Source organism: Lactuca sativa, chromosome 8 (assembly GCF_002870075.4).
Source record: "Lactuca sativa cultivar Salinas chromosome 8, Lsat_Salinas_v11, whole genome shotgun sequence".
NCBI lineage: Eukaryota > Viridiplantae > Streptophyta > Magnoliopsida > Asterales > Asteraceae > Lactuca > Lactuca sativa.
Window position 1 is genome coordinate 48,196,905 of NC_056630.2, and position 144,179 is coordinate 48,341,083.

At 35.4% G+C, this 144,179-nt stretch overlaps 9 protein-coding genes across 12 annotated transcripts; 7 read left to right on the forward strand and 2 right to left on the reverse strand.

The window, feature by feature from the left end:
• Window positions 1–11,030: 11,030 nt before the first annotated feature.
• LOC111904408 (purple acid phosphatase 8) lies at window positions 11,031–15,244 on the forward strand. Its single transcript, XM_023900181.3, has 7 exons — window positions 11,031–11,318; window positions 13,401–13,557; window positions 13,656–13,763; window positions 14,148–14,272; window positions 14,421–14,549; window positions 14,718–14,785; window positions 14,861–15,244. The coding sequence occupies exons 1-7, from the start codon at window positions 11,130–11,132 to the stop codon at window positions 15,072–15,074; spliced, it is 990 nt and encodes a 329-aa protein (XP_023755949.1). The 5' UTR covers window positions 11,031–11,129; the 3' UTR covers window positions 15,075–15,244.
• Window positions 15,245–19,312: 4,068 nt separating this feature from the next.
• On the reverse strand, window positions 19,313–23,359 carry LOC111904407 (RNA demethylase ALKBH10B). The gene is made up of 8 exons (XM_023900180.2): window positions 22,237–23,359; window positions 21,566–21,682; window positions 21,382–21,461; window positions 21,181–21,298; window positions 20,986–21,093; window positions 20,786–20,898; window positions 20,066–20,220; window positions 19,313–19,975 (listed from the first exon to the last, which is right to left on the reverse strand). The coding sequence occupies exons 1-8, from the start codon at window positions 22,832–22,834 to the stop codon at window positions 19,510–19,512; spliced, it is 1,755 nt and encodes a 584-aa protein (XP_023755948.1). The 5' UTR covers window positions 22,835–23,359; the 3' UTR covers window positions 19,313–19,509.
• Window positions 23,360–45,871: 22,512 nt separating this feature from the next.
• LOC111904406 (uncharacterized) lies at window positions 45,872–49,208 on the forward strand. Its single transcript, XM_023900179.2, has 10 exons — window positions 45,872–46,079; window positions 46,583–46,678; window positions 46,760–46,986; window positions 47,073–47,190; window positions 47,292–47,378; window positions 47,468–47,594; window positions 47,688–48,250; window positions 48,356–48,495; window positions 48,657–48,746; window positions 48,839–49,208. Exons 2-10 carry the CDS (start codon window positions 46,658–46,660, stop codon window positions 48,939–48,941), a joined length of 1,476 nt encoding a protein of 491 aa, XP_023755947.1. The 5' UTR covers window positions 45,872–46,079; window positions 46,583–46,657; the 3' UTR covers window positions 48,942–49,208.
• A 1,286-nt stretch (window positions 49,209–50,494) lies between these two features.
• LOC111904404 (T-complex protein 1 subunit alpha) lies at window positions 50,495–55,758 on the forward strand. Its single transcript, XM_023900178.2, has 17 exons — window positions 50,495–50,745; window positions 50,819–50,883; window positions 51,459–51,548; window positions 51,615–51,701; window positions 51,791–51,850; window positions 52,004–52,054; window positions 52,413–52,508; window positions 52,607–52,672; window positions 52,765–52,982; window positions 53,074–53,170; window positions 54,007–54,093; window positions 54,223–54,357; window positions 54,445–54,549; window positions 54,624–54,752; window positions 54,826–54,929; window positions 55,309–55,399; window positions 55,484–55,758. The coding sequence occupies exons 1-17, from the start codon at window positions 50,673–50,675 to the stop codon at window positions 55,568–55,570; spliced, it is 1,641 nt and encodes a 546-aa protein (XP_023755946.1). The 5' UTR covers window positions 50,495–50,672; the 3' UTR covers window positions 55,571–55,758.
• Window positions 55,759–58,522: 2,764 nt separating this feature from the next.
• Window positions 58,523–61,520, forward strand: LOC111904402 (anthranilate synthase beta subunit 2, chloroplastic). Of its 4 annotated transcripts, XM_023900175.3 has the most exons (10): window positions 58,533–58,679; window positions 58,906–59,074; window positions 59,163–59,206; window positions 59,626–59,937; window positions 60,043–60,113; window positions 60,188–60,225; window positions 60,320–60,430; window positions 60,798–60,897; window positions 60,993–61,128; window positions 61,200–61,520. In XM_023900175.3, exons 4-10 carry the CDS (start codon window positions 59,647–59,649, stop codon window positions 61,314–61,316), a joined length of 864 nt encoding a protein of 287 aa, XP_023755943.2. In that variant the 5' UTR covers window positions 58,533–58,679; window positions 58,906–59,074; window positions 59,163–59,206; window positions 59,626–59,646; the 3' UTR covers window positions 61,317–61,520. The 4 variants fall into 4 exon arrangements, with proteins under 4 accessions (XP_023755942.2, XP_023755943.2, XP_023755944.2 ...); XM_023900176.3 differs by lacking the exon at window positions 59,163–59,206; XM_023900174.3 differs by lacking the exons at window positions 58,906–59,074; window positions 59,163–59,206 and having other exon boundaries at window positions 58,523–58,679.
• A 342-nt stretch (window positions 61,521–61,862) lies between these two features.
• Window positions 61,863–63,072, reverse strand: LOC111904403 (probable ribose-5-phosphate isomerase 3, chloroplastic). Its single transcript, XM_023900177.3, has one exon. It carries the CDS (start codon window positions 62,934–62,936, stop codon window positions 62,073–62,075), a length of 864 nt encoding a protein of 287 aa, XP_023755945.2. The 5' UTR covers window positions 62,937–63,072; the 3' UTR covers window positions 61,863–62,072.
• Window positions 63,073–80,772: 17,700 nt separating this feature from the next.
• LOC111904401 (probable transmembrane ascorbate ferrireductase 3) lies at window positions 80,773–82,137 on the forward strand. Its single transcript, XM_023900173.3, has 4 exons — window positions 80,773–81,216; window positions 81,305–81,353; window positions 81,442–81,641; window positions 81,781–82,137. The coding sequence occupies exons 1-4, from the start codon at window positions 81,052–81,054 to the stop codon at window positions 82,039–82,041; spliced, it is 675 nt and encodes a 224-aa protein (XP_023755941.1). The 5' UTR covers window positions 80,773–81,051; the 3' UTR covers window positions 82,042–82,137.
• A 5,499-nt stretch (window positions 82,138–87,636) lies between these two features.
• On the forward strand, window positions 87,637–88,749 carry LOC111904435 (uncharacterized mitochondrial protein AtMg00810-like). Its single transcript, XM_023900205.2, has one exon. The coding sequence runs from the start codon at window positions 87,637–87,639 to the stop codon at window positions 88,747–88,749; it is 1,113 nt and encodes a 370-aa protein (XP_023755973.2).
• A 1,640-nt stretch (window positions 88,750–90,389) lies between these two features.
• Window positions 90,390–91,632, forward strand: LOC111904419 (probable ascorbate-specific transmembrane electron transporter 1). Its single transcript, XM_023900191.3, has 4 exons — window positions 90,390–90,721; window positions 90,795–90,843; window positions 90,950–91,149; window positions 91,236–91,632. Exons 1-4 carry the CDS (start codon window positions 90,563–90,565, stop codon window positions 91,494–91,496), a joined length of 669 nt encoding a protein of 222 aa, XP_023755959.1. The 5' UTR covers window positions 90,390–90,562; the 3' UTR covers window positions 91,497–91,632.
• The last annotated feature ends 52,547 nt before the right edge of the window (window positions 91,633–144,179 follow it).

The following is a 144,179-nucleotide window of genomic DNA, read 5'->3' on the forward strand; positions in this document are numbered from 1 at the left end:
AGAAACCGTAACGCGAAGGCCCGTTGGCTAGGATGCAGTGGACGAGAGGTCATGCATCTATTTTCTCATATCCTGGCCACAATGTGGTGAGCCTTTGACCATTGATCGTTGACTTTTTGACTAGTTTGGCTTTTGGTCAAACCTTGTTAGAATTGTGTGTTTGGCTAAGGAATGGTCTCGGTTTCGCATTAGGTAGCTTAGGTTAACTGCTTTGTTGTTGAGCTTTTATCGTTTAGCTCAGATGAGTTTTCTCACTATATTTTGAACTACAGTATGGATCCTTTGTATGATAGGATGTTGGTATGTTGTAGGGTTCTGTTAGGCAGGTAGATTTGTTATAACTGTTGGATTAATGTCTAAGTCCATAACTATATTTGCTATGTACTTGACCCGACCCGGCATGGTCCATTTGGGTTGCACTTCACCGACACAATTTATATGGATAATCTTTTGAGAATAGTATGTTTATGATTAATATTAATATATTATAAGTTCTAATATATTAATATGGAATCATATTATTCAATTAGTATTGATCAAGAATTAATTTATAATTAATTAAGTGATCAAAAGGAACTAATTAAATATGGACTCTTATATATATGGAATGGGCCAAGTTCATTTAGGTTGGGCTAAGCTTTCATGGATAGTCCATGGAGTGTTTAACCCATGGATCCTAGGAAATGAAAGGTCATGGGTATTAGGGTTTAACCCTAATCCTCCATACTATATAAAGATGTCTTTGGTTGGTGAAATAGGCACTAGTGTGGATACACTAAAGAAGGGCTAGCCAATTTCACTAGAGAGAACCAAGTAATCATATTCTCTAAAGTATTCCAAGGTGTCTTGGTGATTTGTGATTCCACTTGAGGCTTCCACACTATTGGGGCTAAGCTCTTAAAGCTTGAAGACATCAAGCTACATCAAGAGGTATGTATTCTATCTTGTTACATTCATAGTTTTTGTATGCTAGATTAGGATAATACCTTGGATGTTCTTATTTGCATGTATAATAGAGAAAACATAGATCCAAGGTATTTAGGGTTGCATGTACACTTAGGAAGTGTTAGAATGCTCAAAACCCAACAGTGGTATCAGAGCCACGGGTTGTTTTCTGTTATATTGATGCAAATATTTTATTTTCAAAGTTGAAAAAAAAAAAAGAAAAAAAACATGAAGTTCGTCAAATTTTAAGATAATTACTTGTTCTTGTGAAAGACTAATTATTTGTAAAATTTGAATAATTTGCTTTATGAGTTGAATAGGTCAAATTTAATAAAAGATAAAATAATATGATTATTTTATTAGTTTTAAAAGTTTGATCTAAAAAGTTTTTTTTTTTTTTTTGAAACCTCCATAAGTTATGGATTTGAAAAGGTTTTAAAAAAAAAAATTGATTCAAAGTTTTTTTTTGGAGTTACAAAATTTGGTGTTAATGTTTTAAAGGATTACATAACTTAAGAATAAGTTATGGATCATCAAAAGTTTTTTGTGTTATCTTGTTTTATGAGTGAATTTGGATTAATGATGAAAATTATGTGATAGTTGGTTTTAATCCAAATTAATCTAAGAATTGATTCTAAAATGTGTTTTTGTAACTTGTCCTCAAGTTATATGAAAAGTCACATTTAAGAATCATAAAACTCATAAAAATTGGCAAAGGTTACAAAATGAAGAGTCTAGTTCTAATTAAATGGTTTTATGACTCCATAACTTGTCCTCAAGTTATGGAGGACCAAGAGTCTCTTCATTTAATAAAATAAATATAAAATAAAAAAGGTGTAACCTTAATTAATTCCATAAGTTATAAAATAAAGAAAAGTTAATTCTTTTATTAGTTTAAAGTCTTCCATAACTTGTCCTCAAGTTATGGAACTTGAAGAGTTTTTGGATTAAAACTACTTTAAACACATAAGTTATGGAATTAATTAGTTTTGAATAGTTTCAAAACTTGCCCTCAAGTTTTGGAATTTGTAAAGTTTTCTCTAATGAATACTTTAATTCCAAGTTAGCCCTTAGAATTTTAAAAGTTAAAATTCAACCCTTATACTTTATAATATTATAAGTTAATAATATATATATGTATAAGAGTAAAGTCAGTCTTACCGCTAGTACGCCTCATTCACGAAGCCGGTCTATAAGGTGGGTATAAGGTTGTTGCCTATAAAATGGCAACTTAATGGGTGTCCACTCTCACCCACCGCTTGCTTGACCGGTGGAGGGTCGTTAGCCGAACGGGTTTGACAGGACTATAATTCTCCCTTCATTAAAAGTATTAATGAAAATACTAAGTAACTAAACTTTTAATAATACCCAATCTTAGTTACTTAGGAAAAATGTGAATAAGGTGCTAATCCATGAAATTACACTTTACACTTTGTCTAAGTCGTTAGTGGAGCGTGTGTGGTTAACCGGCACACTAACTTGGACTTAACAAGGTAGGTAAAGGGTGACTTAATATTTATCATAGTATCGATGGAGCGTGTGTGGTTAACCGGCACATCGATTGAGGGGTAATTTATTAAGGGTACCAAGTGATTTGCATGGTTACTTCACACCTTGTTTTGTGATCCTCGGCATCCCAGTCACAAAACCTGAAGGGCACACTCGAGATTGAAACATGCCTTTGAAAAGTTCAATGAATCTCAAAGATCTAGGAGTTTCAAAACCAATTAAAACCTAATTATACATTTCGTTTATCTTGGTGGAAATTGGTGAATCGTCATTCACCTACCTTCAAATATTCTATAGCTTGGATTACGGCATACCTCTTCTAAGTTATAAAATAGTTTGTTGGGTTCTAGCCTTAATATTTCATATTGGGTGTTATATTAAGGACTTTAAATCAACTATCTTGAATATCTCCCAAAAGATGTCTGGTTTAGACACCTATGATCTTCCCAAATCTCTTGAAACAAGGTTTCCTAATGAAGATGATGTCCCATGGATATCATACTTCTTTCTCCTCCTCCAACTATTCTCCCTAACCCACAAGTTCTTGAAAAGTTTAAGGTCACTCAAGCCCTATTGGCAAGGCAAGGTCTAGGTGTGATCACATCTTGGAGATGTAGTCACATATTGACAAGCCGGGAGAGTTGGGTGTCAAAGTCTTGAGAAAGTTGGTGGTTCAATCACTTTCTAAGTCACATAGTGAGTTCCTTTGGGACACCTATGAAACAGACTATGACAAGACCCTTAATGATCTTATCTATTTGCTAAGATCAACTTCCTAAAACTTTATGGACATTGACAATGATGACATTGGATATCCAGTAAAGCATTCTCTTCCCAATGGAAAGGGATCGGCCATAGTCAACTCGGTTGACCAAATGGTAAAGAGAAAAGCTAAGTCTGTGATAGTCCTGTGTACCATTATCAAAGGGTCCATATGTTTGTATTGCCAAAGAAAGGGCATTGGTTGCGAAGCTGCCAAATTTACCTAAGGATGTTAAAGTCAATAAGTTTGACTCTACTTCAGGTAAAATCCACTATCTAACTCTGTTAAGTTTCTATTCTGAGATTCTTGATACATGATGTGACCGGGTCGCATGGTGATGGTTTAAGAATCAAAGGAATGTGAAGAAACTTAAAGGAAGAATATGCTGAATCTGATCGCATAGATGGATTTCTATCGCATAGTTTGAAAAATCGGATTCTTGAGCTACTTCTTAGGAGTTATGAGATATTGCTTAGGAATAGATAACAACAAGTTTTCATATGGATTGTAAGGATAGTTTTTCCGCAAAGTTTTAAAATAAAAGAAAATTTTTTGATTTTATTTATTTTAAAATATCCTTACAATGGCATTTGAGGAAAAATTGTTGCTTATATAATTCCGTTAAGAGCAAGAGTGGAAATATGAAATTGATTCTTTCATTTGTGGTAATGTCTAAATTTACCAAATAAGGAAAGATTCTCATCATCCAAGGTTCAACTGGACCGAAACTTGGAATCATGCAAGTTGTATAGCATGATGAATGAGAACTTTCAAGTTTTGGAAAATTAAGACTAATTACTTGTTCACATGGATGTGTGAGTCAAGTAAAGGACTTAGGGATCGAGTACACATTCTTGTGCACTGATTAAGTCCACCACTAAAGATCGTTAAGAAGAATCAAATTAGGCAGAAGGATAAAAGTTTCTCATATCTGAAAAGATGGGAGAGTACTTTAGTATCAGTTTTGAGATCATCTTAATGATTAAGAAACCATATCAAAATTAGTTCTCTAAGGAAATCTTAGTGCATTCTTATGACTAAGAAGAGGAACTTGAATTGTTGAAATGGTTAAATCAAGAAGATGAGTCATACTTCGTTCCAATACAAGTCTTAGAGTCATACTCCAAGATTTTCATTTGAGTGACATGTCTTAAAGAAGGTTTAAAACACTTGTCAAATGTAAGAGTAAAAGTTTTTCTACTCTTGTACATTTGAAATTGGTAAGCTGTGATGTTTTGGATAAAACAAAGACCAACTTAGGCCAATTGGGTAAAGTGTTTTTCTTGATTAGAATCCTCACTATCTCTTGGATATTTGACAAGGGAGTCTTATATGTCAAGAGGACAGTGGGAGTCTTAAAGGTCTTGAAAGTCTCAAGAAATAATCAAGAATAAAACCTGAAGTTCTTCACTAGCACACGACTTGAGGTTTATAACCTATCGTGTTGACATATCTGTGCCCATTCCAGTTAAAGTTGGCTTTGCATATGAGTTCTTAGAGTTCTCAATTTGTTGCACAACAACTTGGAAGCAATGGCAGGCCCTTGAGCTGCCAGGTGGCAAGAAGTTAAGATTGAGTTCAATCCATATGAGTTTGGATTTGTCATTATCCTTGTCTTGTGACTATGGTTTTGACAATTCACATGGATAAGAACACATACGCCATTAAATCTAAGTGTCATAAGGTTTCTCTCTGATTCATGAAAATGATGGTGAGGAAACACTTTCACTAAGTAGATTTTAGCTAGATAGCAATTGTGATATTTGCATTCTCAAAGTCGTTAGTGGAGCGCGTGTGGTTAACCGGCACACTAACATGGACTTGTGAGAAGTGGCAAAAAGGTCTAACCATTATGATTATGGCATACCTCTTCATAATTGTTTAGACACACAAGTGTGCTATCTAAGGGAAGGTGTATGATTTTGATACAGCTTTATCAAAACAATCTAGCATCAGAAATCTGAACTTTGGTAAGAAAGTCAATGAAGTATTGATTTCTAGAAGTCCAGCTGATTTCTGAGTACATGTCAAAGCTAGTGGGAGCATAAGTGTTATGCTATTAATCATCATGTTAGTGGGAGCATGATAATTATGATAAGTATTGCAAGTTAGCAATGTTAATTATAGAAAAACAAAAGTTTCAATTGGGAAAGAGTTGTTTTGCTATAATTAAGGGAGAGGAAATTATACTTCATATCAAATCTATAAGGTTTAGATCTGAGGTTTTAATCATTTAGTCAAGGATATATATGAATTTCATGTTGGAATGGCTCAACATAAGGAAATTCTGTATATGGGTCCATTATTTGCGTTCTAAAATTCGATTATGATTACGGCATCCCTTTTCATAATCTGAATTATGAGAACTTGGCAAATTGAAATGGAAATATTATAGCAAAAGACTGGTTTAGTCTTTATGTAAGACATCATGAATCGTGTCCCATATGCTTCGGATATAGGATCGATTACATGTGCTATAATCATCCGTTCTAGAATTTTTCAAATGCCTAGGGCATTAAGAAGGGAAAAGGTTTAGAACTGGATATGACTAAAAGGATTAAACAATTGTCGAGGACAATCTAAGGTTTACCAAAGATTGGTTGCTCAAGGACAGTTGGAAGTATAGTGATAATTCTGGAAGGACCATATTGACACAATCTGTAAGGAGGCAACTCTTGTTCAGAAGTGATAGTCAAAATGGAATCTGGAAATGTTTCAAAGTTAGAGATTATTCAATCTGTGTAAGATTAAGGAAACTTAATGCAAGAAGGATGTTTCCAAGAAGTTGATCTCCTTTGGAATGCTCTGTAATGTTTGTTGTCAAGTCTTTATGACTTTGTGCATAATCATTACAAGAGGATCAATGCATATAAGTTTAGAATCTAACAGATTTCAGTAAATGGCATGAATTTGGAATTCTTGCATTTGCAGTAAGGATTTGGGAGTGTGAAAAGAGAATCATTGAAGTTATGTTCAATTGATCTAGTTCACAAAGTAAAGATCATAGACAAACATAGTATGCATACTTGGTGTATGGCATGACTAGTGTTTAAGAAAACATAGTGTACATGCTTGGAGCATGGGACAACTATTGTTTTAAATTCAAGAATAAAGTTGATAGCTGAAACAGTATACAATGAATAATATGTAATCATATGGTGATAAATAAAAGGTGTTTTATTTATGTTCAAAGGGTTGATACCATATTGGATTCTATTATTATTGTGTTTCACTTTGCATGTTTTGACTTCCCGAATAAACTGGGTTATTCTTCCGGAATGACTTAATTATTCAAACCATCCACAGTCGGTCATATGTTGGAAGTAGATATGAATTAAGACTGTCATGGGTTGGCTTGTAGAGGTCTAAGGTGTTGGACAAAGGGCTACAACACTCATGAGTGCTCATAAGTTCTGAGTATTGGATTCAACCCGCGCTCATTGGAATCACTTCATGGATTTTATCACGAGTGATCATGAGACAATAATATCTTATATTCTTCAAACCTAGAGATATGAGTTGTTACTATGAGTTGGTTGTACATTGATTGCACGAAAACGCATTTGGTAACTCGGTGCTATAAAACGTGCCTTTGTGTATGATTCAACAAGTAGTAGAACAAGCCATATGAGTCGAAGTTTATCCGTTCCTTTTACCTTCGGGATAAAAGCGATATCTGTGGGCCCCTCGATGATTTAATGATGACAAATGGAAGTGCTCGGCCGGGCCAGGACTGATTTGATTCGTTCAATTAGTCAGTCGTCATAAATCGGAAATCGGGAAACAACAAATGGACAGAGAGAATGATTATAATCCATGTCTCAGTCCATATGATATCTAGAATGGAGGAATATATGATCCCTTATCTAATGGACAAGTTCGTTGACAAGATCAGAGTTCGACAGCAGCTTTAAGAGCTATGATTGCCAGTTAGGTTTGAAGTCATACGCAATAATAGTTTTAGACTTATCCAAGTGGGAGACTGTTGGATTAATGTCTAAGTCCATAACTATATTTGCTATGTACTTGACCCGACCCGGCATGGTCCATTTGGGTTGCACTTCACCGACACAATTTATATGGATAATCTTTTGAGAATAGTATGTTTATGATTAATATTAATATATTATAAGTTCTAATATATTAATATGGAATCATATTATTCAATTAGTATTGATCAAGAATTAATTTATAATTAATTAAGTGATCAAAAGGAACTAATTAAATATGGACTCTTATATATATGGAATGGGCCAAGTTCATTTAGGTTGGGCTAAGCTTTCATGGATAGTCCATGGAGTGTTTAACCCATGGATCCTAGGAAATGAAAGGTCATGGGTATTAGGGTTTAACCCTAATCCTCCATACTATATAAAGATGTCTTTGGTTGGTGAAATAGGCACTAGTGTGGATACACTAAAGAAGGGCTAGCCAATTTCACTAGAGAGAACCAAGTAATCATATTCTCTAAAGTATTCCAAGGTGTCTTGGTGATTTGTGATTCCACTTGAGGCTTCCACACTATTGGGGCTAAGCTCTTAAAGCTTGAAGACATCAAGCTACATCAAGAGGTATGTATTCTATCTTGTTACATTCATAGTTTTTGTATGCTAGATTAGGATAATACCTTGGATGTTCTTATTTGCATGTATAATAGAGAAAACATAGATCCAAGGTATTTAGGGTTGCATGTACACTTAGGAAGTGTTAGAATGCTCAAAACCCAACAATAATTACATGTGATTTTTTGTTTGGTAGTTTGTTTTTATATGCATATGCCGACATTTTGTGAATGGATTGAGGCGGTCCAACTATGTGCTGAAGGCCCAGATACCCTGTCGGTCCAACTTTGTGTTGTATGACTAAGGGGGCGATCAAACTCTGTGTTGAAGGCCCAAGGGGGTAGTCCAGCTCTATGTTGTAGGCCCAAGAGGGTGGTCTAGCTTTGTGGTGTAGGCCCAGGGGCAGTCCAGCTTTGTGCTGAAGGCCCAGGTGGCGGTCCACCTTTGTGATGTAGGCATTGTGTGCATGCATTGTATGTGTATTGTTGTGTGAGGTATTTTTGGGAACTCACTAAGCTTTTGCTTACAGTTGTGGATTAAATATTTTTCTGGTACTCTAACAGTTCGTGGGAAGGCGAATGCGTGACTGTACACACCCATCAACAGTTTAGTGATTTGAGATTTCGTGATACTTTTCCTTATAACTCTAATTTATGGACTTCAATTTATAAACAAATAGTTTTGCTTTAAATGTACCGTTATGAAAATGAGTGTTTATGTCATTTTAAAAATGAAAATATCATTCTGAAAATTAGGACGTTACATCTGCAAGGCTTGGATGCTCTTCCACATGAATAGTATATCATCAACATACAAAAATATGAATACATGTTTCCACTGACTTTCTTGAAGACATCCAAATTCATTCATTTTCTCATCATTTAGAACCTTACCTAACTTCTTTTTTGAATAATCAAATTCTTGATCTTCTCATTAGAAAAAACAAAGATTTCCTCTCTAAGAAGTTTGTTTTAATCTATAAATAGATTTATGAACCTTAAATACTTTCTCATGATCATTTGGATCGAAAAAACCATTGGAATGAGTCATTTGCACATCCTCTAATAAATTATTACTAAGGAAAACAATTTTGATATCCATTTGTGATATTTCATAATTATAATATACATCTATGGCATACAAAGTTTTGAACTGCTTTAACATAGTCACAAGCAAAAAAAAAAAAGATCTTCATAGTCGACACCATGAGTCTGTCTAACATCTGTAAGCTACAAATTGTGCCTTATAAGTTTTTGGGATAATAACTTGAAAGGGTAATGAACTTTCGACTTTGTTCACGTTTAGTCACTAAACTTTTTTCCGTTATCTATTTGTCACTGAACTATTGAAATTGTTCACATTTTACCCTTATGACCGGTTGTTACCGTTCATAAGGGTAAAATGTGAATAGTTTCAATAGTTCAATGATAAATAGATAATGAAAAAAGTTTAGTGACTAAATGTGAACAAAGTCGAAAGTTCGCTACCCTCTAAAAAAGTTCAATGACTAAATGTGAACAAACTCCCTCTTGTATTATATTTTAGCAAATTATTTATTTATTTTTTTACATTCTAGCAACATTTGTTGATAAAGAAATCTAGGGGAAAAAAAAAAACAAAATTCCGAAAAATATATTAAAAAAAACGAAACCGAAACCGAAATAAAAGTCCAATGGTTTGGTATTTTCCAAAATAAAAAATCAAAATTTTCAATCTGATTTTGGTTTTACAAAAAAATGAATCATTCTCAATGATGTGAAGTATGACCATTGGTTTGACATACAAAATTAAAGAATACACAAAGAACACGGTAATTTGGATGTTTAAAAGATGCATTTGATTATAAAAGGTGTTTAAAAAAAGGATCTAGATCTAAATTTATATAATTAACACACACTAACACTCTCAATGTCACATCTCTCAAGCACACCTCTACATGTGGTATGAACTCACCTTATATAGAGGTGTTTACATCTCTCTCTCTCTCTCTCTCTCTCTCTCTCTCTCTCATGTCACAATGCTACTTTTGAAATTGACAATTTCTACCCAATTTTTTGTCGAAAGCGGTCCGTGAACGAAGCTAAAAATTGAAGATTCTTTGGATTTTTCGAATTGTAGCAAAATGGTTATGTCATGTGTTAAGAGTAAAATATGAACACTTTTAATAGTTTAGTGGCAAATAGATAACGAAAAAAAATTTAGTGACTAAATGTGAACAAAATCGAAAGTTCGTTACGCTCCTTAAGTTTTTCGTAAAAAACACATTCACATCCATCAGCTATACTATTAAATTTTCTTCATGAATTTAGGTTTATCGACGCTTACGCCCCACTAGTATAGTATAGGCCTGTCAAAAAACCCGAAACCCGTTCTACCCACCCGACCCGTTCCGAATTCGGGTAGAACGGGTAACGGGTATGAACATTCGGGTAATAAGTTAACCCGATAATAATATAGGTCGGGTTTTAGATATGAATTTTTATTTCCGGGTATACCCGAATTCGTTTTTTAAATAATACCAAATATACAATGCAGTCACGTACTCACACTTCAAATAAAACAAAACCCTTCGTTTCCTTCTTATGAACGACGGCTCGATAGTCGATGCAAACTTGCAAAGGGAATACGACGCTGAAACTGAAGTCCTGAACCGTCATCACAATTCTCAGTTTCTCACTATCACACGGAATGAAATTAAAAAAGTACATAACATATTGTAATGATTTGTATTGTTATTATATATGTAGTTGTTAATTATATCGAGTATTTTCCTACCCGATTCTTTATTAAACCAACCAACATGTAAAAAAAATTATCAATAAGTGTCATTTAAAAAATTTTCGGGTATACCCGATTATTACCCGACCCGACCTCAAACCCGAATACCCGAAACCCGAAAACCCGAATTACAATATAGGTCGGGTATCGGGTATTATTTTCTTAAGGAAATACCCGTTCTACCCGACCTGTTGTACCCGAAACCCGAAAATTTTACCCATTCGACACCCTAGTATAGTAGCATTACATAAAATCAAATTTATAATAAAAAAACAAAAGTAATATAATAAAATAAAATAGGAATTATCCTTAAAGTACTTTGACGTTGTATTTGTTGATCCTTGAAAGGACAAAAGCCTAGATAAGAACTTTTTGAGGGACTAACACCATCAATTAGCAATATATCTAGGGATAAAACGTGTACTTTAAGTTTTCTTATCAATAACGAAAGTAATATATATGGAAACATGTCTTTTCCCCTTCATCACAACACCACCACCACCATATAAAATCGGAAACCCCCCTCTCCAATAATTCTTCCCATCACAATCACGCAAACTTGGAAACTGAACATGGCTTTAAACAACAAGACCACCACCATTCTTCTGGTGGTTTACACCGTGGTTGCCACCGTCAACGTGGTGGCAGAGCTTCAAAGATTTGATCACCGGCCAACAAAAGCAGATGGGTCTCTCGACATTTTGGTGGTTGGTGATTGGGGAAGGAGAGGACTATACAATCAATCCGACGTCGCTTTTCAGGTATTTTTCCTTTATACGTTACTTATTTAGAAAATTACATGATAAGTTACAAAAAAGAAGAAGTTAAAGATAAGAAAAACACTTGGAAAAACATGATATCTTGTACATAGTTTCCATATTAAAACGTGTATACTCTTCAACGGTTCAACCCCCTCAAATTGCATTATAAAAATTTGATATTTCTTTTTGAAGATGACAATCAAAACTGCATGTTTATTAACACAACTTTAGAATAACAATTAATGGGTATTTTATAATGATACTTATTTTTCGTATTAATATTAAAAGGAAAAAACGTGATTTCAAGGATCTATTTTTTAATCCCTTTAAAAAGTATCATGTTTGATTTAATATTTCATGTATACTTTATCTTGATAATAAAAGCTAATATATAAAAGATAAAAGATGAAAAATGATCACCCCCTTCCGATATATTATGATTTATCTCTTCTATATTAAGCATTAACAGATTGCGTTTATATTGTTTGATTTGAATATAGTTTGATAAACATTATATATAATTATATATTCTCTCTTAAGAAGGATAGAAGAACAATTTTATATTCTTGACCAAAATAAAGTTATTAATACCTAATAAAAAAAAAAGTAATTTGGCCCAAAATTTAACCAACATATATTATATTTTTTAGACAGCCCATGAATATTGAGCATATAATTTTCTTGCTACAATCAATCAAATTATGAATTTACTTCCATATAATACTATCTCCTAAATTAGGTATGTTTGTTTAACTGAGATTGATTGTTCCGTATTAATTAGAGTGATTCATATCATATTTTTTTTATACATAACAATTTATATAAATATAATACTTTAAAACACAAATTATTGTATATAAAAAAAATTATTATGTACGAATCAACTTAAAATAAAACCTTTTATAAACAAAAACAGTTTTTCTATCTTCGATTATATAAGGGTGCCTTAATTAACTACATTCAAATGAGACTTTGTATTGTTTATTGTTGACATATATTTTAGTATGTTTATTAGAATATATATGGGAATAAATGATGTTACAAAAAAATATCTGATCAAATTTACATCTGAGTTTCTGTATCATTAGATGTCAGATACCATATTGCAAAGTTCGAAGGAATGTTCGTTATTGATAAAAGGCATATTCCTTGTAATAAAAACAATACATCGATCGTCAAAGAATATGCTTTCTTTTATTCTTAAATTTGTCATGACCCCACTACACATGACTAAAACCACGTACATGTTGAAAATTATACCGTTAATGCTGTCATTAAGTGTAATTTAATTTCTCTTATACTTAATGTGAAATGATATCCACAAAAAATATGACATGGTCATTTAGAATTAAATTAAATAATCCAATTCTTTATATGTATCATGTATGTGTGTGTTGCAGTTTATGTGAGAACGGGTTTTTTTTGTAAGACCTAAAAGCCACGCATTTTCGAGGACAGAAAAATTCAAGTTTTTTCTTTTTTTAGAAAAAAAAACATACAACATTATTTATTTTTTATTCAATATAGGATGTCTCGTATAAAAGAAGTGAGGGAATATAAAAGCTATACACAATTTCTTAAATGTGAGTTTTCAAAATTAATTAGTATTTATATCGATTTAGTTGAAATAGTGACAAATCCAGCTGTACCACATCAACTTTGTAAGCTTATAACTTAAAACATAATAAATACTTAAATAGATTCTATTGTCACCTTATCTTTTACCCATTTTTGGAGTTTTGGTCTATCTTTTTTAATTTTTTTAACGAATTTAATCCCGACTTTTATATGGTTCCTTACTTTTCTTTTTTACTTTGTTTTCAAATGTAATTTTTTCTGATATGATGGTAATTTCGGTAAACTCAAAGAAATGGGGTCCTTGATTATTTTAATTTGCCACAATCGTATGGTCAGTTTTGTAAATATCCATATATAATTTTAATATTAAAACGTGTATCATGATATTTTCTTCTACAGCATGTATTTTTGTCCATATTATCTTCTGTTTTTTACAATATTATATCATAATCTACACATTTAACAAGCACTTATATTATAACATGTATTTTTGTTACATTTTAGATGGGGAAAATGGGAGAGAAAATGAATGTGGACTTCATCGTATCAACCGGTGACAACTTTTACGATGATGGATTAACAGACGATAACGATCCTTTGTTTGTTGAGTCATTTACTAAAATATATACAGCAAAGAGCTTACAAAAACAATGGTATTCAGGTAATTTCGTTTGCTATGATATTAAATAGAGAAAATAGTAAAAAGATAAAGTTATTGTATAATATAAATATATAATGGTTTTATGTTTTATTTTGTAGTGTTGGGGAATCATGACTATAGGGGCAATGTCTTTGCACAATTGAGCCCTGCCCTTAAACAAAGGGATAGCAAATGGCTTTGTCTTAGGTCCTTTATTGTCAATTCAGGTATTTTATTTTATTTTTTTATTTGTAAACAAAGTTTATATTTTATTTTTGTTTGGCTATTTTAATAGATTTATTACAATCTTTTAGTTTTACACAAAAATTGTGAATGTTTTTAATAAAAAAAAAATTAGGTTAATCCGAAAAATAGAAAATGTAAGGGCCAATAGAAAAGGGGGAAAAATATGCAGTTTTTTAAGAAAAAAATAATGAAATTTAATCCGAAAAAAGAAAAAAACAAAATATAGGATTTTTTATGTAAATATCCTATTTTTATTTAATTTATGAAAGTGATATATAATAATGTTCACGTGTTTAAATTCTTATAGAGATATTTTATTTATATGATTATATCTATGTCAATGTATAATTTTGTTTTTTATTCAGGAATTGTGGAATTTTTCTTCGTGGATACAACACCATTTCAAGATAAATATTTTACAGAAGAAGATCATGATTATGATTGGAGAGGTATTCTTCCTCGTGAAGAATATCTATCAAATGTTTTAAAGGTACAAAGATTATATCGATCTTTATCATAAATATTCCGAAGTTTATTTGCATATTTAATATGTCAATATTTAAAAAGATCGATGTACTAATTCATAAACTTTAATTAAATAAACAATAAATTTCATTTCACTTTTGTTGAATATATAGGAGGTTGAAATGGCACTCGAAGAATCAAGTGCCACGTGGAAAATTGTGATTGGCCATCATACAATTTTCAGTGCTGGTCATCATGGAAACACCCAAGAACTCGTGGATCAACTTTTGCCCATCCTTGAGGTACATATTTTGTTACATGTTCCAAACATATTTTTTTTATAAAAACAACTACAAATTAACTTAAAGGTATAAACATATATAGAACTTTTACAAGTATGATAGATGTTACAAACCATTGATAATAGTATAGTTTTAACTGATTCTTGGTTATGTCGAAATCTTATGAAGGAAAAGGAAGTAGATCTTTACATAAACGGGCATGATCATTGCTTACAACAAATTAGTAGTCCAAACAGGTAATTGTCGTGTTATTTTTTCCCTTTTCAAGATTCAGTAAAATACGAAAAACTGATGTTTATTACTATGTGTAGTCAACTTCAATTTCTAACAAGTGGAGGTGGGTCAAAGGCATGGCGAGGTGATATCAACCAATGGAACCCTAACGAGTTGAAGTTCTATTATGATGGTCAGGGTTTTATGACACTACGAATTACTGAAGATGAAATCGATGTCGCTTTCTATGATGTGTTTGGTGAAATCCTACACGAGTGGAGTACCTCTAAGTACACACTCAAGGATTCGTAAAATAGCGAGATGTGAGATTATGTACACATGTACAACAATAGTAATCTAGTGTATGATCAAATGACCAAGCTAGTAATTGATGCTTTATGTATGCAATTATTTAATGTGTATGTAAGGTCACATGTCTTTGTCTTCTATAATAAGTATAATGGATCTGATGCATTATGTTATGTGGGATACGTAATATATAGTCCACCTAACGGGTTGTCTTTGAATATGATATATATAGCATAAAAAGTATACCTAATTTTTACAATATTTTATTTTCAAAATTTGTTAGTTGGATAAAACGTTATAATATTTGAAAATGGGATGTAAATATTTGTTTACTAAATGTTTTTGTTGTATTCTTGAATATATGAAATTGAAAGTGATAATCTTTAGAAAAAATTAATATTTAGAAACCTAGGTTTTAATATCTTTAGCAATGCTTATCATATGTTTCATGTATATAAAAGGGCTGCATTTTAAAATACCTTACATATTAGGATTTTTTCTATATAAACCTACATTTTTTATTTTCAAAAAAGAAAAAATGATTTATAAGGATAACTATGTTTCAAAATCGTTCCAAAAACACCACTAGAGTTTGGTTTGATCAAAAAAACATCATTCAACTAAGGTTTTTGTATAAAAAATACCAATAAATTATATATTTTGTTCAAATCTCACCTTGAGGTAACTGGCTCTTTCAAGTGAGCAGATGAGTTGATATATTTTTGTTGAGTTGGCATATTTAGGTGGTGAGCGATTTGAATTCGAGATTGGAGTCAAATGAGAGGTGGTTAGATTCGGGCAATGTTGAAGAACATTTAGGAAACAGAGAGGTTGTTCAAGTTGCACATTGAGAGTGAAAGATAAGATAAAGATTCCGATCTTTTGAAGGTTTTTGGGATTTGTCCAGTGAGATTGTTCCCACCAAGATCGATCATTTTTAATTTTGGGCAGCCGGAAAGATTATCAGGAATGGCGCCTAGAGATTTGTTATCAACTAAATCAAGGAACATAAGGTTTATCATTGATGAGGAGTTTAGATCGATTGAACCAATGAGTGAATTGTTTCTTAAGATAAGTGAAGAAGTGCTTTCGGAATTTAATAACGAATAGGGTATTGTACCAAAAAGATTGTTTGAATGAGTAGCTAGATAGCTTAAATTTGGAAAGGTATTAAAAAAATCATGTAAATTTCATGAAATTAGATTCAAGGAAACATCAAAGTAAAAAACCAATTTTTTTCCAAAAAAGACTCGAATATTTGACAAACTTTTTTGTTTAACTCAAAAGTCTTCACAACAACAACAACAACGTTTAAAATCTTCATAATAATAATAAAAATAATATCATTTAAAGCATTGAGGGATTATACATAATATATATTAATATTCAACATGAAAATCTTTCTGGCTTAGTGATAAAGTGGTTGCTTTCTTAGCAAGTGGTCATGGGTTTAATACATGCCGACTCTTAGTTCTCCCTCTAAACGTTGTTATTTTTTTTTAATCAGAGGAACATGCTGACGTGGCTTACCATGTCAGCAGAAAAAAGTTCATCCCTTGTCACCTCAAAGGAACACAAAGACTATCATCACATCAACGTTTCAAATTAACATAAATGAACAAAACTTTGCAAAACTTCAGGCATTAATACATATAAAATCAGACTTAGACAAAAATCAATAAACGTAAAAGGCTTTTATAACAATATTCAGTCTTAGACAAAAATGAATAAACTTAAAGATATTTATGACAATATCCCATCCCATAAAAATAATAATATAAACTTGCGAACTCGTGGAAAATTTTGAGTCTTGTTGCATAGTTTTCAATGAATAGATCACTGGAGTTTCTTTAAGTTTTTATATGTTGAACAAGTATAACAATAGTTTAGATAGATGGCCCAAACATAGGGTTTTTCTACAATCCAGGTAGCTCGAGTAGCCCATGAGAAAAAAAACATGTGTGACAAAGTGAGAGCGTCGTATCTAATACACCCGAGTAGACATCAACAAAAAGATTGGTCCTGAAAAAAAAGACCGAGATCGAAACTGCCTAACAAGATCTGTTTGGGATCAATCTGAAAAAAGAATGGACCGTTTCGAAACCGGTCCTAATAAAAGTCTAAACCGTTCCGCAAATGGTCTAAAAGGACCGGAAGTTGAAGTTTATATAAATATTATTTTTGTGTTAATTACATATTTTTCAATCACATTACACAATTTTTCTCTTTTTTCGTTTATTAAATTTTAGTGTATCATTTTTAGTAAATTTTAATGTATCATTTGTTGTTAATCACATATTTGTTAATGAAAAACTCGAGAAAAAAAATATCAAATCCGAACAGAAGAAATCTCGAAATAGGCCTAACAAGTTGCACACAAAGACCGTGAAACCGGACCAAAAAGAGACTGAAGGAGACCGACTCAAGACCTTCCAAGTCAGAAAAAAAAATGGACCGTTCTGAGAGTGATCCGAAAAAGACCAGACTGTTTCGAGATTAACCTTAGACTGGTTCGGAACCATAGGAGTGTTGATTGAAGTTTGACTTTAGGATTTAATAAGTTTTTATTTTTATTTTTATTTTTTGGAACGGCTGGGATTTAATAAGTTAGAAGCATATTTTAGACATAAAATTTTCCAAGAAGTGTTGGGAGCATTGCTAGGTTCGATTTTCACACACATATTATAAGGGATATATACAGTAAAGTCCCAATATTTTCATCGATTTGATAAGAAAGTCCTAAACTTTATTTTTTTGACAGTAAAGTCCAAATTACCGGTAGTTTTTGACACTTTTACCCCTTTTTCCCGGTTAGCCGGTAATTAGGACTTTTTTTGTCTAAAAAATAAAGTTTATGACTTTCTTGTCAAATCGTCAATTAGGACTTTACTGTCAAAAAAATAAAGTTTAGAACTTTTTTGTCAAATCGTTGAAAATATTGGGACTTTAATGTATATATAATTTTTTTGGTTAGAAATTTAATGGTATGATACTGTTTAAGCATAAGAGTTATTGAAACCTTCACTAATCTGCTAGATTCTATTGAAATTCTTAACGTTTGTTAAATCGTTTTTTTAATCTTAACAAACCGACATTGAAAAAAATTGAGATAATCAAGAAAGAAAGAAAGAAAGAACCAGGGTTGTGTTGGCTTTTTGCAACCCCAAAAATGGAGAAATAAGAAACCGAAAAAAGCGAAATGGCCCTTCTTTCCCTTCTCCGCATTCACACCTTTTTGACTAGGCATGTGTTGTTTGTGTTTGAATAAAGCCAGGGCAATTTCGTTTTTTTAGGTTTCTAATTTCTCCATTTTTGAGACTGCAAAAAACCAACACAACCCTGGTTGTTTCTTTCTTTCTTGATTATCTCAATTTTTTTCAATGTCGGTTTGTTGAGATTAAAAAACGATTTTACAAGAAGCAAACGTAAAGGATTTCAACATGATCTAGCTGATTAGAGAAGGTTTAAATAACTCTTATGCTTAAAGAGTATCATACCATTAAATTTCTAACCAAAAAAAGTTATATATACACTAAAGTCTCAATATTTTCAACGATTTGACAAAAAAGTCCTAAACTTTATTTTTTTGACAGTAAAGTCCTAATTGACGATTTGACAAGAAAGTCCTAAACTTTATTTTGTTGACAAAAAAGTCCTAATTACCGGCTAACCGGGTAAAAAGGGTAAAAGTGTCAAAAACTACCGGTAATTTGGACTTTATTGTCAAAAAAATAAAGTTTAGGACTTTCTTATCAAATCGATGAAAATATTGGGACTTTACTGTATATATCCCCATATTATAATACATACATCTTGAAGGTGAAATTAACGCTTTGATTATTAAATTGCAATAATTAAAACTTAGGTATCATCTTCATCTCTGTCTCGCTTAAATCTTTGAATTAGGATTCCAAGTTTGAGGGCTTTGAGAAGTTGGTTTGATGTTATGACATGATGATATAGATGAATTGATCTTTAGATTGTACACTTATATTCATGGACAAATCACTGTAAATTTATCTCCTTCTTTTGATATGCTTGCATGTATGATTTGATAACGAAAACAAAATTTGAAAGATAAATCCTATATATATAAAGAGAAAGAGGACATCTTCCATAAGTCTACAATCAACGTGAGTGACTTATCAGTATGTTCTCTTAATTAGTCAAGGCACATGGGATATGAAGTAAAGATTAAACAAACATTCATCATGAGCAATAACAAAAAAAAGACACAAATCTTGAAACAAAAGCATAACAATTAACAACTAAAACAACTCCGTGTAAATTGAGCTAAATCAAGAGTTGGTGTTGGTGTTCATGTTCATGTTTGTGTACTTTTCAGCCTAACGAGGAATTCCTCTTTCTCTCTTTCTCTCTCTTTCTCTATTTCTCTCTCTTTCTTTCTCTCTCTAAACTTTGGTTACATCATAAATCATTATGTTTCTGTCTTTCCATCATTTTCATCCACTTTCTCTTTTGGTGACGTGGAGGAGTTGTTGTTGTTCTCATCATCATGTTTTCCCGGAGGAAGGAACACTCCGGTGCCCGGCACCGGTAACCGTGGTGGAGCCACCTGTCTCAGAGGAGGTGCCGCTGCTGCTGCCGCCCATCCTGCAGTGGTGGCAGATGGAGGCGGCAGAACCATGGGTGGTGGTGGTGGTGCCGGAAAAGCCATCGCCGGAGCAACAAAAATGGGGTGGATGCCATTTGGACGGACAGGGACAGGGAGAGGGAGCGGCGGGGTTGTTGCCACCTGGACATGGTGCTTTGGGGGGTGAGGGTGAGGGGCCCACTGCTTTGGTGTTGACTTGGTCAAAGTTACAAGTATTCTTTGTTTTCGGATGGAGGGTATTGCATGCTTAGCATAATCTGCAGATTTTCCTTCCATTACAAGCATTGATCTGCAAAAAACATTGCAACATATGTAAAAAATGACCATTTTGCCCTCAACCCTCAAAATGTTTAGCACAGGGACGAAATCGTAAATTTACCCTGGAGCAAGAGAGAGCTTAACGGAACCTCTGTAATCACCATGATGATCTGTTCCAATTACTCTTCCAAAAGTCATCTCACATTCTGTCAACAGCAAAACACATACAGGCCTTCCATACCATTGTGGCCACATATGAGGCTGCGAATGATCACCCTACATAAAAAGTAAAAATATCCCAATTTACAAATATGGTCCCTATGCTTTCTCATTTTAACCATATTCACTCCAAATTTGTAACATTTTCCCATTCTAGTCCTCATTTCAAGCTTCCAGTGACCAAAATCGATAAAATAAGGACCAAAACTGAAAAAGATTTTATCTTTGGACTAAATAAGGTATAAATGATATCCTAAATTACAAAAATGGTCCCTATACTTTCTCATTTTAATCATATTCACTCCAAATTTGTAACCTTTTCCCATGCTTCCAGTGACCAAAATAAGGACCAAAAATGAAAAAGGTTTTAACTTTGGACTAAATAAGGTATAATAATATCCCAAATTACAAAAATGGTCCCTATGCTTTCTCATTTTAATCATATTCACTCCAAATTTTAAACCTTTCCCATTTTGGTCCTCATTTCAAGCTTCCCATGACATAAGGATCAAAACTGAAAAAGGTTTCAACTTTGGACTAAACTTGGTAAAAATCAGAAACCACAGGGACTATTTTTGTAATATTTTAAACAAACTTGATCCAATTGTTACTAATTATGAACCTCATTGTAGATATCAATAATGCAGGAGTCTGGTTTCACTGTGAGAATTTGCGTGGCCATTAATCGTTCGATGAAATCTTGAAATAAACTTGGAATCGGTTCAATTTTTCGATCTGAAAAAAGATTTAATTTTGTTTTTTGTCAAATAAAAAAATACATTTTTTATGTGAAAAATATTTTCGTTATAAACATGAACTTGCCTTTTGAAGTTCCTGTGATGGTTTCTTCATCAACAATGGGAAAACCGAATTGAATTGTCTCTCTTCCATGACCTTTCATTGGTCTTTTTGAGATAATAAATGTATTTCCTGTTTATAAAAATCTCCAACAATTATTTAAATCAAAGTGTATAAAAAGGGCAAATTTGTCATTTTCAAATATTATGATCATCTTGCCTTGAAATTGTCCCCTTCTTCCTGCAGCTCTTAGATCATTTACTAAACTGACCATTTTTTTAACTCCAGAATCATCGAATAAATCTTCATATAATTTCATTCCTTCAACCACATTAACCTACACATAAACACCCATTGAATAAAAACTTAAAAAGTAATTCCTTTTTTTTTAATAACAAATAAAAGAAAACAGAATATTACCGTTTTGCCATCGAGTATCTCAGAGCCAATAATAGTTTTTGCAATAATATTTGGTTTCTCCAAATGTTCATTAGTACATCCTTCACAAGATAAATACTAAATCAGAAAAAAATATAAAATAAAAAACATTTGTTACCAGTTTAAAACATAATTATTATGGTATGTAATCATTTATCATAAGTACCTTTTGAGTTTGGATTCTCGTTGACTTCCTTTGACTCAGATTCTAAACTCTCAGATAAAGTTGACAGTGATTCCAGGCTCTTACTATTGTTGTCTACCTGAGGCTTTGTGCTTAAACCTGCTTCAAGAAAATGGAAAAGTAATTAATTATCTAGTTTTCTCACTGAATATTTTTCAAAGTTTATAATACCTTGAAGTGCATACATTACTATCTAGAAGTAATTCCAGTATACATGAGTTCATAACTAATGCTGCTATCTGATGTCACCTTAACTAAGGTAAGAAGTAAAGATCATAAGATATCTATGAAAAATCTGTTTTTTTTTCCAGAAGTATCTCATGTTGCTTAATTTCTTGGTTATGGCATAATATGCATATGGGAATTGCGAATTGGGAACCAATTTTTACTTCAAAACAGTAATTTCGTTTGTGGAATCATTATAGTTCAAGATGTTTTTAGAAAAACAGAGAACGTATATCTAACTGAAAAAGACCACTGTATGTGTGTCTCGTTAAAATTCTATTGCTTTGGTCCACAAACCAATATTCTATTAATAACAAGAATGGAGATATGAATAATAAAAGAAGAAATGGGTAGAAGAAGTGACACTTTTTGGATATAGAAACATCAATATAAAATAGGCAGGAATTGTAATCCAGCTCATCTCTTACCATCGTTATACTTTGCAAGTGCAACATCTTTGTGATCTGATTTAGGAACTTCAATCCCCATCAAATTTCCGGATCCATTTGCAACATTTCCAGGAGTATTGAATTCTACAGTAGAATTCTGAGTATCTTTCACAGCAATTTCAACCCTGTTTTGCCTAGACGCAACACTACCAGATCTCTTATAATCCTTTCCCTGTCCCACAACCTTCACCGGATCATAAAACCCACCACCACGATGTTGCTGTTGCTGTTGCTGTTGCCGCTTCCATGTCACCTGTTGCAATGCGTTAAACACCTCAGCCACCGAAAAGTATTGCTGCATATGAAGAACAGGGTTCCAATTACATCTCCGCTGCTGTATAGATCCTATAACCCCATCGTACTCCCCTGGTTCACCAACACTCTTCAAATGGTGACACAAGGAATCAATAATCGCATTGGCAGCAGCAAATTCCCCTCTCATCCACGAAATGAAACTATCTCTTTCGTCTGGATACCACCCAACCCCGCCGGCAGCGGCAGGCCCAACCGCACCGCCGGTTGGAAACTGCATTTTATCTGGAATTATCACGTTCCCCGATGGCATTGCCATATACATTAATAATAGTGTATTATTTCCTTGATATATATAGTGTAACCAAAAACTACCTACCTATCCTTATCTATATGATGATTGCTATAATAAAAGGACAAATTTGCTAGCTCATTCCAGATCTAACATAATTAACGAGTGATACAGCTAAATAAGCTAGCGAATCTTCGAGTAGTGATGCACTACGACAGTAATGGTAGAATTGGTGATCAGATCGGCTAAACTATGGATGAAATCCTGGGAAGTTGGAGGAAACAGTATGTAATCATGCAATGTGAAGAGAAATTTCAAGAAAGATATGATGATCTTTTCATAGGGCCTGCTGAAATTATAGGTCCTCTTTCTTTGCTCAGATCTAAATAAGCGTGAATTGTGTTAAATGGTGTGTGAAATTGAGGGTTTTGTGAAGAAAAAGAAGATCTAATTAGGGTTCGTGAAGAACGTGTTTAGGGCGAAGAAGAAAATGTATATGGCTTATGGAACACGCGCATTTGTGACCCTGATATCTCTCTCATATACACACAGTTGAAGGAAGATTGTATGTGTAGGGGATTGGTGGGCTATAGGAGAATATTCCAATAATGTAAAGGGGGTGACTAGTAACAATGGAATTTCATTCTTTTTTTTTTTTAACCGTAAATACATATATAATTAATTAATTATACTTCTAAATCTATACTTTTTTGTCGAGCACAAGACTCCAACTGACATTTTTTGAACGTTTATGATAGAGCTAGGTCCGTTAAAGGCTTTTGATTAAATTAAATAGTTAACTTTAATGTGTTGCTAATTCCATAATTATTATGAGTATCTTAGGTTTGGAACCCAAATACTTGTTTGTTTTAAAAAAAAAAAAAAAAAAAATTCATTTCAGACCACTTATTGTTGCGCCGCGGAGCACTTGGCCCTTCGCAGCTGTTTGTTTTTCAGAAAACTTCTGACTTAAAAACTGTTGCGTGTGTGCTGCGTGGCGCAGCACTAAATCAACTGCTTCAAACCTCTTCACGCCTTAGTTTAACTTACGGCAGCAGTCTGCAGATGTTAAAAAACAAACATACTTTTTATTACATGTTGCAGCCGTTTGTTCAACCTCTTCTACTACAGAGGATTGCAGAGGTGGTCCGCAGACTTCACGCATTTTCTCTTCGAAAAAACAAACAGCACCTTGATGTAAATTATGGATGTTTTGTGGTTTGAAACAAGAGAGTTATTTGTTAAGTATGAATCATTACGACATGTATCGGTCAAAATATTATAACAAGGTTTTTCAAATTTTGAATTCTTTAATTAGTTCGATAATAACAATTATTACAAGTACATAACAATATTTTGTTTATAGATAGGATAAACATGCACGAAGTCTAACATATTTTAGCGGTGGTTTGGCAAAGCTTTTAATAGTTTCATTAAGATTTTTTTAATGTTTCAACATTGTTTGGTAACACAACTTATCTCTGAAAAGAATTTCTAAATGGTTCATGAATCTGAATCATTCTATTTCTCGTAGTTTCCTAATTTTCCCACAACATGTGTCTATTTTTTGTGTTAAATCAGCATAGCCTTTTTTTATCAAAAATATTTGAGTTTGTTGTGCAACAATAACGGTATTAAGTGTTTTTGCAGGTGCAAAACTTGAAACTCTCTTCCTCAATGATGTTATTGCTATTACTACTCCCGCTTCATCTATGTGAAATTCTCATTTTCATATTGGGGCTTCGTCGTCAAAGAACCTTAACTCATATATAAAGATTATTAGGTACGAATCACCGTCTGTTGTTTCTACTTTAGATGTTGTTTTTTGTAACACTCGTGTTTCTAGCCTAGACATTTATAATGAGTTAATAGTCTAGGTTAACCTTTGTAACTCATTTTTAAGAATTGAAAGGGAATTATGTGAATATTATGTGAATTATGTGTTTTATGCTTAATTATTAGGGCTTAATTAATTAAGAATAAAAATAAGCGTCAAAATTAAAGTGTGAGATAAGCCCGATATCTTTACATAAAGTTGTAGTGGTCGAAACAAGGATTTCGGGGATATAAAGAATACCAAAATTCGAGTTATAACGAAGAAGTTATGACCTGTCGAAGTTTCGCGACAAAACCGGCACAGTGTTGAATGTCGTAAAAAGTGAGTTTTCGATAAACTACTTTTTAGTCTTAGTAATTTAAACGAAAGTCGTAGTATTCGTTAAACCGAGAAGTTCGATAAAAAGAACGCCCAAATTTGACTTCGTATGAGGAAGTTATGATTTTTCGAAGTTTCAGCGTAGCAGTAGACAGCTAAAAACTCGAATTTTAGATCGAGCAATTTTTAGCCGACACAACCTAAACGAGAATTGAAGGTCTCGTCATTAGGAGCACAACGGTAAAAAGTCTGACGAAAACGGACGTCGGATGAAGAAGTTATAAATTTTTAACGGATTTCCTGTCCCGGTCTGTTAAAAATAATAATATAAAATTTAAAGACAAAATTAGCCGAAGAAGTCTAAACGGAAGTTGTAGAGCGTAATTTTAGCTACGCGTGCATATAAAGAACGTCAAAAACGGAGCTCGTATGCGAAAGTTATGGATTTTAGAAGTTTTGGCGCGAAAACCGAGAAATTTCGCATAGTCACACTTTGCCACGTCACCCTCGCTTAGAATGTGACACGTGTCCTGCTGAGTCACCAGGCTGCTGAGTCACCGAAGCTGCTGAGTCATGCGAAGCCACGTGTCCTCTTCTGATTCGACCGAGGAGGAGGCCCAATCCGAAGCAGCCAGCTCCCCAGCCGAAGCTTCGCCCTACTGCCGCGTGTGTCCGAGCCTCGCATAGCCTAGCTCCGAGCCTCGCAGGTGCACCAGTAAGCCGCGGTCCACTTAGAAGCCGCCAGCGAGCCCTCGCAGGTGCGAGCCATACGAGCCTTCGCCTGCGAGCCTTCTCAGCCATTGGATCAGAAGCTTCTCAGCCGTCCGATCAGAAGCTTCACCCTATAAATAGAAGGCTGCGAGCCTTCTCGGATATTTTTAAGAAATTGTCACTTTTAGCCCCTTTCACCCTATTTCTTTCATCTTAACATCCCGCAAAGCCCCGGTATCAATTGTAAAGCCCGGAATACCCCACGAAGTGCCCGAGAAGCCCGGAAAATTTATCTTTTCGGTTTCGAAGCCCGAATTTTGCAGAGCCCGGTTTCTCAATATAACTCCCGGTTTTATTAGAAACGATCGTTTTAGGAAACGAATTGTTGCCCGATTTTCACCAAAATACGTGAGTGTGTAGTTACTTTCAATTTACACATAGATATGAAGTATTTACCTTGAAATACGTGTTATGTGTAAATATGCTAATTGTTTATTCGAGGTGACTGTTGAATTGATGTTTTATACAAGTTTTAAACTGTATATGCTTTTTATCTACAAAATATGTTGGGTAGAACATGGGTAGATGAAATAGTTGATGTGTGTTAAAATGGTGAGAGGCCTCGATGATGTTGTTGTTGTTGTTGTAGTCATCTAGCAAAGTATAGATGACGACCACGGACTTTCTAGATAGTCCAAGTGGAACACTAGCAGGTTCGCAACTTGTAGGTGTTGATGAATTAAATGTTCATCGGCGTACTTCATCCTCCTCATGGTTGCCTTAAGGACATGTATGGCTGAGGAAACCCCTTAGCAGTAGTGTCCATCCCGATGATAATCCTTAGGCTAGGTCCCTTGTGATAGGTGTTTAGGGACGTAAAGTGAGGACAACGAGAATGGGTAATCAGGGTTATTGTTGATTAGTGAACTTAATAAGTATATTATTATTGTGGGTTGAAAACTCTATATGCTCACCAGGCTCCCAAGCCTGACCCACTCAGTTTTATGATTACATGTAGTGGACCCCGAGCATAGTCGGAGGATGACGAGAGATTTTTGGATTATAGGCCAGTAGTTGTAAATAACTGTTGAAAAGCTTATAATGTCTTGTTTATGCTTTTGATCTGTATCGGAACATGACATCCTGAGGTTTTGATATATATATATATACCTTCTTAATGAAGGATTTTGATAAACTTTTATCATATATTGTTTGGGGACCAATTCCGCAATATCTTATAAAAAGATTTCTCTGATTTTATTTTAAAAAGCATAAATTAAATCGGTCTTTTCTGACCGAGAAATATGGGGATGTCACATTTTTGAGAATTAATTGGGAAATGATATGAGTATCTCTCCTTTATAGCAGCTCACAATTGTACGTGCAACCATATGTTTTTCCTAAATTCTAACTTGGATTCTATAAAAATTCAGTTTGTCCATAGTTCAAATAGTTTCATATTTCTTAATTCCCAGTGGAAAGAGTTATATTTTTATATTTGATATCAGAACCGAAACTAGTGCTTTCAAATGTAAAATTGATATGGATATAAATGTTTCTTCAAATATAACAATAGATGTAGTAAGCCATGTATGTACGCATAGAGTGAACATCTTAAGTTTGATTAACCATTAGCCTGAGTTTAACCATTCTTGTAATATATATTAACATCGTATATATTTGAATGGATGGAATTAGATGCTCATATGTAATTGTTAAGATTTTATTTTTCTTGATATATAAGGCTATAGGATAAACCTAAAAAAATATGTTGTATTGAATTTGATTTAGTAAACCGTGAATATTGTAACGTCCGTGTTTCTCGTTAGGCAATTATAAGATGATGTAATAATTAGAGTTAACAATTGTAACCTTTTTGAAATAATAAATGAAAATTATTGAGTATTATGGTTCTGTGTGTAATTACTTGCAATATACGTGCTTATAGCAATATAATAAAATAGGAATAAAATACACGTCTAAATAAAATAATAATTTAGACAAATATATTTGACGAAAGTTGAAATACTTGTGATAAGGACACCGTAGATATAAGGAACACCTAAATCGGACTTATAATGAAGAAGTTATGATCCGTCGAAGTTTCGTGATTCGACCCGATATGGCAACATGCGTCGTAAAAAGAATTTTTTTTTTTAAGTTACCTTTTAGCATTCGTAATCTAAATGAAAGTCATAGTAGTCGTCAAACCGAGAGTGTACATATAGAGAACGTCCAAATCTTACTTCATTGGACGAAGTTATGATTTTTTAAAGATTTAGTGTAGTAGTAAACAGCTCAGAAATCGAATTTTAGATCGGTCGATTTTTAGCCAAAACAATCTAAACGAGAGTTGAATATCTCGTTGATAGGATTCCAACCATATAAAGACAGTCGAAAACGGACGTCAGATTACAACGTTATGCATACTATATGGGCTTTAATAGTCTAAGCATGTGTGAAATAAATAAACTCAAAATTAGCCAACGGAGTCTAAACAAAAGTTGTATATGTCGTCGATAGCTACGCATGGATATAAAGAACATTAAAAATGAAGTTTGTATGAAGAAGTTACACAATTTTGAAATACTGAAATTCAACACGTGTATGCGCCTCGCGCATGACCTTCTAGAAGTCAGCTACATCGCCCCACACAGAGTCGGACACGCGCACCTGAGGAGCCACATTGACCATGTGCGTGGCGCGTATGGCCCTTGCGCATTTTGCATCCCGAGGTTTCAACCTATAAATAACTCCTCGATGTTCATTCATTCCACGCACAAATCCAAATCTCTTTCTCAATTTCTACTTCTTTTGTCTGAATTTTCCTTAGTATTTAGGGTATTTTTGTTAGTTCTAAAGTCCCTAGGAGTCCGACATCTAGTAGCTATCAGCCTAGAGTTCTGCCAGTGCATTTTCCAGACTTTTTTCTAGGAAATCCTTGTAAGTTAAATTACACTTTAGTGTAATTTATATTTAAATTCATAGTCATTGTTATGAATTTATAAATAAGAGCTATTAGTACTTCCAAGTTATAATATTGATTGATCTAGTTATGGGAGAGACATCTAGAATGGTCATGTTGGCTTGGTTGTTAGATTTTATAAAGGTTATACGCCGAAATGGTTTTGACTCCCAACTGTCCTACCTGGTTGATCCTTATTTGATAGAACTATCTTCATTGGAATGATTGATAGGTCTAGACTATTTTCAATCACATAGAATATTAGCCTAAGACTTAGTGATAATGATACTAGGCTACGTTAATTGCTATAAGCGAAGCATTGTCCAAGTTTCAAGTCATCACTTTATCAAGTGAGTGCATAGTTATTTTCATATTACACATAGATATGAAGCATTTAAGATGATTACATGCTACATGTGCATATTACCTATGTTCCAGATATATATTCTAGATAAACGATTTATACATGTTTTACTTGATTCAAACTGTATATGAATTTTTATACATATAAATATATTGGGTCGAAATGGGTAGATAAAAGATGATATAGATGATAAGAGATGAAAGATGAAATAGATGACGAGAGGCCTTGACTTTAAAGATGATATAGTCATCTAGCGTGGTATAGATGATGACAACTGACTATTTTAGACGGTCTAGTAAAACGCTAACAGACTCGCAACCTGTAGGTGTTTTTGAACTAAGTGTTCACCAAGTATACTCCACCCCCCCAATGGTTCCCTTATTGACGTATATTGTTAAGGAATCCCCTTATCATTATTGTTTATCCCGAAGATGATCCTTAGGATAGGTCCCTTGAACATGTTTTAGGGACAAAAAGTGAGGAAAACAGGAATGGGTAATCGAGTTGAATGATTTGATGAAAATGTATAATTTAATTATTGTGGATTGAAAATCATATGCTCTCACTAGGTTCTCAAGTCTGACCCACTCAGTTTCTTGTATTACAGGTAGTGGCATTAGGATACATGTGTGATGATTGATGAGAGATTTATGGATTATAGACCAGTAGAATAATTGTAACATCCCAAGAATCAAAGAAATTTAAGTTTTTCAAAATTAACCATTTAACATCATTGTTTACAAAAGAGTCATTGTTTCTAAAAACATTATTTCAAAATCAGAGTTTTCCAAAGACCCTAAGCCATAAAAACAGGAAGTTGTGCATGATCACGCCTTTGCTTTCCCACGATCCTCTAAAGTACCTGAAACCATAAAGTAAAACTATAAGCCTAAGCTTAGTGAGTTCCCCCAAAGTACCACCACACAAACAGGTAACTAGAATAATCACGGGTCCACAACCTCCAGGTTGGATTACCCCCGGCTGACAACCTTTCGGTTGGAATGCCCCGGACCACAACCTTTCGGTTAGAATGCTAATACATATTGGGTCCACAACCTCCCGGTTGGATTACCCCCGACCCACAAACTTTCGGTTGGAATGCTCCGGCCCACAACCTTTCAGTTGGAATGTCCCAGCATACAACCTTTCGGTTGGAATGCCAATACATACTGGGTCCACAACCTCCCGATTAGATTACCCCTGACCCACAACCTTTCGGTTAGAATTCCCTATCCCACAACCTTTCGTTTGGAATGTCCCGATATGTTGACTGATAGCACAAAGCAGTACACTCTCAACCCCACCATACTATGTCGACATATACATATCAAATAACATATATCCAACAACAGATAATCATATAACCAGTTAACAGACTAGCATACAAATCTACAGATCACTACCGTATAGCAACATCCTATATACTAGGATACATAACTAAAGGGGTCGGCATTGGTGCCTTCGACCCACAGGCACGGTGAGGAAAACTTACCTCATAGTCTGACGAATAGTTGAACAATACATTGCTTTGAATATCGGCTCTATAGGTCATCTATTAAGCAGATAGAGACCAAGGCTTAACTATATCTCAAAATACCCTTAATTCAAACTTGGTCAACCCTGGTCAAAGTCAAAGTCAACGGTCAAGGTCCAAAAGCCAATATTTCTTCCCAGCGGAGTACGCCCTGCATACCAAGAGAGTACGCCTAGTGTAATCTGATGTTGACCAAAAGCGGGGAGCTGACTGCGTACGCGCAGCGTACCACCAGGTACACCCAACGTACACAGCCCAGTCCCAAAACTCCATTAAGAGCTTATTCCATTAAGCCCTTACGTCCAAAACTCAGATCCAAGCCCAAAATGATGTCCTAAGTCATAAAGTTTCCAACTTTATGACTTTGCATGGCTATAAAGTGCTTAATGTCCAAAACCATGTGTTCTTAACCCAATAAAACATCACAACTCTTGTGTGGAAGGATAGAAGGGCCAATATCACATTTTTATAGTTCATAATAGCTCCATAATGGATAAATTTTCGAACTTTATCCATTAGAATGGCCCCAACAAATAAGATCTAGTCTTTAAGTCTCAAAGGGACCCAAAAGGGCATCGCTTTCAACTTAATCCATTAAGTCTAAGTCTCCAACCTTCAGATCTGAATCAAAATGATGTTTAGATGGATAAAGTTCCAACTTTATCCATAACTAGGTCACAAACTTCCAAGATCTAAACTTTATGCACTTAAAGTGACCAAAAGCCATAACACCCAAAACTAGCTAGATCTAACAATTTCATCATCAAGATTCAAACTTTATACCTTTAGATGAAAGATCAATGTGAACAAAGTTTGGATCTACAAGCTCCATGCAACCAACACTTCTTCAGTGAGTTCCTTCTTCTCTAAGATGCACCAAGAACACTCTAAAGCACTTAAAAGCACATTCTTTTTGCTCACAGGGATCAATCCAGGGTTGGGGTTTCAAGAGAGGATGTTGGAGAGGTGGTGGTTGAGAATGGAATGGGTTTAGGGAAGTTAAGGAGCTTAAATAGGGCTCAAACCACGAAAATAGAATTTGGGCGCTAATCGCGTACGCCCTGCATACTCATGGTACGCCCATCGTATTAGGGATGCCATGCATACGTGACTAACCCAAAAATCGTCTAAACTTCAAACAGTCGTAACTTCTTCGTTCCAACTCCATTTTTGGTGTTCTTTATATCCACAAAAAGGTGTTGAAGAGATCTACAATATTATCTAAACTTGGACTAAAAGCTTCTCGAACAAAAATCCATATTTCATGCAAGGACCCTGCCTATGACTTTTCCCTTTCTATCCTTCGACCTATAACACAATTCAAGGGTGAAAATCTCTAAACTACATTACCTCCTTCAACAAGGACTAAACTTTGCTCCCTTAAGGCCCAAACCTTACACAATCAACTTTCGGTCCATGGCTCAGAAATGGCAGGAAACATGATGTTACAATAATAGATGTTTGTAAGGCTTTTATTAATTTTGTTTATGCTTATGTACTGTATTGACGATGACATCCCAAAGTTTTTAATATAAATAAAATACATTTCTTCGGAAATGTCTTTGTTAAATGTGACACGAGCAACTGGATCATGTTCATGGACCAGTTGGATCACTTGGAACTTAATTGAGCACCTGGGGTTCATAGAGCATGTGACAAAAGGAACTTGTCATTTGAGAATGGTATGGATCGTATAGAAGGGGTTTGGAGCACCTGGAAGAGGTTTGGAGCACTTGGGAGTGATATGGAGCAACAAAGGAACTTGTTGCACCATATGATGAAGTATTGGGCCAAGAAGGATGCTGTTGTGCCAAGGGCATTCCTTCTTGTGTAAAGAATATCCCTTTTGCTCCATGGAGAGTCCCTATGACACCATGAATAAGCCTTGTTACATCAAGTAGGTTCTTAGTGCGACAAGCATGTCCTTGTTGTGTCACGATGGTCCGTGTTGCGCCAAAGTGATGATGTTGCTCCAACTTAGAATTGCTTCCGCCACTCTTGATGCATGTTGTGCCATCCTTGCATATGTTGTGCCATCATGGTGGAAGATGGGCCATTTTGGTTCCCTGATGAGCCATGGTATCCATGTTGATCCAAGTATGCTATGAAGTCCTTTATGATGCTCAAGATCGTTCAAGGATGCTCATAATTTGGTATTGCTCAAGGATTACAACATGTTGTGCCACCATGATGGATGTTGGGCCATAAGTGTTCATGATACGCCACTTGTACATCATGATGCTCCACTATGGCACAAGGTGGTCCATCATGTGTGTTGCTGATGCTCATGGGTTGTATAGTGTTCATGATACGCCACTTGTACATCATGATGCTCCACTATGGCACAAGGTGGTCCATCATGTGTGTTGCTGATGCTCATGGGTTGTATCTTGTATGACATGGAAGAAAGTTCCAAAAGATGTTTCATGGTGGAATATAATTGGTTGCCACCATTCATGGGTCTATGGGCCAATGGGCTTGGTCTATTAGGGTTTTAGGTCTGATCCCTTAAGTATAAATAGGGATGCATGTAGAGTCATTTGAGGTGTCTTGTGTCTAGTATCTTGAATCCTTAGTAAGTAGGATGAATTTCTGGTGAATTGTACTTGTAACCTCTATTTGAGAACTTCAAAATAAAGCATACTCCCCCTTGTAGATGTAGGTCACCTTGACCGAACCACGTAAATATTGTGTCTTTGTGTGCTTATAGTTTTGCATGTTATCCGCATTACTTCCTAACAAGGGTCATCAGAACTTGGAAAGTGGAATCAGATATGTTATGAGTCTTGACAAGTATCAATTGTTTTCCTTAACATGTGGTATCAGAGTTGCGGTTTGTATTCCTGTGATTGAAGATGTCTACTTACAAGTTTGATCTGGAGAAATTCAATGGTTCAAATGACTTCACCTTGTCGAAGGTGAAAATGAAGGCTCTTCTGGTTCAACAAGGATGTGCATCGGCACTAGAAGGAGAAGCAAAACTGCCAAAGGACATGGCGGCTGAAAGGAAGGTGGATATTCTTGAAAGAGTGCATAGATACAATAAAATTGATAGATACAATTACTTTAGCATTTTGTAAATAAGATTGATAGATACAATAAAATGATGCTCGAACATACGATTTGATGACTATTTATACTAATAGAGGATCGTGAATATGAGGAACAATATCATGCACCCTTTGTCCATTGTGTGAAAGCACAACCAGTTAAAAAATATGTGTATGCTATAATACAAACAACTAACTCTTCACATATGGTGTTGCAACATGTGTTATTATCACACATTCTTTATCTTTAACAATCATATATAATATGTGATGCATTTAGTTATTGATTTTGCATATATGCTTTGCCTTAAAATCGATTGCAATATTGACTTACAAGAAACTATTCCATCCTTGATTGATAAGAAGTTGTAGTCTTGAGTTATAAAATTGATCTTGTGTGCTTCATACAATGTCTTATTCTTATGTTGGTCATTTAATGTCTTTGGTGATACTTCATCAACCAACACAACTTACGTCTTAAAATTTTTCAATACATAGTTATATATAAGCCTTGAATTTCTATGAGCTACCACAAATCATATAGACAAACAATGCTTTCTTGCTTATAATAGAATTCCAAAACTTCTTACTAAGTATAAGAAATTGGTTGCCACAAAATATAAGACTGATATGTTGTAGTGATGAGCTTGAAACCCGTAAACTCGATCTAGACCCACTTTAGCCCATCTTGTACCCAAAACCAATTCCTATATACCAATCAAGAATCTAGTTCTATTGAATCATGTTTGTCGGTTTCAGGGTCTTGGTCCATTTGGGTTGAGTTTGAACCCATTGTCACTCCTAATACACTTGTATCGATAGAGTGACAATAGAGCCACATATGTTCCAGTTCCAAAGGCTTCTAACTCTTTGTATCATTCCTTGTGAAACTCATGATATATATATATATATATATATATATATATATATATATATATATATATATATATATATATATATATAAAAGCCTTATTTTCCTGGTGTCGTTTAAAACAAATTCATGCTATTCTAATACCTCCACGTAGCCCACCCCTCTTAACGACGCAACTTGCCATTACGTCGACTCAATTCTTCTTACCGTCGTTTCTCCTTGCGACGTCTCGCCTCCTATATAAACACCTTCCTTTCATGTTCCGTCTACAGTGCATTAATACGTTTCCAAGAGCGACATATCGCTCAACGTTTGAAGGACAACGACGCTCTGGATCAGGCACACATGTTTAGGAGACGCTCGGTTTCTCAGGTATGAGTTCCCTAAATTTTTTGTTCTAATTTTGTTATACCAGTGTTCAACAAAACCTGCAAATTTTGCCCTAATGGGAGAAATATAATAGTTGTAATCATTTTGCTAGCTACGGAGTTTCTGATCCCGTCTTCTCTCTCGGATTTTCTCATGCTTTTAAAATTAGATTTACAGGGATTTTTCCCACCACGTACCCTTCCTCCTTAACGACGCAACGTCCCAGACGTTCTTCACCTCTCCTGCAATGTTTCACATTCTACACATCGACAAACCCACCAACTCGACGATTCCCCTTCTCCTCTAAGCGAAACTCGAGATTTTCTAAAGCGCCAGCAGCGCGTGAAAGGTCTTCAAGGATTAAATTTGGCCACATTTGATGTGAATCTATTGAGGCGTATCCATGGTACCGTCGCTTTTGTAGAGTCCAATGTTTGTACGGTACTGCTTCATTGGAGTAATTGAAATCACAAAAACCTTAGGCAACTGCCGATAATATCACGTATATGGTTCCTTCCTTGCATCTCATAAATTAGATTTGTTACCGACCCACAATCTCTATCTATTATTTTCTTTCCCTTAAATCCTAATTTATCTTCTTTTCATATTATCTTCCGTGTTTGGAATTGCTAATCTCGTTTGTTGGGGTGTCTCTGAAATTCCACAAAATCATCAATGGCGTTTGTACCAAATCCAGCCATGAGGTCTCAAAATCAAAACCCTATCCCACAATCACTTTGATAGAATTCCCAAACCCAAGAAGTATCCTCTGATCCTACTTTTTAGCATACACGCATACCCACAATTAGTTTGATACGTAGACTCATCTTTGTTTAGATTAGTTTTTGAAGCGACCGTGCCAAGTATCCTTGGTCGATTGGTATTGGTGGTGTTCTCTAATCAAAGGTTTTTTTTTGCTTAAAATATCCTATTGTGCCCACCTCCCTTACTATTTCCATCGGTTATAGGTAATAGTGTTTCATAGTTATAGGTTATAGAGTTGGATTATTAGTTTGTGTTTCTGTTCATTCTTTTACAACTTCCCATTATATTTTCCTTTGAAATTCAAATTGGTTTATGATGTGCCGATTTCCATAGCTTCACTCGGTTTTGTGTGTTCGATTTTTATTTTATCGAATGCTGCTTTATTGTTTTTTCATTTACTTTAAGTAATAGTGTTTGATTTCATTACATTAGTTGCTTTTATGTTTTGAATAATTAAATGATGAGAGATGTTGATTAATATGTGTGATGATGCCTAATAGGTGTATGATGAAATGCTTAGGAGAAGATGTCATGGAAGAACGGCTATGTATTGTCTTCGCTTGAGGAGGAATGGAATGTATACTCAATGAAAGTGTACGTGAAGCTAACCAATTAAGGAATATAATAAATGGTTGAAAAGAGAAGCAAACTAATGAAGTTAAAGTCGGGATGGCAAAGGAGATGATGATTGCGGAAAATGGAAATAATTGCTATCCTAATTTCGTATATTTAGAACCAATTCAAATCTCAAAAAATTGGGGTTTCAGAAATCAGAGCTTCATTATGGGCACGCAATGATGAAAGAGAGAGAAGAGAATGTTGACTCTCTTAGAAGACTTGACAATGAATGGAGAGGATTACCAGAAGATGTAATCAAAATAATTTTAAATCAATAGATTTAAAATATCAAGATTTAGTTAGTAGGGCAATCAGGTATTTGTAATTTAAAGTCTTACTTTGAGGTTAACATTATTAATTAGCAAATGAAATTAAGGAATATGATGTTAATTTAAGACAGAACATATAAATTAGTAAATGAAAGGACCCATCTCAATTTTAAATCTCTACATAACTTACCAACATTAGTATTGCAGGATTCCTAACTCCCAAAGGGAAATTCTAAATGGAAAACAACTTTTGTTCTGGGGTTGATCAAAGACCTACAAGCCAATAATCTATTCTACTACATGTTGATTTTGGTATGAACATGGACATGAAATGTAGAGAGATAAAGAAGAAGAAGAGATATGGAGTATGTTTTCTTATTATTTCTCTGTTAACTAACTGATTGCATCTTACAAGTAAAGCGGAAAATTAATACAAGTTAATCACTAACAAACTTGATATAGAAGCTTAACCAACTATCAATCACGTGATAAACACGTGAAGTTATTAACAAATAGCTGTTAAGACTAATTAATATACCAACCCCCCCCCCCCCCCCCCCCTTAAATTGGAGAGTGTTGAGCTCCCAATTTTTTTAATAGAAAATGATGTTGCTTGCTTGGTAATGATTTTGTGAATAAATCTGCAAGTTGAAGATCAGTAGGGACATGTTTTAAGGATATTAAACCATCTTGAAATTTTTCCCGGACAAAATGGCAATCTAACTCAACATGCTTTGTCCGTTCGTGAAATACAGGGTTCTTGGCAATGTGAATGGCAGCTTGACTATCGCATTTGACTTCGACTGGAGTAACATTTGGGACAGTAAATTCATGTAATAAATGAGTCAACCATGCCAATTTAGCTGTCACTCTTTGCATGCTACGATATTCTGCTTCTGCAGAGGATAAGGAAACTGTAATTTGTTTCTTTGACTTCCATGCAATGGGGCTGTTTCCAAGAAGTATTATGAAACCACTCACACTTCTTCTAGATTGAGGACATGAAGCCCAATCAGAATCACAGTAGGCTTGTAATGAATAATCATTGGACTTGTTCATCAATAAACCTTGATTAGGATCATTTTTGATATATTTTAGAACATGTTTGGCAGCATCAAGGTGTGGCTTTCTTGGATCAGACATAAATTGACTTAGATGCTGAACAACAAAAGCCAAATCGGGTCTAGTGCGGACTAAAAAATTAAGCTTGCCCACAAGTCTCCTATAAAGTTCCGGTTCTTCCAAATCCACCCCTTGTCCTAAAAGTAGTTTGGAATTGGTTGGAAGAGGACAAGCATCAGTTCTATTGCAATCGAATTCTTTCAAAATTTCATTTGCAAATTTCCTTTGTGTAAGAATCACCCCCAAATCAGAATATAACACTTTAATGCCAAGGAAAAAATTTAAATGACCAAGATCTTTAATTTTGAAGGTAGAATCAAGGAATTGTTTTAAACTTGTAATTTCTTCTTCATTGTTGCTCGTCACCATAATGTCATCAACGTAAACAACAAAAAATGTAACATATTTGTCATCATGTTTGAAAAATAATGAATAATCATTCTTTGAATGCTGATATCCTTTAGTCTTTAAAGCAAATGTCAACTTTCATACCATTGCCTAGATGCTTGTTTAAGACCATATAAGGATTTCTGTAAAAGACAAACTTGATGTGAATTAATAAGTTTTAAACCAGGAGGAGGTTTCATGTAAATTTCTTCATGTAATTCTCCATGAAGGAATGCATTATTCACATCTAGTTGATATAATGGCCATTCTTTCTTTACAGTGGTTGCAATTAATGCCCAGATTGTTGTCATTTTCACCATAGGAGAGAAAGTTTCATTGTAATCTATTCCAGCTTTTTGAGTGAACCCTTTTACAACTAATCTTCCTTTATATCTTTCCACTTCCCCATTAGCCTTGTATTTAACCTTGTAAACCCATTTGCAACTGATGGGCTTCTTTCCTTTAGGAAGATCAACTAAAGTCCAAGTGTTATTAGCTTCAACTGCTTCAAGTTCCTTATTCATGGCTTCTTGCCATGCAGGGATGGATGCAGCTTCATCATAAGAAGATGGTTCTATGATCTTAGACATGTTGTGAAACGATTGTTGACTCTGTTCAGATAAAGAACTAAAACATACATGTTTGGGCTGATGAGTGTGTGTGACAGTGTGTATACATGATGCAAAGTGAGGACAAAAATCATCTAAGTTTGTAACATAGGCATTGTTACAAATGTAGTCCTTTAAATGGGCAGGGGTAATAGGAACTCGTTCAGATCTTCTAGGAACAAAGTTTTTGGTTGAATTTTGAATTGGTAAAGGAGAAGAGGATGGATTAGGTGATGAACTGATACTATATTCAAAAGGGGATATACTTGGTTGTGGTGAAAACATAGGGGTAGAATGGTCATTGTGAGGTTGAAAAGGGAAAATATCTTCATGAAATACTACATCCCTGGAAATAAAAATCTTCTTGGTATCCAAATCAAACAATTTGTAAGCTTTCTTTCCATATGGATAACCAATAGAAATACAAGGTATTGATCTTGGTTGTAGTTTATCCTTGTTATGTTGTAAAGTACTAGAATAGCATAAACATCCAAATGTTCTCAAATGGTCATAAGAAGGTTGAGTACCATAGAGAAGTGAGAATGGAGATTTACCATGAAGGATTTTCGAAGGGAATCTATTTATAAGAAAAGTAGCAGTTAAAACGCAATCTCCCCAAAATCTAAGGGGTAATTTGGACTGAAAAAGAAGAGCTCTGGAAGTTTCTAACAAGTGTTTGTGTTTTCTTTCAACCACTCCATTATGTTGAGGGGTATATCTACAACTTGTTTAATGAATGATACCTTTTTGTTGTAGAAAAAAATCCCTTCATTACTTGACCCCAATTCAAAAGCATTGTCGGTTCTTAAGACCTTTAATTTCCTCCCAAATTGGATCTCAATCATTTCAATAAATCCTTTAATTACCCCAAATGCATTGCTCTTTGTACTAAGTAAATGAGTCCATGTAGCTCTTGAGTAATCATCCACAATGGTCAAAAAGTATGAATGATTATCATAAGTTTTAGTGTGATAGGGGCCCCATGTATCAACATGAATCATTTCAAAAATTGTTGAAGTATGAATAGAACTAATGGAAAATGGGAGTTTGTGTTGTCTAGCTTTAGAACAAACTTCACAAGAATCATAAGAAGTATCAATGAAATGTGATTTATTAAGCAAATCAAGAGTTTTTAACTTGTACATAGGAAGATGGCCAAGTCTTTTATGCTAAACAGATACAGAAATTGTTTTAGAAACAACATTACAAGATGGAAACAAAACGGATGAATGAAAATTTGGTGTTGAAGTAACAGAAAGTACTACTCCTTCATTGTTATTGGAAGTTGATTGAAGAAAATAGAGCCCAACACGATGTCTACCAAGAACTAGAGGCCTCTTCTAAGAAGGGCCCTGCAACAAGAAACAAGAATGTTCTGAAAAAAAAACTAAAGATCTTAATTGTCTGCACAATTTGGCTATGGAAAGAAGATTGAATTTGAATAAAGGGACATAAAGAACATGATGAAGTATAACAGATTCGGCTAAGAGAACACTCCCAAACTCATGAGCATTAGTTTGTTGACCATTTGGTAAAGTGATACGATAAGGATTTTTGAGCTTTTGAATATTAATAAGAGCAGATTTATTGAAACACATATGATCACTGGCCCCTGAATCTATTATCCAAGTCATTGTATTAGTTTCAAGACAATGACATTTAATTGGATAATCAGAAATATCTTGGGAGAATAAAGCATTACCAGCCAAATTTGTAGAGACTTGTGGAGATTCTTGTCCAACATTGTTGTCGTTAAGCTTGCTCAATAGAGAACACAATTGGCGATACTGATCATTGGAGAGTTCTTGCATGGAATGAGTCGAAGTTGAAGACTCTTTAGGACCATCTTGTGATGTAAATTGACCAGAAACATTAGCAGCAACCTTGTTCTTGTTGAACTTAAAATCCTTTGGGAATCCAATCAGTCTATAACATTTATTGGTTGTATGACCACTTTTCTTACAGAAAGAACATAATAGACTCTTCTTGTTCTCATTTGTGGATTTGAAATTGTTTGTTGTAACATTGGATCTTGTATTCATTGAAGCAGATTGAGGAAAAAAATGTGATGGAGATTGTACCTCACGTTGCTTCTCATATTGAATGAGAAGAGAATAGGCCTTGGTAATTGTGGGAAGAGGATTCATCATCATAATACTTCCTCTAATAGCACTGTACTCTCCATTTAGTCCCATTCGAAACTTGATAAGCTTTTGATTTTGTTGAAGTTCTTGCATCTCATGAGCTGCAGAGCAAGTACAATTGGGAATGATCGAAAGAGCACTTAATTCATCCCAATATTTCTTCAGTTTTGTGAAATAACTAGCCAAATCGCTAGTTCCTTGAGTGAGATCTGAAATTTCCTTTTGAAGTTGATACAGTTTTGCACCATTCGATTGACTAAAACGATCATTAAGATCTTTCCAAACATCTTCAGCAGTGGATGAATAGAGAACAGATTCAACAATGTCACTAGAGAGGACATTCAGAATCCATGACATCACCATGTCATTGCATCGTTGCCAAATATCAAAATTGATGTGATTAGCGGAAGGTTTAGTTACTTTACCATTGACAAATCCCAATTTGTTCTTTGCTGATAGTGCAATTGTAATCGCCTTCTTCCACGATCCAAAATTGGATCCATCAAATTGTTTGGTAACTAATTGCATACCAGGATGATCTGAGGGATGAAGATAGAGTGGATCTAAAGAAGTAATTTGAGTTCTAGCGGAATTAGAACTTTCAGGTACTGTTCCAGTCGGCGCCATTGAAGCAACAGATGAAGAAGACGAATTAAACAGATCTTAATGAAAAAGATGAATCAAACTTTGAGCATGAATCAGATTCAGCTCTGATACCATGTTGATTTTGGTATGAACATGAACATGAAATGTAGAGAGAGAAAGAAGAAGAAGAGAGATGGAATCTGTTTTCTTATTATTTCTCTGTTAACTAACTGATTGCATCTTACAAGTAAAGCGGAACATCAATACAAGTTAATCACTAACAAACTTGATATAGAAGCTTAACCAACTATCAATCACGTGATAAACACGTGAAGTTATTAACAAATAGCTGTTAAGACTAACTGATATACCAACACTACACACATCTATTGACATATATTTTGTAAGTTATTATTTGGTTTTTTTTCCTTCTCATAAAAAAAAATAAACATCTCAACATGACAATTTACCTCAATTGTGGTCCAACGGTTTTGTGGGAGTAAATTAATTGTTCTTGGTTATTTACAGGTTACATAGGTACAGTTTCTTTGTTGTACAATGTATTAGAAATAAAAAAAAAACTTCAAAAGGAAATATATCGCTTTATATATTTTAAGCCTTTCGATCAAATGGTCATCCTGAAAAGTTCTTTTCAAACAAAAAACAAACTCACATTCTCACGACTCAAATTAGGGATGAGTTATAAAACCGGAAAACTGGACTGGAATCGAAACCGGTATAAACCGGAAAATGCTTAAACGGTCCCGGTAATGGGTTCCAAAATTACTCTTATCCAGGTTCCGAGTATTTCGGGTACGGGTATAATGGGTCCGTGTAATCCGGTCGGGTATGAAGCTTAAATAAAATGATATAAAATATTAAGCTTGTTGCATTAAATGATTAAAAATTGTGTCACATGGACGTATTTTTGATATAATTAAGTTTTATGTTTTTGTCACAATTTTCAAGTACTCGTATTAATTTCTGTAGTAGATGATCATATAAATTTGATTGTTGTTTGAATAGAAAACAAGATCATTCTCCTGTAAAAAGATAAGTTTATTATAATTATAAATGAAAAACACAGATGGTCAATACCTATCATACTATGGTTTGGTACTCTTACAAAATGCATGAATCATTCGAAGATTGGCAGCGGTTGGATTAACTAATCTTTTACCGATTGGTATTCATGTGAGACAACTCAATCTACTCCATGTGAAACACACCAGCTGCAAAACCTGGCTTGCTTTTGCCCCTGTAAATTTGATATGAGTATAACAGTTTCCCATCTTACTTTCATTTTCTTCTATTATAACCATTGTACTTTGAAATTTTTTTATAGCAATGTAAAACAATCCCAAATAAATGAAAATTCGACAATGTACTTTAGTTTCTTCCAGTAATAGAAATGTAAATTCTTTTTCTTACCTATGACAACTGTTAGGTGCATTTCATGCATTCATTTTGTAGTTTTAGTTCATAAAAGTGCATTGCATTTAGGTTTAAACTCATGCATTTTGCATATTTCGGGAATTTTCATGATGCAATTCCATTCACACACTTTTATGATATTTCAGGGACTTTTTGAAGGTTGGAAATCATTGGAGGAAGTTAAAAAGAACTGGAGACAGAGTTACAGAAGTTTTGGAGCTTAGAAGAGAGAGAATAAAGAATTTGGCTTCTCAGAAGTTTACACGGCCATGTAAATGCTCCCCTTTAATTTACATGGGCCGTGTAAACGTACATGCAAGGGCAGTCTACTTCGAAGACCTTGAAGGATTAAGCATTCTACTTTTATTGTTTACACGACCGTGTAAATGGCACCCTTTAATTTACACGGGCCGTGTAAACGTCTCGACAGTTTTAAAGTGGTTTTATCCTCTTATAATTCAGACAATCGGTTTTGTGAGGAGTTAGGTCGGATTTTGGGAAGAAAGAAGGCGATTTTCAGAACTTTTGCAAGTAGATTAACACTTAGAAACACTTTAATTTCCTTTTTGTAAGTCAATTTTAAGTTTAAACTTGTTTGATTTATAGTTCAACCTAGACATGTGTGGTTGATTTCATTATCATTTCCGAATCTGAATTCTTAAGTATGTGTTGTTAGGTTGTAATTTGAATTTGACTTGTGTTTAACATCTAGTAATCTTTGATTTGATCTTAATCATGTGTTTGGTTGGTTCTCTTTTTCACTTGATCAATGAATTAGGGTTCTAGTCAATCTAGTTAATCAAATTATGAAATTCGTATATGTTTTATGATTTGATGTTAGTAACACACACTTACTTGGTTGTAATTAGATCAAAATTAGTGCAATCAAAGATTAAATGTTTATATTCCCAAGCTTAAGAGGAATGTTAAACATTGTTGGTAATTAGTGCAAGAACTTAATGTCATTTAATGATTTGATGCAAGAGCTTATTTGAATTGAATCAATTAAATGAAGTTTTATTTGAAGAGCTTGTTTTGAATAAAATACTTTTGCCAATTTGGATATTAGAGTTTATTAATATCCAACTTACCAACCTAGATTGAACATGAGTTATAATCATATTACATCTTTCAACATAATACATGTATAAGAGTCAGAATCGGAAATGTACTTCTTTTACTGCATTTGTTATCAATCTTTCTTATTTATGAAGTTTAATTCAAGTTCAAACACAATCCCCCATTTTAATATTATTTGTATTATGTGTGAAAATATAGCAAGATAAAAAGTCCTGTATTCCTGTGGACCGACCCTGCTTACTCTATACTATCTTTAGTATTAGAAATAGCAGTGATTTGAGCTTTATTAATATTATTTTATCCCATCATTTGTTGGTTTGACAGCCAAACAACAACAATGCAATTTCAGCTCATTAGTCAAATTACTCTTAGTAGCACCCTTTCATGTTATACATGTAAAAAAAGGACATTTGGATTGAATGTGACAACCGATAAGAATAAATATTATAACATCTGTTTAATTTGTGGAGTATTCATGAATTTGAGATCATGACATCACACTTTGAAAAATCCACCATGTTTAACACCCTATCTTACTTTTTAAAATACTCAATTTACCTTCTTCAGTCTATGATTGAACAAATGCATGTATAAGTCACTTTGTATAATTTTTTTGAAAATACTTTACTAAAAAAAATGTGAGTACGATGTTATCACAAACAATGAACAAAAGTTGTTGCAATAATGCTATTTCTTAAATTTGTTACCTCTTTCTCGTGAATGAACTTATAAAACTTATGCAAAATTTGCAGACAAAATCTCATTGAAGTTGTACAAGCATGTATAAAAAATGAAGATTTAAGACAACAAAATGATAATTGACAATCTTTGTCTTGAAAGTATACGTTTGTTGGGTTTAAAACCCAACAATACAAGAATTGAAATATTAAAATGGATGTACATGGAAGTTTGTATATAGATCGTGTACTTGGCAAAGAAATAAATATCTAAAGATTAAATATGTTTTAGTTTATATTAGAGTACATTTAGACAAATATGTTTTAGTTTATATAAGAGTACATTCAAACAAAGGAATCAAAACTTTGTCTGATATAAGAATTTATGCAACTCAATTTGTTTTACATAAATGTTTTCTTTAAAACTTTTGAAATTTTATTTGTAGTCTCCAAATTATTATGGTGGATACTGACATGTTAAGCAATTTCAATCATTCTCTGTGGCGAATAAACAAAAACCTGGTAATGTAGCTTGTTGAAAAGTATGTTATATTACTAATTTGTTTATGATATATTTCTTGTTTGCCTTTGAAAAATTCATGGTTTTTTAACCAATCTTACTAGACCATCAGTTTGTTATGTACCTGTACCTGTTTGTAAATACTAAAATATAAAAAATCATGTCATATTTAAAGTATATATCACTTAACAACATAAGCAAGCATATTATCAATGTCATAATGTTCATACCTATATATGATTACAATAATCATGAGGAAAAAAAATGAAATCCAACTTTCATTTAATTGTTGATTATAGGAATATACTTCTATTTTCTATTTCTTACTCATGCTTTTATATTGAAAATCCACATTTTAAAGCAAAAAATCGTTATTTTTGGGTTATTAGAATATTATCCTTAGTTGACTATAAATAAAAATACCTAAATTACCCTCTATGGGTCGTGCTTAGCACGGCCTCTAATTTTCTAGTATATATATAATTTTAGTGCTTTTGTTTTCATGTGGTGTTGTATAATCTAACATCATGGAAAAATATGAAAACATATAATAAATTTATTGTTAGTCGTCATCAGTATAACTTGCAAAAACATATATGTTTAGCATAGATATAAATCATCACATATTTCTCCCTCTTAACTTTGCATAGTATGACTTGGCAAGTTGGCAATAGATTTATATCGTTGGTCATTATCAACATGCAAAAAACATGTAATAGAAAAAAGTTAACTTTGCATAGTATAAGTTGAAAATCGAATTAAACTGATCTTGAGGGGTATGTTTTGTAAGAAGTCAAAAACTTCAAGGTTTTCCCTGCGCGGATATACAACTCCAAACCGGGTGATGAAGGGAAGAATTAAAAGAGGGCTTGAGGCCGTAATCGATCATCAGAGTTAAATCGAGATTTGTGTTGGAACACCACCGAATTGTAACCGTCATCCGATCGGTGTGCTTTCGTTTTCGTTTTGGGCGTTTCTTTTGATCGATCAAGTATCAAGAACTGAGCAGATTGATTCAGAAGTCTCGAAATTGCGATTATTAGGGTTCTGGTGAGTTCCCCTTTCAATTGAACTCTTTCGTTCTGTTTTTTTCGCAATTTTTTCTGATCTTATGCAGAAATTTCTTTAATTTGTTGTAGATTTTGTAATTTTATTGATCTGGTGAGTTAACAATTGGGGATTGAACATCTTGCAACATGAAAATTCGCGAGAAAGTTCGAAATTTGTGCTTCAATAACCCAATCCTCTTATGTTCTTAATACGTTTTATGTCTCACCTCCTTCAATTTCTGGCATTTTCAGTCCGATTGTGATATTGGTTCCATGTGGTAACTGTTAATTTGGTTCTTCGACCGATTCTAACACCAAAACCCTAATTTGGTTAAAATGTCCATCCCTTGAATTTGGTTTCTTCCGTGCTCAATTTTTTCAATCAATGTCAACCATAACTCGATTCTTTGCCTGAAAACACGTTATATATTAGTTCTACCTGTGTTTCTTAAAACATTCTTTTTGTGATAACATTAATCTTGTATGCTTTGTTTTTTGATTCAGTTTGGCCTTAAACGCTTATCCCTCTAGTAAAGCATTGGCTCGAAGAACTTTGAAGATTGAAGATATAGAAGTATAATGGGAGGATATGATTTAGATGTGAGCTACTTTCGAGTTCATCTCCATTTTCTTTTTGATACTTTCAATTTTACTTAATTGCATATGGTTACATTCATGTAGGAATATGAAGATTACGAAGATGAAGGTGAATACCAGGAAGATAATGTTGGTGAATATGAAGAAGAAGAAGAAGAAGAGGAAGAGGATCGATTACCTACACAGGAAGAGATGGAATACCTTGAATTGAGAGCAAAATTAAAGGAATCTATAAGAAAGAAGATGAAAAAAGATTCAGGTTCTGGCCTTGCCAATTTTCGGGAGAAAAAGAATAAAATGCCATATGACAAGTGAGTGCAATTCTTTTAAACTTTTTTGAACTGTAAATTTCCAATATAACATACTTATCGACATGTAATTGTTTCACATATTGCAGCTTTGGATCCTTTTTTGGTCCTTCACAACCAGTAATTGCTCAAAGGGTAATTCAAGAAAGCAAGTCATTGTTGGAGAATCCACATTTGGCAGAAAGGGTTCCAAAAGCTAAGAATATCGTATGTATTTTCCTTTTCCTTTATCTAACATTTAATTTCTTCTATACACAACAAAATTTTACTTTAATCAAGTTATTTCTCTTTTCCTTTTTCCTTAATAGCTTCCACAACAAAACAAGGGTAGTTCTTCAGCTCCAACAGGATCCAAACCTAGACCCAATGAGGCTCCACGAAAAGTAGACACATGGGTAAGATTCAATTTCATGATCTAACCAATAATATTCATTGTAAATTTGTAATCCACATATTCTCACAATTTCCCATTTTACCCTTTTAGGCTAAACCCAAAGCAAAAATCCAAATGCTTAAAAACACTAGAGATTACTCATTTCTATTATCAGATGATGCTGAGCTTCCAATTCCACCAAAAAACCCTCCAAAACCCTCTTCTGCTCCAAAACCTGGTATTTTTTTTCTCTTCCAATTATTTAACTTTTCAAACCTTTTTATCTTTTTAAATATTTATAATGAGTTAATGAGTTCTTGATATGTTAAAGATGCACATGTGTCACCAAGACCACCGGTCAACAACGGGGGTAGAAAAGTCATAAATGGCCGTGAAGAGAGGAGACCGGGCCCCACATCTAACCAAACCCGAGTGAGACCACCACCACCCGGTCAACAACAAAGTCAAAGGCCTAGTGGATCAAGTAAAATGACATCTTCGTCCCTAGATTCTAGAAAACAACTCGGGAGTGGTCCCGGGCGGCCATCAGGACAAAAACCCGCGATGCCCTCCAAGATGCCGCCAGTTGCCGCCAAGCAAAAGGTGATTCCACCACCTGTTTCTAGAAGCATACCCACTGGACACAATCACAGACCTCAAACATCAAACTCAAGACCACTGCCACCTGTCACCCAAAAGAAACCACTGGATCAAAAAAGAGGATTACAATTACAATCACAATCACAATCTCAACAAAGGAGGGATGATAGAGGGTATGAAAATAGAAGAGTTGATGATAGAGATAGAGATAGAGATAGAGATAGAGGGGGATTAGGATTACAATCCAGTAAAGGAAATGTTGTTAGAAAGCCGATTTTGTCTTCTAAGCCTCAGGTATGTGGATATTCTGTGTGTGTGTTTATATATTTATTTTAATTTTATGTTTGAAGATAGTGAAATGTTTTTTTTAAATTGGGATGATTGTGGAATTATTGATAGATGAAGCAACAACAACAGGCGAGGCTTTCGACTAGTGGACAACAAAGAGAACGGGCGCAGAAAAGACCATCTCGCCCTTTTGAGGATGATGATGATGATGATACTGCGAAAGCCTTCAGTATGATGAGAAGCATGCTCAAGTAAGAATTGAATTCCATTTTGTTTTTTGTTTTTTTTTTCATAAAAGGGTATTTTGGTCATTTAGTCTTTTTTCTTCATTCCAATGGAATCAGTCATTCCATTCCGATTCCGTTAAACAAACACCAAACCCTAATGATGCGATGATTGTATTTGTTTGTAGATATAATCCCAAAAATTACCATGGTGATGATGATGATGATAGCGACATGGAGGCTGGTTTTGATGACATCATGCGCGAGGAGAAACGGAGGTTAGTATAGTATGCCTCTTTGACACTTTTAAGTTTTAACCCCTATACTTCTACTTATTTACAAAATAACCCCTTTGACTTTTTTGATTTAGTGCTTGGATTGCTAAGAAGGAAGACGAAGAAGAGCTTAAGAAAATAGAAGAAGAAGAAAGGCGGGAACGAATGAGAAAGAAAAGAAAGCAAAGTCAACGATAAGAATGTGTTAGTTTGTGTGTGTGTGTGTGTTAGAGATGTGGGTCCCAGTTGTGAGTTGTTGTGACAACCATGATTTTGGCATATTTTTGCCAAAAAGTTTTTCTTAAAGTTAGTTAAGATGATGATGTTATGGGTTAGAGAAGGTTCATACAATTGTGATGCTCGTGATGTTTATTGGGGTTTTTTTTTATTACATTTTCACAATGGTAATTTCTTTTTTTTTTTGGAAGAAAGTTATAATATATTTCTTTGGATTTTGAATCTTTATGTGAATGAGTTTCTAAAATACCTGGTATCCGAGTAGCATCTACAATACAAAAATGAAGAAAGTATATATATATATATATATATATATATATATATATATATATATATATATATATATATATATATTTTATATATTTATTTAAATAATCAAAAATAATATGTTGATGTGTTAATCTGTTTAACTTTGATAAATTAAATAAATTGTTAATGTTAAAAGTGACAATTATATAAAATCTTCATTCCAAGACAACTTTTTTTTTTCACAAGCTTTTGGCAATGACCTCTTCGGTATTTTAAAAAATTCACAAATAAATCTTCCATACGTAAAAGAAATACATGCTTTCAACTAACAATCCAATAACGAGTAAATAACACACACCACTAATTTACTACAATTATAAGTCATAAAAACAGTTACTTCTATCTAAAAGATAATAGTGAAAATTTGAGAATATTGAAAGTAAATCAAGTTAAGAATTGAAGTTTAAGAAATTATAATGAATATATTAAACACAACGACGTATTATGGTGGGTTATGATATCTAAGCTTATATACCCTTAAGAGTATATATATATATATATATATATATATATATATATATATATATATATATATATATACACACACACTAGATGTGAGACCCATATATTGCATGAGTTTATTTAAAAAAAAAATAAATATGAAATTTTTACAATTTGAGAAGTTTGAATTTATAAGAAAAATAAGAAAAAATTTAAATTATTAAAATTAATAAGGTTTAATACATTGAATACATTACATATATAAATCATTTCTAATAAATACCTTACATATATATTACCTTATATATTAAATGTGGAATTTTAATTTAATAAAATGAAAAATACAAAAAAATGAAGTGGAAAATAAAAAATTCAAAAATTTTAGAAAATGCCATGTGTCCAAATAAAGAAGAAGAAGACATGCGACAAAAATACGTTGATTTATTAAGGAGGATATATATATATATATATATATATATATATATATATATATATATATATATATATATATATATATATATATATATATATATATATGAAGAGATTACATACTTATTTTTCATAACCATCACTTATCACTTTTAGATGATAATAAATATAATATAAAATTATTAATTTTATTAAATATAACAAATGCACAAAATTATAATAAAAAAAAAAGAAAAAAGATTATTCAAATATGAAAGAAGAGAATGTTCCACTTTGATTTCCGGGTCGGATTGTAAATGGCCCGGTCTGGTATTGGAGTTAAATAAGCCGAGACTCCCGGTTAACCGAGGGAGTGAGAGTACCTGCTACTTCAGTCGAGCAAATTCTGGTAGGGTTTACAGAATTCCAGATTTCCAAACACTTTGCATCATCGTGTTAACGTGTTAGGGTTCTTCGAAAAATTACACTAGAAAAAGCTCAATATAGATCCAGCAACAATCAGGATCTTGTTCGATGTCGCTTGGTTCACAAACGCCTGATATTCTCGGGGATCGTCAATACGGTCAAGATGTTCGCACCCAAAACAGTAAGTAAAACCCTAATACTATAGAAATGTAGAACAACAATGGTATCCTTATGATTATTTTTTTTGGGTGCAGTTACAGCTTGTCAATCTGTTTCAAATATAGTGAAGACTTCACTAGGTCCCGTTGGACTTGACAAGGTATTTTTAATGCTTATCAATCTCTAATTTTATGATGTTTTTCGTCTGATCTTTATAGGTTTAGGATTTTTATCGATTTACGCAAACATTCTCTTGTATTTTCGGACTCTGTATTAAAGTTTGATAACATGCTGTCATTTTTTTCTCTAACTAAGATAAACAACAATGTAACTTTGTCATTAATGGAAGTAGATTGTTTCTTAATGGATGTTATAAGTACATAAGAGAGAACTGCTTGTCACATTAAGTCTACCATGGCAAAATTTCTTTTGTAACACCATTATCAACCTCATATCAACATGTTCAAGTTGTAATTCAACTTACAATGATTATGAAGCTTTTGAATACTAGTTACTTGACATGTAGAGACCAATGATTGAGCCCCAAAATGAGAATGTTGAAGAATGGAACAAACAAATTTGTTCTTAGGATGCAAAAAAAAATCTCTACATTAGAAGTCATGAAGGATAATAAATACTCTTATGTTATTCATGTTTTACATTTTCAATGCTATGTTTTTGTGAAAGTCAATCCTATAATAGTTGCTGAATAACAAGTTTGCATATCATTTACAGATGTTGGTTGATGATATTGGTGATGTAACCCTCACAAATGATGGTGCCACAATTCTCAAAATGTTGGATGTTGAACATCCAGCTGCCAAGGTAGAATCTTGATAATTTCTTTTTTACTTTATTTAGATATTAAACTTATTATTCTGTATTATTTAGGTACTTGTTGAATTGGCTGAGCTTCAAGATAGAGAGGTAGGAGATGGAACTACTTCTGTTGTCATCATAGCAGCTGAGTTACTTAAGGTATTATTATTATTATTATATCCTACCACATATGCATCTTTTCAGATAATTTTTTACAAATAATATATTTTTTTTGAATGGTTATGCAGAGAGCAAATGATCTTGTCAAAAATAAGATTCACCCAACATCTATAATTAGTGGATACCGAGTGAGTGCTCTCATTTCTTTCAATCTTTCTCCAAATAATTGGTGAATATGTCATATGTGGTTACGGTTTAATTGTTTAATGTTTCAGTTTTTCTTTTATAATCTTTATACTCATAAATAGTTAAATACCATTTTTTTTTTATATATTTGGCAGCTTGCAATGAAAAAAGCATGCGAATATGTTGATGAAAAGCTTGCAGTCAAGGTAACAACTGATGATCATTAAACAGTAATTTAAGAGTAAATTACACAAATCGTCCCTAATCGATGTAAAATATCTGTTATCTATTACCAAATAAACAAAAAAGTTATAAAATATCACATAACGGGAATAAAGTATAACATAAAGGGTATAATAGTCATTTTACACCGATTAAGGATGATGGATGCAATAAAAAATGAAAATACAGGGACAAAAAAGGTTAAAAAAAAGGTAGGAAAGGAAAGGGATCCAATCTGTAATTTGACATACAACAGGGACGATTTCTGTAATTTACTCTTATTTTATAGATAACAAATTCCATTAATCTTATTCTTTATTTTTATTTTTTATTTTTTTATAGGTTGAGAAGCTTGGAAAAGATTCTCTTATAAACTGTGCAAAAACAAGCATGTCCTCAAAATTGTTATCCAGTGACAGTGACTTCTTTGCCAATTTGGTATTGTTGTATTTCACACTACTAAAAACTATAAAAAATATTGATTTTTTTTAAAAATATTTTCAACCCCAAATAAATAAACATAAATTTTTGTATAGGTTGTTGAAGCAGTACAATCCGTTAAAATGACAAATTCCTCCGGTAAAATTCGGTACCCAATCAAGGTTAGTCATTAAATTAACAAACCAAACATAATTTTTATTTAAAAAATTTCTATTAAATAACAAATAGCATATTATTATTTATTACAATTTAGGGAATAAATATCCTTAAAGCACATGGTAAAAGTGCAAAAGAAAGCTACTTATTAAAAGGGTATGCACTTAACACTGGGCGTGCATCTCAAGGAATGCCAATGAAAGTTTCTCATGCAAAAATTGCGTGTCTTGATTTTAATCTTCAAAAAACAAAAATGCAATTAGGAGTTCAAGTTTTAGTCACGGACCCACGTGAGCTGGAGAAGATTCGTCTCAGGTTTTATTAGCAGATTTTAAGGTTTCTTTTTTTTTTTTTTTTTGTAAAGATTTTGTACCACATGTTTAAGGCTGAATGTTTTTGTATATAGAGAAGCTGATGTGACAAAAGAACGTATTCAGAAGCTTCTGAAAGCTGGAGCTAATGTTGTCTTGACAACAAAGGGGATTGATGACATGGCACTCAAGGTAATAGTAAATGTAGTTTACTTTTTACTTTTTCCCAATTATAGCAATATACTTGCATTTATATTTTCAACATATATTAATAAATAAAGTACAATACCCATATTGCTATTATGGATAAAAATAGGGCTAATCTCATAAAAGGCCTTATATTTTGTGTTTTTTTCTGGATTAAACCTCAAATTTATTTTTTGCCTGAAAAAGTCCTTGTATTTCTTTTTTTCCTAAAAAAGCCCTCAACTTTGTATTTTTTTCTGAAAAACCCTTCAACCTACCAAATGTTTCCAAATAAACCCTCAACTTTTTCTCGAAAAAACCCTCACATTTTCCAAATTTTTTGGCAAAAAGTTACTAAAAGGGTCAAATCAGGAAAACTGAAAAAATACAAGGTTTTTTCAGGCAAAAAATAAATTTGAGGTTTAATCCGGAAAAAACACAAAATATAAGGTCCGTTTTAGTCGTTTTTTTCCAAATTTTTTTGTAAAATGTGAGGGCTTTTTCGAGAAAAACTAAAAAAGTTGATGGTTTATTTGGAAGCATTTAGAAGGTTGATCGTTTATTTTTTCAGATAAAAACACAAAGTTGAGGGCTTTTTCGGAAAAAAAAAATTCAAGGTCCTTTTCAGGCAAAAAATAAAGTTGAGGTTTAATTCGGAAAAAACACAAAATATGAGGCGTTTTATGAAATCAACCTTAAAAAATAAAGTACATTGCTATTATTGGTAAAAAAATGTATGTACGTTGCTATTATCCTGAATTTTCCCTTGTAGTAATCTTTTATTCCATTCTTTATAGTATTAAAAAGTATTTATTTTATTCTCCTTTTAAAAAAAAATTCAGTATTTTGTGGAGGCTGGTGCAATTGCTGTTAGACGTGTGAGGAAGGAGGATTTACGCCACGTGGCAAAGGCAACCGGTGCAACTGTGGTATGATTTTTAACTTATATATATATATATATATATATATATATATATATATATATATATATATATTACTTAATTTATTTAAAAGTTTGAATTTTAAAATGATATTTTAATTGATTTTTTTTTTATCAGGTTTCAACATTTGCTGACATGGAAGGAGAGGAAACATATGACTCATCGTTTCTTGGACATGCAGATGAAGTGGTGGAAGAACACATTGCAGATGATGACGTCATCATGATAAAAGGAACCAAAACAACAAGTGCAGTATGTATTATATATTTATATTTCTAATCCAAATTTTAAATTATTAAACTGATACATAATTAATAACATTTTTTTTTTCTTTAACAGGTTACTTTGATACTAAGAGGTGCTAATGACTTCATGCTTGATGAAATGGATAGAGCTTTACATGATGCTTTATGTATTGTCAAAAGAACCCTAGAATCTAACACAGTAAGTAAATCTTAAACTTTATTTTATTTTATTTTATAAATTTAATATAAATGTTTGACTTAATAAAATTATAGGTTGTTGCAGGAGGAGGTGCAGTTGAAGCTGCTTTATCTGTGTTTTTGGAGTATTTTGCTACAACTTTAGGATCTCGAGAACAATTAGCAATTGCAGAATTTGCTGAAGCTTTATTGATTATTCCAAAGGTTTTGTGTTTCTTTTTTAGAATTATTTTTAATCTTTAATATAAATATAATATTTTATTATTTTATTGCACAGATTCTTGCTGTGAATGCTGCAAAGGATGCAACTGATTTAGTAGCCCAACTGCGCGCGTGTCATAATACTGCACAAACTAATGCAGATAGGAAGCATCTATCAAAGTAATTAATAATTTAATATATATTGTTTCTTTTGTCTCATAAATGAATATTTTTATTTATTTTTTTGTTAAAAAGTAAAACTCTTCTACTTAAGGAATTGTAGTTTTTTTTTTCTTTCCAAAATGAGTTCTTGATTGGATTTATCCTTTTTAAGAACTGCTAATAGAATGTCTAATTCTATTCAGTTTATGCTAGAGTGAATTGCATTTCTGGTTTGAAAAAGTTTTCTTTTTCAGTTTTAGTCCTCATTTGAGATTTTTGTAACGTTTTTGGTCCCTCTTCCAAGTAATATACATACCTAGGGACCAAAAATAGTCATTTCACTTTGACTAAGTAATGTTTTTTATTTTTAATGAATTTTGATTTTATTTTATTGTAGCATGGGATTGGATCTAATAAAGGGAACCACTCGTAATAACATGGAAGCTGGTGTGATTGAACCTGCAATGAGCAAAATCAAGATACTTCAGGTAAATCTTTTATAGAAAAATGTTATTTGTGTAAGTAAATATTAATAAAAAAACATAAATTTTATTTATTTATTTTTGTGTCAGTTTGCAACTGAAGCAGCTATAACAATACTTCGAATTGATGACATGATCAGACTTGCAAAGGACGAGAGTGAAGATGGTCAAAATTAAATCATTTTTTTTTTTTTGTGTGTGTATTAAAAATAAGTCAAAATTTTGGTTAGATGTTGGAATCATCAATATCAACATTGTTGTTGGTGGAAATTGGAAAGAATAGCTTTTGTGAATTGCACAACTTTTAACAAGTGTTTGATGAATATTTTTGTTTGGTGTTAAATGCAAAGTGATGGCGTTTTGAACTTTCGCATCAGTTGATTGCATAGTTTCCCTTGCTTAATCCCATCAACAGTACCAATTAAGAGGGAGGCGTGGGGTCAGTAATTACCACATACGGATGTTATTGCACACGCATGGAATCTCCAAATATAGTTGAAAAATGGATTCTAATAAAACCAAACAAAAGTACCAAAACCTATTACCACATTTCTATAATATCTAATAAAAAACTCAAGAGATATATAGGTGTTGATGATTCTAGTGTTGAGACTCTTTTCATATACAAATCATGTGGTGTAGTCTGGTGATTGCGTATTTGTATAAGACGAGTTTGATACTGTTAGATGGGTGTGATTAACCTTGAAACCTAAAAAAAATTTCGGGCTAGAAATGCAGCAGAAAAAGAAATACTATTAGAAGTGACAATTTAACACATAATAACAACAAATGACTTCCTACCAACTTACAACATCTATCGCCCCGATCATCATTCATTGAATTTATTTGTAGATTTTTTTTAAAATATATATATATATATATATATATATATATATATATATATATATATATATATATATATATATATATATATATATATATATATATATATATATATATATATATATATATATTGTTTTCTCACATCATATTTCCATTAACTTTATCAAACAAAATGCTATCAACTTAAACATTTTCTAATCATTGACCACTTTAATTTTTATCTTTAAATTAACTAATTTACCTTTACATTTGTGAAATGTTTTATAAAGCGTACTTATCTAACTTATTTTTAAGCGTATATAATATTTATGAAATTAAAAAAAATTAAATACTTAACAATAACATTAAAAAAAATCGATAGTACTATTAAATATAGAGTCCATATTTCGTTTTTATCTCATCACATAACATCATGTATATGACGATAAAAATAAAAATTGACATAAATATCGTATGACCATTACAAGTTTAATATTTAACTTTGAAGATTAAGACATGAAACTCCAAAAAAGAAATTTAATTGGATCAAATATGAAACTAAAAAAAAGAATAAAAATAGTTGATGTTATCGAACTAAGGTCCCGTTTGATAGTTTTTGTCTGAGAAAGTGATGTCCGGTAAAGTGCTGTCTGGAAAAGTTTTCTGATTGGGAAAGAAACCATGCTGTTTGATTGTACATCTGATTGACTGTGCTGAATGATGAAAAAAACTAATAATTCAATAAAAAATAATTTTAAAAAAAGTTATTTAAAAATAATAATAATCCAATAAAGAAAGAAAGAGACGGGGTTTGGTGTATAATTGTCTTTCCAGCCCATTCAGTCAGAAAGATATGATTTTGGGGCTTTCTGGGAAAGACATATCTTACCGGGAAAGACTCTTTCTTTTGTGGAAATCAAACAGTCTTTCCGGTCCATTCAGTCAGAAAGATCTGTTTGGACCTGAAAAGATGCGTATCAAACGGGGCCTAAAACCAAACTCGTTGTAATGGTAAATAAATATTTTTAAGGTGGATTATAAATATTTGACATCTCAAATAATGACGCTCATAGTCAATTTGGACTAAGTTGGTTAGTTTGAGTAATAAGTTTGCAATTGAGTTTGTCAGTTCCCAACTATCAACACAAATTGTCTTGTGAATTTGACACAGAGATGAGCAAGAATACCGATTTTTTTTTAACTTGAATCGACACTGTTTATGTTAATATGTGACGATACTCAGTAATGTTAGTTTAGTTTGGTACTGATTCCGTGTAATGCTCATCTATAAGTTGACATAGAGAAATTTTTTCATACATATCCTCATACTCATCTTAAAATAGTGACATGTGTCATACAAAATGTATTAAAATATTATTATTTTCATTACATATGACACATATGTCACCATTTAAGATTTTCATTACATATGACACATGTCACCATTCAAGGTGAGTAGGAAGATATGTAGTTAGAAAATGTAGAAAAATATTTAGGGGCTGTTTGCATTTTTGAAGCAAAAATTAATGAAATCTACGAACCACCTCTGCAACTCTCTGCAACAAATGAAATGGACCAAACGGCTGCGAACTGTAATAAGAAGCGTGTTTGTTTTTTAATATCTGCATGTTGCTGTAGATATTAAAAAAATAAAATAAACTGATTTCATATAATGAAAATATTTTTTTTAATACTGAAAATTTAATAATGTATGACATTTCAGCTAGAATTTATGATATTTTAGTAAAAATTGATGGTATTTCAACAAGAAGTTATCATTATTCAACATAAAAAAAGAAAAAAAAATCATTTAGCAAGAATAAAAAAAAAACAAGATTTCAACAAGATATAATCCAAATTCATCAAGAAAAAAAACGAGGTTAGAAGAGGCAATATAAGTGCTGCCCCAAACGGAACACGTGCAAAAATTTATTTTACTTCGAAGATTTCTAAAAAACAAATAGCTGCGAGATGAAAAATGCTGCGCCGCGCAACAATAAAAGGTCTAAAGATGACTTTTTTTCCAAAAAAAAAAAAAAAAATACCTTAATTTCTCTTTGACGTACATATATAACTGCTTGTAAATTGCTTTTAACTTTCGAAAACCATTATTTTCATTATCCTTATCAAATTAATTTTCAAATATAATACAACATTTTTGAATTCCTAACAAATTGAACTACCCTCACATTCAATGCTACCTTGCTTCCCCTTTTATTTGTGTCTAAATCTAAAACCACCTTTTGTTGATTACCTTATATTGGATTTCATACTACCACACCATACAGTCAAAATATGAAGTAGTAAGAGAAATAAGGGGCATTATGTAAAACTTTCCTAATTTTGGGTCACTTTCGGTTATTAGATATATAAACCTCCACAATAACCTTCCCGACAAAATCACTACCATTTCGATTCGAGCAAGCAGCTTGGACTTTGGAGGCAGCGGCCATTGCAACACGAGGTTTTCTCTTTCCCTCTTTCTCTTTCTCTCCTCTCTCTAGCACTTGCATTTCTCATCTTTCTCTATTTAGCTTAATGCTCTGTTGACACAAAATAAGTAACACAAACTCGCCAATACTTACCCTAATTAACTCTATCCTTCTCTGTGGCATCCTAATTTCGTCTTGTTTTTTGATCGATTTGTTTATGTTTTTTTTTTCTGCAAATCTTTGATTACATGTATGCAGCCCGACCCAATACACCCTGGGCAGCAAAATAACCAACCGACTTCTAGAAAATCACATTGTCAAGATCGAGAAGCAGAGCCTTTAATCGACTGATGATGATGATTAAGTTTTCATCATTCTCATTATAATTTATATACTTCCCTCTTAAACCTAGTTGCTAATGCACCAGGTGAATTTCTTTACTTTTCATTCTAATATGAGATTTCTCTACTCCGATTACTGATAACCTTCACATTATTGTGATTTCTGAAACATAGTCACCGAAGAATTTTGTTGTTGTCGATTTTTAAATTGGTTTAGGGTGAGTTCGATTTCTAAGCTTCCTAATTTCCGTCTTCTTTTCTTTGTTCACTACTTGTCATTCTAATTTCTCTAAGTTCTGATTTGAGTTCGTTGTTATCTGATTTCTGAATCACAAGTCACTAAAAATCAAAAGAAGTTTGAAGTTTTTGATTTCTAAATTGATGTTGAGTCAGTTTAATTTCCGAATTCTCATATCTCCTATTCTGTCTTATGTTTTCTTTTCTCTTATTCTCGAATTCTCATTCCAATTTACAAGGTCTGACTTATAAGCTTCTTGTATTTCTGACTACCGAATTCTTTTTATTTTAATCTTATTTCTGAATGACAGGTCACCGAAAATCAAAAGAAATTTGTGGTTTTCAAGTTAAATGTTAAAGTTTTCGGTGGTATATCTAATTCAAACTTTTTTTGTTGCAGGATTGTTAGAAGATAAGAAGAATGGTGGCTTTTACATTGCCTCAAAACTCTTCCATTCAATGTCTAAGATCTTCATTGCTCCCTCATAAACCTCAATATCTCAACAAGCCTTCACAGAAGTTACTACTTCCTGTAAATCTAAGTGATGTTAAATTACATGGAATTGGAATCCGATCAAAAGGAGCTAGAATTGTACCAAAAATATGTCATGCCATTTCTGAGAAAGCATCATTAGGAGGTGTCTTGCCCAAAAATAACAAACCTGTAATTGTGATTGACAATTATGACAGCTTCACTTACAATCTTTGTCAGGTTCTCCTCTTTCTCTCATTCTGTATAAAAATCACTCATTTTCCTCAAGTATTCATTCATAGCAAAAAATTATTTGTTATGTTAATGCCTTTTTTTAATTTGTAGTATATTGGAGAACTTGGATGCAACTTTGAAGTTTACAGAAATGATGAACTTACTGTTGATGAACTCAAAAAGTAGTAATTATTCTCATTTGATTTTTTTTTAAAGTTTACCTTTTTTATTGTTTATGTATTATTTTGTTTTATAGGAAAAATCCTAGAGGAATCCTCATATCTCCTGGACCAGGTAACCTCACAGTTACAATTATGTGTATTTGTATAAAAATTTATGTTCATAATATTAAATATTATAATTTTTTTTTTTTTTTTTTTTTTAAAAGGTGCTCCACAAGATTCAGGAATTTCATTACAAACAGTTCTGGAACTTGGACCTGATATACCTTTGTTTGGTGTATGCATGGGATTACAATGCATTGGTGAAGCTTTTGGAGGTTAGTTTTATTTTTTAATTATTTATTTATTTTTTAATTTTTAAGTAATAATATTTCTTGTAATTTTGTATATGTATTAGGAAACTTTAGTGTTAAATCATATCCTTTGCTGTCAAAGATGCATATATGTCATTAGGGTTTGTTTGTCATGATGGAATGGAATCAACAAAAGGAATGGAATGTGTCATTACATTTTGTTATCATGTTTGGTTGGTTTAAAGGAATGGAATGAGTAATTCAAACAAACATGACTTTCTCATTCCGTCGTAACCCTCCATTCCATTCCTTGTTTGATTACAACAAATTCATTATTTTACTTTTTTTTTTTACTGAAAAAAAAACATTAATTAATTAATAAAATTTACAGGGAAAATCGTGCGATCTCCATACGGTGTAATGCATGGAAAAAGCTCACTTGTTTATCATAACGAAGGCGGGGAAGATAGTTTATTTTCAGGCATATCAAAGTATGTAATTTTTTTTTTTATTTTAAAAATAAAAAAAAAATTTAGTTTTTAATTATGATTTTGACATTTATTTTTGTTTTTTTTTTTTTCGTTAGCCCATTTATTGTTGGGAGATATCATAGCCTTGTAATTGAGAAAGAGAGCTTTCCTAGTGATGCACTTGAAATCACTGCATGGACAGAGGATGGATTAGTTATGGCTGCACGTCACAAAATATATCGCCATTTACAGGTTTTAATATTATTATTTATTATTTATTCATTTCCAAAAATTAAATAATAATGTATTAATTAATTTATTAGGGGGTACAATTTCATCCAGAGAGCATTATTACAACCGAAGGCAAGACAATTGTTGGTAACTTTATTAAACTCATAGAGACCAAGGAAGAAGAAGCTCAAGCTATTTCTAGAAATTAAATTTGGGAAAATTTAATAACTTTAAGACTTCAGAGCCTTTTTTTTTTTTTTTCAAAGTACATGATTTTGACATTTTGGTATTCAAACTAGGAAGATTAAGTTTAAGGGAGTTTTTTTATACATTATTTTGCTTATGTTATAGATTTTATAACTTGTTGGGAAAACATATGTGAAGAGGTGACATTTGAAATTGGGATTTTGGTACTTTTTTTTTTTTATTTATTGTTTTCAGTAATTCACTTTATGTTGCTAGTTTTGACAAGAAACATGATCAATTAAAAGGAATTTGTTTGTCATTATTACATAGTATGATTATAAAATATGGTAAATGGAACAAATAAAAGTGGGACAATAATATCTTGTAGTCTAACAAACATTGCGTAACAAAGAGATATATAATTAATAATTTTCATGTAGTTATTCTTATTGAATGTATTCATATTGATGAATTGCATTAGAAGGGTTACATTCGTTTGAATCTAACAAAACCAATATTAATGTCATATGAATCTATATGCAATCAGCAAATATGATGAAAACTTGATACAAACACAAAATCGAATGGAAATACACATTTGAATCTGTAGTCATGATACATAAGAGATATAAAGAACAAAAAAGATGTGTTAACATCTCAACATGATTTCAAATCAAATCTACTCAAGTTAACACCATTCTTTACTAAAACTATATCATCAAGAATAATTTCATATAAAGTCGACAGCTTTTTCAAGATTTTCAACATACCAATCTCTCTCACTTGCTCTTCACACTAACTCCATCTTTTCCGGCGATGATCACAGCGGTGGTCATATCCAGAAACAACCCATGTTCCACCACCCCTTCAAAAGCCGATATCTCCTTTCCAGCAGCCCATGCATCCTTAATCGGAGTCTTGAAATACAAATCCACAATGTAATTCATGTTATCAGTAACATAAGGCTTTCCATCTCCATCTAATCTCAATTTCGCATCACACCCTTCCGATTTGAACAAATCTTGCAGACGAACCAGATTATACTTCCAACAAAACTGCACCACTTCAACAGGCATTGCTAATCCGCTTCCACCTAAACCAGAAACAAGCTTCGAATCGTCGACAACCACCACGAATTTGTCGGATGCGGCTTCCACCATTTTTTCACGGAGGAGGGCGCCGCCTCGGCCTTTGACTAGATTGAGATCAGGGTCGACTTCATCTGCGCCGTCGATTGCGAGGTCAAGTTTGGGATGATCGTCGAGGATCGATAAGGGGATCCCGAGGGAAGCGGCTTGTTCTTGAGTTCTTTTTGATGTGGGTACGCCGACAATGTCTTTGAGTTCGCCGGATGCGAGGAGTTCACCGATTTTGGATACCACAAAGGCGGCGGTGGAACCGGTGCCGAGTCCGAGAACCATCCCGGAGCTGACGTACTCTACGGCCTTATCCGCGGCGAGTTTTTTGAGATCGTCTTGGGTTAGTGGTTGGACAGGGGATGGGGCGGAGAAGGCTTTGATGGAGAGATATCGAGGGGAATTGAAGGTGACAAGGCGGGTGGAGGTGGCGATTGCGGCATTGTTGTGGTGGCGGAGAAGGGAGGAGGAGAGAGGAGGACGGGAGAGGAGGGAGAGGGAAGCCATGGTTGACGGGAAGGGGTAGGTGGGTGTGGTGTTGGCTCACTCAACAATGGATCTCTGTCTATCCGATGATCGATCAAGTGTTTGTGTTAGGCTGCCATTGATTTGTCGTTTCTACTTTCTAATCAAAACAAAAGCTTGGTTGGGTTTGTTTTGAAAGGATGAGCCTTTTTTGTCCACTTTCTTTCAAGAATGCAATTTTTAATTTAGCCACAAAGTTTTGTTTTTTCATGATCATATCCCTTTCAAGAATGCAACTTTCAATATAGCAACCAAACTTCCCAAAAATGATTGTATTAGTTTACCAGACATTTAAGCCATAAAATTCAAGCTAGTTTAAAACTTTTTTAGACATTCAAAAAACCATTATTTATTACAAAATGTTTTCAAAATAGTTTCTTGTTAGAGTATCCCAGAATCAGATCATAAAAATGTGAGAAAGTGCACAATCACGCATTCGCCTTCCCGCGATCATCTGAAGTACTTGAAACAAAATCAACAACTGTAAGTCCGAAGCTTAGTAAGTTCCCCCAAAATACCAATACCATAGAATCATAATCATATCACAACATGCATATAGAGTCTACAGATCACTGGATTGCCCTCACCGAGCCTGCAGTCTATCTGGCCCACTCTTAGAACCTTCAGCATGTCTGGTCCGCCCACCTGGGCTTCAATCTGTCTGGACCGTTCTCCGGGCCTTCGGCCTGACTAATATGCCCCTAGCGTCAGCAGTCTATCTAGTCCGCCCTGGGTCTGTTGGCCTTCAGCACAAAACAAGTCCGCCTCAACCCAACCCCTCATATACAATCAACACATATACATATATAGAACGCTAGCTAGCATATGTAAACACTCAAACCGATCTAACAGATCACTAATCATAGCATCATCATATATACCAGGATACCGACCTAACAGGTCACTAACATAACATCATCCTATATACCATGATACCGACCTAACAGGTCACTAAGCATATCATCATGTAATAAACCTGGATATAAATCAGAACAGGGCCGACATTGGTGCCTTCGACCCTGTTAGTATAGCGAGGACAACTCACCTCACAATGTCGATCGGAACTGAAATATCAAACTCCCGAAACACGACTCCAAACACCAACACCTACAACCACCAATGATCCAATTCCATAAATACCCAAATTACCAAAATACCCTCAGAAGTCAAACTGGTCAACCCTTAGTCAAAGTCAAAGTCAACAGTCCATGTTGACCCAACTCGTCGAGTGCAGTCTATAGATACGTCAAGTTCCTTCAGAACATAGAAAGTCGCGAATTCCCCAGTCAACTCGGCGAGTTACCGAGTAACTCGTCGAGTCCATGCAACATCCAGAATTATCGGAAAACCCTGACCAACTCGTGGAGTCATCTTACTGACTCGCTGAGTCCATGCAGAAACCAGAAACGAGAAATCTTCATCCGACTCGTCGAGTTGCCCACGGAACTCGTTGAGTCCCTTCAGTCATTTTCTTATTCAGTCGCTTTTAAGCAAAACCAAGGCTCCAAATTGTAGATTTTGCCTCCTTGGGTATAGTTACCACGTAAGTTGCAAACTTTACATGCATGCAAGACCTTAAATGCCAAAACCAAGCTAAGGAAAGAAGAGGCCTTTAGATCAATCAATTTATCAAACAATAACAGTAAATAAGAATAAGAGGAATTCACGAAGAAAAGCTTTCACTAAGAAGGATAATCTCACAAAGAGATTATCGTGTGCACAAAGCAACGATTAGGGTTTGTGAAAGGCGTGACCATTCACAAACCTATACAAGAGATTATATACTGCTATTCTAGACAATCCCTACAAATCAGGGATATGCCAACTAACTAATTTATGCTAACTATGGAAACAAGATAAATACAAAATCTGTTACAATGCACTGAACAAACTAAACACGCTGAGCTGCTCAAACGCTGATGCTGATACTGAGATATACGCTGATGCTGAGATTTATTTCAAACATCATCATATTTCAAGGTTTGACCTTACAATCTCCCCCAATATGATGATGTTCAAAACTAACTAAGTTAAAACACCTCTGGACAAGAACTCTTCATACTCAGCTTCAGCCTCTATTTTTACTGGCCAGTAAGGACTATCCAGCAACTCCTGTCTTCTATTCAGCAGTTCCATACCAATAAGAATGTGAAACTCTCCTAAGAGATCTTGATGACTCATGCACATTTGCCTTAAGCCAACGAGATGAGAGGTTGGAGCCTTTGGGATCTCAACAGTTTGCTGAAAACACATCTTTCTGTTTTTATCGAGATAGAACATCCCGTGTTCAGGAACTGAGATAAATTTATGCTGAACCGGGTCAACACTGATAGGAAGAGAATTATTTATTCCACCAGCACCAAAGTCCAGAACCAACACATCTTCACTATCAACTTGAAATTTGGTTTTTCGAGTTCTAGGAACAGATGACCTTTGGCCTTGATGCTGAGGTCGTTCTTTAGGAACAAGATCCAAACGTTGAACTTTCTTGATCAGCAGATGAAGAGCACAAGTCAGTTCAGAGGTGTGAGCTGAGGTTTGCTTGGATGCCAATTCGAGTAATTCCATCCATTCAGAATATCCATATTTGATCAGCTCATCTCTCTTGACAACTTCAGTGTATGAATGCAGAGGACCTTGACGAGTGATCAGCAACGTAAGAATTTTCTCATTGCGTGGTTTGGAAGCTTTAACTTTGATGATCTTATCACCACACACTCGTCGATTAAGAACATCTTCAAACCTCTTTCGATCAATCCGGTCAAGAACACTATCAGTCTTAGGCTTACAGCTGCTAAGAGAAGGCTGAGAAGATTGAGATTTGGACTGAAATTCAAAGAATTTCTGCATCTGAGCTTCAAAAGATCCTTTGGCCTGAAGTTTATGCTGAATAAGAGTTTCATCAGCTTGAGCAATGTTCTTTAGAAGCTGAGCTTGATTAGCTTCATCAAGAATTTGCTTAACTTGATCAGGAGACATGTTCCATTCAGCCGCAAGATTTGATATACTGACTATGGACTTGGGTTTCTTGCCAGGCAGAGAAGTATCAGTTTGAGAATGAGCCAAGTCAGTATCTGCTATCTTATGCTTTCGAGATAGCGAATGAGAATCTTCACTGGCAACGTGCGAATCTTCTCCTTGGACCGGAATAATGGGATCAGCAACAAGATCGACTGATTTCATGTCTGGCCTTTGAGATTCATTATCAAGATCATCTGAATCTTCTTCTTGAGCTGGAATAAGAGGATTAATGAAGTTCATATCCAGTATTTGACATTCATCATCTGGTTCATCATCATGCTCACTATCTTCAACCAGCTTATCAGTAGCTGCTGGACTATTATGCCCCGCAGAGTCAGACTCATGCGTCGGCTTTGGTGATTCAGGCTGAACAATTTCGGTGTCTCTCTCTTTTGGTTCATCATCAGCATTATCATCAGCATCAACATTGTCTCTCTCTTTTGGTTCATCATCAGCATCAGCATCAGTATCTCCCCCTTTCTGAGCATCATCAGATTGGGGACTAGAGGGAGGAGTATGCAGGAGAACCTCCTTTAGCTGATGAACATCAGCCTCTTTGAAATATGATGATGTTTGAAATAAATCTCAGCATCAGCGTATATCTCAGTATCAACATCAGCGTTTGATCAGCTCAGCGTGTTTAGTTTGTTCAGTGCATTGTAACAGATTTTGTATTTATCTTGTTTCCATAGTTAGCGTAAATTAGTTAGCTGGCATATCCCTGATTTGTAGGTATTGTCTAGAATAGCAGTATATAATCTCTTGTATAGGTTTGTGAATGGTCACACCTTTCACAAACCCTAATCGTTGCTTTGTGCACACGATAATCTCTTTGTGAGATTATCCTTCTTAGTGAAAGCTTTTCTTCGTGAATTCCTCTTATTCTTATTTACTGTTATTGTTTGATAAATTGATTGATCTAAAGGTCTCTTCAATTGGTATCATAGCAGGTTTCTCTTATCAAACAAATGGCTTCATCTTCTTCTTCATCGAACTCATCAAATCATCCCTCCGCTAAAATTCCTCCTTTTGATGAAACAAATTTTGCTATGTGGAAAATAAAGGCTCTATATGCTTTAGAGTCAGTAGATGAAGACATGTTGGACATTGTCGAAAAGGGTCCATATGTCCCAATGTATCAGCCTCTGAAAAACAACGTTCCTGATGGTGCCGTGAAGAAAACACCTAGAGAAAACTGGACGGCAGATGACAAAAGAAAAAATGGTCTAGATGTTCGTGCTCGTGCCACAATCAGCTATGCTCTGCCATACAACATTTTTGGGCTAGTTCAAAATTGCATCTCAGCAAAAGAGATGATGGATACTCTGACTGTATCTTTTGAAGGCACTGAAGAAGTCAAGGCTACTCAAATAAATGATCTTAACCGAAGGTATGAACATTTTTTTTGCTAAGAAAGGTGAAACCTTGACTCAAACCTTTAACAGATTCAATACTCTTGTTAATGATCTTCGGAGATTAGATCAGTTGAAGCATAGAACTGTTCTAGTGCAGAAGTTTTTGGACTCTTTGGGTGCAGGTTAGAAGAACCATGTTGATGTGCTGAAAAATAGTGAGAAGATCAACTCTATGGACTTACAAAGTCTGTATGGAAATCTTTGATACTATGAGGAATCCAAGCTTCAAAGAAAGGAGCTGATGAAAGATTCTCAGCGTGAATCATCTGTAGCCTTGTTCTCAAACAAAAAACTAGTGTCAGATTCAGACACTGATAGCCATTCAGACACTGATTCCTCTAAAACTGACACTGATGATCTTGAAAAGGTTGTGGCTAGTGCAGCTTTGATTGTAAAGACCTTTGAGAAATCAGGCCGCAACTTCTCAAAGTTTCAGAAGAAGATGGGTGGAAAGTTTTCAAAAAGATCAGAAGCTGATAAAAAGCATGGTACTGATAAGAAAGAGAAGACTCAATGCTTTAACTGTGGGAGCACTGATCATTTTGCAAAGGAATGTAAACAAAAAAACAAGGCTCGGATGAATACTGGAAGCAGAAGTACAACAAGCTGATTGAGAAGCTGAAAGCAGAGAACTTGGAACATAAAGTTCTTGTTGCTGAAGAAGAAAAATGGAAGACTGATGAGGAGTCATCAGATGATGAAGTCAAGTGTCTAATGGTAAAGATAGAAGACACGGATGTTTCTGAAAAAGGCAAAAGTACATTTGATGCTGATATGTCTGATGCTGTTGAAAATTCCAGGAAGTACAACACTGACTCTTCTTCAATGTACCAAGTTAAAAACTTTGTTTCCTATTCAATGAATGAAAAAATCAAAATGTTTGAGTATTTGGGCGTCATTAATTCTAAGAAGAATCAAACAATAAGAGATTTGCAAAATCAAATTGATCTTCTTGAAACTGATATATCCATGAAAAATAACATTATTGAGTCCACTCAGGAAGATCTTAGAATCACTAGTTTGTCAAACTCATTTTTGTCTACTGAAATTGACAATGTTAAAGATCTTTTGATCAAAGAACAAACTGTGCTTCATACTTGGGCAAAATCTCACAAAAATGATAATTATATTATTTCTGCTCAAATTCCACATTCATGCGAGAAAATTCTTGGGGGTAATTTTGCAGAAGCTGAAAAAGTTTTTAAATCACAAGAAAAAGAATCTAAGTTTTATTCCATGAATGAGATGAAAAACAATTTCAAAAATAAGTTTGTCAGTAACTCTTTTATTAATCAGAGTTTAATTGATGAATACTGTGTTACTAACTCTAATGGTATTACTGAGTGTAATGTTGAAATTATCGGAATTGATCCAACCTCTTACCCTACACATCTTGTAAGACCAACTCCACTCACTGAGAATATTATTGCCTTTCCTATCTCAAATGGAGTGTTTCATGCTGTTCATGAACAACTTAATCATTTTCCTGACTGCAATGCAATTGTGAACGAGTCCAAATCAGACACTGATGATAGCTCATCATCTATCACTGATCATAATCTCTCTGACACTGAATTCAGTTGTGATTCAATAATGAACAAAAGGACACAAAGCTCTCTTGGTGAATCTTACAAGTCAAAATGTGTTAATTCAAAAAAATTGATCACCAAGAGGAACTTTGGTACTAGAGTTTGTTACAGATGTGGTGATACCTCTCATAAGATTAGTGAATGTTCATTTGATAAATCATCTTTAAGAGCTGATAATATTAAAGTTAGAAATGAAAAATGGATTTTTAAGTCAAATTCTTTAAACTGTCTTCCTAAGGAGTGTTATAATCTGTTATCAAATATCTTTGTGAATGACCCATCCTCAAATGGGTCAGTGTGTTCTAACTAGTTCCTCAGCACTGCAGGGTCAGGAGCATCTTTGGTACTTAGATAGTGGTTGCTCAAGGCATATGACAAGATCAAAGTCTCTCCTGGAAGATTATGTCAAGAAAACTGGTCCTGCAGTAACTTATGGAGACAATGGAAAGGGGTTCACTAAAGGATATGGAAATATCAAATGCAATAACGTGGCTTTTCAAAATGTTTCATATGTAAAGGGTCTCAAACACAACCTTAACTCCATCAGTCAATTGTGTGATGCTGACTATGAAGTTCACTTTACAAAGAAGGAAGGTAGAGTTGTCAACACTGACAAGAACATCGTACTTTCAGCAAGTAGAAAAGATGATATATATGTTCTTGACATGTTCTCGAGTGACAAGGCGCTGATGCAATGCTTCTTTACAAAGTCTCAGACGAATCTTAGCTGGATTTGGCACAAAAGGTTCTCTCATCTGAACTTCAAGAACCTATCTAAATTATCCAATCAAGATCTAGTTAGAGGGCTCCCAAAATTCAGCATTGTGAAAGACAAGATGTGCTCAGCTTGTGAACAAGGAAAACAAACCAAGTCCTCTTTCAAACCCAAGTCATGTTCCAGTATATCAGTCCCTCTTCATTTACTCCACATGGACTTGTTTGGACCTATTCCTGTCCGTTCTCTAGGTGGAAATAAGTATACTCTAGTGGTTGTGGATGAGTTCACTCGATTTACATGGGTGGTTTTCCTGAAGAAGAAAAGTCATGCTGCACAGGAAATTATTTCACTGATTCGTAAAAATGAGACACTGACAGGTCTCAAAGTTAAGCAACTAAGAAGTGATCATGGTACTGAGTTCCGAAATTCAACTCTTGAAGAATTTTGTGATCATAAAGGCATTGGGCAAATCTTCTCAGCTCTTCGTACTCCTCAACAAAATGGAGTTGCTGAACGAAGAAATAGAACACTGATTGAGGCAGGAAGGACCCTGATGATCCATGCTGGTCTTCCTATGTCATTTTGGGCTGAAGCTGTCAATACAACGTGCTTTACTTAGAATCGATCTCTAATTCACAGGATTCACAAGAAGACACCATATGAAATGCTGAAAGATCGAAAGCCAGACGTATCCTTTTTTCACGTGTTCGGATGTATTTGTTATATTCTAAATCAGCGTGACCCAAGATCCAAGTTTGAACCTAAGGCTGATAAAGGTATTTTTGTTGGATATTCATCTATTTCAAAGGCTTTTCGTGTTTTTCATGTGAACAGGCAATGCATTGAAGAATCCATTCATGTGAAGTTTGATGAGGAATCATGCACTGATGAGAAAGTCATTCACTCTTCCTCTATTTTTCAAGAGCTTCTCTCTTGCCCATTTGACAAAGTTCCTCTTGCTGGAGATAAAGCTGATATTTCTGATTCTATCGTTCCAGCTCCATGTTCCTTGAATCAAGATTCTGCGGCCAGATCGTCAAATAATTCATCAGGTGCTGATGAAATCCTTGAAGCTGAAGATTCTCCTGCAACTGATAACTTGTCAGTGTCAAATTCTCCGGAATCAGCATCAGTCTCTGAACATCGATATCATCCTATTGATCAAATTATTGGGAATATTCATGATGGTGTCCGAACCAGATCTCGTGTATCTAATAATTTTTGCATGTATGTTAATTTTGTTTCAATGATCTTACCTGACAAGATACACACAACTCTTCAAGATGCTGACTGGATTAAAGCCATGCAAGAAGAACTAAATGAGTTTGAAAGGCACAAAGTTTGGACTCTTGTCCCAAGACCATCAGGAAAGACCATCACCGGAACTCGCTGGGTCTATCGCAACAAGGTTGATAAAGATGGAATCATTACTCGCAACAAGGCAAGGCTTGTCGCTCAAGGGTTTACTCAAATTGAATCCATCGACTACGGGAAAATCTTTGCTCCAGTTGCTCGCATTGAAGCAATCAGACTGTTTCTCGCATACACATCCTACATGAATTTCATTGTCTATCAAATGGATGTGAAAACATCCTTTCTTCATGGTGTGTTAGAAGAAGAAGTTTTCCTCAATCACCCCCAGGCTTTGTTGACAAAGATCACCCTGATTATGTGTACCGATTAGACAAAGCTGTTTATGGACTGAAGCAAGCACCCAGGGCTTGGTATGAGACGCTGACATCGTATCTTCTTGAAAATGGATACAGACGAGGAGCAATCGACAATACTCTCTTCATCAAAAACAAAGGCTCAGATATGGTTCTTGTTCAAATTTATGTCGATGACATCATTTTTGGCTCTCCAAATGAGAAACTGAGCAAGGAAATTGCAGAGATCATGTCTCAAAGGTTCAAAATGAGCATGATGGGGAAGATGACCTTTTTCTTAGGTCTTGAAGTTCAGCAACAAAAGTCAGGTATTTCTATTTGCCAAAGTAAATATATTTCTGACTTGCTTGTTAAGTATTCTCTCAGTGACTGCAAACCAGCCTCTACTCCAGTGTCCAAGACTGATAAGATACACGCTGATCCAACTGGAACTGATGTAAATCACTCTCTGTATCGAGGAATGATTGGATCTCTTTTATATCTCATGGCAAGTCGTCCTGATATCATGTTTGGAACCATTCTCTGTGCTCGATTCCAAGCTAATCCCAAGGAATCCCATCTCATGGCCGTCAAACGTATCTTTCGATACTTGAAAGGGACTCAAAACCTAGCACTGTGGTATCCTCGCGACTCAGCATTTGAACTTTTTGGATACACTGATTCAGACTATGCAGGATGCAATTTAGACAAAAAGAGTACGTCTGGTGGATGTCACTTCCTTGGAAATCGTCTCATCAGCTGGTCTAGCAAGAAGCAAACATCAGTAGCCATCTCGACTGCAGAAGCTGAGTATGTTGCAGCTGGGAGATGTTGTGCTCAACTCTTATGGATTCAAAATCAGCTTCTCGACTATGGGATCAAGTTCTCAAAGACTCCCATATATTGTGATAACACCAGTGCCATTCAAATCACACAAAACCCTGTTCAGCACTCAAAGACGAAGCATATCGAAATCAGACATCATTTCATCAGAGATAATGTTGAAAAGGGAAAGGTTGTTCTTGAACATGTCAAGACTTCAGAGCAACTTGCTGATATCTTCACTAAGGCATTGGATTCTCAAACAACTGCTTACATTATTGGAGAACTTGGAATGATTACCTTGTAATTAATTTTGCTGATTAATTGTGCTAATGTTTGGTATTGTCTTATAAGCTGATGTACATTGTGCTGATGATGACATGCTGGTGATATTTGCATACTGAGTACTTGGTTTGATCTCCTATCTTTCTCTCTTCTTCAAGTCTTCTAAACTAAAGTTGAATGATTCACTGTACTAAAAACCATACACTGATAACAACTTGAAACTCTTTGCCGATGGTTAGATCAAAACACCAAGATCTATCATACGCAACTATCTCTTCTTACCAATCTTACATTGATTCTGTGATTCAGTGTGACAAAACACACGCTGATGAGAGTCTAAAAATCTTTGCCGATGGTTAGATGAAAACACCAAGATCTATCACACGCAACTATCTCTTCTTACCAATCTTACACTGATTCTGTGATTCAGTGTGCCAAAACACACGCTGATGAGAGTCTAAAAATCTTTGCCGATGGTTAGACCAAAACACCAAGGTTTATCACACGCAACAATCCTTTCTTTACCTTCTTCTCATTCAGTGTCTAATGATTCAGTAAGATAAACCACTCACTGATAAAGTCACAACACTCTGTGCCAATGGTTAGATAATGCAACTAGTATCTATCACACGCACCAATCTCCTTGCTAGCCTCAATTGAGCAAATTGTACCTTGAATTGACGGAGAAATACTTTCAGCATGTAATTTTTGTGACACTGATCTCAGCGCTTCCGCAAACACTGATTGACGTTTCATCTTCAGTCAACGACTATTTACCCAACGTCTATTTTTTTTTTATGACAGGTTGTTATGGTACGCCGTTATTTTTGAAGAAGATAATCATTACCTTTTTAAAAGGCCCGTTTAATTCCATATTTAAACCTCTTCTCACCCCTATTTCAAACTTTCCTTCCACAATCTAAACTTCTTTCACTTATACTCAAAACCCTAAAACCCTAAAAACTCTCTAATGGCTGCCTCTTTGTTCACCTTCTCTTCTACTTCACGAAGGGTAATCCCTGCCCCAAACTCTCCTCCTCTCCCAATATACATCAAAGCCACCAACGTTATTTTCAACCCTGATATTCCCGAGGTTCATCGAGGTCTTGGACTCGATGATTTTGCTAACTTCTTAGCCTCTTGCCGCCTTCGATACGCAATCAGTGACGTTCCATCAGAGTTCTTCCCTGAACAAGTCTGTGAGTTCTACTACACTGCAACTGTCAATGACGACAACAATGCCATTACCGGGACCATTGGCCGTGGAAGACACTGTCTTTATCACCGCAGAACTTCTCAGTGCTGCACTAAGGTTACCTATTTTTGAACCTTTCTCTGAACCTCCTTCTATTGAACGATGTCGACGATTATTCGATCAACTGGGATATGATCACTCAAAGGCTGAAGCTCGTTCAACCCTTGTTCTGCGACAATGTATGACCCCAGGATGGAAGTTTTTCACTGGTGCTCTGTGTAAATGTGTGGGTCACAAGTCTTGAAGTGGTGATCAACTGAGTAATTATGAGCAACAAGTCGTCTGCTCACTTCTTCTCAACAAAAGACTTGATTATGGAGCCCTATTCTTTGATCAACTTGTTCAGCTTCTTCATGCAAATGTTCGCACTGATCACGTTCCCTTTCCACGCTGGATTGCCCTTGTGCTTGATAAATTTTCGCTGCAGCGTACTTCTCACACCCTGGAAATCCTATCCAATGCCCTCGCATGTCTATTCGCATGTATCAAGATGATCCCCTGGATACTGACATCGGAATCTCTGATAGGATGAGATAATGGATTGCAAATCCATACACTGTTCCTTCTCTCACTGCTGACACTGATGAAGGAGGCGCTGATGGTAACCATGTAGATCATGCCGGTCAAGAGGATGAACCACATGATGGTGGTCATTTCTCTCCTCAACTTTCTCATCATATCGTCTCGGTTACTGATAAAGTTCCCTCAGCTCAAAAGGATTCACTGAGTCAGGGGGAGCAACAATTTCAGGGGGAGCAACCATCCCAGGGGGAGCATCCCTCATAGGGGGAGAATCCACCCCAGGGGGACCAATATTCTCCGGTAATGCCTCCTAGCTCTCCAGCAGCTCCAGCTACTTCAGTTGTTCAAATTCTGGCCTCAGCATTTACTGAACTTCTGACTCTGACTCGGGACATGAGTCAGCGTCTTCTTCGCATTGAGGCTGATGTTCATCAGCTAAAGGAGGTTCTCCTGCATACTCTTCCCTCTAGTCCCCAATCTGATGATGCTCAAAAAAGGGGAGATACTGATGATGATGATGATGATGCTGATGCTGATGATGAACCAAAAGAGAGAGACAATGTTGATGCTGATGATAATGCTGATGATGAACCAAAAGAGAGAGACACCGAAATTGTTTAGCCTGAATCACCAAAGCCGACGCATGAGTCTGACTCTGCGGGGCATAATAGTCCAGCAGCTACTGATAAGCTGGTTGAAGATAGTGAGCATGATGATGAACCAGATGATGAATGTCAAATACTGGATATGAACTTCATTAATCCTCTTATTCCAGCTCAAGAAGAAGATTCAGATGATCTTGATAATGAATCTCAAAGGCCAGACATGAAATTAGTCGATCCTGTTGCTGATCCCATTATTCCGGTCCAAGGAGAAGATTCGCACGTTGCCAGTGAAGATTCTCATCCGCTATCTCGAAAGCATAAGATAGCAGATACTGACTTGGCTCATTCTCAAACTGATACTTCTCTGCCTGGCAAGAAACCCAAGTCCATAGTCAGTATATCAAATCTTGCGGCTGAATGGAACATGTCTCCTGATCAAGTTAAGCAAATTCTTGATGAAGCTAATCAAGCTCAGCTTCTAAAGAACATTGCTCAAGCTGATGAAACTCTTATTCAGCATAAACTTCAGGCCAAAGGATCTTTTGAAGCTCAGATGCAGAAATTCTTGGAATTTCAGTCCAAATCTCAATCTTCTCAGCCTTCTCTTAGCAGCTGTAAGCCTAAGACTGATAGTGTTCTTGACCGGATTGATCGAAAGAGGTTTGAAGACGTTCTTAATCGACGAGTGTGTGGTGATAAGATCATCAAAGTTAAAGCTTCCAAACCACGCAATGAGAAAATTCTTACGTTGCTGATCACTCGTCAAGGTCCTCTGCATTCATACACTGAAGTTGTCAAGAGGGATGAGCTGATCAAATATGGATATTCTGAATGGATGGAATTACTCGAATTGGCATCCAAGCAAACCTCAGCTCACTCCTCTGAACTGACTTGTGCTCTTCATCTGCTGATCAAGAAAGTTCAGCATTTGGATCTTGTTCCTAAAGAACGACCTCAACATCAAGGCCAAAGGTCATCTGTTCCTAGAACTCGAAAAACCAAATTTCAAGTTGATAGTGAAGATGTGTTGGTTCTGGACTTTGGTGCTGGTGGAATAAATAATTCTCTTCCTATCAGTGTTGACCCGGTTCAGCATAAATTTATCTCAGTTCCTGAACACGGGATGTTCTATCTCGATAAAAATAGAAAGATGTGTTTTCAGCGAACTGTTGAGATCCCAAAGGCTCCAACCTCTCATCTCGTTGGCTTAAGGCAAATGTGCATGAGTCATCAAGATCTCTCAGGAGAGTTTCACATTCTTATTACTGCTGAATAGAAGACAGGAGTTGCTGGATAGTCCTTACTGGCCAGTAAAAATAGAGGCTGAAGCTGAGTATGAAGAGTTCTTGTCCAGAGGTGTTTTAACTTAGTTAGTTTTGAACATCATCATATTGGGGGAGATTGTAAGGTCAAACCTTGAAATATGATGATGTTTGAAATAAATCTCAGCATCAGCGTATATCTCAGTATCAGCATCAGCGTTTGAGCAGCTCAGCGTGTTTAGTTTGTTCAGTGCATTGTAACAGATTTTGTATTTATCTTGTTTCCATAGTTAGCGTAAATTAGTTAGCTGGCATATCCCTGATTTGTAGGTATTGTCTAGAATAGCAGTATATAATCTCTTGTATAGGTTTGTGAATGGTCACGCCTTTCACAAACCCTAATCGTTGCTTTGTGCACACGATAATCTCTTTGTGAGATTATCCTTCTTAGTGAAAGCTTTTCTTTGTGAATTCCTCTTATTCTTATTTACTGTTATTGTTTGATAAATTGATTGATCTAAAGGCCTCTTCAAGGAAGAGGTTTAAGCCAAAGAGAAGGGCCAAAGCATGATAAATTCGATAACTTTATGACTATGAGGGCTTAGAGGAGTCCAGATATGAAGTTACAACTTCAGCTCATGCTCAATACCAGAAATGACCCACAAATATGCTAAAAATGGCCTTAAACCCTTGAATAAGGAGATCTAACACTAGAATGATCAAGGTAACAACTTGTTACCTTCAAATGGAAGCCAAGACGGAGTAGGTACCAGATCTACAAGCTTCTCCTTGATCAAAGCTCTTGAGTCTTCAAGTTTCTTTCACTAAAACCACCTTCTAAGCTTTTACACACACAAAACGAGGAGTAATACACGATTAGGGTTTTCTGAGGTTGAGGGGGACGATAAGAGAGGCAGACGGTGGCTAATGAGCCTTTAAATAAGGTGCAAAACCATGGAAATTAGGGTTTGACATTCCAGCCCCAACTCGTCGAGTTGGGTCCTCCAACTCGTCGAGTTGGGTCCTCCAACTCGTCGAGTAGGTCCCTTAAGTCACGCGGCCATATCAGTTTCTACACGATGAGTTGGGGCATCCAAATCGTCGAGTAGGCCTTTACATATGAATAGAAAGCTTTAAAATTTATACCTGGGAGTCGGGGTGTTACAAAACAAGATTTATCAGTGATTCTAAGTCGTTATACTGATTGATCTACTTATGGGGATGATATCTAGGCTGGATTTAGTGAGGTGTTTAAAGTAGGATTTCCAAACAGTATACTTCGTATACCAAATGGACCCTACCTCAAATATGATCCTACCTGGTTGTTCCTTACTTGATAGATCATGAAAGTGGGCTTTGAGTTAATGATGAATCTAGACTAATAATTAGTCGCAATAAATATTAGACTAAAAATTAGTGATAATAATACTAGGTTATGTCAAAGGAAAAAAAAATTGCTAGAAGCAAAGCGCTGTCCAAATTTCAAGTCGTTACTTCAACAGGTGAGTGCATACTTACTTTCATCTTACATATAGATATGGGATATTTAATATTAATACATGCTATATGTGCTTATTATCTGTGTTCCTAATATCTATGCTAGGTGAACAATTTATACATGTTTTACATGATTTAAACTGTATATGTATTTTTATACCTATAAATATATGGGGTAAAGATGGGTAGATGAATGATGAGAGATGAAAGACGATATAGATGATATGAGGTGAAAGATGATGAGAAGCCTTGACTTTAAAGCTGATCCAATCATCTAGCAGAGTATAGATAACAACCACAGACTATTCTAGACAGTTCAGTGGAACACTAGCAGGTTCGCAACCTGTAGGTGTTTTTGAACTACGTGTTCACCAGATGTACTCTAAAAAACCTAACAGTTATGGACTTAGTGCCTTACAAATGAACATTGGTAGCTATGCCTAATAAATAACATCGACAACTATTGACTTATTGCCTGTTGGATAAACCCTGACAGCGATGGACTTCGTGCCTATTCCTTAGGATAATCCTTAGGAATAAATAAATGAAGAATATATAGTTCTTAGGGAAGATCCTTAAGAATAAAGAAGATAATGGGGATGGGAAATTGGTTTAATTTTTTGATGATTAAACATAACTAGTAGGTGATCCCGAGCTTTGCCCAAGATGTTTTTTAAACAAAAAATGGAAATAGGACCAAAAGTGTCAAGTTCAACAAAATCTAAGGACCTATTATGTAAATTAATCCAATTCCATCACAAAAATCTTTAATATAAAAAATGGAACCAAAATATCAAATTCAACAAAATCTAGGGACCATTTATGTAAATTAAACCAATCCCTAAAAAACACTATTCACAAGCATGTTATGCTTTTAATATGTATATTAATAATTATATTATTATGGGTTGAAAACCCTATGTACTCATCAAGTTTCTCAACTTGACCCACTCAATTTATTGTATTACATGTGGCTATATGAAAGATACATTCTGCTGAGAGATTCAAGGAGTATTAGGCCACTAGTTTAATTATTGTAAGGCTTGTAATATTTTGTTATGTTTATGTTTTTGTATTGACGATGACATCCCAATGCTTTAATATAAATAAAACACATTTCTTCGTAAATGCTTTGATAACATCTTTATCATGTTTTCTGGGAACAAATTCCGCAATACTATTTTTCAAAAATGATACTCTGATTTTTAAATAAGGATAAACAAATCGGTCTTTTCTGGCCATGAAATTGGGGATGTCACATATATCATTATAATCAACTTCAGCTTTCTATTGGCACCCATCTAGGCTTGTATCTCTTGCTGCCATCCAACTTATCCTTTACCTTGAAGACATACTTATTCTTTCTTTTCATACGGGTAACTTGACCAAGGAATAAGTCTGATTCTTTTCAAGTGAACTTATCTCATCCTCCAAAGAATTCTTTCACTATATGGAATCATTTATTCTTAAAGCTTTTAGATAACACTTTGGCTCACCATTCTAAGTTAATAACAAATAGTTTGGGGATAGAGAGTATCTAACTGTATGTCTTCTCTCTTTAGTGGATCTTCTAACAGTTTCAGTTTATGAATCTACCTCATGTATTCTCATGTTTATTAACAGGTTGGAAGGATTTGCATAGAAGACTTTCTATTATTCTACTATACCATTTTAAACGTCGTTCTGTTAGGTGTGTGTAGTGATTTAGCAAGTCACCGTCGATGTAATTTCTATTTCGGTAATAATAAAAGATTTTATTTTGTACCGTTCAATGAATGTTCAATAACTGTGATCACTGATTTACATCGTGAACCTCAACGTTTCTGCCGGTGGTTAGGGGTGTGTCAAACTACATGATCTTTTACATGTGAGTTCTTCTTCCCTTCAATATCTACTCCAAGAACGTGTTTTATGAAGGGTATGCTCATTAAATATCACATCCCTACTTCTAATAACCCTTTTGCTTTGATCATCCTAGAAGCGATAAATAAACATGCACTTCCCAGCCTTTATCTTGAGCTTGTCTTTGTTAGTATCCTTGATCATGACATAAGAAACACATATGAAGAATCTCATGAATGTAAGAGTCACATGTCGACCTTGCCATTCCTCTTTTAGAATCTTGAATCCTATCAAAATTGAGGGTCCACGATTGATTAGATAAGTTGATGTATATACTAAATCTGCCCAAAACATCTTTTACAACCTTGCATGGAGCCTCATACTATTTGCCCTTTTATTCAATGTTCCAATCATTCTTTATGCAATATCATTTTGTTAAGGTGTATTCTTAGCACAATAATCAATAATCTATTTGTTGCTATACTCTTCCCCATTATCCAACTTCAAACACTTTGATCTTCAAGTTAGTCTCATTCTCTACTACAACCTTCTACTTCCTAAAGATATTGAAGACCTCAAATTTATTTTTACAAAAAATAAACTCATACATTTTTCATGGAATCATCAATAAATATACCCCCTTATATATTTTTATATAGAATTTTTATAGCTTTTATATCTAATCACTTGGGCAACACCATATTTATTGCCACATCATCACTCACAACACATTATAGAAAAATATATTTTTGTATACAAAATTCCAAATGGATCAACACAAAGTATTGATGAGTAATTATACTTAACATCATCCATATTAATAATTTACTTATTTGGATTCATTACGTATCCAACATGTCATCTGTTTCTTTTGCCATATCCATATTTAGATGTAATAGTTGGCAGCGGCTTGAATTTGGCTAAAGTAATATATTCTTAATACTGTTATAATTACTTTTAACTTGTCAACCTTGTTTTAGAAAATGCATTTTAGGTCATAAAACTATTTTGGATGTGTTATTTAGGCTATTGAGGTTTGTATTTTTTAACATCACATCATCGTCTCATTGGCACAAATGTAAGAATTTGAGCCCAATTTAACCACGGTAGTAATTGGGCCAATTGGCCATAAGTCCATAACATCTCCACATTGGGCCTGATCCGTTTAAAGTTGGACAATCTTCTCTTGCATTTGCCATGTTTTCAAATCTCACCGATCTCATTGGTTGGTTGCTCGATCCACGCTTTGTCAATAATCCTAAAAATTATGTATAAATTGTAATCACACGTGTTAAATGCCATGCAATAATTTGGATCAAAATTTCTCTCTTTTTTTTTTTTTCCCATGAAGTTAAGCCATGCTGGCAGTGGGTCCTTGTTTAACCAAAAGGGTGTCCAAGAACATATACCCTTTAGCTGGCTTATAAGTCCCCTTCATCTTGAAGCCTTTGCAAAAGCAAGTCTCCCTTGATACCAAACCTATGACCTCAAGCAACCTTTATACATTCAAAGATTCTTCTGTGACACTATTTATTCACAACATCTAAACAAGATCATATATATTAAATATAACTCCACAAAAACAGCACCTTAACTGTTTCCCAACTCTAATCCATCAATGGACTACTCCTTTCCAAGGGAGACCTTATGGAGAACTGCCTCAAAAATCACCATTTCAGCGCACCTGTTTGGTATCTTAGCAAACATCTTTATGCTTATTTGGTTGTTGCACTATCGTGAAGGCATGGACCTTGATTCATCCAATCCATATCGTATATTCAATGTAAATCACTCCCATTCATGTTGATTATACTAACTGAAACTTGAAAATTTCCATTAAAGTTATCGATCATGCATATTTCTTTGTACAGGTCCATCCTTTCCTTATGTTATTCGGATTCATATTCCTCATTGGTGAAGGTATGTTTGTTTTTTTATCGAAATCATTTATTTGGATTAAAGTCCAGATGTTAATGCATTCAAATCTTTATGTGTGTTGTTGGAGCAGCGATGATGGCATACAAGACAGTTTCAGCAGATAGGCAAACACAGAAGTTCGTACATATGTTCTTGAACCTCTCAGCTCTTGTTTTGGGCATTGTGGGGATACATGCGACATTTAAGTTCCATGATAAGATGAACATGATCGATATGTATAGCTTGCATTCTTGGATTGGCATCGGCACATTCTGTCTTTTCATCTTGCAGGTAATAAATATATATATGTTCTTTTTGCATCTTTCATGTATGCTTACTTTCTCAGTATTATTGGTAAAGATTATCTTGTGATTAATCTTCTAGCTACACGTGTTTGCTTGTTTCTTATTGAATCTTTGAATTGGAACAGTGGTTATTTGGGTTCAGTTTATTTGTGTTTCCAAAAGCATCAGCTGTGACAAGAGCAAGACTAGCGCCATGGCACGTGTTTGGAGGAAGAGCTTTGTTATACATGGCGATATGTGCAGCTGAAACTGGACTGATGCAGAAATTCACGTTCTTGCAGCTCACCAACAACCGAGAAAGTTATTTGATCAACTTTCTTGCTTTGGCCATCCTTTTGTTTGGGATCACAGTTGATATTTCTGTCTCTCTTGGTCGTTTTGCTTGAGTGAATATTGAAGGGTGTGATAGTTTTTAATTTGATTTTCGGGTTTGTTAAAGGAATTTCATTTGTATTAAAGATTTATTGGTTGGTTTTGTGTTCCATGACTTCCATTGTTGTTAATATCGTTTTTACAATCATTTGTACCTTAGCTCCAATCCAACCAACTATCCAAGTCCCAAAAGAGGGAGGTAGGATATATATATATATATATATATATATATATATATATATATATATATATATATATATATATATATATATATATATATATATATATATATATATATATGTAGGAAACCTCTACTCAAGGATAATGAGATTGATTTCATTGATGATTTGACATAAGGAAAAATTTAAGCCTAACATGAGCCCACACTAGAGTCTACTAAACATCACCCACAATGAAGAATAAAGAGTGATGTGTGACTAAAAAGAAAAAACATATACACACAATAAAATTGAAAGTAAAGCGGGATAGAGGTAACCAATATAGTGAGGAGAAGATACTATTAATACAAGATGAAACTAGAGTAATATGATAAAAACTATGTGACAAACACAAACAATGGAAAGGAAACAAGTACCTAGGCCTATACAACTCCATTACCCGAATTTTTAGCCTCCACGTCCTCTTAATTAAGGTTATGATCTCGATAAGAGCCAACTCCTCCAAACCTAACACTATCCTCTTTAATGTCACCTTCACTCAATGTAGAAACACTCATTGTATGTCTTCCAACACCCTTTATACCCTTTACATTCCCTTCCCTCATTTACATAATAGCCTTGTTAAATAAAGAATGAAAGTAACTACCCTTTCCTCTTGATATCCTTATCTTTCACTATAATTCGACTATTGTCATCCGTGCTACACCTTACCCCTCCTCTCTCTCTCTCTCTCTCTCTCTCTCTTACATCTCTTCATATATCATAGACTTTACTTTAGCTATTTCTTTCGATGCCTCTTGTTTAGCCTCCTTATATATTTCTTCACCCTTACTACTTGATAAAAGCTCCTTATATCAATTTGTTTTAGCTTGAAAGTCCTCATGTCACCATCATGATTCTTTATGCTCCGTAACCTTCCTTGCTGACATCCCATGTGTGTTTTTGGTGACTTCTCTAAAGATGCCGACCATATTAACCTATAATTGATCAATGTTCCTCAAATCAATGACTCCAAAAATATTCTTCTAGAATAGCATTATCCCTATAATTGCTAGTTGCCATACCCTTTAATATTTTCCAAATAATCCTTGGTCTAGCTACCTTGGCTCCCTATGTTAGCTCTTACTTCATGAACAATCTATGTTTTGATACACTTACTTGCCCATATAACACCTTGTAGTTTATGTACCTCCTAATGTTTCATTTATATACTTTTATGTAGTTATTTTGGATATAATGCCCACACTTTGGAATATAATTAAGTGAACACACCTCTTTCTAAATAAGGAGCTTGAGACCAACAAATCATGTATGTGTGCAAACTCATGCAATTATGACCCTCATCATTCCTAGTACTAAAACCGAAACCCTCATGCACATCCTCATACATATCAATCTTTCTATCTCTACGAACATTAAAGTCTCCCTTATGACCATTATTATTGGGTTATTAGAGATCTTGAAGACCACAAAGGCGCACAACGGAAACAATAAATATAAACAAAAGAAACAAGAAAATATACCCTTGTAGTCCTTTGAAACCTTCTTTGATCTTAATGGAGAGAGAGTGCTAAAAACCTAAAATAATAAAGCTCATTTTCGTAGTCTCAACCAAGAAACAAATCAACATCACCTTTAGATCCAACAAGCACCATGAACACCGAATGCAGAATCTGAGATTGACGAAAGTGCGCTGCGTACATAGACTGATGCACACACCTTTTGAGAATTGTGAGGGTTTCAAGAATGAGAGAGTGGCTGCCAACTTTAAGGTTTGGATTAGTGAAATCTCCATCATCAAATCCGACCATTCCGACCATTGACCCCATTATTTATAAGGAAGAGTTTTTGAACTCTTAAGGATAATTACTTTGTCACTCAGTAATTATCTTAAAAGATTTTACTTTCAACTCTTTAAGCAGTGACGCATGTTGAAATAATTCTGAGTTCAGTTGTTTTCTACACATTTTAAATTAGTATTAAGTTAGTTTTTCTTATTGAATAAATCAAAGACCACGTGAGAAGGTGATTCCCTGGTCTTTAGCGTGTGGCTTGGTAGTTCCTACTTTTTTGCTAAGTTCTTAGTTTAAATAGTAATGCATATGTACAATGGATTTAGTATCCCTGTTCTTTTCTGTTTTCAGTGAATAAAGAAGTACTTTGCCTCAAATTGTCTTGTGTATCTTTGTTTGTCATCTGTGCCTCTCTGTTCACAGTACAGTTCCCTCTAAAGCTGTTTATTCTAGTTTTACCCTTCCCTGTCATTTATCCATTTTCGTCCCCTGTGCAGTTTGCTTTCTTGTGCCCTGTTTCTCATTTTATTAAAAAGTCTTTGTTACCCCTGCAAAAGACCAACATCTGGTATCAGAGCTTTCAGGTGCATGCCCAAGTACCAGTCTCGAGAAGAAATGACTGGAAATAATGGAAATGGCGACAAGGAAGGTCAGATTACTCTTCATACCCAATGCTCTCCAGAAGTAATTATGGTGCATGGGCCATAAAGATGAGAGTATTCATGCAAGCTCAAGGAGTTTGGGAGGCAGTGGAGCCCAGGACTCAGAACACAGTTGTGGAAGTTAAGAAAGATAAGATGGCTCTGGTAGCCATCTATCAAGGTATTCCTTAAGATCTGTTACTCTCTTTGGCAGAGAAGAAGATAGCCAAAGAGGCATGGGATTCCTTGAAAACCATGTTTATGGGACCAGATAGGGTGAAGACAGCTAGGATACAGACATTGAAGACAGAGTTTGAGGCCATGAAAATGAAGGAGACAAAAGTGACAGATGACTTTGCTGCGAAAGTATGCAACATTGTAAGCTACATGCACACACTTGGGGACACTATAGAAGAGTCCTACATTGTGAAGAAACTGTTGAGGGCAGTACCACCCAAGTTTCTCCAAATTGCTTCAACAATTGAGCAATTTGGAGATATAAACTCCATGTCCGTTGAAGAAGTGATAGGAAGGCTTAAGGAATATGAAGAACGGATGAAATGTCATGCTGAACTAGGAGATAGAAAACTCCTCATGACCTATCAACAATGGCCAGAGAAGAACAAGAAGAAAAGTGAGGCTAATTCAAAAGCAAAGACAAACCGGGGTGGTTTCAGTGGTTCACGTGACAGAGGAAGAGGCATAGGAAGAGGTCGTGGTGGCCGTGGTAGAGGTGGTTACCATAATCAAGGAGGCCAAGGCACATCTAGTAGTCAAGATAATAGTGGTGTGCAATGCTACAATTTCCAGGAGTTTAGGCACTATGCAACAGAGTGCAAGAACCCAAAAAAGGAAAGAAATCAAGAGGTTAACCTGGTCCATGATGATAATGAACCAGCTTTGCTGTTATCAGCCTTTGAAGAGACAAGGGAAGTGTTTCTAAATGAAGAAAAAGTGAAGCCTGAAGTAAAGCCAAATGGGGGAGCCTTGAATCAGTTAAAGGTGTGGTACCTTGACACTGGGCTAGTAATCACATGATTGGGGACAAAGAAAAGTTTCAAACACTGGACAAGAAAGTTCATGGGGTTGTGAAATTTGGGAATGAGTCCAAAGTAAGAATCAAAGGGAAAGGATCGATTCTATTCCAGTGCAAGAATGGAGAATAAAGAAAATTAAAAGATTTGTATTACATACCTGATCTTTGCAGCAACAAAATCAGCCTTGGACAGCCCGCTGAAGGTGGTGATGAGATCAGAATTAAGGAGCCCTTCCTGTAGGTGCATGATGACACAGGAAGGCTACTAATGAAGGTGAAGAAATCTCCAAATCTTCTCTACAAAATTCAGCTAGAAAAGGTAAATACAAGTTGTTTAGTAGCTGAATTAAATGATCCAACTTGGTTGTGGCACACAAGACTAGGACATGTAAACTTTACCTTTCTTAAGTCTATGTCTGAAAAGGACCTAATAATTGGAATACCCAAGATGAGGGTATCATCAGAACCATGTGAAGGTTGTTTGCTGGGAAAACAACCAAGGAGCCCGTTCCCAACTGCCACTAGTTTTAAAGCCAAGAAGAAGTTGGAATTAATTCAAGGCGACTTGTATTGTCTTGTCTCACCTCCGACACCTGCAGGCAACATATATTTTATGCTGTTAGTTGATGACTACAACAGGGTAATGTGGACTTATTTAATGAAGACCAAGGATGAAGCTTTTCAGATCTTTAAGAATTTCAGAAGGCTGGTTGAGAATGAAACGGGTGAAAAGCTAAAAGTATTCAGAACAGATAGAGGGGGGTGAACTCTTGTCAAATGAATTCATTGAATACTGCAGTCAAACTGGGTTAAAGCGTCATTATACCTCACCCTACTCACCACAACAGAATGGCGTTGTAGAGAGGCGAAATCGGACTGTACTAAGAGATGGTCAGAAGCTATCTAAAGACAATGGGAGTACCTGATGTACTGTGGGGAGAAGCCGTGAGCCACGTAGTGTATGTGTTGAATCGATTTGGTACAAAAGCCCTCAAGGATGCTACACCATACGAAATGTGGACGGGAAGAAAACCTCATGTCAGTCACCTGAGAGTTTTCGAATGTGTAGCACATATGAAGATAATGAAGGGCAATCTCAAGAAATTGGATGATCAGAGCATGAAAGTGGTGTATTTAGGGACAGAAAGGGGCACGAAAGCTCATTGATTGCTAGACCCTGACACGGGAAAAATGTTTGCAAGCAGGGATGTAATCTTTGAAGAAAATCGGAGATGGGAGTGGGAGAAATCATCGAAGATCAAATCAACACCATGGGTAACATTCACCGTAGAAGGTTTTGATCTCAGGAACGAGTCTTACAGTGATGCTGAATGGGCGCCGGATACGCCTGAACAAGGAAACGGGTCAGAGCATGAAATTGGGGCACCACATGTTAATGGCGTTTGGGCTAAATCCTCACAGCCCTCAAACTCACCAGTCGATCCGAGCCCATATATAGAATCCGTTAACACACCACCGGGTACACCCAGTTCTTCAATTACCCAAAATCTCGGATCTGCAGTACCGACTCCAAACAGTGCATCGAGCTCCATAGGTGGTGGAGCCCCAAAACGCTACCGACTGCTCACCGATTTGTATAAAAACACTGAAGAAAATTGAAGTACCACTGGAAGAACTAATGTTGATAAGCAGCTAAGATGAACCTTCGACCTACACCGAGGCCAGTCGCAAGATGGAGTGGGTACAAGCAATGGAGGCTGAAATAGCCTCGATTGAAAGAAATAAAACCTGGTCTCTAGTCGAACTCCCAAGAAATCGGAAGCCAATTGGTTTGAAGTGGGTCTTCAAAGTAAAATGAGACCCGACTGGAAGAATAGTGAAGCACAAAGCTAGGATCGTGGCAAAAGGCTATGTGCAGAAATATGGAATCAACTATGATGAGGTATTTACCCCTGTTGCTAGAATTGAAACTGTTCGGGTTATTCTTTCTCTTGCTGGTATGAATGGATGGGGTGTTCATCACCTTGATGTGAAGTCAACATTTTTGAACAGGAAGTTAGAAGAGGAGGTGTATGTCACACAACTAGAAGGCTTTGGGAAGAAAGGTGAAGGAAACAAGGTTTATAAATCGTCAAAGGCACTTTATGAGCTGAAACAAGCGCCCAGGGCATGGAATTCGTGTCTAGATGCTTACTTGAAAAGTCTTGGATTTAAAAGGTGCCCCCAGGAATACTCTGTGTACACCAGGATGAAGAATGGAAACACTCTAATCATTGGAGTTTACGTAGATGACGTGTTGGTTACTGGAAGCTCCATTGGCGATGCGAAACAATTCAAGAAGGAGATGAAGGCAAAATTCAAAATGAGTGATCTTGGTCTACTGACTTACTACCTGGGAATTAAGGTAAATCAACACAAGAACTTTATTTCATTGAAGCAAGAAGCATATGCTAGAAACCTACTAGCAAAGACCCGTATCCTAGAGTGTAATCCCACCAAAAGTCCCATGGAACTCAAGACTCAGTTGACTAAAGAAAGAGATGGAGAGCTGGTCAACCCCACTGAGTACAAGAGTATAGTGGGTGGGCTTAGATACTTGACCCATACCCATCCAGACTTGGCATTTGCAGTAGGAGTAGTGAGCCGTTTTATGGAGAGACCTACCATGGTTCATCTTCAAGTTGTGAAAAGGATTCTCAGGTATATAAAGGGTACCTTAGACCATGGTTTGGTCTATACAAAAGGAGAAAAGAAGATGAATATTGCAGGGTATTCAGACACTGATCATGCAAAGGACTTGGATGACAGAAGAAGTACAGGAGGGATGGTGTTTTATGTGAATGGAAACCTGGTCTCTTGGTCATCACAAAAGCAAAGATGTGTAGCTCTATCTTCATGTGAGGCTGAATTTATGGCAACCACCATGACTGCATGCCAAGGCATTTGGCTGCGTAGACTCTTGTCATCAATAACATGTCAAAATATTCCACCAGTAACAATGTATGTGGACAACAAGTCAGCACTAGAACTCATGAAAAACCCAGTTTTTCACGGAAGAAGCAAGCATATAGACATAAGATTTCACTTTATCAGAGTGTGTGGAGAATGGTGATATCACAATCTCACATGTAGATGGAAGGGAATAGAAGGCAGATATACTTACAAAAGCTCTAGCTAAAGTGAAACATGAGGAAATGTGTAAGCTGATTGGTATGAAGAAGGTTGATAACTCAGAATTAGGAGGGAAAATGTTGAAATAATTCTGAGTTTAGTTGTTTTCTACACATTTTAAATTAGTATTAAGTTAGTTTTTCTCATTGAATAAATCAAAGACCACGTGAGAAGGTGATTCCTTGGTCTTTAGCATGTAGCTTGGTAGTTCCTACTTTTTTGCTAAGTTCCTAGTTTAAATAGTAATGCATATGTACGATGGATTTAGTATCCCTGTTCTTTTCTGTTTTCAGTGAATAAAGAAGTACTTTGCCTCAAATTGTCTTGTGTATCTTTGTTTGTCATCTGTGCCTCTCTGTTCACATTATGGTTCCCTCTAAAGCTGTTTATTCTAGTTTTACCCTTCCCTGTCATTTATCCATTTTTGTCCCCTGTGCAGTTTGCTTTCTTGTGCCCTGTTTCTCATTCTGACAAAAAGTCTTTGTTACCCCTGCAAAAGACCAACAATGTAGCCAAGATTTTGTTTTAAGGTATGCTAAATAATATAAAAAAAATATGAATGACTGACAAAATTCTTTAACCCTAATGCCTTTTATTTAACAAAAATATCTATTGTACATACAATATATATGTAACCTTAATTTTTTATGGGTGGGTCAAGGCCCACTCTACATTGGCTACGCAATGTCTTTAAGCCTTTAAGTCTACAAATTATTTATTAATCAAATAAACCATTAAGTAATTAATAAACTAGAGTACTTACTAGACCCCAAATAGTTAGGAAACTTTCCTAGCTATATGTAAATGTGAGACTCAGTTGCCATGTAACAACTTCATTATATATAGATGATATTTTCAAACCTTATATAAAATAATTAAATGCTACAACAATAATGTTTTCTAACGCAAAATGGAAAGTATATGTTGATGCAACATAGTCATATGCAAACTCTTCAAAAAAAGGTTCCATTTTGGCAGCAACACATATTACCATCCAAGAAAGCGTCGGATATCCAATGATTAACACCCATATCAACCAAAAAGTCTATTCAAGTATAGCCATAAGACCAACAGGAGACCAATATCCAAAACAGAAAATCTGTAGTTCGCTCTTCAATATTGCACAATAGCAATGGCATAGGAGACACATCTCAAGGTACCAGATGTTTCAATTCGAGTGACTCAAATTGCAACTAGATATTTCAGCAAATTATAAGTGTGGTTTGAGCTAATAGGTTCAAAATATGATCATACGTGCCGAATATTTAATACCATATAAGAATATCGAGCACTTAAACATATATGAGCCTCATATTCACTACCCCAGAAAACTTGATCAGCTATAATATCTTTGCCTTCGTTGTAGTACTAGTTTAGATTCTAGTAGCCTTAGGTATCAAATCAGTCCTGGAATTTGGTCCATGGGAATCTTGTTGTTCATCACTATCCGTTAAAATTTCCTCCTCCAATGAATTTTATATGAACACTAAAATTATGAACATTGTCGGGTTCTAGTCTCTTGCTATCATCTATTATTGTCATCAATCATGCCAACCTTATAATAAAATGTTAACTAATTCAAAATAATAATAAAATGTTAACTAATTCAAACTTTCCTTCTGATAAAAACAAGATGAGCTTTGTTTTTATCGAATTCTAAGTCTAGATATGTCCTGTCTGACCTTTTCAAGATCGATTATAACACACACTAATCTCTGTGTTACAGTGTGTGTGTTTTTCATAGAGGTGCTTCCATGGCGAAGGGTGGTGCGAGTTATCAGATATCTTCAACACCTGTGACTATCTTCGCACATCTCTTAGTGATATCAATTGCAACCCTTGTCCTTGTTTGGCTCTTACACTTCCGTGAAGGCTTCGCTTTCAAGTCTCATGTCAAAGCCAAGATTTTTAATGTAAGTTTTCATTAATTAATTAATCACCACATATATATTATATGAATTGTGACCAATTCACTACCTTTTGCAGTTGCATCCACTTCTCATGACACTTGGATTCGTATTATTTTCCGGGGAAGGTTACAAATTTAATTCAACTTTCACAGTTCAAACAGTTCGTGATCAAATATTACTTAATTCACTAATCAGTGGTTATTAATTTATTTATAATGGTATTTGAATCAGCAATCATCGTGTATAAAGCCATCCCTGCAAATCGAAAAACACAGAAACTAATTCATCTGATACTTCATTTTATCGCACTGGCTACTGGAATTGTGGGTGTTTATGCAGTTTTCAAATTTCATCATGAACGTCATTTCCCACATATGTACACCCTACATTCGTGGATTGGTTTATCCACCATTTGCTTATTTGGTTTACAGGTTACTTTAACATATTTTGTACCCTTGTATATCTGATTTAGTCGAGAACATATAGTAATCAGCATAAACTTATGGATTGCATGCAGTGGCTTCTAGGGTTTTTCTCATTCTGGTATCCGAGAGCAGAATCTGCAACAAGGGCGAAGATGGCTCCATGGCATGCTTTCTTTGGCGTTGTCATCTTCTTCATGACAATAGTGACTGCTGAAACCGGGTTGACTCAGAAGTTTCTTTTTCAAGGCCTATATCGCAGCCAAGAAGCACTTATTGTAAACTTTACAGGATTGTTAATCCTCCTTTTTGCGATTTCTGTGGGACTCAGTGTCATCCTTCCTCGGAGAAACTAATTAGGGTTGTTTTCATTTTTCTTGATCCATGTTTGTGATCATTAACTTGATTTATTCGTGTTTGCTTCTCTTGATTTGTTATGCCTTTTATAGTCGAATAAAGTACCTAATTTCATTATAATCTTTTACCATATATATCTTTGAAGCCAAAAAATTGCATTCATACAATAATGCTCTAACTATATTCAATACCGTTTACATATTATTATAATCAACGTTTTACATTCAAAAATATATCCAAGAAAATGATGGAATAATTCAGAAATAGACTTATTTGTTTTTATGTCATGTTTTTATTATGTGTTGAATAATTCAAGCCATGTTGGCTATTGAAGTCCGGAAGTCCGGTTCTTAAGGCAGTAGGGGTAGCTGCAGAAATTTTAGCATTTTTTTGTTTAAATAGGTGGCTAGTATGAACGTTGATTGTATCCCTTTTTCATTTTCAAATCAGTGAATAAAGAGGCTTCCAGCTTTGAAGCATTATGCTGTGTTTTTTTTCCTTCTTTGCCCCTGTTACTGTTCCATTGTTAATCAGAGATTGCAGGCTTGTAAAAAGCCAACAATTGGTATCAGAGCTCACCTGGTACATGCCCAAGTATCAACCTAGAGAAGAAGAGATGGCAGGCAGTGGCAACAATGGGAATGGTGACAAAGATGGGCAAATCTGCACTGCCCGATGCTGACAAGAAGCAATTACAATGCATGGGCAATCAAGATGAGGGTCTTTATGTTGGCCCAGGGTGTTTGGGATGCAGTAGAACCCAGAACTGCTAACACCCTCGTTGAAGCAAAGAAGGACAATATGGCTTTGGCTGCCATTTATCAGGGGATACCTGAGGATTTGCTGATGACATTGGCGGATAAGAAGACTGCCAAAGAAGCCTAGGAAGCCCTAAAAGTTATGTTTGTAGGGGCAGATAGAGTGAAGGTTGCAAGGATCCAAACACTCAAAGCTGAAATTGAAGCCATGAGTATGAAGGAAACGGAGAGTGTTGATGATTTCACCGGAAAAGTCATCAACACAGTCAACACATTACGAACCTTGGGAGATAAGGTAGAAGAATCTCAAGTTGTGAAGAAATTATTGAGGGAAGTTTCGTCCAAATTTCTTCAGATTGCCTTGACACTCGAGCAATTTGGAGACTTGGAATCAATGTCAGTTGAAGAGGTGATCGGGGGACTTAAGGCGTATGAAGAACGGATGAAAAGATCATGTGAAAGCGATGATCGGAAACTCTTGTTGACTCACAAAGAGTGGTCCGATAGAAACAAACAGAAATCGGAAGGTGACTTAAAACAAAGAGCAAGCCGAGGTGGTTTCAGTGGTTCACGTGGCGGTCGTGGCAGAGGAAGAGGAAGAAACGAAGGAGGCCGTGGTGGTCGCGGTGGCAGAAGCGGAACCCATCACCAAAAAGGAAGTAATCCTACTGCATCAAGTAGCCATGACAAGAGTGACATTCAATGCTATAACTGCCAGGAGTATGGGCATTATGCATTTGAATGCAAGAATCCTCGAAAGGAACGAAGCCATGAGAATAATCTAGTCCAAGAAATTCATGATGACGAGCCTGCCCTGTTGCTGTCAACATACGAAGATGAAAGACTAGTGTTCTTAAATGAAGAAAATCGCAGTCCTCATCTGAGAACTCATGGTAATCCAAAAAACACATCTTGCACATGGTACCTGGACACAGGTGTAAGTAACCATATGACTGGAGACAAAACCAAGTTCAGAACGTTGAATGAGTCAATTCATGGCTTTGTAAAGTTTGGGAATGAATCGAGAGTAAGAATTGAAGGCAAAGGTTCAATAGTTTTCAAGTGCAAGAATGGAGAGTGTAGAAAACTAAATGAAGTATACTACATACCCGATTTGTGTAGCAACATCATTAGCTTGGGTCAATTAGCAGAAGGTGGAGATGAGATAAAAATCAAAGACCCATTCTTATGGGTTCATGATTCAATTGGAAAGCTGCTAATGAAGGTGAGAAGATCAGCAAATAGACTTTACAAAATAGAGCTAGAAGAAGCTACTGCAGTGTGCTTTGCTGTAGACTGTGATAATCTAACTTGGCTCTGGCACAAGCGAATGGGGCATGTAAACTTTAATTCAATGAAGCCGATGATTGATAAGAAGATGATCGAAGGTGTGCCACAAATAAAGATTCCCTCACAACCGTGTGAGGGCTGTTTGGTGGGAAAACAAGCAAGAGATTCATTTCCAGCTCAAACGAAATTCAGGGCAAACAAGAAACTGGAGTTGATCTATGGTGATTTATGTGGGCCAGTTACTCCTCCAACACCTTCTGGTAATAGATATTTCATGTTGATGGTTGATGATTTTAGTAGAGTGGTGTGGGTGTACTTGTTGAAGTCTAAAGATGAAGCTCTACAAGTGTTCAAGAACTTTAGAAGCAAGGTAGAAACTGAAGCAGGGGAGAAAGTGAAAGTGTTCTGCACCGATCGTGGAGGAGAGTTCTTATCAAAGGAATTTACGAAGTACTGTGAAGAAACTGGGCTGGAGAGACAGTACATGTCCCCCTACTCTCCACAGCAAAATGGAGTGGTAGAGAGACGTAATCGGATTGTATTGGAGATGGTGAGGTGCAACTTAAAGACAATGTCTGTGCCGAATGCATTATGGGGAGAAGCTGTATAATCATCTATTTATGTCTTGAACAGAGCTCACACGAAAGCCTTGAAGAATATGACTCCCTATGAAGCATGGACTGGGAGAAAGCCACATATAGCGCATCTCAGGGTGTTCGGTTGTGTAGCCCACATGAAAATTGTCAAAGGGCATTTGAAGAAACTAGAAGATAGAAGTATGCCCCTGGTTCATCTTGGAATTGAAAAAGGCTCGAAAGCATACAGGCTTCTAGGCCCAGACTCAAGGAAAGTCTACGTGAGTCGAGATGTTTATTCGAAGAAGAACGAAATTGGATGTGGGAGAAAAGTCAAAGGATCAAAGCGACATCTGGAGTATCTTTTACAGTCGAAGGATTTGATTTAGATGGTGATGTCCTTTATGATGAGGAAGAATGGGCGCCGGACACACCAGGTCAAGCAACTGGATCAGATCATGGAAGTGGGTCATTTTCTAATTGGCCCAATAGTAAGCAGTCACATATGTCGGGTTACCCACAATCAGGCCCACCGGGTAGTCCGATATCGCCAAATACCCCATATACCCCACTCGCACAAGGTGATCCCATTACGATCGACTCATCGCCTCAGGCAGCGACTCCGAGCACCGCATCTAGCTCTACGGGCGGTGGAGCTCCCAAAAGGTTCAGGCTTCTTACCGATTTGTACGATAGCACTCAGGAAATTCATATACCCCCTGAAGAATTGATGCTGATTCGAAACAATGAAGAACCTACATCATACCTTGAGGCTAGTAAGAAAAAGGAGTGGCGAGAGGCGATGGATGCTGAGTTAGCATCAATCGAAAAAATTAACACCTGGAAGTTGGTTGATCTCCCAAAAATTGCAAGGCCATCGGATTGAAGTGGGTTTATAAACTAAAGAAGGATCCAAGTGGGAAGATTGTCAAGCATAAAGCCAGAATTTTAGCGAAGGGGTATGTCTAAAGGCATGGGATCGACTATGATGAGGTATTAGCCCCCGTGGCCAGAATTGACACAATTCGCCTAATCTTAGCCCTAGCAGGTTCAAATGGTTGGAAGGTTCACCATCTGGATGTCAAATCGGCATTCCTGAATGGAAACCTAGAAGAGGAAGTTTACGTGAGTCAACCGGATGGCTATCAGAAAAGAAGCCAAGCTCACAAGGTGTACAAACTTTCCAAAGCCCTTTACGGGCTCAAACAAGCTCCCAGGGCTTTGAATGCTTGCTTGGATCGACATCTAAAGAACATTGTATTTACAAGGTGTGCCCATGAATACTCTGTCTACATCAAAAGGTATGTGTGACATCCCCAATTTCACGGCCAGAAAATACCGATTTGTTTATGCTTGTTTTTAAAATCAGAGTACTCTTTTAAAGAAAACAGTTGCAAAATTTGTTCCCAAAACAAGATATGATAATAACTTATCAAAACATTTCTCGAAGAGAATGTATTTTCATTTAATAATAAAACCTCGGGATGTCATGTTCCGATATAGACATATAAGCATAAACAGAACTTACATTTAATTACACAATTGATTTATATATCCTTTAAATCTCTCTGTGAAATATGTCTTCGTATTAATACCTGCGATACAAAGAAAATTGAGTGGTTCAGGCTTGGGAGCCTGGTGAGCATATAGGGTTTTCATCCCACAATGTTATATCATATATTTATAAATATAGAACATTCAAACTTGTACAATTTCACCATATAAAGGCAAATCTTATCCCACCCCATCGATCCTCACAACGACACGATCTAAACTCTCGTATCTAAAATTTTCCTCTTTACTCGATCCCTACTCACGGATCTAGAACTATTATCTTCACCCGATCCATACTCACGGATCTAAAACTAACCTTTTCACCTGATCCATACTCACGGATCTAAAACTAACCTTTTTCCCCTAATCCATACTCACGGATCTAAAACTAACCTCCTGATCTGATCCATACTTTCGGATCAATAATTGTACCCAATCCATACTCCCGGAATAGGGACAATTAACTATACCTTAATCCTGATCTGATCCATACTCCCAGATCAATAACTGTGACCAATCCATACTCCCGGACTAGGGACAATTAACTTAGTCATAATCCATACTCCCGGACTAACAACAAGTTTTATCTCTTTACCTGATCCATACTCCCGGATCTAAAACTAACCTCTTGGTCTAATCCATAATCACGGATCTAAAACTAGCCTCTTGATCTCATTATCCAACTCATCGTTTTATCACACACCAACTATCTCATCTACCCATGTTCTACCCAACATATTTGTAGATATAAAATACATATACAGTTTAACTCATTTAAAAACTATATAAAACATCCATTCCACACTCATATCAAATAAAACACAACAATATATAAACACATAGCACGTATTTTATAACAAATACTTCATACTTATGTGTTAGAAGAAAGTAAACACACACTCACTCATATAAACATCTTTATATTATACACATAGCACGTATTTCATAGCAAATACTTAATATTTATGTGTTAGAAGAAAGTGACCACACACTCACTTGATTAGAAGATGATCAGACAGCACTACGGCTTGTAGAAGTTGTATTCTTCGGTAGATCTGGAAGATCTTCACAAAAACCGGACTCCTCACGGGCAGAGCTTCGGATCGGGAATAGCACTTCTCGGGATCTTCGGGGCCTCGGGACTTGCTTCGGGGCTCGGGAATGATACCGGGGCTTCGAGATAATTGTTGCACGAAAACGATGCAAAAACGCGAGAAAAAGGGAAGAAATGAGCAAAAGAATCGGTTTCCCTCGACATCCTTTTATAGGGGGCTGAAACACGAATTACACTAGGCGTAATGTGGATAAGCCCAGTGACTCCCCCCCTTTGGATAATATCCAAATTTTTATTTAAATTAAATACTTTAATTATTTAATAAACTTCAAAAATTCATATCTTCCTCATACGAGCTCCGTTTTCGACATTCTTTATATCCCCGCATAGGTGAGACTACGCTCTACAACTTTCGTTTAGACTCTATCGGCCAATTTTGACTTTATTTTTATTATATTATTTTAGTAGGCCGGGACAGGAAACTCCGTTATAAATTCATAACTTCTTCATCCGGCGTCCGTTTTCGCCTATCTTTTTATCGTTTCATTACAATTGACGAGATATTCGATTCTCATTTAGATTGTTTCGGCTAAAAACCGATCGATCTCAAATCGAGTATTCGGGCTGCATACTGCTAAGCTGAAATTTAGAAAAATCATAACTTCCTCATACAAAGTCAGATTTGGACGTTCTTTTTATGCATGCTCATGGTTTAATGAACTCTACGACTTTCATTTAGATCGATAAGGCTAAATATCACTCTAACATAAATTCACTTTTTACGTCATTCAGCGTCGTGTCGGTTCTGTCGCGAAACTTTGACAGGTCATAACTTCTTCGTTATAACTCGGATTTCGGCGTTCTTTATAATCACAGAAACCATGTAACATACACTATAACCTAGTTAAGATTATTCGTTCTAAATAATATTTCATTAAAAATTCATTTTTGACGCCTATCATCTCTAAATTGACTAGCCCGGATCTACGGGCGTTACAGTATGATAACCATGTCCTGATCATAGGAGTGTATGTAGATGACTTAATTTTCACAGGAAGCTGCCACAAAAGTGTTCAGAAGTTTAAGGAGATGAACACAAAGTTTGAAATGAGTGATTTGGGATTCCTAACTCATTATTTGGGAATTGAAGTAAGCCAAAATGACGAGGGAATTTCACTAAAACAGGAGTCTTATGCCAAGAACCTGCTTGCCAAGACAGGTATGCAGGATTGTAATCCCACAAAAACCCCCATGGAACACAAGCTTAGGCTCAGGAAAGAAGACGAATCTGAATTGGTGAATCCCACAGAGTATCGAAGCATAGTGGGTGGATTGAGATATCTGACCCATACAAGGCCAGACATATCTTTTGCTGTGGGAATAGTGAGTCGTAGAAGCATAGGAGGCACATAAAGGGCACTCTGAATTTTGGTTTAAAGTACACAAAAGGGAAGGAGAATGTCACACTAAAAGGGCACACAGATAGTGATTTGGCAAATGACCTTAATGATCGTAGAAGCACAGGAGGCATGGTATTCTACATGAATGAGAACTTGATCATATGGGCTTCACAAAGCAGAGGTGTGTGGCACTCTCCACCTGTGAAGCAGAATTTATGGCTGCCACCATGGCAGCCAGTCAAGGAATTTGGCTCAGGAGATTGCTCAGTGAGATACCCGGACAGAAGTTGCCACCTGTTGAACTAAAAGTTGACAACAAATCCTCACTAGATCTAATGAAGAACCCTGTCTTCCATGGCAGAAGCAAGCACATAGAAATCCGGTTCCACTTCATCCGAGAACGTGTTGAGAATGGGGACATTATGGTCTCTCATATCTGCAGCAAGGAGCAGAAAGCAGATGTCCTGACCAAGTCATTGGGAAGATTGAAGTTTGAGGAGATGCGAAGTCTCCTTGGAGTGGTGAAGGTATGATTTCTGAATTAAGGAGGAGAATGATGGAATAATTCAGAAATAGACTTATTTGTTTTTATGTCATGTTTTTATTATGTGTTGAATAATTCAAGCCATGTTGGCTATTGAAGTCCGGTTCTTAAGGCAGTAGGGGTAGTTGCAGAAATTTTAGCATTTTTTTTTTGTTTAAATAGGTGGCTAGTATGAACGTTGATTGTATCCCTCTTTCATTTTCAAATCAGTGAATAAAGAGGTTTCCAGCTTTGAAGCATTGTGCTGTGTTTTTTCCTTCTTTGCCCCTGTTACTGTTCCATTGTTAATAAGAGATTGCAGGCTTGTAAAAAGCCAACAGAAAAAAGATCCACAGGTGGCATCTTCTTCCCCAAGAAGCACAAGGGTCGGTTTTCTTCGCCTGGTCTTATCAACAAAGCACCTTCGGAGAGTTGAAAGACCACCGACGATGGTAACTGAAACATCTCCGATGGCCGCCCGCTCCAATCGAAGCCAAATCAGCATTTTTTTCACTCAACATCTGCCTCTCTCCAATAGTGATTTTCGCCCAGCAGCAACAAATCGGGAAAATGCAACCACCGGACCATCTTCTGTCGACAGCCGTTCTCGGCACCGGCCACCAAACATAACGACGTCGACGAAGCACCACCGCCGATGATGTTTGCGACGAAGCACCATCGTCTGTTGACCCCTAACAACAACAACTTCAACGCCCGTCACCACCGTTTCTTGCCGATGGCGAAGCTCCATCGTACCTCGCCACCATCTCTTGATCTCCGTGCCTTGCTGACGTGAAATATGACGAAAAATTTCCATTGGCGGTCTCCTTCGTCACTGCTGGTAGCAACTGATTGACTCCCGTGCTCTCAATCGGCGTTGGAAATCGCATCGCAACTCTGGCCACCAGGTGTTCCGTCGTTGATCGTCTCCTTCCCTGGAGATCGAAGATGTGAGGGCAAGATACCGTATACAAAATCCTCATCCAAATTGATAACATAAGTGGAGTTCAAACAAGAAAATAAGCATTTGGTTCTAATTTCGAGACTGGGCTTCAAAAATCTTCTAATGGGCTGTTACTATTTTGGGCTTCCCCAATCTAGTTTCTGATTTATTGGGCTACCCTTAGAACACAATAATGACCTAATTTTAAAACACAAAACTCAGCATACGCTAGTGTTCCGCGAGCCCCGCTAACAAAATACGCTTTCAGAATGCGCCTACTAGATTTCTTGAAAAAAAAAAAGAGAAGAATGAGAATAAAAAAAATTGGGCCTAATTACTCAAATGGGCTACCGTAATGATGATTTTGGGATCCACCCACATTTCATTTTTCATTGGGCTACCATAATAATTTTTGGGGCTTCTGATAAATTAGACTTTTAATGGAATATTCTCGCAAAATATACTAAGCCGTTTTACGCTCACATTCCACAAGCTCAACTCAACAAAATACGTTTTCAGATACGCATTGCGGTCCGGAATTGTTCGATATTTTCAAAAAGAAAAAAAAAACGAGAAACCGGGTTGATAATCAATGGTTTGTTGACATTTCAACCCTGGGCTCCTCCAAGTGAGCTAAGCAATTCGATTTTGGGCTCAATAGCTTTCAGAATCTAATAGTTTTTTGGGCTTCCTTTAAATCACATTTTAATGGGTTAGCTAAAGTACCAAAAAACGGGCTAGTTTTTGGGCTTCCATTAAATCAACGATTTAGGCACAAATGTTGCAATTCCACTTGACAACATACATATTCCGAATATACGATACGATTCAACCCCTTCTATTTTTTCCAAAAAAAAGGGAGGGGGGGGGGTGGAGTAGTACACCACTGCTAGTGCTCCGTGAAACGCTTTAAAGCGATCGCAATCTTAATCACTCTATGATTTCAAGAAAACATACTAACTATCAAATCAAACATGAGTGTTTCGTCTTTTCAAGGTAACCTCAGAACACTTCAACGACAAGCTCGCAGAGTAAAACTCGGTCAATAGAGCATTTGCAGGGAACTCGCGGAGTGTGCAATGCCGACCAATCATCCAAACTTTCCCCTAGTGGGCATAAAAATATAATCCTCCACCCAAAGCTGGCTGCGGATCTCATCCCCATCGTCGGGACGCGTGCAAATTTCCTCCAATAGTGTTTCTATGCACAACTTTCGACCGTAACTGAGACGTGGGAACCACAGACCAAACATATTGTATTTACCTATGGACTTCAGAGCTCGACATAACAACCACGCCAGATAACGTCCTCAAGGGCTGCATGGAGAGATTATGTTCCTTAGCATGACGAAAAGGCTCAAATTGAAACCGACATCATATACATATCAACCTACTTTGGATACAAGGTCTACTTATCTCCATTTTCTCAAGTAAATCAATACCATACATATCTACTTAGTAAACCAAAAACATTTTTTTATCATGACAATCGTGACATGCATTTACCTTCAGAGATTTAAAGTATTTATGCAACAAATACTAACCTTCTATAAATAGTAGAAAATCTTTATACCAACATCTTATTTTCATATGCAAAGATGCCATATTTTGATAAACACATTTTGATTTTATCAAACCATTTCATTATCATTAGTGCTTAGCCACCGATTGCATACTATTGAAACATCTTTACCCAGTACACAAGTATTTTACATTGCAAAGCTTACACAAAGACACATTTTGTGAACAATTTCCAAAACATATGCCACCATTATCACATATTTATCTTAATATTAATCACATAGTATGGAGCTAGATAACTTACTATTATCATTCGCAATGGCATGTACAAACGAACAGGGCTCAAATGTACAAGCGCAAGCCAATACATACAAAACAACTCAAGCTTAGCCATGCTAATACCTAATACTAGAAAAGAACCAACAAAAAATGGCGAGGTTCAATGGTATGCCAATTTAAAATACAACCATGCTTACAACAAAATTGCCAAAACATTGCCTTGCTGGTCACCAACAAGCTGTGAACAAGCTGCACAACACTATGCAAAAGTGTTAGCTCTATTTCGAGCACAAAGCTGAACTACATAACAAGCAAACATTGTATATGGTCGTGCATCCCTGGGAAGACATTAGTGTCATGAATGAAGAAGGAGTTTTATGGTCCAATCCTCAGCGGCTACATTACCTGGCTCTCAGCAGCCGTGCTGACTAGCCCTAGGTAAGCTCTCTGCCCAACTTAACAACCGTGCTCCCCAACTTCCATTAGCCGTGTCGACTACTTTAGGCACTCTTGCTACCCAACCCATAACAGTCACAATGGTTGGCACTCAGCAGCCGTATTGACTAGCTCTCAGTAGCCTCGACTCTCGACAAATGACCAAGACAACGAGACATCGATTTTCACCACAACCCATGATGTAGAAAAGCATCTGGTGCCGTTGCAATCTGGCTGAGCCGAACACCCGACCTAGGCATGTAAATCGAAGGCTGCAAATCCTAATCTCGCTAAAGGTTCAAACATAACCTTTGCCTCGAGGCGCTTAGCTTTCTAGCGCAAATCCATCATTGCAGACTCCTTTGCGTACATGGATTACAAGGTTCATAACCTTCGCTTCAAAATCACTTGGTACGCTCCGAAAACAAGGCCTAAAGGCCCGAGTCCATCGCCAATCCATCTCCATGTGATGTTATTCCACGTGAAATATTTATGATCGCCGGCCACTAGGCCCCATCTTTACCACGTAACGCTCTCCCACATGGCATCTCTACGATCACAGGTTGCTAAGCCCCGTCAGTTTTTCCAGGCTAAGTAATATAAGTTGCACATCGCCACGTATCGTAAGACAAGCATCATAAGCCAATGTCATGCTTAACACACCACATTCAATGGTTCTTCTTTTACAATCATCATGGTTTTCCTATGCTTGGGCGACCAATAAGGCGCCCTCTATATCACATCCTACTATAATGAGGAAACTCTTCGACAACATGCATTTCAGACAAGTCTCGTCGTCTTTATTGATGCCAACAACGTCACAACCTGACTCTTAGCAGCCACGCAACTCATCCCTCGCTAGCAGCTTGCTTCCTAGCTTTCAGGGGCCTCGCACCAATTGTCACTACAACTGATAATTCAACAAAGCATTAGCAATCTCATACCGCTAAACCCAGTCAGTTCCGCTAAGCTATGCATTATAAGTCGTGCATCACCACACACCACTAGAAGAATCTGGATAGGCATAGCCCAAGCAAGAAACACCTTAAAGATGACCATTGGTAACATCCCTCTAAGATGATGTGACATCCCATGCCATTTGTAATGAACATAGAATCCCTACTTTATGCGTAATCATTATCGGTAAAACGGAGTCTACATCTTGTAAGCACAAGATGGGAGGCCCATCCCTCGGACTTGGAACGTGCATAATCTACGCCACTCTTACTCCTAGATTGAGAAGAAAAGACAAAATAAGAAACATCAAGGGCGAGGGAAACATGATCTAATTCCCAACGAATAATTACACCCCAAAAACTAGCCCCAAGGCTATGCCCACACTTGTGCAAAAGTGTAGTCCACCTAATAAAGATGTGGACCCCCAAGAACAATTTAGATGTGCTTTACTATTCAAGCTTTATATTATCTCGGTAAGAGGTTGTGCATGTTTACCAAGTGGTAACAAGGACTGATCATCTCACATCACTTGAGCGAAATTGATGCAAGGATGTAACCATAGGCTTCAAAGGATCATAACCTTTCCCTGAACATGTTAGTCTAAACCAAATGACCATAGCCTTTGACCACGACATGAATAAAGGCTTCAAAGTTTCATAACCTTTCCTTTCACATACATAATACCTATGTCCCAAACACATCGAGGTGATGATCTCGGCTTGACTTAGATAACTAGGCCCGGAGTGCAACCCTCCTTGGCCCGAGACTTAGAACATAGTCTTAAAGGGTAACTAGAAAACTCTACCTAAAGAGAATACCTTAGCAAAACGAACCAGTTAAGGTTCATAAGAAGAGACCAACCAAAGGTCTCAGCATGAGAACACATGATAAGGACTCGAAGGAAGAATAAGCCTCAAGCTCGCTGGTGCGAACTCCCGAGACAAAGCCAAGGAGGATTAGCTGAGTACAAACAAAATCCCGTTTGACAAATAGGAGAATCATTTGAATCTTAATACCTTGCCGAGCAGGCAGAAGACATTCCTAAGCAATTTCAAAGGCCAACACAAACCTTTGGAAAGAACCGTAGCAGGTGTCGTCTCGATTCAAGACATACATCACAATCCAACCCACCTGATTTCTCCAATAAAAGGGGGGAGGGGAGAAGAGTAATGCACTACTACCACAACTCATGGAGTGTTTTAAAGTGCTCAGACAGAAGATATGACTATGTTGTCTTCTTAGAAAACCATTCTAGTGTTGTGACACTAAGAACGACCGACAACTAATTTGCAGAGCATAGTTAGGTGTGTAAAGCAGTTGTAGGGGACTCAGGAAGTGTGCACTGCTGACCAGTCACCCAAAGTTTTGCCTTGGGCATAGAAATATAACATGATACTTGGTGCTGGTTTAGGTCTCATCCCCTTGCCGGGGTACACGTGTTTTTCCTCAATGGTGTTTCTATGGACAACTTTTGGAGAGACTAATAAGAAAGAATCACAGACCAAATACGTTGCATTTACTCTGCGATCATTGGAGCATGGCGCCACAACTGCTGCATAGCGAAGCTACATAACATTATCAGCAGTCCCTGCTCTACATCATATTACCAACAACAACTACGTAGCATCGCACCAATCGGATCATTCTCCTACGAAGAAAGTGATGACTTTTGATACAAAATATAAGTTTTTTTTTTCCTGAAAACTGCAACGGAAGACTTTAAAAAATAACAAGTTTATTTGTAGTTAATAACAAAACAAAACCATCAAGGATCCATTTATATAGGTTAGAATGAAATAAAAACAACCAAATAGTTTTTAGAATGATAACTTTTGAAGCCTTTGAACCCACTTGGTTTTGGGGTGTTGATGAAGATTACAACAAATCAAAGAAGATGATTTTCTCTATGTGTATCTACCATCAAGAGTAAGGCACTTGGAATGCTAGTTTATTCTTGTATTCTTGAGTGTCTTAAGCCTTTAAGTGCTTAACTCAAATAAGAACCACATGAGACAACTCAAGAAGGCTTTAATCACCAAGGTAAAGCACCAAACTTCATAAAGATGAAACTCTTTGTTACTTACGGTTTTGGTGAAGAATAAAGAGGAAGAAGAGAGTGTTTCACTAGCCAAAAATGCAAGCCTCGTGCATCTCTTATATAGTCCATGCAAAGTAAGGCCTAAGCATTAAAATACTTTAAAGTAATAGCTAGCATTAAGGAGCATGGGAGACAAGGCATGGAGGTTGACAAACAACCTCCACATTTGTTTAATAATTCGGCCATACCTCTTGAAAAGAGGAGAATTCTTTAATTTTTATAAACTCAAAGTTTATAAAATATAAACTTTGTCTTTAGGTAAACGACAAAAGAATTCAACTAGTCGAAAAGGTTGTACATGATTTATTATTTCATACCATATGAAATAATAACTAGTTATACTCTCTTATAGTTATTATTTTCACAAAAAAAATAATTATTCCCTAATTAAATACAATTATTGATATTATCTATTAATGATCATATTAATAATAAATATACAAAATGTGCCAACTTGATAAAGGTGTGACCCTATAGGATTATATATTATTATCGATATCACTCCATAATGATTCTTGGGCATATAGATTCAACAATCTCCCACTTGAACAATATTCGTTACAGACTGATATTGACAGTAGCTGACTTCTAGCAATGACATACCACCCCTAACAACATACGAATGTGCCATCTCATCAACAACCAATTCCAGAAGCTCAAAGATACAATTGTTACTAAAGGTGTGGTATCATATATTCATTTGTCTCAAACATCATGTCGAACATGAGATATGGATTGCCATCAATCTCATTCAGTGTTTAACTTGTAGTAAGGCTTTATATGTCTAGCTCTAAAAAAATAAGAGGGACAAATCCCATCTTAACTACATATGCCCATCAATGTAGTTCATGTCATACCCAACGATGACCCTTATGATTGCCTTTTACTGAAAAACGTTAAACCATGTCAAAGCATAATAATTCCTACACTTTAAGTCTCAAATAGGCATCTCAGTTCTAAGAATACAAAGATACAACCTTGATCAAAACATCACTCTTGACTATGATCCATTAAGTGAATTTGATGCGGGTCAAGTCCAATATTTATTCTCTTAATCAACTACGTATGAAGTTGGTCGTAGCTCTTGCTATTCTCATCTCCATGAGAATCCACTAATCCACTAATCCACTCATATTTGTCTTACCTCATATATGATCCTACAACTATGAACGACTATGGACATTTAGAATAGCCTACTTATTCAAGGATTTAAATATGCTAATATAGAACACAACAATTATTCAATGGAAGACTCATATCCATTATGTCAATTCAATTAAAATATATGTTACTTTTATTGTTCAATATCCAAATACTAAATTTCAATCAAATACATCTACTTATATCAATAAGGCCATATAGCACCATCCATGTAACTTTCTCTTCATTCACAACGAGGACACACCCGATTGTTATTGAGAGTCATCTCAATCTATTTGAAAGTATAACACATGTGTAACTACTTTAAACATAGCTTTCTTTCAAATACTCAGAAAATTAGGAATATTTCTTTAGTTCTTCACAAGTACTTTAATATGTTCCTATAAATCACACAATGACTTGTTCTCGGATTATACTGGTATCACTCTACATGCTCTAAGAATACAATTTGTTTGGCCTACATGTATAATCATGGCATATATGATTAATCTAATTGCAACAACATATGAAATACAATCATATTATCTAGTTCAACAACATTTGCACTAGGATCTATCTATACAGATCTTTATTCCAAGAGTTAGAATGTCGACTACATATAAGACTAGGAATGTTACTGCGCTCCCACTAGATATGTAGAAAACACAAGAGTCTTCTTGATTTATAATTTAATCAAACTATGTAATTATCTTATATGAAAGAAGATTCTTACTTTGAGATGTTAGCTTAAATCTGAAAAAAAAATTCATTCATGTATGTTTTCTCCTTTGAAAACTTACTTACTCTTTATATTCATAATATATATCAAGGAATATTAATCAAGCCCATACTTAATAATCATACATGAATGCATCTCTATGTGTTTTATTAGTTTCCGATCAACTATTGAGAGAATTCAACAACAGTCGAAAACTTGCTAGTTCCAAAATATGATGCATTTAGTTTACGGATCTTTAGCTCGCAAAGTTCCAAATTGCTCCCAATTAGAAAAAGAACTTTCTAAGCACTTGTCTTATGGAATGATAATTAGTGGGATTAGTAGAGAATTCATCCTAAACAATCATTTAGGATAGTCTATATAACTGCAGTTAGTAGATGCTAGAGTGATTAAGCTTATTGTCTAACATAAGCTCCATAACTCCATACCTTTTAGATAAGGACAAACCATTACATTCTTAGTCTAATGAAGGTATTTAATCTACTTGTTTGGTTGAATATATATATATATATATATATATATATATATATATATAAATATTTGTCGCAATGAGCATATTTCCAAAAAATTATAAAGTTAATAGTTCTTTAAAAACATCATATAACATACTATAAGGTCTATTTTATCCTATTCAAAACTTGTACTATCGATATTGTCACACCCCAAAACCGATAACGGCGGAATACGTTTCGGGGTGGATGACGTAGTGAACAGTATCATCACAATTGCAATATAGTAAAAACAAGAAACATACAACCATTGCATTTACATAGTGAATTTAATTACAAGTGTGTTTTGTAATGTTTAACAATCACCCAAAAGTAAATCAAAAATAAGAGATGGGTCTTGTGTGCTCCACCTTCTCCAAAAATGCTGTGGCTGTACCTGTCTATCTTTGACCTGAAGATACAAGTTATTTTGAAAACGAATATCAGCATAAAGCTGGTGAGCTCATAAGAGTTTAGTGTGAGTTTTAGTATACAAAGCATTAGTACGAAAAATGTGTCATTTACATTCTTAAATAGTAGAACCTTAGAAAATCCCATATATTTCCAGAAAATACATTGTAGGTGACAATCTGTGAAAAGTATGCATTCTTCATTTCTTTGAAACAGTTTACTGTAAACATATATTGGGAAAATCTCCAAATGAAAATTTTGATGGAATAGGTTAAGCCTGTAATCAGTGATAGAGGTGCAAGCTTCTTTTAGTGGTAGATACTTACTTACTTCGGGATGCAGTTAGTATTTAGTGTAGTTATAGTGTATTCCTGGTACATAAATAGTGAGAATATTAGGGGATCCCATGACCATCCCGGTCATGCACAGTGTAGTGAAGTAGTGGCATCCCTGGGCCTGCACGACGCGGACTGAGATTAACAGTCGGGATGTAATAGCGTCTGCCCCGTATAGATCTATACATGTAGAGTCGTCTCCCTGTTGGAAAACTCCGGGCGTAGTGGGTAGCGAATAGAGTATCTCGTAGCGGGTTAGTGTATTATTGTTTGTTTAGTGTTTTCTCTATTGTTATAGTGTAGTAATCTTTTAGTATTGATCATAGTGTATTCTCTTACTAGTGTATCGTCTAGTAATAGCGAGTATTATAGTGTAGATAGTAATGACTTTAGCGAGTAGCAGCTGTAGCAACCGTAACTATACCTATTATAGTTATCTTAGTGGGGATGGTTTTTGACATGTTAGTGACTTTAGCATTATGTGAAAGCAGTAACATTCGTATCCCATAATGATATACAAATTATATAACTAAGAAATCAACGACATTTGGACAGATAACCACTACCCTAAGCCCAGAATCAAACAAGAACAGGAAATAAGGCGAGATATCGGTCCTAAGTCCTCCAAGTCTTACTTATATAAATATATCAGAGTGGTTACATTTTATAAGTAAATTGATTTAATAAAAATATTTTTCCAAAAGAACATTTAAATTCTGATTTACTGTTTAAAAATAGTTTGAAAAGGGTGAAACCCGTTTATAAGGCATAGGAACAAATCACATGTGATTTGAATTAAGGGTAGTGAATCACATGTGATTAATCCTCGTAATGCGGAATTTGTTCTGTAAAACTTTACATAAATATTTGTAAGCAACTTGTATCTCCCCCCTAAAACATTTAAAACATTTGAAAGGTTCATTAAGGGGTATGAACTCACCTGAAATTGGGTAAATCGGGTGAATCGGGTAAATCGGGTAAAAGTGTCGATTGAGCGTTTGGTACCAAATAACCACTTGAGCACCTCTTAGGACCCTAATGTCATTTGAAATATGTATTTTACAAGAAGTTAATCATCTTATGCTTTTCATTATAGTATTTGGACATTCTAGCATCGTTTTCGGGGTTTTAAGGCCTAGAAAGGGTTCCCGGGAGTGGTACAAGGCCATGAATGATTTACGGGAGGGTCCATGAGCTCACTCCCTTGGAGTTTATGGCCCAAAGGCCATCCTTTGGGAGTTTACGGCCGTAAGCCCCCTAGGCTTGGCCGTAAACTCTTGTGACACTCCAAAATGTATGATTAGGGCCTTATTTCACTTCCTTAATTTAATGGTGTGTGTCTTGGACTAATAGGGAAGGATTAAACATCATAATTTGTGACATTTTTGGGGAGTTTACGGCCAAGACTTGTTCTTGGGCCGTAAACTCCAATAAATCCTTCAAGATGTATGTTTTAATGGTACAACATGGTCTCATACACCTTAGATAAATCCTAGAAGGCCCTATAATGAGTTTTGGGACAATTTGGCATCAACTTTTGGGGAGTTTACGGCCCAAGAACATCCTTGGCCGTAAACTCTTCATTTTGTATCCAAATGTGAAGTTTAATGGTACAACATCCCTCCAATGGCCTTAGATAAATTCCTTACATGCACTTGAGTAGTTTAGGGACTTGTTTGACACCAATTTTTGGGTGTTTACGGCCCAATCTTAAGCTAGGCCGTAAACTCCTCATTTTGTCCTCAAATGGAGTTGTTTGATGCATTTAAGTGTTCCTTGGAGTCAAGTCTAATTTACCAAACATCTTAGAAGAGTTTTTGGGGCTTTAAACATAGATTTATGGGGGTGTTTGAGGTGTTTACGGCCTAAGCACAAGCTTGGGCCGTAAACTCCTTTTTACATGTCAAATCCTTGTGTTTTAGTGTCCAAACTCTTCTAGATATATGCCTTAATTAGTATACTAGCTTAAAAGTAGGAAAAACTTGATCTTTGGCATGGTTTTGGGGGTTTACGGCCTAAGGAGCTTCTTAGACCGTAAACTCCTTTATGGTCCTTGATTTCTATGATTTTGGCCCCTAAATTCAATGAAGCATGACTAGATTAAGATAGAGGATGAGTACTTACGTTTGGAAGTCGGAAATTAGCGGAATCGGGGCCGATTTCGAGTCTAGAGAGAGAAAGTAGAGAGAGAAAGTAGATGTGTGGTAAAAGAGTGCTCAAATGTTGTGTACACCCATTTCATATGTCTCGGGTATCGCACCCGATGCACGGCTACCCGATGTTTAAAGTTAACTGGGTTAAAACTTTTTACCCGGGTGAAGTGGTTGAAAAAGTAATACAACTCTATTAGGTTAGACGGGGTTAACACTTACGAGTTATATTTCTTATGACAATATCAAGCCATGCTTAAATTTTAGACATCCGGATATTGATGATTCCAAACATTACATAAAATAGCGTATAGTGACACGTTCCATTAGTGAAAATGGAATTTGTAACGGGAATAGATTTGGGGTTGTCACAGATATTCAGCTAGTGGCTAGGTGAACCTATCCTACTAGAGAATACGAAGGCTACTCTGAACATCAAAAGATAGATCCTGTGCCACAAGAACAATACTAATGACGAGTGAGTGGTTTTGTCGGAATAAGTTGTGAATTGATTCCACAACTCTTAAGATGTTCCTAGAAGACTTGTTTTACAAAACTCATTTCCTTTATCACAACGAAAGGTTAATGATGATCTCATTAAATTGTATTTCAATCTTCACTATGAATTAATTTGAGCAAATCAAAAGTTTCAACAATAACGAATAAAAGTCATCAGTGAAAATGACTACACATCTATCACTAAATCTATTCATGGATTGAAAAGATTACATACATCACTTATGTATAATTTTTTGTCGAGCCTTTTGCTCTTTAACTACTAATAGATAAAGACACTTGTGAATCATCTTCCCATATAAAAAGGATTCACTTATATCAAATGAATCAAGCTCATTTTCCTTAAAAAATTCCATCCTTTTGAAGTTGGTATATGTGTTTCATATTTATATAGTGATGATGATAATGACATATATAAGTTTCAATAAAATATCATTAGATTATTTAGGTGTCATGATCATAACTATTAATTTAATGAAAGCTTATAGATTTACTTCATAATTAACATTATGAGAAAATATTATTTTACACAGAATAAATTGTTTCAGATCATGATTGTGAACATCCATTAAACGATAAGTAAATTTAGATTTATTCGTAAATTACAACTGTTACATGTCCCTATAAGAATAGGCATAAAACATCTATTATTTAAAGAAAGAATGTAACAACACTTGTTATATCTTTAGAACAAAATGTCATTCATTTGTAACCAGTTGATTATTTCTTCCAATCATCAACACATAATATCAATTATTAGTGTCACATGAAGTATAGCATCCTCAAGTGAATGATGGAAAAATAAATAGTTCTATCATATAGATATTTGAAGTCTTGTATAAGTCAGACTTCTTCAACTTCATGAGATAAGAGGAACAATTATTCTTTTAGTGTCTAGTTTCTTCCATAATAGAAACAACATTAATCATTTGGTCCTTTCTTGATTTCTAAGTTTATGCTGTATTTCCCTCAACTGAACTATAAGTCTATTTGAGTACGCAATCTCTTATACTTTCTTTAGTCAATGTTCGAACAGACTTGGAACACTTTCTAGTGTTCTGATTGAATATCTACTTTACTTGGTGAGACATCATATATGTTTCATAATTATCCAAGACTTTCTGCTAGTCAAGATTAATTACTCCAGTATGATGTGAGGCACATCAATATTATCACAATAATACTTCCATCAAAGTATCATGATCAAACTAAATGGTTGCAGAGGTTATTCAGGTATATGATCTTTTAAGTATATATAATTCTTATTTATCCTTAAGGTAAGACCTGAAGACATTATACCAGTTATAGATATTATAATAATCAAATGTTACTATCACTTGAAACTCAACAAGAGAGTGGTTTTATAGGGAGAAAGGGTATTAACAGTTATTAACATAATTTAACAAAGTTTCGTTTAGTATTTTCAATATTTAGTATTTAAAAATTAATACCTTTTATTGTTTCTTAAAACATTAATTTATTAAAGACTAGGATCCAAGTAACGAAACAAGTAAATGGTTAGGTGACCTTTATCCTATAAACTTAATTAAACTCGGTAGGTAGCAATTACCAGTTGTATACGATATGTAACTCCTAGATTTTGAGATCCTAAACAACTATTGTTTAACTTGGCATGTTTATCATATCTATGCCTCAGACCTCTCATGTTTAGGTGACATTTATCACACAAGATTCTGATCAAGTCATCATAGTATTGTAAGTAACTAGTGACAAGGTGACCTTTTAGAAACCTTAAACTACAAAATAACCATGAACATCGTAAGACAATCCTAATGACCAGGTGACCCTATGACACTAAGACCATAGAAATGATAACGAGTGTTCTTCAAAAGGATGACAATGACTTGTATTTTTAGAAAAGGTTTTATATATGTTTTAAAATTATGGGTTAAGAAAAACATGATCTCATGAATATTGCATGCATCCAACAATTCATATACCATTTTGTAAAATTCATATCAATTGTTATGAGGTTCTTTAGGTGCCAAATAAAACTTCATTTTATTTGTCATTAACCGCGATCAATTATAAACTAAAATCCGGTATTTTAAAGTTTAGTCGTAGTACAGTTTTAAGAATCGGTAAAAGTCTTAATAAAAATTTATTTTATACTTAAGAGTTGGAGTTTTGGATGAGTTCTAAAATAAATTTTTTAAATCTCCTTTTAATAATAAAAAACCTTATGACTTCATGACTTTATAGAATAAACTCATTTTATTTTATAAACTCAACTAGTTTATAATCCGTGGGAACCACAATTAGAAAATTAATTAAACTTTCTAAGTAAAAACTCAAAACTATTAATTAATAATTTTAAATAACTTATTAATTAAAAGATATTTTTTAGTTAAATATAAAATTATAATTGTTGATTCAAATAAATACGTAAAATATATCATCTTATAATTTGTATAAATTTTATTTTATTATAATTTGTATAAATTTTATTTTATTTTTATTCTAATATTATTAATTTAATATAATTAAAATTTGATTTAAATTTTAAAATTTGAAATGGAGAATTAATTGATTGATAAGTGTCATGATATTAATTACAAGTGCCAATAGATTGACAAGTGTCATGATATTTATTATAATGCCTAACATGGTGACACATGACAAAAAAAACTACTCTTTTATTGTATAGACTAGGTGAATGCACGTGCGTTGCGCAGAAGCATATATATAGCTGAAATCTTTACAAATATATGTTTTTTTAAATATAACAATAATGTTGTTGTTAAATTTGATATAATAATTTGTATACTCAGTTGATATAATATATTGATTATTTTGAATTATATGATAATATACATCTATTAAAACTGCATAATCCCAATCTTATGAATGACCTCTACCCGCAGGTTACTAATGAATAAAATTAAACATAATATATGGTTTAATGTTATTTATAGTTGTTGTGAATGTTAGTTAATTTTAAAAAAATTATTTGCTTAATGTTTTAATTTCTATTATTGTAATTATTTAAAACATCAAACAATTTTTTTAAAGGTAACAATATAATCATTTATATAGAGTTATTTTTAAATATTGTTATTATAAGTTATTTTAAGCTACTTATTTGAAAATTTTTAATTATTATAAAAATATTTTAGGAAATATTTTAGTTAAATTGATATTACAATTTAGTTTTTACATTTAACACAGTTTATCACTTTTAACTATTCATAAAATATTCTTTGCGTTTTTTAAGTGGAACTGAAATTTATATTGAAGTTGACCCTGTAATGTTATATTTAAATTAACATTCGAAGTATTTTGTCCAAAATATTCAAAGGTTGTAGCTTTAAACTGATAATGGTTTACATACAACAACATATTAAATCTAATAAATTAAGTATAATATGTTAAAAGTTAAAGATATAACTTTATAAGTAGAAGTAAAATAATTATTTTAATATTGAAATTTAGTTTATTTATAATTATACTTTAGGTTTGATACTTATTTAACCTTATTAACCAACTTATAATCATTATTAGAAAGACACTACAATTTATCACTTTTAACTATTTACATAGTATTCTTTAGGTTATTTAAGTTGAACTAAAATTTCTATTTAAGTTGATCCTATAAGGTTATATTTAAATTAACAATTGAAATATTTTATACAAATTATTTATTAGTTGTAGCTTTAAAATCATAATGGTTTACATATGACAACATATTAAACCTAACAAATTAAGTATATAATATGTTAAAAGTTAAAAACATAACTTTATAAGTAGAAGAAAATTGATTTTTTTAATATTGAAACTTAGTTTATATATGATTAAACTGTAAATTTTATATTTATTTAACATTATTAACCAACTTATAATCATTATTAGAAAGAAGTTGAAAAGTCATGGGAGTTTCAAATGAATGTGGTAAAAGGAAAAATAAAAGGGACTTTTAAATGAATGTGGTGAAAGGAAAAATGTTTCCTTTATAAGTATATAATGATAATGATTTTATGCATCTTATAATAAAAGTCATATTTTGATAAACCAAAACTTAGGTGATGATACTTATGTTTTAAATCTCATTTGTCATGTATAAAACATAGTATCAACATGTTGCTTTATGTTTAAAATACTAATATTATATATTAAGTTTCGACGCAAAAAATAATCACTAGTTTTTTTATTTGGCGTTATAACACTATAAACCGATTTATGGTCTTTTTAATAAAAATTCCTTATTTATTATAAAGACATGGAGTTTATATAATGTTTAAACACATTTTAAAGCATTTCAAATATTTTAAAGTTTGGCATTTATAAGTTTTACAATAAAACGATTTTCAACAAAAAATGATTTTTAACCAGTAAACTAGTAACCGGTAAAATGTTTTTATAAATATCTATTTATAAACATCTTATGCTATCTTTTATATATTTTTTACTCAAAATTAAAGTGATATTATTTTTTGATAAAATGTTATTTAACACATAATTTTTTTTCTTACATCAAGCATAACATACAAGAACATTAAATAAACATCACAAACATGAATTAAACATATATGTATAAACCAACCAATTCTAGTGACATTTTGTGAGACAACACAAAATCTCAAGTCCATTCCTAAGGGACATAAAGGGACCAAAAATCTTCTTGTAATGTTATTATTGAAGCTCCCACTTGATGAAACATCCCTTGCTTGCAAAGGCAGAAAAAGCTTCTTGAAAGGTAAATAATTTAGCAGCATGCAACATTTTTCAGAAAAGGTTGCAGAAAGTGTTACATCTGGACCAACAACCCTTTTGCAACAACCTTTAGTGACAATTATAACGACACTTTTCAAAAAACTGTCACTAACATTGTTGTACGTATTAAGGCCGAAAGTTACTTTTTGGTCTTCAAAAAATTGGCTCGGTCTTCATTTCTTGTTACAATTTTGTACAAATAAATTATTTCTAAAAACTAATCTATTACTTTACAAAATAAACCAAAAAAATTAATCTATTTAAATTATTACATACCATATGAATAAATAAATATTACAACTATTTTTAACAAAACAACCAACACAACAAAGACAATGATCCATGACTAGTTTATGCACATCATACACATATCAAATATAATAATAAACAACTCTTTGTTTTTCTTAAGGTAACTTTTGTATAACCAAAATGCATAAAAAATGGTTATATATAAAAATAAAGATTTTTAACCAAGAAGTTTCCAAAAAAGAAAAATATGGATTTTTCTTAACCAAAAGAAATCCATGCATGTTTTCCAAAACCAAAGATTATCAAACATAAAAGATCACTCTAACATATAAAAGATGGCTCTGATACCACTGATGGGGTTGGATATAAAATATAAGTTTGTTTTTCCAAAAACCCGCAACGGAAGACTCTAAAAAATAACAAGTTTATTTTTAGTTCATAACATAACCAAACTGTCAAGGATACATTTATAAAGGTTAGATGTAACACCCGAAAACCAAAAGGCTAATTAAGGAAATATATTATGCAAATTAAAGGTCTACTCGTCGAGTCCTAGGGAGATAACCCGACAAGTAGGAATAAGTTTTTAGACGCGGATAGAGAGACCTACTCGATGAGTTGGGGAGGACCAACTCGATGAGTTGGTCGGAGTTTGGGAAACCTTAGATTTGGATTTTTGCACACTATTTAAGCATCTTAATCCCCACCCCTCAACCTCATTTACAACCCCCAAATCCCAAACCCTAATCCACCAAACCCTAATGCCTTGTTTGAGGTTGTGAGCCATTTTAGGTGATTTTTGTGTACTTTGAAGCTTGTGGAAGAAAATGAAGCTAGAGGGATCAAGATGAAGAGAGTAGATCTAGAAACTACACTTCATTGGCTACATTTTCTGGTAATCAAGTTTCTATCTTGAGCATTAGTGTTGGATTAATGTCTAAGTCCATAACTATATTTGGTATGTACTTGACCCGACCCGACATGGTCCATTTGGGTTGCACTTCACCGACACAATTTATATGGATAATCTTTTGAGAATAGTATGTTTATGATTAATATTAATATATTATAAGTTCTAATATATTAATATGGAATCATATTATTTAATTAGTATTGATCAAGAATTAATTTATAATTAATTAAGTGATCAAAAGGAACTAATTAAATATGGACTCTTATATATATGGAATGGGCCAAGTTCATTTAGGTTGGGCTAAGCTTTCATGGATAGTCCATGGAGTGTTTAACCCATGGATCCTAGGAAATGAAAGGTCATGGGTATTAGGGTTTAACCCTAATCCTCCACACTATATAAAGATGTCCTTGGTTGGTGAAATTGGCGCTAGTGTGGATACACTATGAGGGCTAGCCGATTTCACTAAGAGAGAACCAAGTATTCATATTCTCTAAAGTCTTCCAAGGTGTCTTGGTGATTTGTGATTCCACTTGAGGCTTCCACACTATTGGGGCTAAGCTCTTAAAGCTTGAAGACATCAAGCTACATCAAAAGGTATGTCTTCTAACTAGTACTTTGTAGATTAAGAACATCATAATATGCTAGTTAGGATTAAAGCCTTGGAAAGTTCTTATTTGCATGTATAATAGAGAAAAAATAGATCCAAGGTTTATAGGGTTGCATGTACACCATAGGAGTGTTAGAATGCTCAAAACCCAACAGTGGTATCAGAGCCACAGGTTGTTTTCTGTTATATTGATGCAAATATTTTATTTTCAAAGTTGAAAAAAAAAACATGAAGTTTGTCAAATTTTAAGATAATTACTTGTTCTTGTGAAAAACTAATTATTTGTAAAATTTGAATAATTTGCTTTATGAGTTGAATTAGGTCAAATTTAATAAAAGATAAAATGATATGATTATTTTATTAGTTTTAAAAGTTTGATCTAAAGAGTTTTATTTTTTGAAACCTCCATAAGTTATGGATATGAAAAGGTTTTAAAAAAAAATTGATTCAAAGTTTTTATGGAGTTACAAAATTTGGTGTTAATGTTTTAAAGGATTCCATAACTTAAGAATAAGTTATGGATCACCAAAAGTTTTTTGTGTTACCTTGTTTTATGAGTGAATTTAGATTAATGAATAAAATTATGTGATAGTTGGTTTTAATCCAAATTAATCTAAGAATTGATTCTAAAATGTCTTTTTGTAACTTGTCCTCAAGTTATATGAAAAGTCACATTTAAGAATCATAAAACTCATAAAAATTGGCAAAGGTTACAAAAATGAAGAGTCTAGTTCTAATTAAATGGTTTTATGACTCCATAACTTGTCCTCAAGTTATGGAGGACCAAGAGTCTCTTCATTTAATAAAATAAAATAAAATAAAAAAAGGTGTAACCTTAATTAATTCCATAAGTTATAAAATAAAGAAAAGTTAATTCTTTTATTAGTTTAAAGTCTTCCATAACTTGTCCTCAAGTTATGGAACTTGAAGAGTTTTTGGATTAAAACTACTTTAAACACATAAGTTATGGAATTAATTAGTTTTGAATAGTTTCAAAACTTGCCCTCAAGTTTTGGAATTTGTAAAGTTTTCTCTTATGAATACTTTAATTCCAAGTTAGCCCTTAGAATTTTAAAAGTTAAAATTCAACCCTTATACTTTATAATATTATAAGTTAATAATATATATATATATATATATATATATATATATATATGTATATATATATATGTATGTATAAGAGTAAAGTCAGTCTTACCGCTAGTACGCCTCATTCACGAAGCCGGTCTATAAGGTGGGTATAAGGTTGTTGCCTATAAAATGGCAACTTAGTGGGTGTCCACTCTCACCCACTGCTTGCTTGACTGGTGGAGGGTCGTTAGCCGAACGGGTTTGACAAGACTATAATTCACCCTTCATTAAAAGTATTAATGATAAATACTAAGTAACTAAACTCTTAATAATAGCCAATCTTAGTTACTTAGAAAAATGTGAATAAGATGCTAATCCATGAAATTACACTTTGCACTTTGTTTAAGTCGGTTAGTGGAGCGTGTGTGGTTAGCCGGCACACTAACTCGTATTTAACAAGGTAGGCAAAGGGTAACTTAATGTTTATCATAGTATCGGTGGAGCGTGTGTGGTTAACCGGCACATCGATTGAGGGGTAAACACTTAAGGGTACCAAGTAATTTGCATGGTTACTTCACACCTTGTTTTGTGATCCTCGGCATCCCAGTCACAAAACCTGAAGGGCACACTCGAGATTGAAACATGCCATTGAACAGTTCAATGAATCTCAATAGATCTAGGAGTTTCAAAACCAATTAAAACCTAATAATACATTTCGTTTATCTTGGTGGAAATTGGTGAATCGTCATTCACCTACCTTCAAATATTTTATAGCTTGGATTACGACATCCCTCTTCTAAGTTATAAAATAGTTTGTTGGGTCCTAGCCTTAATATTTCATATTGGGTGTTATATTAAGGACTTAAGATCAACTATCTTGAATATCTCCCAAAAGATGTCTGGTTTAGACATTTATGATCTTCCTAAATCTCTTGAAACAAGCTTTCCTAAATGAAGATGATGTCCCATGGAAATCATACTTCTTTCACCTCCTCCAATTATTCTCCCTAACCCACAAGTTCAAGGTCACTCAAGCCCTATTGGCAAGGCAAGGTCTAGGTGTGATCACATCTTGGAGATGTAGTCACATATTGACAAGCCGGGAGAGTTGGGTGTCAAAGTCTTGAGAAAGTTGGTGGTTCAATCACTTTCTAAGTCACATAATGAGTTCCTTTGGGACACCTATGAAACAGACTATGACAAGACCCTTAATGATCTTATCTATTTGTTAAGATCAACTTCCTTAAAACTTGATGGACATTGACAATAGTGACACAGGAAATCCAGAAAAGCATTCTCTTCCCAATGGTAAAGGGATCGGCCATAGTCAACTCGGTTGACCAAATGGTAAATAGAAAAGCTAAGTTTGTGATAGTCCCTTGTATCATTATCAAAGGGTCCATATGTTTATATTGCCAAAGGAAGGGGCATTGGTTGCGAAGCTGCCAAATTTACCTAAGGATGTTAAAGTCAATAAGTTTGACTCTACTTCAGTTAAATTCCACTATCTAACTCTGCTAAGTTTCTATTCTGAGATTCCTGATACATGATGTGACTGGGTCACATGGTGATGTTTTAAGAATCAAAGAAAAGTGAAGAAACTTAAAGAAAGAATATGTTGAATCTGATGGCGTAGATGGATTTCTATCGCATAGTTTGAAGATCGGATTCTTGAGCTACTTCTTAGGAGTTATGAGATATTGCTTAGGAATAGATAACAACAAGTTTTCATATGGATTGTAAGGACAAGTTCTTCCGCAAAGTTTTTAAAATAAAAGGAAAATTTTTGATTTTATTTATTTTAAAATATCCTTACAATGGCATCTGTGGAAATTTTTTTTGCTTATAAGATTCCATTAATAGCAAGAGTGGAAGTATGAAATTGATTCTTTCATTTGTGGTAATGTCTAAATTTACCAAATAAGGAAAGATTCTCATCACCCAGATTTCAATTGGACCGGAACTTGGAATCATGCAAGTTGTATAGCATGATGAATGAGAACTTTCAAGTATTGGAAAATTAAGACTAATTACTTGTTCACATGGATGTGTGAGTCAAGTGAAGGACTAAGGGATCGAGTACACAGTCTTGTGCACTGATTAAGTCCACCACAAAAGATCGATAAGATTATTCGTCATAATTTACTATAGCTCAGTAAATATGGTTATACTTACAAGCTTAAGTGTAATTCTGAGACATTGGAAAAGGTTCCAATGTATGGTAGAGCGAATAAGAAGAATCAAATTAGGTAGAAGGATAAAAGTTTCTCAAATCTGAAAAGATGGGAGAGAGTACTTTCGTATCAGTTTTGTGATCATCTTAATGATTTAGAGACAATTCATTCTCTAAGAGCCTTCTTATAGCTAAGAAGAGGAACTTGAATTGTTGAAGTGGTTAAATCAAGAAGATGATTCATACTTCGTTCCAAAAACAATTCTTAGAGTTATACTCTAAGTTTGTAACTTGAGTGACATGTCTTAAAGAAGGTTTAAAACTCTTGTACATTTGAAATTGGTAAGTTGTGATGTTTGGATAAAACAAAGACCAACTAAGGCCAATTGTGTGAAGTGTTTGTCTTGGTTAGAATCCACACTATCTCTTGGATGTTTGACAAGGGGGTCTTATAGGTCAAGAGGATAGTGAGAGTCTTAAAGGTCTTGAAAGTCTCAAGAACTAATCAAGAAGAGAACCTGAGGTTCTTCACCGACACACGACTTGAGGTTTATAACCTATCGTGTTGACATATTCTGTGCCCATTCCAGTTAAAGTTGGCTTTGCGTATGAGTTCTTAGAGTTCTCAATTAGTTGCACAACAACTTGGAAGCAATGGCAGGCCCTTGAGCTGCCAGGTGGCAAGAAATTAAGATTGAGTTCAATCCATATTATTTTGGATTTGTCATTATCCTTGTCTTGTGACTATGGTTATGACAATTCACATGGATAAAGAACACATACACCAGCAAATCTAAGTGTCATAAGGTTTCTCTCCGATTCATGAAAATGATGGTGAGGAAACACTTTCACTAAGTAGATTTTAGCTTAGATAGCAATTGTGATATTTGCATTCTCAAAGTCGTTAGTGGAGCGTGTGTGGTTTACCGGCACACTAACTTGGACTTGTGAGAAGTGGCAAAAAGGTCTAACCATTATGATTACAACATCCCTCTTCGTAATTGTTTAGACACACAAGTGTGCTATCTAAGGGAAGGTGTATGATTTTGATAAAGTTTTATCAAAACAATCTAGTATCAGAAATCTGAACTTTGGTAAGAAAGTCAGCTGATTTCTGAGTACATGTCAAAGCTAGTAGGAGCATAAGTGTTATGCGAATAATCATCATGTTAGTGGGAGCATGATAATTATGATAAAGGTTGCAAGTTAGCAATGTTAATTATAGAAAACAAAAGGTTTCAATTGGGAAAAAGTTGTTTTGCTATAATTAAGGGAGAGGAAATTATACTTCATCTCAAATCTAAAAGCTTAGATTGAGGTTTTAATCGTATTTAGTCAAGGATATATATATGAATTTCATGTTGGAATGGCTCAACATAAGGAAATTTTGTATATGAGTCGATTATTTGCGTTCTAAAATTCTATTATGATTACGGCATCCTTTTTCATAATCTGAATTATGAGAACTTGGCAAATTGAAATGGACATATTATAGCAAAAGACTGGTTTAGTCTTTATGTGAGACATCATGAATCGATTCCCATATGCTTCGGATATAGGATCGATTACATGTGCTATATTCATCCTTTCTAAAATTTTCCAAATGCCTGGGGCATTAAGAAGGGAAACAGTTTAGAACTGGATATGACTAAAAGGATTAAACAATTTTCGAGGACAATCTAAGGTTTACCAAAGATTGGGTGCTCAAGGAAAGTTGGAAGTATAGTGATAATTTTGAAAGGACCATATTGACATAATTTGTAAGGAGGCAAGTCCTGTTCAGAAGTGATAGTCAAAATGGAATATGGAAATGTTTCAAAGTTAGAAATTATTCAATCTGTGTAAGATTAGGAAACTTAATGCAAGAAGGAAGTTTCCAAGGAGCTGATCTCCTTTGGAATACTCTGTAATGATTGTTGTCAAGTCTTTCTGACTTTGTGCATAATCATTACAAGAGGATCAATGCATATAAGTTTAGAATCTAACAGATTTCAGTAAATGACATGAATTTGGAATTCTTGTATTTGCAATAAGGATTTGGGAGTGTGAAAAGAGAATTATTGAAGTTATGTTCAATGGATCTAGTTCACAAAGTAAAGATCATAGACAAACATAGTATGCATACTTGGTGTATGGCATGACTAGTGTTTAGAAAACATAGTGTACATGCTTGGAGCATGGGATTACTATTGTTTTAAATTCAAGAATAAAGTTGATAGCTGAAACAGTATACATGAATAATGTGTAATCATATGGTGATAAATAAAAGGTGTTTTATTTATGTTCATAGGTTTTGATACCATATTGGATTCAATTATTCTTGTGTTTCATTTTGCATGTTTTGACTTCCCGAATAAACTAGGTTATTCTTCCAGAATGACTAAGTTATTCAAACCATCCACAGTCGGTCATATGTTGGAAGTAGATATGAATTAAGACTGTCATGGGTTGGCTTGTAGAGGTTTAAGGTGTTGGACAAAGGGCTACAACACTCATGAGTGCTCATAAGTTCTGAGTATTGGATTCAACCCGTGCTCATTGGAATCACTTCATGGATTTTATCACGAGTGATCATGAGACGATAATATCTTATATTCTTCAAACCTAGAGATATGAGTTGTTACTATGAGTTGGTTGTACATTGATTGCACGAAAACGCATTTGGTAACTCGGTGCTATAAAACGTGCCTTTGTGTATGATTCAACAAGTAGTAGAACAAGCCATATGAGTCAAAGTTTATCCATTCCTTTTACCTTCGGGGTAAAAGCGATATCTGTGGGCCCCTCGATGATTTGATGATGACAAATGGAAGTGCTCGGCCGGGCCAGGATTGATTTGATTTGTTCAATTAGTCAGTCATCATAAATCGGAAATCGGGAAACAACAAATGGACAGAGAGAATGATTATAATCCATGTCTTAGTCCATATGATATCTAGACTGGAGGAATATATGATCCCTTATCTAATGGACAAGTTCGTTGACAAGATCAGAGTTCGACAGCAGCTTTAAGAGCTACGATTGCCAGTTAGGTTTGAAGTCATACGCAATAATAGTTTTAGACTTATCCAAGTGGGAGATTGTTGGATTAATGTCTAAGTCCATAACTATATTTGGTATGTACTTGACCCGACCCGGCATGGTCCATTTGGGTTGCACTTCACCGACACAATTTATATGGATAATCTTTTGAGAATAGTATGTTTATGATTAATATTAATATATTATAAGTTCTAATATATTAATATGGAATCATATTATTTAATTAGTATTGATCAAGAATTAATTTATAATTAATTAAGTGATCAAAAGGAACTAATTAAATATGGACTCTTATATATATGGAATGGGCCAAGTTCATTTAGGTTGGGCTAAGCTTTCATGGATAGTCCATGGAGTGTTTAACCCATGGATCCTAGGAAATGAAAGGTCATGGGTATTAGGGTTTAACCCTAATCCTCCACACTATATAAAGATGTCCTTGGTTGGTGAAATTGGCGCTAGTGTGGATACACTATGAGGGCTAGCCGATTTCACTAAGAGAGAACCAAGTATTCATATTCTCTAAAGTTTTCCAAGGTGTCTTGGTGATTTGTGATTCCACTTGAGGCTTCCACACTATTGGGGCTAAGCTCTTAAAGCTTGAAGACATCAAGCTACATCAAAAGGTATGTCTTCTAACTAGTACTTTGTAGATTAAGAACATCATAATATGCTAGTTAGGATTAAAGCCTTGGAAAGTTCTTATTTGCATGTATAATAGAGAAAACATAGATCCAAGGTTTATAGGGTTGCATGTACACCATAGGAGTGTTAGAATGCTCAAAACCCAACAATTAGTTCATTAGATCTCTTCCTTTCTATTTAATAACGGTTTTGGCCCAAGAATGATAGCCTTTGGAGAATGGTCGGCCCAAGTGGGTATTCTTGTAGATCTAAGACCTTGAAGGGCTGGTAGGGCATAAAGCTGCAAACTTTATGCCATTAGGGCCCCCATGCAAGCCATAGAGTGTCATGGGCCTTTTTAACCCAAAAAGGCCATGCATGAAGTGAAAGGTGGGAGCTTTACGTGTCCAAGTAGTGTTAGGGGTTTAGATCTGTGGTTGTAAGCTTTTTTTTTTGGCATATGGATGGCTTAAGGACCAAGTTTTAGGTCCCAATGAGTTAGGGTTTGGGTAAAAACCATTAAGAAGAGGTATTAACGGGTAAAGTTGGAAACTTTACCCCTAAAAGACATTTTCGGGGTTTATGTGAAGTATGAAACTTGGATCTGAGGTGTAGGGGCTTATCCGATCAAGATAGCCCAAACAGACAAGGGGACTCGGCGAGTCCAGAGAGGGAATCGACGAGTTGATTCGATTTGTCCTGATTTTGTTCCTGGTAGAACTCGACGAGTCTGTGAAGGGACTTGACGAGTTGACTCGGTTTATCACGAGTCTGAATAGCATAGGAACTGTACGAGTTAAGAGGTAACTCGAAGAGTTAGGTCAACTGGAAGTTGACCTTGACTTTGACTTTGACTAGAGCATTGAATTTGACCAGGGGTAAAATGGTCATTTTACCCTTATAAGAATTTTTAGTTTTTGACTAAGTATTATTGTGAAATTAATAGCTCAGGGAGTTGAGTGATCAGCAGTTCGGGGATCTTCCAGTTAGTAGCGAAAGGTTATACATGGGATTCTACAGTCAGCTTGTGAGGTGAGTTTTCTCTAGTAGGAACGGGTCGAAGGTACCAATGCCGGTCCGTTTATGTATGTTAGTGTATACCAGATTTAGATCCGATGTTGGGGTTAGCCTAATGTAGTTTATATGTTTCCGGATTTTGTCTGATGTCGGGCGAGGCCCGAGGAAGGTTATTATGTATGTTTCCGAACTACAGTTCGATGCCGGGTGGTACCTGAGGATGGAATGCATGTTTAGTTATACTTGTTGTCTTTGTGATACTTGTATGTTCCTGGTAGGGAGGTGAGTGTGGGCGGGGGCCCGTATCTCATCACTAGCTGAGTGTGGATGATGTTCTATATCTCATTATTAGCAGAGTAGGGGCGGAGCCCAAGACAGACGAGGCCTTGAGACTAGCAGTTATAGTGTTGTGTTTGTCTGTTATGTACTAGCCTGATTATATGTTATTGTGTATGTGTATAGCGGGCAGGGCCCAAAGACAGGCGGGGACTAGTAGAAATAGAATTGTATACCGAGCGAGGCTTGATGCCAGGCGGGGCCTGATGCCAGATTCGTCTGATGCCGGGTGGGGCCCGATGTTTTTAGTATGTGATTATGTGTATGGTATGTGGTATTTTGGGGGAGAATCACTAAGCTCCATGCTTATAGTTTTCAGTTTTGGTTTCAGGTACTTCCGGTAGCAAGGGGAAAAGCTCGGAATGAATGCATGACACACACCATAATTTTCAGCCTGGGATGTTTAGACTCAGATCTATTGACACATGTTTCGATACAATATTTTTATATGGTGTTAGATGACTTGGGATTTTATTATGTTGTTTGATGAATCATGGGTTTTCTTAAATGATTTAAAATGAAATTTCTGGATTTTATTTTTAGGATGTTACAAGTTGGTATCAGAGCCTTGGTTTGAGGGATTCGGGCACACTATCAGGTGTGTCTGAACCCAAACTGAGGACTTGGTATGAAAATTTTCAAAAGATAAAAAAATCATTTTTATAAAAAGGAATTTGAGAAAAAGAAAAGAATTTTAGAAAAGCGAAAGGAACTTTAAAAAAGAGAAAAGGGTGTGGTGCATGCAATCAGCCGAGCTTAAGTAAGTACTCCCAAATTACCCATACAAGTTTATGTTATGATATGTTTATGAGAACTGCAAGCTAGATTAGTGTTGGATTAGGTGTCTAAGCTCATAACTATAATTGGTATGTACTTGACCCGATAGTAGCATTGTCCATTTCGGGTTGCCTTCACCAGAACAATATGATAGGATGGATATTTGAGAAAGAGGTTAGTTGTGATTTATTAATATATTATAAGTATAATATATTAATTAATAAATCATATTATTTAATTTGTATTGATCAAGAATTAATTTAGTGATCAAAAGAGACTAATTAAATTAACAAGGACCGATTGAGTAAATCAATGATACATATGGTTTGGGCTAATGATCCATGATTGATTTGTGATGGGCTAAGCTTATGAGTTAGTCCATGAAGTGTTAGTCCAAATCAATTGTTGGATCATAAGCTTAAGTGTAAGAATTAGGGTTACAAAAGACTCTTGGTTTTCTACAATATAAATGTGTACACTAAGCTCTAAGATCGGACAAAACTTGCATTCCAAGAAGGGCTAGCCGACTTTATGTCATCTAAACCTCTCTCATTATCATCTAATTGTTTATTGGTGTTTGTGACTTGTTTGAGGCATCACACTTGGGGTGCTAAGCTCTTATAAGGCCAAGTTCTACAAACTACATAAAAAGGTAATCTTCTAACTAGTTTTTTATGATACATATATCAAAGTTGCATGCTAGTTAGGCTTCATACTTTGGAAAAAGAATATTGCATGTATAATTAGAGAAAACTTAGATCCAAATCATTAGGGTTGTATGTGCACCATATGGATGCTAGAGTACATAAAACCCATCAATTAGGGCTAAGGATCTAGGAATGATGCCTTATGTGCCTCCTATATGTGTATCAACTTTATGAACTGCATGCTAGTACAGATTTGTCAGGATGATGGCCTGATTAGTATATGGTTGATTATGTTACTTAATTCTCGAATGTTGCTTGCTTTGTGCTTTTAGGAGTCATAGTTATCTTTTACTAACTAGTAAACGAATATGTTAAGTTACATATTGCGAGGACTAAATATTTTATAAGGTTAGGTCTAGCTCTATTTTGTAGCTCTTGTTTGAGTCCAACCGTTATAGGGTAGTATCTCTCATTCGAAGAATTATCTAGTCTTAGTGATATGTAATGGTATTCGCGAGCTAGTTAGGGGAGATAGCAGTGAATTCTTATGCAGTTGATGGCATAGAGTGGGATGGTGATTACCCTAGGGCAAGCGCAGGATGAGAGTAGTGCTGGGAGCAGCAGTAGTAGTGAAAAAGGGACCTGGTGGAGTCGAGGCAACCCTTGAGGAAAGTACGGATAGATGTGGAAGGTGGTATGGGCCCGTACTACTGAAAGCAAAGGATCAGTACTCGAGTCAAGGAGGGCTGAGATAAAGCCATGAAACTTGTAGTGCGTGTGTGATCCCTCGATAGTGATGTGTAATATGATGATTGTCATATTATATTGCAGTATGGTGACGCTACGAGGTAGACCGGTGGGCAGTTTAGTTGCTAGTGAGGGATCAGGTTTGGGCTCTGGAGCCGAGCAGCTCAATGAGCACCTGAGAGTTTATTTCAGCTGAGATTATGCACAATATTTTAGACCAGACTCTTGTGATCTTTGGTACGATCAAGGAGGGCATTATGGGGATTTTGGACGAGCGATTGGGTGCGTTCCGCACCGAGATGGCGGCCATGATGGGGGCGCGCACTTTGACGTTCAGGGAGTTCAGAGCATGTGGGGCTCCAGACTATCATGGGGCTAAGGACCCCATTGATAGCAATTGGTGGTTGGCAGATGTCACCAATGCCTTTCGTTCTAGCCGGTGTCCTGAGGGGGACAAGGTCCGACTCGCCTCCTGTCTCCTAAAGAAAAGAGCATGTGATTGGTGGGAGGAGGTTGGACATGCTATTGGAGATGATGCCGTGTTGGACGTGATGACACAGAGTGACTTCTCGACTAGGTTCCGGGCTGATTTTGCACCAGTTATTAAGGTGCAGCAGTTAGCACATGAGTTCTAGGAGTGGAAATGGTGGAGATTCTGGCTGTTTTAGGTGTGGCCATATCGGTCATTATAGCAGGGATTGTACTGCTGCCACCAGCCAGGGATCATACCTAATATGTTTCCATTGCAGTCAGCGGGGCCACAAGAAGGCCCAATGTCCGATTTTGGCTGCACCGGGACAGGTTATGGCACCTGCCCCTGCGACATTGAGGATCACCGATGGCCGTCAGGCCGGGTAGAGGCGCCTGCGGCGAGGAGCAGGGGTTTCTAGTTGATTACAGAGGAGACGCGAGCAGCTTCTGATGTTGCAGGTGCGTATCTTTTGCTTTCATATCAGTTTTTATTTATGATTTTATTGATATTGGCTCGCACCCATATGAATTGTTGTATCTTGAGATTTTATTTACTACTTATATTTGGATTATATGCCATCTGCATACCATGGGTTTTAGGGTAGTAGTGAGGGGACATCTTCGTATAAATTGAATTCTCGAGATGCGGTAACTGTAGCAAGTGTGATTGGAACCCGGGAAGTATTCCAATAGTCTTTAGGGGTCTTACGAATTTAGTGTTAGTTAGTTTTTGAGAACACTAACAGTGGTAAGCATTGGTTGCCAATAAGATTGATCACTGGATGTTACGAAGGATTGGGGATCTTTCCAGTCGGGCGTGCTGTAAGATGTCAGTGGAACCAAAGTGGGGGAAAGTTATTCAAGGGTTCAGGAACAAAAGGAAGTGTGGATTTAGGATGAGTTCACAGTCTCTTCAAGAAGGAAGGTGTCCCAGTTGGCTTATTGGATCGAGGGGTATGTGATTTGGGAGTTTGGGAAACTTCCCAACGCAGGGTTTCACGTCTTTGTTCGATAGTTAGCTTAGGAATCAGGATGGGGATTTGGTCCTGCTGCGCAGCTCTCGTATGAGTCCAGCCGTTGTAGGATTAAATCTTTTAGTCTAAGATTGTTTAAGTCGTGTGGCATGTGATTGTATTCATGAAATAGTTAACTGGAACCAATGGAGGGTCATGTGGCAATTGGTGGTAGGATGAGTTGTATGGGGTCAGTTGATCGGTTATGAGATATTTAGCCTTCCTCTAAGAAGTAAGGATTGAGCGCTCGCCATGCATTTGTATATTGTTAGGGCTTTGTGATGATACTTGAGACAAATATGGGTAGATGTGGAAGGTAGTATGGGCCCATACTACTGAAAGCAAATGACCCATACGCGTATCAAGGAAGTCACAACCCCTAGGGATTTGATGGGAGTTGGTTCCCTATTATTATATGGGATGTCTGATATCTCCCTAGGTTATGTTCAGTAAGGTGATGACGAAAAGAATTGAGGCGGGATCTGGATTAGGATCGGGAGCTAATGGCCAAGATATGTCGGTATTGTCTGTTGATAAGATACGGGAGATGATTTCCGTGGAGGTTTCTCATATTTTGAGAGAAGAATTATTCTGTGTCGTGGACCGGGTCACTGCTAGGGTGATCTCCAAGCTCGAAGAGCAAGTTGTAGCCTTGCAATCTGTGAGAGATGTTGCTACCATAATGACTACTGGGGGAATGCTGGTTGTGGGGTCACAACTAGGAAAAAGGAGGAGGGACCTTTTAGCAGAGGGCGAATAGTCAAAGGCTGCTGACCTGGGTACTGGAAGTCAGGAGGATTAGGAGGTGTGTGGCAAGTGTAGGGGAACCCACGGATTTGCTTGTCACAAGTTCAGGTGTTTCAATTGTGGAGAGAGAGGGAATGTGCAACGGGATTGCAAGAAGGATCATATAGGCTTTCACTATCACCTGCCAGGTCATTTTAGGTCTAGCTGTCCTACTTTAGGGACGGAAGGAATTCGGATTCCAATGGTCATCGTTCCTCAGGATGTCAAAGTCGAGCCATAAGAAATCTCTGATATGTAATTGGAAATTCCATTTTGTAATAATATTACGGTCAAATTTTCCTTGATCGGTATTTGTCTTGCCTTGGAATACTGTTGAGTGTGGATAAGCGGTGATTTCAGGCTAGCTACCTGTTTTGTTTGATCTATGTGTTGATGAACTTCATGAGTCGTTAGGTCATTGGAAGTTTTAGGAAAATTTTAATATCAAAGGATTATAGGTAGTTAGAGTTTAGCGATTCGTTAGAGGATGGGAAGTAGAATGGTTGATTGATGGATTGGAATTTGATCATCTATGGAAAGGGTTGTACCCTTATAGTTTTTCCTGAGTCCGCATGCTTGTGACCCTAGGATTAGGTTATATTTCCAGCTCGGGGTCCATTGGTCATAGAGGTTGGCAGCAGTATTTCAGTGCTGGTAAGCGCAGGTGAGTCAATGTAGCATGAGTATCTTGCGAGGCAAGCTAGGTACCATATTCTCGAGTAGGCCAAGTGCCGGATTATCAGTGAGATTGCAAACAGAGATTAGCTCATGTCACCTGGGGATCGAAGGGGAAGTTTCCTTAGGATGGTTAGGGTAGCCTAGGAGGAAGAAGTCAGGATTTATTCGGATGCTATTGAGAGTGTGACATCTCTTGTATTCTTCGGGATGGTATCGGGAAATGGTATCGTGTTGAATTTTGCTGTATTAGGTAAGTTATATCCTGGGTTGAATTTCTTCTATTTTTGGGTTGATCTCTAACCGGTGGGTGGTAGTTAGAACCCTAAGTGGGGGAGAATTGGAAATTTTCAAGCTGAGTGTTAGGAATTGAAGGTTTTGGCCAGTTGTTGTTTGAACTGCTGTTTCAGATTTGGTGGGTAGACATTGATCGGAAAACCTCTCTAGTGCAGTGTGTTTCTGTTTCCCTTGGTCCTTTAGTAAGTTTGCCCTCGGTGGTAGATTGGAATTTCTTATTTTAGCAGACTAGGGTTGGGAAACCATTGAGATCGCCTTAGAAGTCTTCTTGGGCTGGTTTTGTATGGGTAGGATCCGTGCAGTCTCGGTCAAGTATGTGATCTTGTTTTGATTGGTGATGTGGACGTCTTCTACTATTGATGGGGTGATCCTTCGTGTGTATCTGGGGGTGCTGAAGGTAACATTAGGGTTGGATCAGTTTGTTGGCATGGTTAGGTCGGGATTATAACCTGTGAATTGGATCAAGAGCTCGAAACCCCAAGTAAGGGAGAGTTGGCTATATTGGAGAAGGAGCCAGGATGGGTCCAGGGTTTTGCTCAACAGACCTAAGGCAACCCAGATAGACTGAAGGCCAGTCGGGCGTATTAGTCAGATCGAAGTACCAGAGAACGGTCCAGACAGGATGAAGGCCCGGAGAGGCGGTCCAGACATGCTGAAGGTTTTGAGAGTGGTCAAAATAGGCTGAATCCCCTGTGAGGCAGTCCAGTCATGCTGAAGACTCTATATGTGGTCTGTTAGAAATACGTTCAGGTATTGAGTGTGCTTCTATGCTATAGCAATCGGTAGGACTGTCTCCTGGTATTGAGCATGCTGCTTTGTGATAATAACCTATGGAACTGTATGTTAGTTGTGCTTACTAGTTATCACCTATGGAGTGCCCTTAGGGAATATCGGTGGTCATGTAGGAGAGCCTGAAAACTCTTGGGAAATAATTTGTTTTATAAGGTAATCGTGTATGGTCGGATTTCTATATTGTGATGCATGTTTGGTTTTGTGTAGGACGAAGATTAGGTCACCAACATGTTAAATTAAAAAAAAGCACTTTGAAAATAAGTTAACCTTTTTGTAACATCCCAATTGTCGAGGCTAAAAATTTCATTTTTAAATACGAGGTTCATAACATAGTTTACCAAACATTCCCAATGTCATATTAATTTTTTTTAAAAAACAAAACCATAACAACGTGTCTGAAAACCGTATCATAAAAAGTAATAAAAATCAGAGTACAATCATAGAAATCTCCATGCGGAAACCATATGTGTGTATGATGCGTTGCTACACCGCCGACTCCTTCCCCTTAGACGAAGAGGTACCTGAAACCAAAACTGAAACTGTAAACACAAAGCTTACTGAGTTCCCCCATCATACCCATATCAAATAATGCATAATCGTCGGTATCTTTCAACCGGTAAATGGGAACTACCCTCTCCTTTGATATCTTTCAACCGGTAACTACGAGCTACCCTCCCCTTTGGTGTCTTTCAACTGGTAACTGGGAACTACCCTCCCCTTTAATATCTTTCAACTGGTAATCGGGAGCAACCCTCCCCTTCGGTATCTTTCAACCGGTATCCAGGGACTATTCCACCCCTGCTATTACTAATACATATCAAGCACAACAAGCGTATCAGATACAATGATCATATCAAGAACATTAATCATATCACACATCAACCATTGATGATTATCATAAAGACAACCATCTACACACCGCCCTTGCTGGTGGGTCGGCGTTGTGGCCGTAGACCCACCCCTACTAGAAGGAAACTCACCTCCAAGTCGTGTAGTGTCTACACTGTCCTCGGTGTGAAAGTCGGCTCTCCTTGACTCCTCAATCCCTACACAACAACCCCTCTAAGTTATCAACTTGAACCCCTACAAGGTTCAACTCGAATCCAGGTCAAAGGCAAAGTCAAAGTCATGCCCTGGGCAAGTCAACTTTTGGTCGACCAGACTCGCAGAGTTGGTTCGTCAACTCATCGAGTCCTTTCGTCCACAGAATACTACAAACTCGTCCCCACTCATCGAGTCTAGCAAGAGCTCGATGAGTTCACCTCCAACAACACTTCAGTCAATCTTCAACCGACACGTCGAGTTCTTCCTTGAACTCGTCGAGTTCATCTTCAGCGTATGAATGCGTCCAGTCTATGACTCGCCGATTTGTATGAACAACTCTTCGAGTTCATCTTCGAAGATTGGGAGATTGCCTTGGGCTCGCCGAGTTTGCTCGAACAATCGTCGAGTCCCATGATTCCCAGGTCCCTTATGAGCCTAAACAACTGAGGGACCTTCCACACTATCATCTGGTCCACCAACAGAAAGGATTTGGTGGTCAATACACCTCGACTCGCCAAGTCCCAAGAACGACTCGTCGAGTCCATCCTTGATCATTACAATACATTCGTTTTAAATGGCTCTTAACACATCGAAACCATAGACCTGGCCTCCTAATCTCCATTTTACACGTAATTAACGTCAGAGTGTTAATCCCCAAAAGTTGATTTCCAAACCTGCTTAGCGGTTCCCTGAGAATACAAGTTATTTCAAAGAAAAAGTGTCAACAATTAAGTTGGTGAGTTCATAAGTGGGTTTTGAGAAATTTATGCAATTCCAAAGTTCGTGCGTTTTCCAAGAAAATCCCTTATTTTCTTATAAAAGTATGAAATGCATATGAATGTTTGTGTTAAGAATTGTAAATAGTGCACCAGGAAAATGTTGGGTTTTGAGCATTCTAACACTCCTAAGTGTACATGCAACCCTAAATACATTGGATCTATGTTTTATCTATTATACATGCAAATATGAACATCCAAGGTATTATCCTAATCTAGCATACAAAACAATGAATATAACAAGATAGAATACATACCTCTTCGGTGTAGAATGTTCTCAAGAAGCTTGAGTGCCTAGTGCCCCAAGTGTGACACCTCAAATGGTTCACACAACACCAATTGCAGCTGGAATAACTTGAGAGAAACTTGAACACTTCTAAAATCGGCTAGTCCTTCTCTATCTTACATTAGTGGGCCGATTTTTCCAAGAGTATGATCTTTATATAGTGTTACAATTAGGGTAAACCATAATTGTCATGGCTTTCCATTTCCTTGGATCCATGGGTTCAAATACACCATGGAGCATCCATGGAGCATCATATGGGTTTTAGCCCAACTTGATAATCCATGGAGCATTAGCCCACTATACAAGTATGTATGATTTACACAATCAACCCATATATTTAATTAGTCTTCTTTTGATCACTTAATTAATTATAGATTAATTCTTGATCAATACTAATTAAATAATCTTATTAATATATTAGAACTTATAATATATTAACAAACCTTAAGTGTTATTTCTCTCATTATAGTCTATCCAAATGCATGATGCCATGCAACCCAAATGGACCATGCCGGGTCGGGTCAAGTCTTACCAATTATAGTTATGGACTTAGACATTAATCCAACAGTCTGCCACTTGGATAACTCTAAAACTGTTATTGTGTATGACTTCAAGAACCAACTGGCAATCGTAGCTCTCAAAAGCTTCAGTCGAACTCTGACCTTGCCGATGATCTCTAACCTTTGTCAATGACTTGTCCATTAGATAAGGGATCATATATTCCTCCATTTTAGATATCATATGGACTGAGACATGGATTGTAAATCATTCTCTCTGTCCATCTGTTGTTTCCCGATTTCCGATTTATGACGACTTACTGATTGAACAAATCAAATCAGTCCTGGCTTGGCCAACCACTCACATGTGTCATCGTTAAATCATCGAGGGCCCACATATATCACTTTTATCCCGAAGGAATGGAGAAACTTCGACTCATATGGCTTTTTCTGCTACTTGTTGAATCATACACAAAGACATGTTTTATAACATCGAGTTACCAATGTGGTTTCGTGCAATCAATGTATAACCAACTCATATTAACAACTCATATCACTAGGTTTGAAGAATATAAGATATTATTGTCTCATGATCACTCGTGATAAAATCCATGAAGTGATTCCAATGAGCGCGGGTTGAATCCAATACTCAGAACTTATGAGCACTCATGAGTGTTGTAGCACAACTTTGTCCACCAACTTGGACCTCTACAAGCCAACCCATGACAGTCTTGATTCATATCTACTTCCAACATATGGCCGACTGTGGATGGTTTAAATAACTTAGTCATTCCAGAAGAATAACCTAGTTATTATGGAAGTCAAAACATGCAAAGTGAAACACAAGAATAAATGAATAAAATATGGTATCAAACCCTATGAATATAAATAGACCACTTCTATTTATCACCATACTGATTACTCGTTATTCATTGTTTTATCAACTTTATACTTGAATTAAAACACTAGGTATCCCATGCTCCAAGCATGTACACTATTTTTCCTAAACAATAGCTTTGCCATACACCAAGTATGCACTCAATGTTTATCTATGATCCTTACTTTGTGAAATAAACCATTTGACCAAACTTTCAATGATTCTAATTTCACACTCCCAAATTGAAATCTTGTTAAGATTTAAACTTAAATGCACTACCCTCTTGCAATGAATGTGTACAAAGTCACAAAGACTTGTCAAAAACCATTACAGGGTATTCCAATGAAGACCTACTCCATGGACACAAAGCCTTATGTTCAAAGTATGCATTGCTTTGAACATGCTTCTTGCACTAAGTTCTTTCTAATCTTACATTGATTGCTTCTATCTACAGAGACACCTCTATATTCCCATTTTGACTACTACTTCTGAACAAGAGTTGCCTCTTTTCAGACTATGTCAATATGGCCCTTCCAAAATTCACACTATACTTCCAACTGTCCTTGAGCAACCAATCTTTGGTAAACCTTAGATTGTCCTCGACAATTGCTTAATCACTTTAGTCATATCCAATTCTAGACATTTTCCTCCTTAATGCCCCAAGGCATTTGGAAAATTCAGAAAGAAAAAATATTATTGCACAAGTAATCGATCTTGTACCCAAAGTAAATGGGACACGATTCATGATGTTTCACATAAAGACATGGTTCTAGACCATTCTTTTGCCATAATAATTTTTTGTTTGCCATATTCTCAAAATTTTACTATGAAAAGGGATGCCGTAATCATAATCGAATTTTGAGAACGCATTATATAGAATAATATTAAGTTGAACCAATCAAACATGAAATTCATATATATATATATATATATATATATATATATATATATATATATATATATATATATATATATATATTCTTGACTAAAGGTGATTAAAATCTCAATATAAGCTCTTTAGAATGATTATAAACTCAATCTAAGCTTTTCATAATTGAAATGAAGTATAATTTCCTCTCCCTTAATTATAGCAAAACAACTTTTTTCAACCCCTGCAACCTCACGAATTGAAACTTTTGTTTTCTATAATTAACATTGCTAACTTGCAACACTTATCATAATTATCATGCTCCCACTAACATGATGATTATTAACATAAAACTTATGCTCCCACTAGCTTTGACAGGAACTCAGAAATCAGCTATTGACTTTGTTTTTTACCAAAGTTCAGATTTATGATACTAGATTGCTTTGATAAGACTTTAACAAAATCATACACCTTATCTTAGATAGCTCACAGGTGTGTCTAAACAATTTCAGAACTATGAAAAGGGATTCCGTAATCATAGTCTTAATTGTTTAGACCTTTTCTATTTCTCATAAGTCCATGCTAGTGTGCCTACTAACAACTTTGAGAATGCAAAGATTACTATCTACTTACAAATCTACTTAGTGGAAGTGTTTCCTCACCATCATTTTCATGAATCGGAGAGAAACCTTATGACACTTAGATTTTTATGGTGTATGAGTTCTCACCCATATGAATTTGTCAAAACCATAATCACAAGACAAGGTTAGTGACAAATCCAAACTCATATGGATTGAACTTGTGCAATCTTAAGTTCTTACCATTTGGCAGCACAAGGGCCTGCCATAGCTTCGAAGTAGTTGTGCAACCAATTGAGGACTCTAAGAACTCATATTCAAAGCCAACTTTAACTGGAATGGGCATAGAAATGTCAACACGATAGGTTATAAACCTCAAGTCGTGTGCTAGTGAAGAACCTCAGGTTTTATTCTTGATTAGTTCTTAAGACTTTCAAGAGCTTTAAGACTCCCACTGTCCTCTTGACATATAAGACTCTCTTGTCAAATATTCAAGGGATAGTGCGGATTCTTTATCAAGACAAACACTTCACACAATTGGCCTAAGTTGGTCTTTGTTTTATCCAAAACATCACAAGTTACCAACTTCAAATGTACAAGAGTAGGACACTTTTACTCTTACATTTGACACGTGTTTTTAAACCTTTCTTTAAGATATGTCACTCAAGTTACAGTCTTAGAGTATAAATCTAAGAATTGATTTGGAACGAAGTATGACTCATCTTCTTGATTTAACCACTTCAACAATTCCTAGCTCCTCTTCTTAGCTATCAGAATGCACTTAGAGGATGAATTGTGATAAGGTCTCTTAATCATTAAGATGATCATATATCATAAAATACTCTCCCATCTTTTCAGATTTGAGAAACTTTTATCCTTCTGCCTAATTTGATTCTTCTCATTCGTTCTGCCATACATCGAGACTTTTCCAATGCTTCAGAATTATACTTAGACTTATAAGTACAACCATATTTACTAAACTTAGTAAATCATGACGAATAGTCTTATCTATTATTTGTGGTGGGCTTGATCAGTGCACAAGAATGTGTACTCGATCCCTTAGTCTTTTACTTGACTCACACATCCATGTGAACAAGTAATTAGTCTTAATTTTCCAATGCTTGAAAGTTCTCATTCATCATAGTATACAACTTGCATGATTCCAAGTTTCGGTCCAATTGAAACTTGGGTGATGAGAAATTTTTCTTTATTTGGTAAATTTAGACACTACCACAAATGAAAGAATCAAAACCATTTTCCATTATTGCCATCAATGGAATCATATAAACAACAATTTCTTTCACAAATGCCATTGTAAGGATATTTAAAATAAGTAAAATTAAAAACTTTTCCCTTTATTTTAAAAACTTTGCGGAAGAACTTATCCTTACAATCCATATGAAAACTTGTTGTTATCTATTCCAAAGCAATATCTCATAACTCCTAAGAAGTAGCTCAAGAATCTAATCTTCAAACTATGCTGTAGAAATCCATCTACGCGATCAGATTCCGCATATTCTTTCTTTAAGTTTCTTCAGTTCTCTTTGATTCTTAAAACATCAACATGTGACCCAGTCACATCATGTATCAATAATCTCAGAGTAGAAACTTAACAGAGTTAGACAATGGACTTTACCTGAAATTAAAGTCAAACTCATTGACTTTACCATCCTTAGGTTAGTTTGGCAGCTTCGTAACCAAAGCCCCTTCCTTTGGCAAATTAACATATGGACTCTTTGATAATGGTACATGGGACTATCACAGACTTAGCATTTCTCTTTACCATTTGGTCAACCGAGTTGACTATGGCCGATCCCCTTTCCATTGGGAAGAGAATGCTTTTTTTGGATTTCCAGTGTCACCATTGTCAATGTCCATAAAGTTTTGGGAAGTCGATCTTCTAATCAAATTTGCTTTACTAGCCTTCCAAATCATTGCTGATTCAGCAGTACCAAGCAAATAGATAAGGTCATTAAGGGTCTTGTCATAGTCTGTTTCATAGGAGTCCCAAAGGAACTCACTATGTGACTTAGAAAGTGATTTAACCACCAACTTTCTCAAGACTTTGACACCCAACTCTCCCGACTTGTCAATATGTGACTTCATCTCCAAGATGCGATCATACCTAGACCTTGCATTGCCAATAGGGCTTGAGTGACCTAGAACTTGTGGGTTAGGGAGAATAATTGGAGGAGGTGGAGGAAGTGAAGTTCCAAGAGACTTAGGAAGATCATAGATGTCTAAACTAGACATATTTTGGGAGATATTCAAGTTTAGTTGATTTAAAAGTCCTTAATATAACACCCAATATGCAATATTAAGGCTAGGACCCAAAAACCTATTTATAACTGGAAGAGGGATGATGTAATCCAAGTTATAAAATAGTTGAAGGTAGGTAAATGACGATTTACCAATTTCCACCATGAAAAACGAAATATTAATTAAGTTTTAATTGGATTTGAAACTCCTAGATCTTTTGAGATTCATTGAACTTTTCAATGGAATGTTTCAATCTCGAGTGTGCCCTTCAGGTTTTGTGACTGGGATGCCGAGGATCACAAAACAAGGTGTGAAGTAACCATGCAAATTACTTGGTACTCTTAAATGTTTATCACCTAACCGATGTGCCGGTAAACCACACACGATCCACCGGCCTATGATTAAACTTTAAGAAACCCTTTGCCTACCTTGTTAAATCAAGCTAGTGTGCTGGTAAACCACACACACTCCACCAACCGACTTAAGCAAAGTGCCAAGTGTAATTTCATGGGTTAGCACCTTATTCACATTTTCCTAAGTAACTAAGATTGGGAATTATAAGTGTTTAGTTACTTAGTATTTATCATTAATACTTTTAATGAAGGGAGAACTTATAGTCTTTGTCCTACCCGTTCGGCTAACGACCCTCCACCAGTGAAGGAAGCGGTGGGTGAAAGTGGACACCCATTAAACTGCCATTTTATAGGCAGTAACCTTATACCCCCCCTTATAGACCGGCTTCGTGAATGAGGGCTAGTAACGGTAAGACTGACTTTACTCTTATACATATATATATATATATATATATATATATATATATATATATATATATATATTATTAACTTATAATATTATAAAGTATAAGGGTTGAATTTTAACTTTTAAAACTCTAAGGGCTTAACATGGAATTAAAGTATTCATAAGTGAAAACTTTACAAATTCCAAAACTTGAGGGCAAGTTTTGAAACTATTCAACACTAATTAACTCCATAACTTATGAGTTTAAAGTAGTTTTAATTAAAAGACTCTTCAAGTTCCATAACTTGAGGACAAGTTATGGAAGACTTTAAACGATTAAATAATGTTCATTTTCTTTATTTTATAACTTATGGAACTAATTAAGTTTACACTTTTTTTTATTATTTAATGAAAAGCCTCTTGAACCTCCATAACTTGAGGACAAGTTATGGAGTCATAAAACCATTTAATTAGAACAAGACTCTTCATATTTGTAACCTTTTCCAACTTTTATGAGTTTTATGATTATTAAATGTGACTTTTCATATAACTTGAGGACAAGTTACCAAAAAACACTTTGGAATCAACTCTTAGATTAAAATGGATTGAAATCAACTATTTCACACAACTTTTCTATTAATCTAAGAACAAGATAATTCAAATCATCAATCTTCAAGAAATTAGCATGAACATACAAACTAATACAAATCTTGAAATTATGACAATTATCTTAGAAATTGGATTAGTATGAACATTACCACATCAAGAATAAGTTTATAAGACCAAAAACAGCTTAGGGTAATGTTCCTAGTCCATTTCTAGCCAAAAAAGTCGAATATATGCTGTCTGGGGCTCCTACTCGTCGAGTGCATGAACCTACTCGACGAGTAGGATGATTTTACTCATGGACTCGGTGAGTTCATCAGTGGACTCGGTGAGTCCAGTGCCCAGAATGCCCGAAATTCGACTTTTTTTAGCATTTTCAGCAATTTGCATCAAGTATAATTGAAAACAAGCCTTGGCTTTGATACCACTATTTGGTTTTGAGCATTCTAACACTCCTAAGTGTACATGAAACCCTAAATACCTTGGATCTATTTTTTCTCTATTATACATGAAAATATGAACATCCAAGGTATTATCCTAATCTAGCATACAAAACAATGAATATAACAAGATAGAATACATACCTCTTCGGTGTAGAATGTTCTCAAGAAGATTGTGTGCCTAGTGCCCCAAGTGTGACACCTCAAATGGTTCACACAACACCAATTGCACCTGGAATAACTTGAGAGAAACTTGAACACTTCTAAAATCGGCTAGCCCTTCTCTATCTTACATTAGTGGGTCGATTTTTCCAAGAGTATGATCTTTATATAGTGTTACAATTAGGGTAAACCGTAATTGTCATGGATCTCCATTTCCTTGGATCCATGGGTTCCAATACACCATGGAGCATCCATGGAGCATCATATGGGTTTTAGCCCAACTTGATAATCCATGGAGCATTAGCCCACTATACAAGTATGTATGATTTACACAATCAACCCATATATTTAATTAGTCTTCTTTTGATCACTTAATTAATTATAGATTAATTCTTGATCAATACTAATTAAATAATCTTATTAATATATTAGAACTTAAAATATATTAACAAACCTTAAGTGTTATTTCTCTCATTATAGTCTATCCAAATGCATGACGCCATGCAACCCAAATGGACCATGCCGGGTCGGGTCAAGTCTTACCAATTATAGTTATGGACTTAGACATTAATCCAACAGAAAATCCCTTATTTTCATATTAGTTGATTGTTTTGGATACAGGAAAATCCCTTATTTTCCTAAAGTAATAGGCAGTCTCTAATGTCCAAGACCGAAAATCGTAAGCAACTGACATGCTTAAAAGGTTGAGGCATAGTTTTATATAATAAAGCTATAAGAAGATCGCACTTGTTAGATGAAGAATAGTTTTAATAACTACTTAATCATAAAATCAGAATACCAAAATAATTGTCTATCCGGTGAGTTTTATAACGATACTAAACATAATATGCCTGTGGCGGCGGTCTTCAGGCGTTGAAACGTTTATGACAAACTGTCACCCAAAGGACTGTAGCTAATATTCACGGTGCGGGATCATGGCTTCCCGTATAGATCTATACACATTTGACATGCTCTCCCACGGGAGACTCTGGTTATAATATACAGGACTTTAGGTAGTACCTTTTAACAAAAAGGTAGCATTGAAGATGTAACCGTCTCACGGATTCTTAACTAAGTCTATGTTGGATTAATATCTAAGTCCATAACTATAATTGGTAAGACTTGACCCGACCTGTCATGGTCCATTTGGGTTGCATGGCATCACGCATTTGGATAGACTATAATGAGAGAAATAACACTTAAGGTTTTTTAATATATTATAAGTTCTAATATATTAATAAGATTATTTGATTAGTATTGATAAAGAATTAATCTAGGAATTAATTAAGTGATCAAAAGAACACTAATTAAATATATGGGTTGATTGTGTAAATCATCCATACTTGTATAGTGGGCTAAGTCTCCATGGATTATCAAGTTGGGCTAAAACCCATAGGATGCTCCATGGTGTATTTGAACCCATGGATTCAAGGAAATGGAAAGCCATGACAATTAGGGTTTACCCTAATTATGACACTATATAAAGATCATATTGTTGGGAAAAAATCGGCCACTATAAGAGATAGAAAGGGCTAGCCGATTTTATGAAGTGTTCCAATTTCTCTCAAGTCATTCCATGTGCATTTGGTGTTGTGTGAACCATTTGAGGTGTCACACTTGGGGCACTAGGCACTCAAGCTTCATGAAGACTTTCTACATCAAAGAGGTATGTAATTCTAACTTGATATATTCATATGAATCATGTTATTATGCTAGTTAGGATGAATACCTCGGAAAAGTTCATATTTGCATGTATAATAGAGAAAACATAGATCCAAGTTATTTAGGTTGCATGTACACTTAGGAGTGTTAGAATGCTCAAAACCCAACAGTCTGTATTAGAGTGATAGTTTTGTATGCAATGTTTATCCTCTTTCACAATGTTTGACAAAGCATAAATCATAAGTTCTTTGAATGCATAAAATGGTTTAACAAGGATGGCTACCATGGATACTATGCATTTTGTATAAATCTAGTGCATGCAAGGTATAACATGAGTTTTCACGTTTTCACCCGGGATTAACCGGGTGTTTACTTGTATTCTCCCCCGAAATGTATTAAAAGTACATTATAAAGTATTTGAAGGTGTATAAAGAAAGGGGGGGGGGGTATGAACTCACTTGATTGAAGTGGTTGTTTTGAAGTAGTCGAGAGAAGAATCGAGCAGAACTTCGACTAGAGAGAGTTGAAATCTTAGGATTTTCGGGGATCTCGGGAGTGTAGAACTTCCTTCGGGACTCGAGTATGAAAAACCAGGGCTTCGGGAAGGCTTATCGAGGTAATCACGCAGGGTAACAACACTTAGAAGTAGAGAAATGAGCACCAAACCCAGCACTCTTAAGCTTCTATTTATAGGGGCTGATTTGGGGTCTCATGTCGTGAGTTTTGGATCCTCATGCCATGAGGCTTAGTCAGCATGATCCTCTTCGATGATTTGACGTGGCTGACACTCTGGAACCCATCAGTCACGAGCTCACGCCGTGTGCATGGTCCCCTCACTTCGTGAGGCTGAGTCAGCCTCGGATTTTGTGTCACGAACTTGTAAAATCCGTAACTTTTGCGTATGAGCTCCGATTTCAACGTTCTTTATATGCACGCGTAGGTGTGAAAAGGCTATACAACTCTTGTTTAGACTTTGTCGGCTAATTTTGAATTTATTTTTATTATATTATTTTTAACCGGCCGGACCAGGAAAAGTCCGTTTAAATTCCATAACTCTTTCATCTGATGTCCATTTTTGTCAGACTTTTTACTTTTGTAATCCTATTTTCGGGGTCTTCAACTTTCGTTTAGGTTGTGTCGGCTAAAGACCGTTTGATCTCTATCTAGAGTTTTTAGCTGTCTACTGCTAGGTCAGAAACTTCGAAAAATCATAACTTCCTCATACGAAGTCAGATTGGGGCGTTCTTTTTATGTATGCTCGCGGTTTAAATATATTTACAACTTTCATTTAGATGCATAAGGCTAAAAAGTATTTTATTACGATTTCTCGTTTTATGCTTAACAACGTTTTACCGGTAGCGTTACGAATCTTTGATTGGTCATAACTCCTTCGTTATAACTTGAATTTTAGCGTTCTTTATATTTTTGGAAACCTTATCACGATATCTACCACATAGTGTACCCAAACACGGCTTTTTGAACATTTCATTTTCGATGATATTCTTATTACTTTACAAAGAGGTTACAAGACTCAACTTTTAGTCATTACATTGACCTGAAATAACGGGTTGTTACAGATTGCCTTGGACTCGCCGAGTTTGCTCGAACACTCGTCGAATCCCTTGATTACCAGGTCCCTTATGAGCCTAAACAACTGAGGGACCTTCCACACTATCATCTGGTCCATCAACAGGAAAGATTTGGTGGTCATTACATCCTGACTTGCCAAGCCCAAGAACGACTCGTCGAGTCC

Bases quoted from the DNA above. Each gene is read 5' to 3' on its own strand.
- LOC111904408 (XM_023900181.3), top strand. From the start codon at position 11,130: ATGGCTTTAAACAACAAGACCACCACCATTCTTCTGGTGGTTTACACC. The intron at 13,764-14,147 runs GTATTTTATTTT...TTTTTTATTCAG, and splicing joins GTCCTTTATTGTCAATTCAG to GAATTGTGGAATTTTTCTTC. The intron at 14,550-14,717 runs GTACATATTTTG...AATCTTATGAAG, and splicing joins AACTTTTGCCCATCCTTGAG to GAAAAGGAAGTAGATCTTTA.
- LOC111904407 (XM_023900180.2), bottom strand. From the start codon at position 22,834: ATGTATATGGCAATGCCATCGGGGAACGTGATAATTCCAGATAAAATG. The intron at 21,683-22,236 runs GTAAGAGATGAG...TTCTTGAAGCAG, and splicing joins ACTTGCAAAGTATAACGATG to GTTTAAGCACAAAGCCTCAG. The intron at 21,094-21,180 runs GCAAGATGATCA...TTTTATAAACAG, and splicing joins AAGAAGGGGACAATTTCAAG to GAAATACATTTATTATCTCA.
- LOC111904406 (XM_023900179.2), top strand. From the start codon at position 46,658: ATGGGAGGATATGATTTAGAT. The intron at 46,987-47,072 runs GTGAGTGCAATT...CACATATTGCAG, and splicing joins AATAAAATGCCATATGACAA to CTTTGGATCCTTTTTTGGTC. The intron at 48,496-48,656 runs GTAAGAATTGAA...ATTTGTTTGTAG, and splicing joins ATGATGAGAAGCATGCTCAA to ATATAATCCCAAAAATTACC.
- LOC111904404 (XM_023900178.2), top strand. From the start codon at position 50,673: ATGTCGCTTGGTTCACAAACGCCTGATATTCTCGGGGATCGTCAATAC. The intron at 51,549-51,614 runs GTAGAATCTTGA...TGTATTATTTAG, and splicing joins TTGAACATCCAGCTGCCAAG to GTACTTGTTGAATTGGCTGA. The intron at 54,550-54,623 runs GTAAGTAAATCT...ATAAAATTATAG, and splicing joins GAACCCTAGAATCTAACACA to GTTGTTGCAGGAGGAGGTGC.
- LOC111904402 (XM_023900174.3), top strand. From the start codon at position 59,647: ATGGTGGCTTTTACATTGCCTCAAAACTCTTCCATTCAATGTCTAAGA. The intron at 59,938-60,042 runs GTTCTCCTCTTT...TTTAATTTGTAG, and splicing joins TCACTTACAATCTTTGTCAG to TATATTGGAGAACTTGGATG. The intron at 60,114-60,187 runs GTAGTAATTATT...TTTGTTTTATAG, and splicing joins ACTGTTGATGAACTCAAAAA to GAAAAATCCTAGAGGAATCC.
- LOC111904403 (XM_023900177.3), bottom strand. From the start codon at position 62,936: ATGGCTTCCCTCTCCCTCCTCTCCCGTCCTCCTCTCTCCTCCTCCCTT.
- LOC111904401 (XM_023900173.3), top strand. From the start codon at position 81,052: ATGGACTACTCCTTTCCAAGGGAGACCTTATGGAGAACTGCCTCAAAA. The intron at 81,217-81,304 runs GTAAATCACTCC...TTCTTTGTACAG, and splicing joins ATCCATATCGTATATTCAAT to GTCCATCCTTTCCTTATGTT. The intron at 81,354-81,441 runs GTATGTTTGTTT...TTGTTGGAGCAG, and splicing joins CATATTCCTCATTGGTGAAG to CGATGATGGCATACAAGACA.
- LOC111904435 (XM_023900205.2), top strand. From the start codon at position 87,637: ATGAATGGATGGGGTGTTCATCACCTTGATGTGAAGTCAACATTTTTG.
- LOC111904419 (XM_023900191.3), top strand. From the start codon at position 90,563: ATGGCGAAGGGTGGTGCGAGTTATCAGATATCTTCAACACCTGTGACT. The intron at 90,844-90,949 runs GTTACAAATTTA...TATTTGAATCAG, and splicing joins CGTATTATTTTCCGGGGAAG to CAATCATCGTGTATAAAGCC. The intron at 91,150-91,235 runs GTTACTTTAACA...GATTGCATGCAG, and splicing joins TTTGCTTATTTGGTTTACAG to TGGCTTCTAGGGTTTTTCTC.